At 38.5% G+C, this 144,179-nt stretch overlaps 1 protein-coding gene and 1 long non-coding RNA gene across 2 annotated transcripts; one reads left to right on the plus strand and one right to left on the minus strand.

Annotated features, from left to right (window-relative positions):
* Positions 1 to 48,586: 48,586 nt before the first annotated feature.
* otx2b (orthodenticle homeobox 2b) lies at positions 48,587 to 56,516 on the minus strand. The gene is made up of 5 exons (XM_028821359.2): positions 56,344 to 56,516; positions 56,184 to 56,251; positions 52,477 to 52,703; positions 51,277 to 51,428; positions 48,587 to 50,352 (listed from the first exon to the last, which is right to left on the minus strand). The coding sequence occupies exons 3-5, from the start codon at positions 52,571 to 52,573 to the stop codon at positions 49,732 to 49,734; spliced, it is 870 nt and encodes a 289-aa protein (XP_028677192.1). The 5' UTR covers positions 52,574 to 52,703; positions 56,184 to 56,251; positions 56,344 to 56,516; the 3' UTR covers positions 48,587 to 49,731.
* Positions 56,517 to 57,657: 1,141 nt separating this feature from the next.
* On the plus strand, positions 57,658 to 79,130 carry LOC127526025 (uncharacterized). The gene is made up of 2 exons (XR_007933653.1): positions 57,658 to 57,939; positions 78,776 to 79,130. It is a non-coding gene; the product is annotated as an uncharacterized LOC127526025 (long non-coding RNA).
* Positions 79,131 to 144,179: the final 65,049 nt, after the last annotated feature.

Raw genomic sequence — 144,179 nt, forward strand, 5'->3', positions numbered from 1 at the left:
TCACTTGTGGAGGATTGCCGGCTTCCCAGTCCGGCCCTCACCCCCAGGCCGCTAGGAGGAGCCCTCCGGACAGCATATTCGTGCCCCAAGTTCCAGCAGGGCCTCATGGACTTTGTAGTGTTGTGACACAGCCCTGCTGGATACCTTGGGGGCCGCCAGGAGTCGCTGTAGGGGGGCTAGTGGACTCTTGTATGCCCTATAACCCGGGAGTGCGTCAGCATCACGTGTCCGGAAGAAACGACGTGCTCCCGGGATGAAGAAGAGGATTGTTTGCCCTGACCCGGAAGGAAATGGACTTGTGGGTTGTGCTTGGAACCACTTCCGGGTCAGGAGCTATAAAAGGACTATGGGAAGCCCAGAACGCTGAGCTGAGCTGGGAGGTAGGGTGGCGACGTGTCTGGGCGAGGACGATTGGTTTATTGAAATAGTTTATTGAGTTTATGAATAGTGTGGTGTGGAGAGTGCTTTGTGCACGTGACAACAAAATAAAATATTGTTGTACTTTTACCTCATGTTCAGAGTGGTACCTGAGGGTTCGAGAGGTGGACAAAAGTCTTAACTGCTACACACTGCAAGATGTTTTTATTTCATATCCAAATTCACAACAAAAACCCTAAGGATCCGTTTGTTTTCTAGTCTGTCCCTAACTCAATTACTGCCAAAAAACTTGAAGAAAATCTATGGAGGTGATAATAGATCATTCAGTTAACTGCATAGTCTGTTAGTGTTCAATTTACATGGATGGCACTGTGTAGGTCCAAGATAGCTGTCCACATGCTTTGTTCTGGGGAGGTACCCAGACCCTGATACAGTAAGTCAATGTCTTTTGTACTTTTATACTCCGTAAGCTCACAAAATGCTTGCTTGCTATATTCCTCATTGTCATTGTTTACTTTGTAACATATCTGAGGATTTTTGGCTTTGAAGATGAACTACACCCCAGCTTAGACAGCAAGCATGCATTCATACATCTTGAGAGTTGGGAAATGGCATTATACTGTATATGTAGTGAAGAACTTTACCAACTTAAGATCGTTAATGTCATTATTTTATTGCCTGTTTGTGTCGTTATAAAGCTTTTTTTTTTTTTGCTTTTGTCAGGCTTATTCCTAATTTGTGTTAGACCTGAGTCTGTAACTGAGCTCCTTAAAGGTCAGTCAATCACTTTAATGATGTAACAGGTTGCACAGCTGGCAAAGAGCTGCATTTGGCAGACAGCAGGGGGGCATGAAGCAAACAAAGGGCACAGCAGGGTCCACGCATACAGTAAAGAGAATCGATTCACTCAGGGTGATCAAGTGCCACTAGGGGGCATTAATGGAATAGCATATTCTAGGATATGGTGTGGGTCACCTCAAATGGCTCCAAGGACAGGCAAGGGCCTTAGGGCTGTGGAATGACATTTTACTCCCTGTAGTCTTTATTTCATTCCCAGTGGGAATAGAGCTCAGACCTTGGAGAAATCTTCAGTTCTTGGTAGACTGCCCATTGTATCAAGTTTGCATGGTGCTCCCACATTTGCGGGGGTTTCCACCAACATACTGTTAGGCTATACGACGACTGCAAGTTGTGTGAACGTTTGTGTGTGTGGGCAAATGTGATCAACCAAAATGGACAACTGCTTTACATCCATTGCATTCAGAGTAGACTCCAGTTCTCCTTGACACTGAAGAATGTTTTAAATGTTCACAAAAAACTCACTTTAATTCTGTTACCATCACATCTAACTTAACTGCTTTCCATTGACTTCAAATCCCCCTAAACAGTTTGCATAGTGTCATGATATGTAGGTCAACTACTGTCTTTTTGTCATGAACAAAAACTAAGCTGCTCTTAGGACTTCATTTGAATTTAAATAATTTTCACATATACAATAAAGGTGGTAATGTGTTGCACATTGAATGAACCTGCAAACAGGAATTTCACTGTATTCTGTGATACTACGGTTACTACTACTAGTAAAGGGCGTTAGCACAGTCAGTCTTACACTCTACAAGACGACTGGATAGCTTTACTTTATCTAGCCATTCAAGCATACGGTATGTCATCATACAGATATATTCTGCATTTTATATGATTTAGATCTCATTTCAAGGAAAAGCACAAGCATAGATACCTATGTTACTCACTAAGGTCCTCAGGCATCTTATTATAAATCAGAAAGTTAAAGAGACTGCTTTATTTGAATGAATTAAAAATTCTTGATTACACACAGTCTGCTTTAAATGAATTTTGACCTTTAGAAGTTAATTAGTTACATGAAATTAGACTAATTAAGGAGCAGAAAGTCTTGGTGAAGTGGTGACAGCCTGCAGAATCCCATCCTTGCTCTACGGGGTCTCATCTTCTACTTGCCTCAGCTCTCTGTGTCAGTATGTTAAAAGCTGCAAGGATCAGGTCACTTGGATGCTAAATTATTTTATAGGCTCCATCCATCCATCCATCCATCCATTGTCTCCCGCTTATCCGAGGTCGGGTCGCGGGGGCAGCAGCTTGAGCAGAGATGCCCAGACTTCCCTCTCCCCGGCTCCACACTCTGGAATAAAAAGTTGTTTCTTTTTTTAATCTGCAGTTATAAAAGTATTAAAAATACTGGCAGTGCCTTAAAGTGTGAATGAAGAACTGTTCTAAGGTGACATTTACCTTCTCATTGTCAGTGTATTAATATTTTTAACATTCTATCCGGTATGCTGCTAAACAGGCTTTGCTAAGATAAGTGAATAACGAATATTATTTTTTCCTGTAACATCTTACTGAAGATGACACATTCTCATGCCTGTAACAAAAAAAAATCTTTACTTCAGTCTAGATTAGCCCCTGGATTTAAGGAAATGGCGTTGGACTTTCCAATTCCTGTTGAGTTGGTTTCAAAGACGGTCCAAGAACAGATAAAGGAATTGTAATCTCCACACTAAGACTGCACATACGCAGGTAAGTCACTTGCAGAATGAGTTCAAAAAATGATCATTCAGATATGACAGATGAAAGTTTGGTAGCACTGAACAGAGCAAGAGATACAACACTGCACTGTGATCGTCAAGATTGTGTTTTGCTTTTTCAGTCTTTTTTAATATTATACCCCAGTCCCCTTGTTAGTTCTTTACTTCACTTTTCTGTGATTCCTGTAATGTTATCCCATCCCCTTTCTTCATAATTACTTACCTTAAACTTTCAAGTATGACCTGAGTGTCCTCTTTATTGTACTTGTTGTTAAAGTGCTGTGGCATTAGCTCTTGTCACTAAAAGATTTCAGCTCCCATTTTGAAATTGCTCTTCATTTCCATCTTGATATCCTGTAAGCAGGTTTGAGAATGTTATTTATTTACCTTTTGGAGAGGCCTTGAAATCATAAAATAACATTCTGCCCTTCAAAATAATTGATTCCATGGTATGGTATTGGATTGCAGTTCATTTCAGGACTAGTGTCTGTCTTGCAGCTCATATTATTGGAATGGATTCTGATATCGTGCGACTTTATAATGAAACAAACTGTTTCTGAAAAACGGGATAGATATAAAAGAACTATTGTTGTGGTTTACATGCACCATGACTTAAATATTTAAATTAGCAATGCAGATATAGCTCAGAGTAGAACAAACTCCAGGTGATGTGGTATGGTGAGAATTACACATGCTATCTTTACACCATTTATCAATGGCACTTATTATCAGAGTGGCATGCTGACACAGTGGTTAGCCTGACTGCACATCCTCCTTGTGTCTCTGTTGGGTTTTCTACAGGAAGTCTTCTTTCTTCCTAAAGATTTATTTGTTACATTTTCTGCTGACTCTAAACTGGCCCAAAGCTCATGGATGAGAAGACACAGGCTGCCATGTTGTACGTTTGCATGGTGATGTTCTGCTATGGTCTGGTGTGCAGCATTGATTGCTGCACCTACAAATCTGAACTGGATTAATATGCTCGTTCATATTCAGTTTTCATGTAGCATGTTTAGATAATGATGCCATTAATTTCATTCCTGAATTGGTCTCAGTGTCCAGGCTCTAAATCCAGTGACTGTTTATTGTTCACATGGAGTTTGCAGGTTGTCTCCATGTTCGTGTGAGCTTTCCTCCCATATCCCAAGGACATCCTGGCTAGAGTAACTGACGATTCCAAGTTTACTCTGTGTGGGTTTTGGTTTGTAAAAAAGGGCAATGTGACAGACTGTGAGTTTGTCCTGCAGTGGATGCTTTCTGTCACTCTATTACCAACTGTATTTTACACTTACACTATTAAAGAGGATTTTTGGTCATAGAAAGTATTCTGTCATTTAAAAAAATTCAAAGTATCTTGTTGGAATGCTGTGTCCAATGCTTGCGAGATTGTCTGTTACACCTGATATTCGGAATTACGCATTCAATAATAAACTGATAGATGGTTCTTAATATTGTAAAAAAAAAGGGAAGAATATTGCCACTTCGGGTGTCTTTACACCCTAGATCAGTTCCAGGATGATGTGTGTGAAGTATACTCTTAATAATGCCAAAGCGCTTCTTCATAGTGATGCCATTGTTTTCCAAACCACCCATCCACATGAAGACTCCAGAAAGTGCCTTTATTTATTGAGATCTGTAAGAAGCTCCATACAGTAAATAACCATAAAAGACTGTATCAGATTTGTGAAATACCAATAGGTCATTATTTTGAAAGAACCCCTTGTGCATACAATCACATTGCAACAATAACAGGCAAACTGAAGCTTTTCTTAATCTGTTAGCCTATCGTACATTAACGATTTCCATTTTTTATACATATTAGGACATTTTTCAAAGCACAAAGAACCAACTTCATATGCAAAGAAGCCTTCCCAGAATGCAATGGTGCTTGGTCAAGCAATAGTTCAACAGGGGACCACACAACCCAGTCAAGAACCATAAAATGCCAATAAAGAACCAGGATTTTTAAGACTGTAGAGTTGAACCCAAGATCATTTCCAGGATGGTGTTTGCTCCATGGTCTCTCTGGATTCACTTTAGCTTCCTCCCAAACATGTTAGGAGGATTTCCATCTTTGTTTTTGCTCACTGACTATACCTGAAAACCCTGGGACAGACTGGCATTCAATCCAGGACTGGTTCCTGCTTCTCTTTGTGACACAGAATCATATATGTAAGCACAATAAAAACAAATGGTTGCTTTTTGGTTTCATTTTAATTAGGCTATTGACCTAGCTGTGTTTTTCAGCTATTTACCTTTAACATATATCAAGTAAAAATCTGAGTTAGAAATGCATCTTTCAAGTGCAAAGAATACGTTACACGTGTGGCTGCTGGAAAATACAATAATTTCATATTTAAAAATGAGGATTGAGGTCCCAGAGCTGTTGCTATATCTAACATATCTCAACTCAACGTTTCCAACCTTTTGCCTCAAGCTGAAACCCCTCAATGGCTGCAGATGTAACAGTTGCCCTTCTAGGGGGTCTCTCGGCTATAATCTGCTGGTCTCACCTAATTAATTTCTGTTTCCCGGTCCACCTTCTCACGAGTGTGTCTTGTTTGCAGGAGATTAAGAGGCAAACACTGTTCATTAGAAAGGTGTAAATGATCGCGGAGACCTCTCCTTGCACCTGCCTAATTGAACTAATGAAGGCTCTCGGCGGGCCTCTCTATAGAGACCATTCTTGTGGATTCCCGCAGGCTTTGCACCGTTCCGCTTATAGGTTGAGCGAAAAAAAAAAAAAAAATAGAGAAAAGAGAACTGTAATTACATCCAAATGCTCCCAGCATCTTCTTTGCGGTCTGCTTTTTTAATCATCAGTTATAATCTGACAACTAAATTTGCCTCCTGATACAAAGAATGATATTTATTTAAAGAAAGGAAGCATCCCAAAGTTCAAATCAGGCAGAAATTACACAAGAGTGTACAACAGGGTTGAAGAGGGAGGCAAAACCTATTAAGGATTATATTTTGTTAATATGTGCAATCATGTTGAAAGTGATACTAATAACTACAAAAAACTAAAAAGCTAGAAGGAGCCCAAGGTCACACAAAAAGGATATACTGTGCATATAGAAAAACCCAAACATGCATATACAGTTACCTCATATAATGTGCACGGTCTGTAAATACAACATACAAGTAGCCTCACAAATATATTTACATGTAATAAAGGTCAGAATACATGTCACATAATTCAATAACGTATCCTCTTTGCTTTATGTGGCATTTAGTGAAATCGGCTAATGACAGAATGACCTCTGTGGACCTTCAGGCACTGTTGCAAGCAGCGCACCGCCATGTTGTGGAGCACAGCTATGGAGCTGCAGAGCATGACTCAGGTATGTGTCATGGTGACTAAGGCAGGAAACTAAACCATAAGGCTGCTGTTCAGTCCCCTCCTTAAGACAGAGAGAGAGAAGGAGGTAAGGCACTATGGACCTGAACTCGGAAGTGCTCGGGAATGGCACTCTTCAAACAAAATGTATCATTGCCAGGGAACCATCAAACTGCCTTTCGACATCAGTAGTTAAATACTTGAATGCATATCCCTTTACAGGAATTGGTTGACATTTTTTCTGTAGTATAGGATTATCCCTGCTGCAGTGTTTCCAGGGACCTCGGTTCAATCCCTGATCCTGTCACCTCCTGTGGAGGTTATCCCAATGCTTGGATGGGCTTTCAGAATGTGCTACCTTTATCTTTCACATCGAAAGGACATGCAAGTTGTGTTAGTTCTCATTTTTTGCCTGTGTGTGTAGATGTGACCTGCTATGAACATCCAGGGTGGGTTTCTGTATTGTACACAATCCTAATGCTGCAATCCATGTGAAGTGCGAAGTAGGAATCTCTGAGTTCCTAGTCGGAATTTTCCACCTGACTTGGATTTCCAACTCAGAAACTTGGGGCTGGTCCCTTATGCCTTCAGATCATGACATCAATCTAAAATGGTGATGCATACCGTGAACTTCAGCGAAAGCTGTAGTATTTTAATGTTATTTGCATTTATGACTATTTGTCTCATTACATCAGTCCTACACATAGTACTGTCCAACGTCTATCCATGGACACGTTGCTATGGTGTTTGGATGTGCAAAACATCATGTAATGCGTTGTTATCAACTGCTATTTATTCTGATGGTGTAAACACAACTTACTTTCCTGGACAAGTCCATATTGTTTTTCCAAATGTTTTACTGAAATGCTGTGTGATGTCATTCCCAGCTCCGACATCTGACTTTCAAGGTAAATGGAAGGCAGCATGACACTGGTATAGAAAAAAAACAGATTTAGAACATAGCAGCTAATGTTGTCCGAGCTAAATAACTTATTTATAATGACAAGAAGGAGGATAATAAAAGGACTCAGTGTAGGAAGAAGTGAAATTCCGCCGTTATTCAATACATGACTGTGGTCTGCGTATTTAATAAGCTTTGCACTCATCTACAGAGCCTGCTTACAAAATATTATTCTATCATATACAAAATATATTTTATTTTACTCATTATTATGTTACATTGCTTGCTTTTATATCAAAGAATATTTTGGACAAAATAAAACAAACAAATAAATAAACACGCAAATGACTGTATTGTGAAATGGGACAATATATAGATTAAAACACAATGATATGTGAACATAAATAATTAAATGTGCCATGAAATATGTGTTTGTTGCTTATTTCTTTATGCATTTATCAAGTCCTTTTTTCATTTTTTTCTTTCAGTGATACTAAACACAGCATGAAATCAGCATTGCAATGAGAACTGCCGTTTTCTTCTGTCAAAGTTGACAGGGTAGGTGCTAGCAATTGCTGGGTTTTGATTGGTGAATTGTCAGTAGAGGAGACCCACAAAGTGTCAGTTCTGTTAATGCCTATGAGCCGCAGGATTCCAAAAGCAAGCAAAGGACGTCCATGTTGGATATGAGGGTGAGAAGAAAGATGACCAGAATTACTGCACGAAGCAGCTACTTTACTCCAAGAAGCCCTGAATTCAGCAGTCAGCTTCCTAGAAATGTAGCACTTGATGGCCAAAGGTTTACATCCACCCTACTGACGATTCACCAATCAAAAAAGAGGACTTGCTGGAGCCCACTCTCTCAACTTTCAGGGGTGGATAAGACAGGTTTCAATTCAAGACATATTTCATGTTGGGTGCATTGTCACTCAAATCAATAAATAAACACATAAAGAAATAAAAGAAAACAAAATGTCATGGCATATTTAATTCTTTGCTTACACATCATTACATTTTCATTTATTTCTTGTCACATTTCTAAATACGTTTATGTCTCTCTTTTATAAAAAAAAAATCTTAGGATGAGACAAGAGTAATCCTGCGACGAGATGTGACTTTTTGAAGACTTTTTGGAAGGAAGTCCAGTGAGATGGAAACTTTTGCCATGAGATTCTTTCAAGTCACACCCTACTTACAACTATTTTCAAACAAGACCATGGTCACCAGGTGCATTCCGGCACTTAACCTGGACAGACACCAATCCATTAAAGGGCTTATTTATGAACACACACACAAACACTTACGAAGACCCAGTTTAGAATCCCCCATTCAGCTAAATATGCCAGTGAGAAACGATGAAGTCAAACAAATTAACGTGAAAATTGTCGATTGGTTACACGGCAGATTGGTTAAATGCATATCAATAGACTATGCTGTAGCAGTTGGTGGTGATCGTGTGGAAGATCAACATCAACTTACAATATCCCGAAAAATAACTACAACCATTTACACGTCTGTTCTTCCACCAGCTGAATTACTGTTGAAAGAATGATGTATTGTAATGTCATTGTGTAATTATGTATGAGTGATGGACTATGCAATGGAACAAGATTAGTTGTATTAAAAATTGGTCAAATAATTCTAACATTACAATTTTAACAGGTGACAAGAAAGGTAATGTAGTACATATTCTGCGAACAACATTAGACACAAAAGGAGATCTTGATATGCTATTTGTATTAAAATGTTTACAGCTTCCCGTGAGAATAGCTTTTGACAATTAACAAATCACAGGGAAAAACATTCAAAAAACTTGGTTTATTTATTAGAGAGAAAGAAACGATATTCACTCACAGGCAGTTATTCATTGCGTTGTCACACTGTAAATCCAAACATGGAATTAAAATTCAATGCGATCTTGAAGAAAAATTAATTCCAAAAATTTTTTTAACTGAAGTTTTAAAGTAAAAGTGAAAATAATACATATGTAACAATTCCCATGAAAATAACAATCTCTTTAAATTGTATATCTGGTTAACCAAACCCGGGGGTTGGCGAGTGAAGCGAGCAGGGTGCGGAGCCCCCTAGTATTTATTAAATTTTGTCTGAAATATTTCCTCCTAAATAAGGAATATGAAATTACTACATGTCAATCATATATATATTTCTTTCTTTACGTCTCTAAAAAATCTCAATCCTAAACAGCACACTTTTTGCACCATTGTAGAAGGTTGCAGATACTGTGTAGTTGAACTCCATTCCACCGATGCATTAACAGGGACACAATTCTGCCCGGGATCAAAAAGCTTTCTCTCAGTTTCTCCCAGCAGACTGATACAGCATACACTGTAGGTAAAAACAAAAAGGAAGAATGTATAATAGATGACATGTAAACACAAATATCAAGCAACGCAACATATTAAGCTAAATTAAAATATAGGGTGTATGAAATAATAATATTGCAGAAGCACATGTACAGTATATGAGTGCAACATTTAATGGATACACATATCACAGCAGCACATTGAAAACTGATCATATTTAAAGGCTGTCTACGTTGACACATGTTTTTAATGGCGTCCTAATGCAGACCCAGCCACGCACTGTGCACTGGTGAGGTACATCCCAGAATATCCCAAGTATACTCTTTTAGATAAAAGGTCTGGTGGTCGTATCATGGCAGCTAAGTGTGTTTAGATGTTGTTTTTTTTAAAAATGTCACTCGGCAGACCCCTATAACAGCATCCCCTTGGTGTGTCAGCACACAGTCAAACCACCAACTCTGTGATGGCTTCACACTCCATAACATGATCTGTTCTAGTAGTGTGCTGGTTAAAATGCAGACCATGTTATACTGTCTGCATCATCTCCATGAATAAACCCAGAGGTCATCAGGCATAAGGGAAAAGTACAACCCAGTGCCATTCAGACTGGTCAAGTCAAATACGACCAGTAACAGAAAGCAGTCAATGGCACAGAAAACTGCTGTTTCCATAGTTCAGTAGCCCACAGTGTTAGGATTTTCTTTTCTCAAGTGACAACTGAGTTCACTCCTGCCAAGGTTCCAGTCAACCTGTGTTTGCTTACTATATATAGACAAGGATAGTTTAGATAATATAGTTATATAACACACATTACATCATTTTGCACCAATCCGAATAAAGTGAATACATCAGTCCATCTGACTCCATATTCCTTGTGTGGCCTTTAACTACATTTGAAATCAGCAGCTCCATCCTGGATGTGGTGGACACAGAAAGTTGTGTTATACAGCAAAGCATAAAAAAGATAATGAATTAAGGCAAAACTCAGGACACCCTCCTTACACTGGAAATCCTCGGAAGGCACATTGTCTTTGTAGATGAAATATCGCATTAATATTGGTGTTTGACTGATACTCCTATGGTAGATTTCGTGTGTGAATGAGGCGCTCCTATGATCTTGAGAAACACTCATTAATACCAGCACCATTACCGTTCTTGCTAGAATTATCATGTTTTCTGATTTATATTTCCAAAATGTGGCACAATACATTGAACTGATCAGAATTTCATATGGCCTGCACTTTGAGGGGATAGCAGGTCAAATGACCACTGGTAGGGTCTGAACTGGCTGATTTATTACTATGCAATAAATTCAACCACCTTCATAAAATAAGAGATAAAAAAATAATTTAATTAAAAACAATAAAACAATTAAAAAAGATTTATTATTAATCCAAAATGAAGTCCCATATATTTAGCTTTAGCCATTATGGTTGCAGTTCTAAGGTGAAATTGGAATAAATGGTGTCAAGGCTAAAAAACTTCCAGAAAATATTAGGGCCACACAGACAAACAGATGGACTGCTCTGGTGGTCATTATATGACGATTGGTCTGTTACAATATGCAGCCATCCGTCCATTTTATAAAGCCATTTGTTTTAAGCAGGATGGTTGGAACTCTGTTACAATATTTTCATTATGTTTAAAAGTGAAAGATATATTCAGTAGGTGTATGTGTGGGCAGTATATAGCTCAAAATAATAAAGTATTGAATTATTCTATTGTTATGGGTGGTGGAAAAAGGAAGGACAAGTACAAAATTGAAAGCAGCTCCTCAAGTAAAGCCGTATTTTTGTGTGTAAAATGTAGTGTAGTCCACATTTAATCTGCTTGTAATCTGAATTTTCTGTGGATATCTAGAGGATTAGAGAAGGGGCCACATCAGCGTTCATCTGTGAATGAAAATAAAAAAATGTCTAGGAGCACATCACGCCACATCTGAAGAGGGTTTAACAGCTGAGTTCTTATTAATCAGCATATCCAGGGTGTCCCTGTCTTATGCCTTGTGTCTTATTTTTTGGCTTTTATGTCTCTGCTTGATATTGGTCGGTCAGGAACACTTAATACGTCAAAAGCATCCAACAGTTTTGCATAATGGGATGCCAGTCCACCACAGGCATCAGAATGTAGTTTTTTAGATTGGGGAATCGACATAGTAGTGTGTTTTTGAACTCTCTGGAAGAGAGCAACCCCCAAGAATACAGTGGGAACAGAAGAACTCCATATAGAAGACATCCCAGCTGAGATCCAAACATTATGAGGTGGTAATGCTGCCAGCATGCTACCCATAAACGAAAACCAGTCAAGTGCAAAAAGTCAAAAGTCGCACCGGGTATTAAAGATTTCAAGGACAGCAATAACACCTAAAGAGAAACAAGTTAGTAAATGGACACATGACGTGACATTCACGTGTATGAGGAGTCTTAGTGAGCTTTTGCATTTTATTAGTTAATTCATTAAAAGTCAGTTGGCATATTTTTATTGAATATTTTTAAAATAGCAAATCATATCCAAAAATATAATCATATGCTTTAGTGGAGTACATTACATACATGCACAGCGCTTTACAATGTCTTGTAGTTAAAAATACTCTTATGCTGGCTCAGTAGCTCTCATAGACAGCAGATTCTAATTCAGGTGACATAGAAATGGCATCAATTGGTGTTGTCTGTGACTGACTGTAGTTTAAATTTCTTACACGTAACATTTCTGAAAAAAGTACATGATAAAGAGTTAGAATTTGTTGATGTTGCAAGGTAAAATTGTTGACTGCTTTGGACTATGATGGAGAAATACTGAATCATTATAATGTGCAGAGGGTTCTGGTGTAGCGTAACTCCTGAGGACATGTCACTGTCAGCTTACAGAGCAACACTTACATAGTGTAATTTCTTTCCTCTTACTTTCCAGGTAAGTGACTTTTTTTCACAAGTATTATTATCATTATTATTATTGTTGTTATTATTATTATTTATTTTTTCTTTCATGGTTAACTCACTTCAAGCAGCAGGAGAAGTGAGCTTTTGCACAAGTGGTTTGCACAAGCCTTTCCTGGAGTTTGACTAACTTGTATTGGGGATCCATTTTTCTGTCAGGAGCAGCTGTTGAATGACTAAAAAAAAATAAACCAAAATGAAGAGACCTTTCTCAAGGTAAATTTGGAACAGTAAACTAATATATATTTGAAGTCACGTAGAATGTTTCTCTGTTTTAAGACAGCCGAGTTTGCAAATGTATCGAATGCTTTTTTCAAAACTTTGCATTGCACATTGTAGATTTTTACAAATTTTTTCTCCACAAATTTCCTTGAAGATCGAGAGTGCCCAATCTCAACAAAATTGCTCCATTAGGAGCCCAGTTGATTCCTATGGCCAGACAAGCAGACGGATATGGCAACCACAGTAGGTGCTTTTCCCATTATATGCAAATAAAACAGAGAAGATGGCCAGTGACAGTGTTGAATGTGGCCCTGAGACTGACAGCTCGTAACTTCAATTGGAATCATCCCGTAAGCTGAAGCATGTCACTTATGAGGCCTTCTCACAAGATGATCCCAATAAGGGTGTCATGAAACCCCTCCAGGTATGCCTTCAGGGTGGTTTATGTGTACTTTTGTTGCTCTTGATGGTTATCTCAGGAGGCATGGGCTCCTTATATATTTTTAAAGTATATGTATTTGTGTGAACTGGTGACATAGCTGGAATGGATTCTCACTTTACCCCTATTTCCCCTAAGTCAAGTTTTGACTGCCCTGAATGGAACATTGTAGGCAACAAACATGGAGGAGGTCGATGGAGGACTTTGATGAAGGGAATATCTGCTACTGTTCATTCTGGAGCACATAGGTGACATTTGTGCAATTAACCAATTAGATTTGTACAATAAATGTACTGGGAAAAATGAATTAACTCCTTAAATCCCTCCAGATTGATGAGGTTACTGAACGCTCCAAAAGTACGGAATATTAATGTGTCCCTTGTGTGACATACTCATGAAGGCTTGCAGTCCATTTTAGCACAAAATATATAAATATGAGGTATTCTTATCATCAGGTGGCACAGTGGTTAGTATTGCTGCCTCACAGTTCCAGTGACCAGGGTTTTGTTAAAATATGGGTGTGTGCAATGTGTGTTGGACTGCCGTGTCACTCACCATCATTTCCTGCCTCATGACTCTGATGACCACAAACTGGAAAATCGGGTCTAGAAAATGCATGGATAGATAGGTGGTACTTCCTTGTAACTTTAGGTGTGTGTAGTGCTTTGGGGATCCCTGTTGAGAAGAGCACCTTAAAAAAGTGTACTAAAAGACCTGATACACAGCAAAATGGTGCAGGAATAAGCACTGTGGCATCACAGGTCCAGCATCCTAGGTTTAAATTGAATGCTTTCGCATGTCTGGACATTTTTTTACGTCTGGATAGTTGGTATTTTTATTGCATCTCCAAAGTTGTGCAGATCAGATTAACTGGCATCTCCAAGCCAGCCAGGTAGTAATTTTTGTGTGTTTGTGTGTTTTATTTGTATAATTGCATGTTGTAGGGACCTGCACTCTGTCCAGGGCTGTTTCTTACCTTGTTTGTAGTACTGTAGGTACGAACAGTATAGTATATGTAGGCATGTGTGTTTATGTACAGTATGTCATGAGACACCCTTCATATGTGTGAGCTCGGCTCTACAGAATTCTGTTTGTAAGAAGTGTTTTCATTGCTATAAGGAATCTGAATGCTTGGCCGTCATGGCCTCTACTGGACTTCTGTTTCAATTAAGTTGTGTGATTTTTAAAAAGTCCAGTTTTTCAATGAGTCTTTTTCTGTCATAAAGGTTGGATGAAGCCTTAAATATCTCTGGTATCTTCCAAAATCTTAAAGCCAAGATAACCTGGTTATTAACTGACAGCTCTGCGTTGGACATGATGGAGTGAGTATGGTTTTGTGCACAATCAATTTCATGATTCTTCTTGGCTTGGCTCCTGGTGCAAAACTAGATGGATGACCACTTAGCATGTTTTCTGAGCATTCTGTTTTCACCCTGCCCTCCATGCTCCCGAGGGCACACTGAGAAGGCTGCAGTGACTTGTGACTCCTTTACTTAGTTTATCAATTAACAGTAATTGATTTAGGAAAGACCCCTCTCACATTGTTAAGACTTTTTCTCGCTGCTAATCTGTGCGACCCCCGCCCCCCTTCCCCACTACAACCACCACACCTTCTCTCAAACACTCACACCCACGCCCACCTTAAAGCTACACAATTCAGATTTCAGAAGAGATAAATGAGTGTGAAGAGAAAACAGAGCCACCATTAGAGCGCAATTAGTGTCTGGCAATAAACAAACAGAAGTGTCAGATAAAGATAAAGATAAGAGCACCCGTTCACAATGGCATTCTAACAAGACACATCTCCACAAGTCATTAATGACCAGCCCTACCCCAGGAGCAGTAAACTGAGAATATTGAGGCTTCTGCAGTGGTCTTGAGTGCTGGGACATCTGATGACAAAAGCAAAACAAAAAGGTCAAAATGTTGTCTCGCATAGGGACTCTCATATCATGTTGAGAGCCCATGGGAACAAAAAAATAAGTGATATACAGTAATTCAGTAAGATTTAAAATTAATTATGGCTAGCCTTCCATAGGTCTTACTAAACCCTTATTCAGTCATCTGTATTTGGGTTTTGTGCCCAGTAACTTGCTGTCAGCAGTGAAACGTCTACACTCTAAATCAGCTGCTAGCCATTTTATACTTCTGTCTCTTCCTTCTTCTTCTTCTCTCATTAGTACCTCCTACACATACTGTATAATACACTTTTCAATATAAGATTGTACCTTGCTTCTCTTTGTCTGCAGTATTAATAAAGACCTCAGCCATCCTGCACAGTTGTTTTCTTATGCCTTCTGTCCGGCGTACAGTACAGGACAATTAGAGCACTCACATAAGTAGCTTCAGGGACAGCTTCTATCCACAGGTTGTAAGGCTACTGAACAGTCAATCATACAAATTGAAATACTGTAACATAGAAAACAGTGTATACAGTACATATTACCAACAAAAGAAACACTCTAAATATAGTACAATATATACAATATAGACTTGTAAGTATTTGTTTATATATCCAGTGTCTGTAAAAAGTGTTTTTACATTTTATTATACAACATTGAATCACTGAGGATTTAATTTGACTTTTCTGAACATAGAGAAAGACTTTTTAATGTCAAAGTGAAAACAGGTCTGCAAAGTGGTCTAAAGTAATAACAAAGTTGGTCTTGCCCATCACGGGAGATGGACATCTGAAGCAGAACTCCAAAAGCAGCGGTGCTAATTTTTCTCTTATTTTTTATCATCCCGAGGTGTCCTGTATTTACCCAACTCGAGGATATTCTATTACAGTATATGTAAGCATGAATAAACATGAGCAGTAAGAAAGGGGCTCAGAAAGAAACGGAAAAGAAATCCAAAGTTACACCCAAGCCTAGAAAGGCATCAAGTCCAAGTCCAAACTCAAGGTATGGCTTTACAGAGACTGAACTGGAACAGACAGGCGAAAGAACAGATTTCCTGGGACCCCGGGCTGCTGCATCGTCTCCAGTCGAGAGCAAAAGTGGAAGCGAATGTGCAAGAGATGCAGGTCACGATAGCTCATCGATTCCAGAAGATCCATTGAAAATTTAAATGGCCTTGCCTTCCACGTTTTCATCTACTCCTCGCGAGCTGAGAGCATCGGCTGTAACAGGGCTTGCCACTTCACCTGTCCGAAATGAAGGTAATGATCGCTGCAATGGCCACCGCTCAAGACATAAAGGAGCTCAAGAAAGATATAAAGAAAGATAAAAATTAATAATAGATATAAAACACAAACTTACCGATTGCCTAAGAGTTTACCCCATCATATATGACCCACCTATATCATCACTGGTGCAGTCAATTGGTTTTAGAAACTGCAGAGATTAGTGAAATGGAGTCAAGGGGTTTACATTTACAGTGATCCCCCCTCGATCGTGGGGGTTGCATTCCAGAACCCCCTGCGAAAGGTGAAAATCCCTGAAGTAAACACCATATGTTTATATGGTTATTTTTATATATTTTAAGCCCTTATAAATTCTCCCACACTCTTATAAACATTTCCAGCACAGTTATACAGAATAAACTGCCTTATTACGTCCAATTACAACTCGTTTCGTGCCCTGGTTAAAGGACACTGCGGCTGTAGATCTTATATTCTTTTCATCCTTCTTTATATAATGAACCGTGGACTCATTGATGCTGTAATGGCATCCTACAGCGGCGTAGCTGTTCCCTTCCTTCAACATATCCAAAACATTTACCTTTTCGGCAATCGCTAGTATCTTCCATTGGCGCTTGGGCACGGCTCCGGAAGCAGTAGCAGGAGCAGAACATTTTGGAGACATAATGAAGGACTTGACTATGCACAAAGATAAACACAAAAGAGCACAAAAGTTAACTCTTTAACAGCGAAACACATTGATGCATGTGAATTGTATTGTGAATTGCATTGTGAATTTCCCCTTGGGATTAATAAAGTATCTATCTATCTATCTATCTATCTATCTATCTATCTATCTATCTATCTATCTATCTATCTATCTATCTATCTATCTATCTATCTATCTATCTATCTGATGCTGAATGAGTGAGACGAGATGCTGGATAATGCAAAGCGGAATCGAATGCTTCTCTCCGTCGCTGAGCCAATCAGCACCCAGGAACTTAACTGCGTGCTCTGATTGGGTAGCTTCTCAGCCATCCACCAATAGCATCTCTTGTATGAAGTCAACTGGGCAAACCAAATGAGGAAGCATGTACCAGAAATAAAAAGACCCATTGTCCGCAGAAATCCGCAAACCAGTGAAAAATCCGCGATATATATTTAGATATGCTTACATATAAAATCCGCGATAGAGTGAAGCCGCGAAAGTCAAAGCGCGATATAGCGAGGGATTACTGTACATTTATTTGCTTAGCAGATGCTTCTATCCAAAGCGACTTACAAAAGAGGTAAACATAATCGAGTAACATTTGGCTCAGGCCTGTTTGTTTGGCAAGTGAAACAGGACAGGTAACAGAAGTTGAGTGAAGAGATGTAATCACTAACAATTTACAATCACAGATTATAATCGGTAAGGCAATTAAATTTAAACAACAAATTAACCAACAATATAAAAGATCACAGAGCAAAGGTTTTTATTTTTTTCCTTCAATTAACTTGACAGATATTTGCAGAACAGATGAGTCTTTAGTTGATTCCTAAATACGTTGAGGGAATCAGCAGTATGGATTGAGGTTGGCAGCCTGTTCTACCAACTGGGAAAGGAGTCTGGATTGAGAGTTGATAGCACACAGTGGTGGCTTCACCAGATGCTGTTCACTGGCAGACCTGAGTGGGTGAGAAGGAGCATAGCACCTCATCAGTGTCTCCATATACTCAGGTTCTGATCCATTGACTATAGGCAACCATCAGGGATTTGAACTTAATGTGTACTGCTACAGAGAGCCAACTTGAAGAGAGGAGTGACACATGCCCGTCTTAGCTGGTTAAATATAAAATGGACCATTGCATTCTGGATCATCTGCAGGGGCTTGATAGCACATGCAGATACTCCTGCCAGAAGTGAGTTGCAGTAGTCAATAAGCGACAAGACCAAAGCCTGGACCAGAAGTTGTGCGGCATACTCTGTCAGGTAAGGTCTGATCTTGCAGATGTTGTATAGCACGAACCTGCATGAATGAGAAAAAGAAGAAATGTGGTCAGAAAAAGATAGCTACTCATCAATCAATTGATTGCAGTATAAATACACCTTATCTGGAAGATACACCTTGTGATGAGTCAGTATAATGACGTAAACTACACAATAAAAACAAAACAAACACTCCAAGCAATCCCATGAAATGGAATTAAAAAGCACAAGTCGCAGGATAGACACAGGTCCCTTAATATTCACAAGTAACTTAATGCAAGTCACTTAATATTCTTTGGAGTCCAGTCAAATTCATCATTAATATATTAAAAGAGTGTGGCCCAGCTGTAAATCTGCCAAGGGTGGGCCATCCAAAAAAACTGAGTAGTAACGCAAAAAAGAAGACTAGTGAGGATACCAAGAGACCGATGAGAACTGTAAAGGAGTTACAAGCTACGGTGGATGAGACTGGAGAGGCTGTGCAGACAACTGTTGCTCAGATGGTTCACCATCCATCCATCCATCCATTTTCCAACCCGCTGAATCCGAACAAAGGGTCGCGAGGGTCTGCTGGAGCCAATCCCAGCCAACACAGAGCACAAGGCAGGAACCAATCCCAGGCAGGGTGCCAACCCACCGCAGGATGGTTCACCAGTCGCAGCTTAATGGGAGAATGACAAAGAGAGAAAGCGAACATGACAGCTTGGCTAGAGTGCACCAGACGAAACATGGGAGACTCTCAAGTCAACTCAAAGAAGGTTCCATGTCTGATGAGACCAAAATTGATCTTTCTGGCAATCAGGCTAAACAACATGTTTGAACACTGCATATTATCAAAAACATACCATCCCCACCATGAAACATGGTAATGGCAGCTCATGCTGTGGGGATGCTTCTCTGCAGCAGGCCCTGGAAGGCTTGTGAGATTAAAATGAATGCAGCAAAATAGTGGAAAATCCTGGAAGAAAACCTGATGCAGTCTGCAAAAAAACAGCACCTTGGGACAAGATTTGTTTTCAAGCAGGACAACGAGCTCAAGCATAAAGCCAAAGCTACACAGGAATGGCTTAAAAACAACAATGTGAATGTCGTGGAGGGGCTTAGTCTCTCAATTAAAAGGAGAATTTGTGGTTGGACTTGAAAAAGATTGTTCACTCACGATCCTTGTGTGACCTGACAGTGCCTGGGCAGTTTTACAAAGAAGCATGAAGAAAGTGGCCAATATCCAGATATTCCGAACTGACAGAGACCTGAGCACTCAGACTCAAGGCTGTAATGGCTGCCAGTGGTGCGTCTGCTAAATGCTGACCTGAATCAGTATTTAAGTCAGATTTGATCAACTATTTTGTGCTTTAGGATTGCAATTTAGACCACTTTGTAGGGATCTGTTTACACTTTGACATTAACAAGTCTTTTTCTTTTGTGTCAAAAAAGCAAATTAAATCCATTGTGTTGTGTAACAATAAAAAGTGAAAACTACTAAAAGTGGACACTTTTTATAGGCACTGTGTGCACCGTAAACATAACCAAATACATGAAAATCAATATTGTATATGTTGTATGTTGTGTGTGTCTTTTGTTGGTATTGCATTATTGTCCCTGCTTTGAGAAGACATGCAAGTAAAGTTGCCATTGTACAATGTGCTTATGACAATAAACTTGAACTTGCTATTTTACCAAGTTAAACACGACATCGGGGTGACACAAGTGAGATACCAAACATCAGCCCTGTGATTACACCAAAGTCCCATTCCTGTTCCTTGCACTGCAGCATATGGTTGAAGGGCCAGTTGGCACATCACAGCTGGACTTTGACTCATGCAGGTCACCCAGTGATTTATGACTCTCAGAGGTCTGTTTAAATGAGCGTTTGGCTTTCCTTCCCTCCATTGCCAGTTCTCCTTAGCTTGCCTTCTCTTAATTGTACAACCCCAATTCCAATGAAGTTGGGACGTTGTGTAAAACGTAAATAAAAACAGAATACAATGATTTGCAAATCCTTTTCAACCTATATTCAATTGAATACACTACGAAGACAAGATATTGAATGTTCAAACTGATAAACTTTATTGTTGTTTTGCAAATCTTCACTCATTTTGAATTTATTGCCAGCAACACGTTCCAAAAAAGCTGGGACAGGGACAGCAAAAGACTCGGAAAGTTGAAGAATGTTCAAAAAACACCTGTTTTGAACATTCCACAGGTGAACAGGTTAATTGGAAACAGGTGTTTGTCATGATTGGGTATAAAAGGAGCATCCCCAAAAGGCTCAGTCGTTCACAGGCAAGGATGGGGCGAGGTTCACCACTTTGTGAACAACTGCGTGGGCAAATAGTCCAGCAGTTTAAGTACAACGTTTCTCAACGTAAAATTGCAAGGAATCTAGGGATTTCATCATCTACTGTCCATAATATCATCAAAAGATTCAAAGAATCTGGAGAAATCTCTGCTCGTAAGCGGCAAGGCCGAATACCAACACTGGATGCCCATGACCTTCGATCCCCCAGGCGGCACTGCATTAAAAACTGACATTATTCTGTAAAGGATATTACCATGTGGGCTCAGGAGTACTTCAGAAAACCATTGTCAGTTAACACAGTTTGTCGCTACATCTACAAGTGCAAGTTAAAACTCTACCATGCAAAGTGAAAGCCATATATCAACAACACCCAGAAACGCCGCCGGCTTCTCTGGGCCCGAGCTCATCTGAGATGGACTGACGCCAAGTGGAAAAGTGTGCTGTGGTCTGACGAGTCCACATTTCACATTGTTTTTGGAAATCATGGACGTCATGTCCTCCGGGCCAAAGAGGAAAAGGACCATCCGGATTGTTATCAGCGCAAAGTTCAAAAGCCAGCATCTGTGATGGTATGGGGGTGTGTTAGTGCCCATGGCATGGGTAACTTGCACATCTGTGAAGGCACCATTAATGCTGAAAGGTACATACAGGTTTTGGAGCAACATATGCTGCCATCCAAGCAACATCTTTTTCAGGGACGTCCCTGCTTATTTCAGCAGGACAATGCGAAGCCACATTCTGCATGTGTTACAACACCGTGGCTTCGTAGTAAAAGATTGCGGGTACTAGACTGGCCTGCCTGCAGTCCAGACCGGTCTCCCATTGAAAATGTGTGGCACATTATGAAGCGCAAAATACGACAACGGAGACCCCGGACTGTTAAGCAACTGAAGTTGTACATCAAGCAAGAATGGGAAAGAATTCCACCTACACAGCTTCAACAATTAGTGTCCTCAGTTCCTAAACGCTTATTGAGTGTTGTTAAAAGGAAAGGTGATATAACACAGTGGTAAACATGCCCCTGTCCCAGCTTTTTTGGAACGTGTTGCAGGCATCAAATTCAAAATGAGTGAAGATCTGCAACAAAACAATAAAGTTTATCAGTTTGAACATTCGATATCTTGTCTTTGTAGTGTATTCAATTGAATATAGGTTGAAAAGGATTTGCAAATCACTGAATTCTGTTTTTATTTATGTTTTACACAACGTCCCAACTTCATTGGAATTGGGGTTGTATTTTGCTTTACTGTTATCGTCACACCAGGGAGCCTTATGAGCCCGGAAACTTGTGAAAATGTCTAAAATTGTTCATAATCATATATATTATATATGAATATTTATTTACTTGGAAATTCAAGTTTTTTAACTATATAATATTTGCAAATTAGGTAAAGGGGAGGGTATTTAATGAATATGAATTAAAAAAAAAAAATAAAAACATTGCCCCCGTGTCTGCCACAAAATTTGAAATGTATTACTATGATTAGAGCCTAGTGGCATGTTGCCACTGCTGTCCCCCCCCACAGGTCCTGGGTCTGAATCCCCACGTGGACACTGTCTGTGTTGAGTCTGCATGTTCTTCTCATGTCTATATGTGCCCCCCAAGTGACTGATGCACCACCCAGGGTTTGTCCTTGCCTTGTTATAAATGCTGCTTGGATAGGCTCTGGCCCTGAGTGCCCTGCACTGGATTAATCAGATTTGAAACTGGATGGATGGATGAATAACTCAATCACTATCCAGCCATTTTGTGTAATCAAATATGTGAATTTTCGGACAGGCTCATGCTGGCTGTTCAGTGGAGTGTTTTCAGAGTGTACTGTACAAGGCATTAGATAGTGAGATCATTGATCAGTGAGATCTCTTTGACGCTTCCTTTTCAATAAGTCACGGGGATTTCAGAATCGCCAGATGTCTGTTAAAGTTTTCCAAAGAATTTTTTACATAACATGACTTCCATTCATCCACTTTCTGAAGCTGAGTTTTTATGTTACAGTGTCACAGGGGGACCAGACCCATCCTAGCAGCATCAGGAACCAATTCTAGATTTGATGTTGGTCATCATAGACAAATCCTCAAGCAGCCAGATCAGGAGGCAAGCTTCAAATCTGTAGACGGCCTAATATGCACATTGTCATAAGAATGAGTCGTAGACATCATAAAGGTTTGGGGCAGCCACCCATATATTGTTTTCCTGGCTGCAAAAGTTGAATTCGAAATAAGCATAATGTGCATAGAACAGAGTCCAAAACAGAACTGACTGGCCTTGAGACAAAATGGCCATTTTAAGCAAGCATAGGGGAAGTGACATTACTGACACCTGAACTGGAAGTGATGTCTTTGTGATCGGAAGTGACATCATCGTTGGCACTGGAAATAATGTCATCAGTGGTGCTGGAATGGAATGGGTGGAGAAGAGTGTCAGGAGTGATTTGTGACAGATGGGTATCAGCAAGAGTGAAAGGGAAGGTCTACAGGATGGTAGTGAGACCAGCTATGTTATATGGTTTGGAGACGGTGGCACTAACCAGAAAGCAGGAGACAGAGCTGGAAGTGGCAGAGTTAAGGATGCTAAGATTTGCATTGGGTATGACGAGGATGGATAGGATTAGAAATGAGTACATTAGAGGGTCAGCTCAAGTTGGACGTTTGGGAGACAAAGTCAGAGAGGTGAGATTGCATTGGTTTGGGCATGTGCAGAGGAGAGATGCTGGGTATATTGGGAGAAAGATACTAAGGATAGAGCTGCCAGGGAAGAGGAAAAGAGGAAGGCCTGAGAGAAGGTTTATGGATGTGGTGAGAGAGGACATGCAGGTGATGGGTTTAACAGGACAAGATGCAGAGGACAGAAAGATATGGAAGAAGATGATCCACTGTGGCAACCCCTAACGGGAGTAGCCAAAAGAAGAAGAAGAAGTGGTGCCGGAATTGGGAATGGTCTGCAAGAAATTGAGAGAGACAGTTAGCACACTCCGCCGCCCCCTGGTCTGGCATAGAATTACTATTGTTTAGGCCCTTTAGCTGTTTCCGATGTGCACGTGTGTGACAACATCTTTGGGATGTGGGGGAAAAATCACCTTGAGTATCCTGGGAAAACCAAAACGAACAAAATGGAAACATTCAGATTCCACACAGACATTATTCTAGTAGAAATGTCTACTGTCTGAATTTGCTGTGGTTGAGGAATCACTGTATGTTTTCTGCTGCTCCAAGACATTTCTTTCTAATGACTTATCTTTGACCTGATACTCTATGTCTCATTTCCATAACAATTTAATATGAGTTGCAGTCTGCTTCACTTTGTTTAAAGTGGTTAATCTTTTCTGTCTAGCTTCCCTTTGCTAGAGTTGTGTCTTGATAACTCGTGAACTACCGTCTTTTATTTCTTCATATAGCTATACCGGGTAGACTTCTCTTGATGGAGCTGGGAAGTGTCTCCTTTTTAGATGAGCTAAAGTCTAACTGACAAACAATTGCCAAATACTCATTTTTATTTTCCTGGGTCATCTGTAGTTGGACCGGCCAGACTGTTCAGAGAGTTTTCCCCATAGGAAACTTCTGCCATCAGACGTTGCACAGATTTAAGATCAAAAAGCATAAGTAGTTAAATGTGACATGCTCACAGAGTTAGAAAGAAGGATAAAGCTGTCAGTCTGAATGTTACCTTCTACATGACCTGAGTGTAAACTTTACAATGGACTTGTGTGATTTTATTCTGAATCTATGAAATCCAATGTGAGCAGCACATTTACTTGCAGGGCAAATAAGTTTGAACCCCAAGACTGAAACACACAACGTGAACCATAACTTGGCAGATGACCAAAATGGGGCTAAGCCAATGATTTTATATCCTTTGCCATGCCTGCGTTATTCTGAACACTGTACTTCTGTGCAGCCAAAAAAAGAAAATAAATAACAAAACAAGCTCCTCATGTGGCTTTTCACAGAAATAGACTAACAAGCTCTTTCATCGCACAAAGGTCACATCGGAGAACATGTGAAATTGAGTTCAGACGCTTCACTCAGGCTCCCCTGCCTTTTGTGCTTTCAGTTCCTCGAAGCCTTGGCTGGCCACATATAGTGACCATTAGGCCCTTCCGGTACTTAGCATCTTGATACACTGATAATCACTTCGATGGGTGCATTTCAAACTCTTTAAATGTTGCTCTGCTTCTACAGAAAGAACATTTCATCATATCTCCATTAGCAGCTTGTAATCCGCTATCAGGGTATTTCCATTTGAACCTAAGCAGATTTTTTATTAATGGTACATTGAGCCTTAAAGGGTAAAGTGCATGCAGACCACCCTACACATTCGTCTAATCCAGGAATTTATGAAGCACAGGATCTACTTGACTGCACTGTCCTAAATGGACTTCTCCGACCCTCCTCGGCTTTAAAATCAGCAACATTAAATGCCATTTCACTGTAACATATGTTAAAAAAACATAATCAGCTTAGAGCTTGCTGTTTTTCTCCTTTTGCTGAATAACATGGCATTTGAATGACATTAGTACAAATGTGACTTTTTAAAAAATTTTGTTTTTATTTTTGACTGCCTCAGACATTTATAGAGTACAAAGTAAATGTGAAATGTTATTAACTAAGGTCAGTTTCTCAAGACGAAGAAATCCTGTTCAATATCCAAGTGAAGCGTAAGGAGTGTTGATGTTCGCCACTTATGACTGATTGAAATAATGAGATATTTCAAAAGAACATTCATTCAGTTCTAAGCCACTTCAGGGTTTAAATATGCTGGTGCCTATTCTAGCTGCATTGTGTACTGGGCACAAGTGCACTGAATGGCATGGCCTGGCATGGCACATTGACTCACATGCTCACACGGGGTTCGTTTAAAGTTTTCAATTAAATTAAAATGAATGTTTTTGTAATATGGGTGGAAAACGGGAAACCAGAGAAACCCATACTCAGGCATGGGGGAACATCTAAAACACCTCAAAGACAGTGACTAGTCCAGGAATTAAATTCACAATTCTGTATCGGTGAGAGAGCAGTGCTTACCACTATGCAACTCAAAAGAACAATCAGTCCAGCCATCTTGTGTGCCTGCCAATGTGCAGTTCAGGTTCATCAGGACTGAAGCCTATCCTGGCAACATCAAGATCATGGCAGGAGCCAACCCTGAATGGGGCACCAGTCCATCACAGGACTCACTTATGCTCACACCAACACTCACACTTACACAGACCAAATATGGAATTGCTAGTTCTCTTAATTTGAGATTATGCTGGAAAACCCAGGCAGACACAGGAAGAAGATACAAACCCTACATGGAAATTGAATGGATGGTGGACCGAGGATGCTGGATTTATGAAGTTGCACTGCCTACCACTTGCAGCACCATGCAATCTTGTGACGACATAGTACAATATCAGTAAACAAGTTGAAATAAAGTAATATTTTTTTGCAATTTAAGCAAGGTTAATGTATTAAAATGGCAGAAACATAGTCTAGCCAGATATCATGTATTAACACTGAATGGCAGGTGTGAAGAGAAACTTCCAACAATGATGCCTGGACCAGTTTGGTGGAATTAGGTTTGTGTTCAATGTGCTCTGTGGGTTGATAATGATCATCATTACATCTATCTATCTATCTATCCATCTATCTATCTATCTATCTATCTATCTATCTATCTATCTATCTATCTATCTATCTATCTATCTATCTATCTATCTGTCTGTCTGTCTGTCTGTCTGTCTGTCTGTCTGTCTGTCTGTCTGTCTGTCTGTCTGTCTGTCTGTCAGTCAGTCATACTATTTCACAAAGAACAGTCAAAACAGCATTATAAAAGATTCATTCAATCACAATAAAGCATCTGTGCTGTCGCTCCACCCGTCCATGTCCGGGACACGCTGGATTTCCAGTTATTACACATTTGCATGTCTCCATGCGCCCCAGTTGTCTGTACCGTCAGTTAGACACACTTGATAGCTGTGCTTCACTTGTTGCGACTACAGTAATAATTGAGCATACCGTATCTAGAGCCTGCTTTACTCCCAGGACATACCTGTCTCCTGAATGGGCAGCACTCATGTCTAACATAAGACTGTTTGGTGAGTCACCATTTTATTTCTATTGTTGTGGCCATTTCGGACCGGTGTGCCTTATTATTTTCACGCTAATATGCACACTCTGCCACTTCCAGCCATTGTCACCCATTTTAAAATGCCCAGTACTCAGCTCATGCGATCACTGGGTCATGATTAACGGTGGCCTTAAAAATCTACAGATGGAGTCTCAATGTATCTATGCATGAATAAAGTTTGAACCATAGTCCTTAATTGCATGTGCGTTAGTGACCTGAATTGAACGAGTCTGTGACTAACAAATAAGAGGAAAATCCAGCTGTCCCAGTAAAACACTTTTTTTTTGTATTGAATATCTAGAAATGATTCAAAGAATGACTAGAGGTTCCAACAGTTAATCTGATGCTGTTAAATGTAATTTTAGGTGCTTCCTTCACTTTATTTGTTTTTTTTTTTTTCTCATACCCTTAGGATGTCAAACCGGTGGCTTTATTATCACTTTCGGATCTCCTTAAATCCCAGGATTTGTGTGAGCAGTTGCAGAAATTAAAATCACATGCTTTTTAGGGTGCTTAGTCCAATCCCTTTAAGACATCATCTTTAAAACATTCAAATCTGTTATTAAGGGTACAAAACCCTTTTAATTTAATCTTTGACAAGATTATCAAATTCACTGATGATGCCACAAACTTAAATAACCAATACTGGAAATGTACAGGCGGCTAAGCGGGGATAACCAGAAACAAAGTGATGCAGACGGATTTCCCACATTCAGCATCCATTATAATTATTTCTTTTTTTTTTGCACAATTATACTACATTTGTCTAACAGATTGTTGTCTGTGTGAAGGCTTCCTTTGTGGCAATTATGTTTAAAGCTTGCACATCTCCGACAGCCTCTCTGATAACATAAGATGACAAGACAACTCTGGAATAATAAGATGGAATTGTAAACTATGACACATCAATTTTTTTATCTCGTCTTTAAAAAAATGCAACTTTAACTGAGCAGCCTAATTATATTCCTAACTGACAAGCAGTCGACATTAAAAAAAAATTTTAAACTGTAACAGCAGCACAGTGGTGAGCACTGCAGTCTCAAAGCTTGGGAGTCCAGGGTTCTAATTCCACTATCTGTCTGGAGTTTGCACGGCTTCCCTGTGTCCACATGGATTTTCCTCTGGTTACTCCAATTTCCTCACACATTTCAAGGAGACACAAGTCATCTTAACTGTCAGTCACTCATTTCCTAACTATGTTAGTCCTGAATTGGGTCGCGGGGAGTGCTGGAGCCAATCCCAGGCAGCATAGGGCACAAGGCAGGAACAAACCCTGGACAAGGTGAGAGTCCATTACAATCAGCTTAACTGAATCCTCCAAATTGGTTTGCCATGTGGCCAGCCTGCTCTAAGATTCCTTCATTTTAGTTTAGTTTTTTATTTTTTTGGCTTCTGTAAAATTTTGATTTCTCCTTGGGGACAAATAGAGTATTATCTATCTCTCTAATCTTTGAGCATTAAGTTATCCAAACAATAACTTTTTACCCCCTCCATGTCTGAGCCATTTCCAAAGATGGCATGCTCTTGTTTTGTGTGGTTGCAGGGTGGACACTTTCAAGGGGCCCTGTCCATCCTACTGTGGCTTCAAACCCTATAGTAGGGCCCAACAGACTGTCAAAAATGTTAACAAAAGGATTATGTCATCATGCTGCCTCATGATCTTGTTTCTTAGTAAAAATGTTACGCAAAAACAAAGGTCAACAGCATCGATATTCTGTTTTGTGAATTAAAAGAGAAGCAAAATTGAAAAAATGGAGAAATCTAGAAATTCTAAGTTGAGCTTTACAAACCTGAGATATAAAAGCTTTTGTGACACTGGGTTAGATAGATAGATAGATAGATAGATAGATAGATAGATAGATAGATAGATAGATAGATAGATAGATAGAACTTTATTTATCCCCAGGTGGAAATGTGGCTTTTTACAGAAGCTTTAAAAAATACATAAATAGATACGTAAGAAAATAAATAAAACAATTTTGTCTGAACAAATACCAGAATGACGGTAAAACAAGAAAATTCAAAGGAAAGAAAAGTTCTGACTTGGCCGTCACAGTCCCAGTGAGGCCTTATGCAGACATATTGGTGTTGGACTAAAGCAGGGGTCCTCAGCTCTGGTCCTGGAGGGCCCCAGTGGATGCTGGTTTTCATTCTAACCCTGTTCTTAATTAGTGCACTGTTTTTGCTGCTAATTAACTTCTTTTGAGTTCATTTTAATTGACTTGTTTTTTAAGATTTGCTCCCCTGAATTTCTTCATCATTCCTCTGAATTGCTTCGTTTCTTTCCTTAATTGGCACCCAAACAGAAATGAAATGTGAAGCGACTGAGCCAACAGAAGACCAACTAAGTCAGGACCTCAAACTCCAACCAATTTCACTCCACCCAGTTGCTTAATTAGATGGTGATTCGTGTTGTTAATTAAACCCGTTCTTTAATTCCATGGCTTGTTGTTGCTGTTATTGTGCAATAGCAGACATTTCCGAAATTGTTAATTTTCTCTTTTCTAAGAGCACATTGTTAAAATGTTTTGGGGACCTGAGCAGATCAACATTCTTGAGACCTTCATCTTTCTTTATTTTCAGATATTTTATGATAGACAGTTTGCTGGTCATGTTTTGACTCATTTTGTATCTCGTTATGTTTTGGCTGCTAAACAAGATAAAAGAAACAAGTCTGAGTCTTCAAGAGAAAATCAATTAAAATAAATTCAAAAGAAGTTAATAGATAGATAGATAGATAGATAGATAGATAGATAGATAGATAGATAGATAGATAGATAGATAGATAGATACTTTATTAATCCCAAGGGGAAATTCACACATTATTTTATTATTATTATTATAATTATTATAATTATAATAACAATATTATTATTATTATTATTATTATTATTAATTAGCAGCAAAAACAGGTCACTAATTAATAAAAGGGTTTGAATGAAAACCTGCAGCCACTGCAGCTCTCCAGGACTGGAGTTGGGGACCCCTGGACTAAAGGAACACCGATAGCATTTCTTGACACACTCTTACTGAATAATTCTTTGGCTGATAGATAGATAGATAGATAGATAGATAGATAGATAGATAGATAGATAGATAGATAGATAGATAGATAGATAGATACTTTATTGAACTAGATGTTATTGTATCAGTTTGGATATCTGTGTCTTGTGAGAAGTTTGTTGTCTACAATAACAACAACAATATTTATTTATATGGCACATTTTCATACAAATGATGTAGCTCAAAGTGCTTTACAGGATGAAGAAAAAAAAAACCAAAATGTATTAAAAAATAAAATTAGGAAATATTAATTAACATAGAATAAAAGTAAGGTCCGATGGCCAGGGAGGACAGAAAAAACAAAAAAAAACCTCCAGACTGCTGGAGAAAAAAAACCAAAATCTGCAGGGGTTCCAAGGCCACAAGACCACCCAGCCCCCTCTAGGCATTCTACCTAACATAAATGACCTCAATTAGTCCTCATAATATACTTTATATATATGTCTATTATAATAATAGTTTAATATGTCAGCATAGAACCTGCTTTCATTGTGTATGTTCTTATTTATAGTTAATCTCCTTCAAAGCCTTGTTTAATGGCACTTGAAATTGTTTCAGTACAGGTACAGTTTTAAACTGGCTATTAAGCAATTCCTTAGTGTCCGCATTATTGGATATATTTGTGCTGTGCAAAACCTCTGTCTCATCTTTATGGCAGTTCGTCTGTGTCCAGCAGGGAGCGATTAGCTCTGCAAATGGATCGGGTTCACTTTTGGGAAGTGCAATGCAGTTCTGCTTACAGTACCACCTCAAAGGTACAATGCTGACAAAACAGCAACAATAAAACAAGCACTAGACAAATAATAATTTTATACTAAGCTTGTATTAAAGAGTCAGTCAGGGTAAAATCCACGTAAAGCTCTGCCAGGAAAATCAAACTGGAATTTCTCTCGCTTTTTTCAATTTGCTGAGGTGCTTTTGGTGTTTTGGCTGTTATCTTCTCCAGGTGCTGTCAGAACATAAAGAAGTTTGGTGGGTGGAAGGTTCAGGAGGGCCACAATTCAAAAGTCTAAGGGCAGAGAAATCAGTGGTTGTGCTGCTCCAGCATGCCCAGGGTTTTGGTGGTTGTGAGGTTCTCAAGTGCCAAGATGTGGTAATACTTTTAACAGTTTTAATAAGATAATATTGTTTAGCTGTGAACCACCCAATCTCACTGAGACTGCACAGGTGGTGAACCAGCTGAGGGTAGGGAAGGCTGCAGGGATCTATGGTGTCCGGGGTGAACTTGTCCAGGTTGGTGGTAAGGCTGTCCTCCTGGCATTGCAAGCAATCTTTGTTTCCATTTGGGAGATGGGCATCATCCCAACTGACTGGAAAATGGCACTTGTTGTCCCTATCTGGAAAAGGAAGAGTGATTGCCTGGATTGTGGCAACTACAGGAGGATAACGCTGCTCTATGTGCTGGGTAAGGTCCTTGCTAGGGTCATCCTCAATAGGATCTGTGATCACTTGCTCACCTACCTTTTTTCTCGTCATACACATTTCATTGTATGTTGACCCTGTGTTAACCTATATATAACAAATAAACCTAAACCAATACCTGTCTGGTTTTACACCTAACCACATCCTGGCACTGAAGGTTCTTATGGAGCTCAAACATGAATATTGGCAGAGTTTCTTTGCAGCCTTTGTCGATTTTTGTAAAGCGTTTGACTCAGTTGATTGAGCTGCCCTGTGGGACATACTGAGACTTTACAGGATCCCCTCAAGGTTGCTGGATATCATGCCTGGCCTGTACACTGGTACTGTGAGTGCTGTGCAGAGTGGTGGCAGAACCTCTACATTTTTCCCAGTTGATTCTGGAGTTCATCAGGGCTGTGTTCTTACTCCTGCTCTGTTCAATGCTTGCATGGACAGAGTGTTGGATTGTGGTTGTGGGGTCCAGCGGCTGTGGGGCATCTGTTGCCAAAGAAAGAGTCACGGATCTTGACTTTGCCGATGATGCTGTGATCTTCGTGGAGTCAATGGAGGCTCTGATTGGGGCACTCGAGAGACTGAGCGAGGAGTCTGAGTGTCTGGGCTTGTGAGTGTCCTGGATAAAAATCAAGATCCAGGCCTTTAATGATCTCTAGGGCTCAGCCATCAGCAGTGTGTCTGTCTGTGGAGAGAGTGTCGACCTTGTCGAGAGGTTTACTAACCTCGGCAGTGACATTCATGTCTCTGGTGACTCTTCCTATAAAGTCAGCAGATGGATTGGGAGAGCATGGGGGGTCATGAGTTCAATGGAAAGGGGTATGTGGCGCTCCCGATATCTATGCTAAAGGATGAAGGTCTAAGTCTTTAGAGTCCTAGTGCTTCCTGTCTTGCTATATGGTTGCGAGATGTGGACACTATCTAGAGACCTGAGATGCTGGGCTGTAATCCCCAGGGTTACCCCAATGACGTCCATGAATGGACTCATTTTGTGACCCCACTTAACATTCCTGTGCACCCAGTGTAAAACAAATCTATTTATAAATATGCATACAATTAAACTATTGTTTTGATGTTGTAAAGCGCCTCGGGGCTTGGGTTTGCTATAGGAAAGTGCAATATAAAATATAGTGTGTTTGGAAGTCCTACTTTTTTTAGAACATTAGAAAATTTTTGACAAGAACAGGCCATTTAGTGCGACAAAGCTTGTCAATCCTATTAACCTAATTTCTCTCAAATAATGTCACATTGAGTTTTAAAGATCCCTAAAGTCCTTCTCTCTTCCACACTCCTTGGCCATTTCTGTCATGCGTCTATGGTTCTCCCCTTGAGCCGTAAACCAGAAAGCTTCCAACTCAGTCCTCGTTTCTGGCCTGGATTACTTAGTCTGTAACTGTAAAATATACGTATTAACAATTGTGCTACACTTCGGTACTTGGAAACTACCTGGAAGTGGCATTCACTACTAAAAGGGTGGAATTATTGTTAGTAGTAGTATTATTATTGAAATCACTATAGCAAAATATTGCATAAAGTAAAGATAACCACATTGCTGGTGTTTGGAATGAAAAACAATAAAATCTTACTGCATCTGTGCACTTGTAAAGTATCTTGAGGTGGTACTCATTATATGAAGGAGTTTTTCATTCCTGATATGACTGATGCAAAGTATACTTTTATTTGACTCCGATGTTTTCCTCAAACTTGCCTAGTCCAGTTTAGACTGAGGTGGTCTTTATCTTCACATGTTAGTCAAATAAAGAATGATTTCCTAGCGGTACTCAGTTTTTGTTTTTATTTGTGCATGAATATTTCAGTTGATATCACCGTCTTTGTCTCAGTGCCTGTGATGTACAAATTTCACTTTTATTTTGCACTTTTCTTTTGGGCACAGTGCTTTTTTGTATTTACTAAGGCTCTGATGAGTTAAGCGACTTACAACCATAAGGGCTGCAACCAAACACACTACCAACTAGGCAAGTTTGTAAACGACAAAAAATAACAGTCAGTCAGTCATTGTCCAACCCGCTATATCCTAACACAGGGTCACAGGGATCTGCTGGACCCTGAACCATGTGTTCGGATTCAGTGGGTTGGAAAATGGATGGATGGATGGATAATATGATAAACTATTTCAAATACTTTTTAAAATCACGTGAAGTACCAAAATCGTGTGAATCATACTTTTTCTTTCTTTATCAACTTTATAATTACAATGCCGATTCATACAAAGACTAATTTTTGGAAGGTTTTGCCTGTTAATTTTGTACTTTCTTGTCTGACAGTGATCATATAATTATTAGCATTGCTATTATTGAGTTTAGAGGCCCAGAAAAAAAAACCTATTGCGTGCTCAAGCTCAATGAATGCTAAAAAGAAAAGCAAAATGCCATTCATGATACACATGGAGTTTCAGACAGTAACAAATTGTACGAGTGCCTTCCATAACTTATGAGGTATTGTTCACAGAGCACTGAATGTGTACTGAAAGTGAGTAATAAGCCAGTGGATGGAACTGTAATCACTTGGGGGGGCACATTCACACCCCCTTGCAGATACCAGGCCAGGTAATTAACATGTGTGTATTGGGGTAGTGTAACAGAGACAGTCCACAGGCAAGCAAACACTTCACTGTGACTAGGACGGGAGCTGAACCAGGGTTCATAGAAGGATGGGATACCAGCACTCGATTCTTGAGCCCCTGCTCTTTGAACCACTCATTATTAGAATGAAGTTTTATCTGCCCATTGCTCTCTGTATGCTAGTAAAGCAGAATGACCTAGAAATCCTGAGTTGTAAAGTAATGAAAATCTGATGATACTGCAGAATTGTATGTTTGGGGTGGATTGTGATAGGTGGCTACAGTTTGAGGAAGATGCATCCTCTTAACAGAATTTAGCCTGCAGCTGTAGAAATAAAGAAAAAAGGGGGAGATCCAGTTTGTGGCTTACACACCCGACAGAAGCATAGAGCTTTAGTGTTGCATTTTAAGTTACTGTTTTCACTGTCAGAGCAGTATTGTTATTTAAGCTCCTGAATTTGAAATGTTAAGAAACTGGAGAGCACAATGGCAGCTGCTTAGAGAGCAAAATGGTTATTTGTATACTTCTTAAAGAACTTGCAGTGTGTATTCTAAAGACCAGAAGAAATGTGATTTCTGGGAGCCCTCCTTTTTTAAACGAGCATATGAAGAGTAAACAGTCCCATGGCATTTTTAGTTGAAAAAGCTAGAGTGGTTTCAAGTCCAAATAAAATCACTTCAGGGTGGCATTCTGACATCCGATTTCAAACCATTCAGTTCAGGGCTACTGAGGCTGCAGCTTCTCCCGGCAGTTCCAAACTCAAGGCAGGAAGAGCAGCCTTGGCACTCTCAGAGTCGCCAAATAACCTGAAAGTCACGTTTTATTGGATGTGGGAGGAAAAACCAGGCATCTTTAAAAACACACACAGGGCGTACATGTAACTGTCACACAACACAATACAAAAAGTGACTGGTCTGTGATTCAAGACAAACACTGCGCCACCTGATGAGAACATTAGGATGGATCAAAACTAAAAATGTTTACTAATATTCCAGTCACTAAAAAACTGACATTTCCTTCAATAATATAGTAGTATGGATTGGAAGGAATTGAAATGTATGAATTACAAATGTTAATTGGCATAGTGGCACAGTGATGAGTACTGCTACCTTACAGCACCAGGAGGCCTTCAAATCTCGACATGGTCACAGTCTGTGTGGAGTTTCCATGAGTTGTCTCCATGAACTTTTTTTTCTTCACACATTCTAATGACACATATCTTAGATGATTTTGTGCGACCCAAGACTGGTCCGGTCATAGTGAATGTGTGTGTGTGTTTAGAGCTAAACAGTGATGACTGTCACCATCAAACACAAGTAATCTTGAACTGCACTCTGTACACTAAATGTTTGACACGTTCTACTCATGTCATCCACCAGGATCAACAGGAGCTCCCTACACTCTTAAAAATACTCCTTCTTTTAATGCCATTTTATGATTCTTTACTGTGCTGTATGGTTTCTTGTAGAATTATTACTGGCCAAAGCACCATTTTATTCTGAGAAGAGTTCTTTGTATATTAAGTTGGTTCTTTATGCTTTGATAAACTTCTTAATATGTGGGGAAAAAAATGAAATTTGTAATGCATAGTTGGCTACCTAACAGGACACTAACAGATTAAGAAAATCGGAACTTAGCCAAGAGTCCTTTTAAAGGCATGACCCATTAATATTTCAGTTACCATCTCTAATGGTTGTTTACTGTATGAAGACTATTACAGATCTAAATAAATAAATAATTCTTTATGGAACTTTCATTTGGATGGACCTTTTGGGAACCAAAAATGGTTTCCTATGGTACATGGTATAGCTCTGAAGAACTGCTCTGGCACATTTGTTTTTAAGAGTATACTATGTAAATCACTTTGGAAAACCATTATGCAAATGTAACTAACTAACTAACTAACTAACTAACTAACTAACTAACTAACTAACTAACTAACTAACTAACTAACTAACTTCTTTATGTAGTGAGGCAATGTTGGGGATTTAAAATGATTCAGATGAACATTTTACAGTGTTTGCTGCAATTGTTCACCATTTAAAAACGACGCACTGTGGCAGAGATGGACACTCCTGGGCAGATCGTGACTGCCACACAGCACAAATTCCGTTAACGACGCTACCTTCTCGTGCCCACCTTGTACAGTGAAGCCTGTGCCAACCATCTGGGCAGCGGAGTCTGGTATACTTGTGGCAGCGAGTACTTCCTCCGGCCGGGTCCACCTGTAAACTATGGGTGGCGCTGATGACTTGGATTACAACATTGAATTTTGGTTTTGGTCGGTCAGTTCACTTTTTTTTTTCTTTCGAAATTCCGTGGTGTGTTTTCTCAATCAAGAATTAAAAGACGCTTCTTTGAAACGCCATTTCCTTCAGAATCTTTTGTTTTGTCTGAAATAATTGCAAATGTAAAGTTCCGTTCAGGAACGGTGTTTAAAGTGACCACATCTCTCTAACACGCCCTAACGACGTCAGTTCCTCGCCCCGGCATGCAGGCACCCATTCAGAAGGTTAAAGTAACTTGTTTTGTGGGCAGATTTGTGGCCGGCGATGAAGGTGTGATCGAGCCCACCTTTGTACTGTAGTGACAAGAGTGTAGCCCATAGTGGCCGTAGCCGGACTGGGATTTCCAGTTTCTTCACAATTGAATGCCTGAGGAGTGCAGTTGCTTGTCTCACGATTGTATTTTTGGAGTGTGCAATTGTAAAAGGGCTGGGGAAAACCCCTCTTTGTTGTCATCGGGGGTACAGCTATTCTCCTCTGGCACAATCGCACAATGCTGCGCGGTGTGACAAGTGGCCGTGACCTCCTTCAGACAGGCGGAGGGGCACCCGGAGAGTGCTGGGGACTCGGCCGCGGGCCACTTTAACCGCAACTTCCATTGTTCAGCACTGAGGAATAGAAAGATGGGATTAATTTAGCGTCTGTTATGCCCATATGCTCCATAGTCCGGGGAGAACTTAATTAAAAGTGAAAGATTATGCGCTGGGGAATGGCCTGCGAGTGGACGGCCGACGGAACAATGAGCGCGATATAACGCCCACCTTATATTAGTATAAACATGAATGACATGAGTACATGAAGCAAGGGAAACTGCGTGAAAATGACTTTTATTAAATATCACGTAAACAAAACAGAAGGTAAACAGGTGAAACATATGCATCTATTCGTGTTCATGTGCTGCACACCAGTTAAACTGGGGGGATTGTTAGAAAGTAATGGAAACCGACGAGAGGGTCTTTTAACAGACAAAGTTATACCTTAGGGGGTCAGTCCTCTGCATGGGCTGTGCGTGTGGAGAGCTGCTCTACTATTCTTGGTCATTTGACTTGACAAAATGGAAAAACGGATTACATTTCGAACTGGTCTGTGACCATTTAACAAAATGTTCGATTAGCATTTAAAAGAGTAATACAATCACAGTTCTTTTACTTACTGCTATATGATTTTCTTATCTTTGTCTTCGAGCATGTCTGTGTAAGTCGCTTTGGATAACTGTTACTGGCAACTAAATACGTACGCACCCAAATAAACACGCCAGTTAGTTAAGCACAGTACAATTAAACACGATTACAAGATTCGAAGTATATGAAAAGAACTCGGACCAACACGATTCTAACTTTCTGACTCGCTAGTTTGGTTCCCGCTTTTGTATCGAGGATGAAGTGAAAATACTCCACGGGAGATCAAAATAAACAACCCGAAATGGGCAATTTAATTTCAAATAAATCCGAATTGTCACGTGTTCTTAAAGAAACAGATGGAAACACAAACGTTTAAGGTTCTTCAAGGCGCCAAATCTCACCCTTGACATTAGCCCTTCCATTCATTATGGAACAATGGACTCAGTTCCAGGATCATCATCTATTTAGAGTTCACTTGAAGTTAACGGTCTCTCTAAGATTCCTCCACACCCCCCGGTTTTAGTATTTCAGTTAAATGAATGAACACTTGCTGCATTGCTATATGAAAGTCCTAGTCAGACTCAGACGTGATCCACATTTAGATAAAGGCCAGAGTCTTGGTCATTAGAAAAAGCGTCTCTCCTTTGGGAAAGTCTCATAATGATCTTTCATTCAATAAAAACTCTCTGTCAAATTATAGCATCGTCCTCCTCCTCTTCCTCCACCTCCTCCTGCTCCTCATTTCTTGTGTTATTACTTCGCTGCTATACCCGAGGGTCAAAATAGCACCACCGTTATTGTAAATGTTGCATCAACGTATCATTCGACAGAAATAACCATTATTCTGATTAATCATCATCTGCCGAGTCAAACGCCCTGGAAGACAGCAAGTCAGTAATTAAGCCATGATTTGCCTGGGTGTTTGATCCCATTATTCCAACACTTCTGTGTTTCTAAGTGCACGTTAACATATCGAATTGAGCTCATGCTTGTATGATACGACCGGTCTCTGTCTTTAGAATGCTATCAATCAGCAATGGTGCATTGGCTTTTGAACAGGGTGTACTCCACTTCAATCACAAGGCTCTACGTTCGTATTCCTCATATCCATTTACTCAAGACTGTACATGCTCTAGTTTAATTGACTGGCCTCGTTTCACATTTTTATGGTTACTTGCATGGGGGTATCTGATAAAAAATCTTAAGCGCCACGGATGGCCACGCGAATGACATCTACAAATTCCACTTTTTAATAACTGAATGAAACTTAAGAAATTTCCAAGCTCTGAAGAGGATAGATGCGACAGTCGTGAGTTCGTCCCATCTCAAATCACAGTGCACAACCGCAGAACACACTTCAAAGTTACCTGTGGCCAAAGTGTACATTAATAAAGAATCATCGAGTGACAGAAAAAACAATCAAACTACAGAAAGAAACGACGAGATAAATATAAGAGCTGCTTTATTCTGAATTAGCAAACAGGGTGAAATTCGATACGCGTAAACACATACCGAACGAGCCGCGGCCACTAGGAAATGCCTTACTAGTCACTCGGGTGGGGCTCAAGTCATCTTCGGAATAATATCCCAATAATGTGATTGTGTTCACTCTTCTTCAAAGCGCTCATGCAAATCAAGGCACTTTAAATTATTTCACAAAATCACCTCATAAATTATTATCTGCCAAATGCCTTTTGACATTTATTATCATTCATAAGGAGGTCTTTATCTATTTATTTAAAATAATGTATCGCGTCACGTATAGCTTTGAAAATGGCGTCACGCATATTTTTGAAAGTGTTTTGTTAACTGGAACAAAAACGACTGTCCACTAAAACGCCAATCTAGGACTTTTCAAACCACCATTTGTCATTTAATTCAGCATTAACTGCCAAATTTCCCCCTGGGGGACAAATAAAGTCTATCTATCTATCTATCTATCTATCTATCTATCTATCTATCTATCTATCTATCTATCTATCTATCTATCTATCTATCTATCTATCTATCTATCTAAGCCTGCTGCATTAGACTTAATATGAATAATTTGTAACTATTGCGCCTTGCAATTAGAATGTACTGGAACGGGCATCCGATAATGAAAATGTTCTGAAAACTAGGAATGAACATTCGTGCAAATCGAAATATTTTATCTGGCATGTTCTGCATTATGCTTATCATGCACCATATTTAATATGTATAAGATTAGAATGAGTATGACACACTCACACACATATACAAATCTATGTTATAGGCTCTTCCTATATTGTGATGCCGCATAATGTGATTGTTTTAACAACAAAAGCTCATTCTCCGAATAACATTTTTTTCAGTGCTTACTTCTGATAAAACTGTATCAAAACCAGGGCCGGATTTATATGAAAAGAGGCCCTAGGCTATTCCACTTATGAGGCCCTTTCACCTTCCATTTTTAAGTTTGTAAATTACATGAGAGATAATAAAATTTTGCTAACAATTTGAATGTAGGCCCCTCTTGATCTTGAGGCCCTAGGCTGCAGCCTAGTTAGCCTATAGGAAAATCCGGCCCTGATCAAAACCCGTCATCTCGTGCCAGTGTTATAATACTCTACTTTCTTTAAGTTAGTTGATGACGCCCTTAAAATTTTTTATTGGATCGATTTTTCAAAATGTTACCCTTATTTAGCTGGCAAGTGTTCTTTTTTCTAAGAAATATTATTTACTGGTATCTGCATTTCTTTTCACCTAACTTTTTTTCCATAACATTCATTTTTTATTTCTGTTTTTTCGTTATAGTTGAAGGTGAAAGGCAATATAACCCTATATGCCAAAACACTGATTAGGTTTTTACGATTCTCTATATATTTAAATATTGCACTTACGGCTTGTTACCATCGTTGCCTCTTCTGTCTGTTCCGCTACTCATTCATACAGATAGTCTCAATCCTGTTTTCTGTTACCTAAATCTATCGGGCCTGCATGGTTTAGACATTTCAGCGCGTGCCTGAGCACCCACACCCTTAAAGTACTGCTTCTGCAGTGGCTCTTTACTGGGTTGTGTGGTTCCTCATAGAGACATCGCTTGACAGAGAACCATTTCATTCTGGGAAGGGTCATTTTCATACGAAGTTGGTTCCTCTGGCTTCAAAAAGGATTCCAACATGTTGAAATAACAGAAATCTTTAACGTATAGTAGGCCACCAAATTAGAACACAATATTTGCTCGTGTTATTGTATGCAGTTAAAGAACCCACTGGTATTTTCATAAATTTCTTATCACTTATTCATGTTATTTTTGGAACGTGTCCGAAAATAAATGTCCTTTCAGTAACCTTCACTTGGATCCCCTATGGCATCGCAGAAGGACTACTTGGCACCTTTATTTTTAAGAATACAGGCAGTGCCGTAAACCTCGCAGTTTGCAACCCAAGAGGCACTGGGGCCTCCATGCTTGGTCCGCTAAACTGGGAGTGTGTGTGTGTGTGTGTGTGTGTGTTTGTGTGTGTGTGTGTTTGTGATTCATTTATTGGGAAAGTAAACTCACCAACTTCAGTACGTGGTGGTAACCTAAGTGAGCCGCTCAGGGTGCAGTTTGAAAACCGATAATATGGGCAAAAACGACAATTAAATGTGAATGTAATGTACAATTAATTACTCAGTTTTTAGCTCTGCAAATTTAGAAGATCATCCGAAAACAGTATTGAATAAAGACGGAACATGAGAATTTTCATTGAAATTGAAGACTATTAAAGAAAGAAAGTCGATTATAAAAATTAAACTCATCTGAGTACTAACTTTTGTTTTATTCCTCCATCTTTCCGTCCACCTTCAACACCCGTTTTAACATGCACGATCGCAAAGGCGGAACCTAACCCTGCCTAACCGGTCAATAAGCAGGAATCTTGGACAGATCGCCATACTCACACTTGTCCCATTTAGGGTCTCCCGTTGATTAACCTCAATCTGACTTTGCTAAGAAAAAAAAATTCTTAGTAAGGACGCAGGAGCTGAAATCAGACTGTCCTTCTGAGGACCAAGCCTTTCATCTCTGCCTGAGTGAACTTTTATCAGCTGACGCTTGCTTTGTCGTCTGTAATTTTTAGATACCTGTTATGTTCTTTTGAAAACTATAATCTAGAATGAAAACATCGAATTTTAATTAACAAAAACATCTCAAAAATAAAAACACCCCAAGACTTGCAGCACATGGCGGGTCCTTTGACTTAGCAGTTCCGATGTCTGCAGTCCTGACCAAATGCAGTGTAGTCGTTTGCACGAGTCTGTATGTCCTATCAAAAAGATGTTTCATTGCATTTAGTTGTAAAACATATAACGACTTACCATCAAAATGTCGATCACAAAAACAGCCAAAACAAAAACAAACTGTGTTTTCTTCTTCGCTCAGTTAACCTGAACCTGGTAACTGTAAATCAGTAGGAAATGCAAAGTAGATGATGGCGTAAAGGAGTTGATGCTAGCAAAAGTTAAATGTTAGCTTTATCTTTCTTGTTTACATTGGTAGAAATCGACGGGGGCTTCATCTCTTTTGATTTATTTTGAACTCAAACTACCCAAACCGAAACTTTGAAATCTTTTGTGCCGCGCCAGCCACTAACTGTAACTCGGTCGAGACCCCTGTTGCAGTTTGTGGTTGTATGTCTTTAAAACCGTTGAGATTCATACAGTTGGTATTCAATAATGGTAACTTGAGGCTTGAGTGTTCTAAAATTTTATTTCGTAATCGTATGAACTGTGGACATGCTGCGATCTCTCAATTGTTAGCAAACCTGATTATGACTGTAATTAGTCCGACACGAATAGTTCGTGCATCGCAGTCTTATTTTCGTTATTTCCAGCCATTAAAGTCTTCTGCTGAAGCATTTAAATGATATTAAGTATAAAGTTATTTTGTTACTCGAAATTTAACAGGAAAAATAAAAGAATAAGCGCCGTGGCCTTACAGCTCTAGATAGCTGATCCTTCACGAGGATGTCTCGCTGTTGTCCTCCCACACGCAAGAAAAGTGCACCGTATGTCATCTGAAAACTCTCAGTTGGATGGATGTTTGTATATGAGCGCACGTACAGCGAATTCAACCGTGCTAAAGTAACTCTTCCAGTGCACAAGCGACCCCTTTAAAGTATACTTGGAAACAATGCTTCAGTAAACTTTATGGGCTAATTATACAGGTGTCCGTGTCCAGTCCAGCTACGGCCCCTGCCATACGCCGCATTATGCAGTGATGGGATCCGGATCTGGCCTCATGTAACTCCTCCGAATATATTAACCCGGTTCTGTAAGCAAGGCACTATTTAATGTAGGCCTTATAATATTTTAACTAATTTGTGAACTTGACTTTAATATAACTGCACGTCTTGATTACTGTGGATGAATTAAAAATGAAATATTCAGCATGAAGCTTTGGGGTCAAGCGCATAAGACCGTGTTAATTAAATACATTCAGCTTCCTTTACGTGCATACTCTTTAGCTTTATAATATCCCTTTACATAAATAACATAATTTCAGGATGCGTATTTCTGTCTAAGCCTTCGTTTATTTTCTGGAAAAGTTGATATTCATCTTTAGGTACCTTTTTTTGGTTTATCCTCGTCGGATCGCTTTCAGTGTGCTGCATTTCAGTGTAAACTGTGTTTGTATGTTCAGGAACTCCGTTTACAGGCGTCCATCAGTTAACACCACGTGACATGCAGGGCTCACTTTTGCTGTTCAAGACAATTTTCAAAACCAAATTAGGCCTATATATATATATATATATATATATATATATATATATATATATATATATATATATATATATATATATATATATAGTTTATATTTAAATACAATTTCAAAAATTGTAAAAGTGATTTTTGTCACTATGCCTGCGCTCAATTTATCCTTGACACACTACGCACGAATTTAAATGCGGTTCCTCAATTAAGTTAATAAGTTTTCCACTCAGCACGCTCTGTGCCTAAACGGGAGCGTTATGGCAAACTATCTTTGGTTAGTGGAATTGAAACGAGAGAGGAGAAATAGCATTTCAATTGCTGTGGATTAACTGAAAACCCTCCCTTTCAATCGGATGCACTCTCCCTTATCTCTGTTTAAACTGTACTGTAACCAATGCACAGATTCATTTGTTCGCCATTGTGTACAGCGGGGAACGTTTAAACCTATTTAAATCGGCTAATGTGCAGTTGTGCTCCATGCAAACACATCGGTTGCTACATTCTTACAGAGGAAACAAATAGGAAAGGTACTTTTTTACAGTATAACTGGAGTGAAATACAATGATCTAAATTTCCACTTTAGATACTCTCCATCCGCGATATTTTGCAATGTTTGGTTTGTATGGTTTATGTATGATAATAGCTCGGCACCTGTCCTTAAATAACTAAAGATCATCTTTTTGCATTTAACATATGCGTTTAATTTAAATTACACAAATGGTTTATTGAATGCTACAGGACTGTACATAATTTCCTCTATATTTGTTTTTCCAGTTGTAATTTTTAACCATCACTTCAGAGAGCAAAGTAAATACTCAAAGGGCTAAAGACGGCGATGAACTCCCAACGCTACCAAGTTTGGTTCGATATGTTATGTGAGAAAATATGTTGTCACTTTTCGAGTTGTGAATTGACCCCGAATCTGCGGATAAACGAGCTGTTTTTTTTTCATTTATATATATTTTTTCTTCAAATGACTCTGCGACTGTATGCTGTTCTGAAAGACGTGCAACGTAAAAAGAAAAGTTTGGATCAGCTCGTTACAAACCCGGTATTTCATTTTTAGTGGTAATGCAGTTTATTGCTAGCAGAGTTTTCCCTTGAAAAACAACGTTCTTAGTTTCAAAACTAAAAAGGTGGTCAGCAGGCAGTGAGCTAGGGATGGATCATTTCCCAAAAAAAGCAACAAGAGATCAACTGCAATATCACAATTTAATCAGCCGCGTCACATTGGCGGGCCAGGGGCACATAAAAAAAGACAAAAAGAATTGCGGGAACCCTAAATATATGGTCTTTTTATTTTTCTCTTCACTTTCTTTCAGCTTTAATAAATGTTAAATAAACAAGTGACAGTTTAACAGTGTGTTAAAATTGACTTTTGTGCATTCTTTTTCCCTTGTTAAAAAGCTGTCCTCACATTTATTATAATGAACGCATTATTATTTACTTATTTGGCTGATATTTTTATCCAAGGCGACTTACAACATGTATGATATAATTGGTTGCATTTCCTTTTTGTTTTTTTCTAATTGGAGCACAGGCAGGTCGAGTGACTTGCTTAGGGTCACACCGTGTCAGTGGTGGGATTTGAACCCACAGCCTCAGGGTTTCAAGTCCAAAGCCTTAACCACTGCCGATACATGTATATTATTTATTGCATCACATTGCGTTCTTGCTTTGTAAATAAATATTGTGATCTGTATACTATAGATTAATAAGAAGCTCATTTCACTTGATTTAAAAGCCATTTGTCTAGAATGGTAACAACCACGTGTTTTGTCGTTAGATGAATATATATTTTTGTTGCCTTGAATGCGGAATGAGTATTTTAGTAGTCTTCTAAATTTCTTAGGCGTATTGTATGTACACACAGCACAGTAACATGATTCTTGAGACCATCTTAACGTTCCCTAGCGGAAGGGTCCTACTCGAAGTTCACGTTTTAAATGTAAAGCTTTAGATTTCTCCCACAAGCGCAGCTGTCACGAGCGGCTCGCCGGGCTGAGTACCTGCTCTGTGCAGCAACAAAATGCACGACTCCTGCCCAGCCTCTCGCCTTCTGAAATCAAAGCAGAGCTCAACTAAATTCTGAAAGACTCACAATAGAAGAGCATGAAGATTAATTATTATTTTACTGCTATTAACTGACAGTTTGGGTCTGTAATTTAAATTCGAATCGGTAATAGAGGCTATAGTCACTTCATCAAAATGAGAGTGCGTTGCATACATATGAGACCCTTAACAGAAATGGCCTGCGGTATTCTTTTTAGTCCCGTTGGGTGGCACAGTTAACTCTGTCTAATACAGGATTATATTCTGTGGCTATAATTAGGCTAGCCAATCACCAAATATAAAGCGGTAAAGTTTTTAATTCTTTTGTAGGAACCAAAGTATCTTTTGAAATCAAACTAGAGGTAATAATTCAATGAGTAGTTTAAACAAAGCGCCAAGGACTCAAAGTAACTTTTGAACTCAATTCTTCTCTCGGGGAGAGGAGAAGAAAACGTAGGATCTCATTTATAAGAGGTAGAAGCCCACAAAACAGCAAAAGCTTTTTGTGTTTCAAACTGAATATGTTTTCCACTTTACCTTTGCTCTGCCGCTTAAAAAAAGTCATCTACAAGATTCTCATTAATCCCCGCGTTCTTTGAAAGTCGCGATCATTGCTATATTCTGCATTATTTTCAGAGTCCCAGTTACTGAAGGCAGATTAGTGGAGAAGAGAAGACGCTAATTGAAAGAGCGACTTTTGGCAAATTGCTGAAGTGGGGATGAAAGTAATTAAGGAAACGGTGACTGGTCCACATTCCCACCGCCCTCACATGCCGACCTCTACTTTCGAAAATCCTCCCCACCCATCCCGCGTTTAAAAAAAGTCAGAAAGTGCGATCTTGTAAAGAAAATCTAAAATATCTTTCAATTTTATTTTTCTGATCCCACTGCCGACACCAGAAGAGGAACAAAACGTTAACAACTGTTTATTTGAATTTTCACCCAGTTCATACCAATCGACTAAAATATAAGATTGTTCATTTACGAAATGTGTGTGGCATACTGCAAAGGGCGATTTAGTGGAGGTAAGTCCAAATGAATCCAAACAGAGTTCATCCTTCCATTATGAATATTGAAACCATTTATTCATGGCCGCATTGAAACCAATGAAATCGGTTTAAAACCCCGAATGCAACTTCCAAAACACTGAAAAATCATTTCTGTGAAAAAAGCTCAATTCGTTTCACGCCTCAAAAAAGAATAAAACTTCTTTTATTGCGTAATTTAGTGGTAGATTGTTTATTAACCAATTTCAGATCAGATCATGAAACCGTGCCCTGGAGAAACCTCTTCTTATAAATGCCGGGATTAGTGTTGCATTGAGGCTGGGATTAAAAGCCTTTTCCCATGCCTCACATCGCTTGAAAAGTTTCAACACTAATCGTGGAAACCGTGGGCTCTGTTTGGAGGAACTGCTCGCACTCCGTATACGCGTGTTCGTCGCTTATTATGCTGAAAAACAGTACGCCAAGCAAATCTGGAAATATGACTTATTGCTTCATATGTAATGGAAATCGCCATACATTATCAATTCGTTTAATTGGAATTCAAGTGTCTTACGAGCATCTGAGTTTACTTTCATGTCCTTTTTCAAGACTTGCTTCTTTGATATGCTGGGAAACTTATTCTTGGATATTTGCATGTTAAATGTGAGTTAAGGGAGCGCTGGAATTATCCGATTAATTTCTAAAAAATGAATATTTCAGTCGTAGGGCTACTTAACAGTAAAGTGCGACCTCAAAACAGCGGAGTGGTAGTTGATATTAGAGATACACCGGCTAAATAAATAGAAAGAAAGAAAGAAAGAAAGAAAGAAAGAAAGAAAGAAAGAAAGAAAGAAAGAAAGAAAGGCGTCGTTAATAGGAAAATCTTTTTAAAAAGTGAGCAAAGCAATACAATTTACAAATAAAATACAAACACTTAAACTGGTTGTTTTTCCAAGGGAGTCCTTAGTCTACTTTCTTTAAGAGACTGGAAATATAAATGCCGGATCGTGCAGGAATGTTAAATTAGGTTAATTCATTTTATTATTTTTTGTTTTTTTTTTTCATGTAGGTTGTATAGAGAAAAACACACAGAGAGCTTATTGAGTATTACATTTTAGAACTCCGCGTAAATGACCTTTTCTTTTCTTAGCCAACTTCAATATATACTAAAATAGATATTTTCAGAGGTGTACTCATAAAATGGCTTCCTCAAGTAAAGGTCACTCAGCGGCGCTTAAATTATTTTTTATTATTCTTAACATGTAAAATTACAGGTTTGGCGGTGAGAGACTTGCCTTTTGTACGAATTTCAGTTGTTGTTCCGCCAGATTCAGATTACACTCATGCTTCTATGCATATAGGAATTTTTCTTTTCAAAAAATAAAAAAAAGTGCAAAAGGAGGCGACGGCTGTGCGTTTCTGACAATGCAAAGAAGTCTGTCAAGCTGCAATTTTTATGTCAGCCACTCAAATGTAAAGAGCTGTGAAACTACACAAAGAACTTTTTCATTCTGGCCATTTGGTAAACGCCTAAAATTGTAAGGATATCTGAGCCACTTCTTTTCTTTTCTCTTTTTTCCCTTTCTTTATTAAAAACTTTTGAGGAGTACTACCTTAAAAAGAAAGAAAAAAGAAAACAGCTGGGCATGCATAACCTTTTCTGACTGGTTTGAATGTGTCTTTCCTTTATAGATAGTTTGTTTATTGGAACACGTACATGTTAGAAAAATAATGGCAGATACACAACCGTTTGGCATGGCCATGCATATCCATAACGTTTTTATTTACATTATTTAACCTTGTCCAAACCTGAACGTTACGCTTTCCTTTTTCAAAATTCTGACATGCGCAATAAATTTAGTTAGAGATTAAATTATTACAACTTTATTTGGACGGACGAGTCTTCCAATCAATGGCCAATTTGCTAATGGTTAATGCATCAAGTAAATTACACTTAATTATTAATCGTTTGTGCTGCAATAAACTGGCGTCCCGCCCAGCGTTGGGTCCACCGCCGGGAGGAAAACTTCGGCTGTTTGCGCTGGGCAGTGGCCATTCAGAAAACACATTTGAATGGTGTAATCACACGATATTTTTTTTATAAAACCTGAAAAATAAGCGCTCATGAAATGACTGGGGTCTTAATTACCAGCATGAAATGACCATTTAAAACGCGTTCCTGTGGCAAAATTTCTGTTTAACATAAATCGCATAATGCATTTAAAACCCACGTTTTCACATCTCATTTTGACAAAACTATCTCATATTTATCGTTGAAATTTTCCGTTTATTATGTGAATAAAAGATTTTACAAAGTCCTTTGGATGTTCTTAAAACGTCTTTGGAACTGCAAGGGACCGTAAGACATGTCCTTTAACTTCTCCCATCCAAAACAACGAGACTGATCATGAAGTATAGGCCTCGGCAACGGGCAAGGGAGAAGACTTTCTTATTAACATAATAATAATAATTACAATAATAATAATAATAAATATTTTTTAATGTACACATCTCCTTTGATGGGAAGGGAACTGAGATCGCAGGATCGATTCCTCCAGTGTTTGCGATCGTGAATGGCGGAAGCATCATAAATCATTACCACATATCCGTGAGCAGCTTATTTTATTTATTCATAGTTTTTATTATTCAATAATTTAATTAACCAATGATTCATCCAATCAATAAATTAGTCAGTGATTTGTTGAATATTTTGTACTTCAATGGTTTCTAGTTTCTTAATCAGGAAAAGTGGAAGACTACTCCGTTGATGCTAGAGCGACTTTAATTGCAGTCATACATACGTGCGAAATTCAAGGGTGACGTTTATGCATAAGGATATTTAATATCATATTAACATCTGCAAACACAAAACAGTTTTAATTAAATAGTCTCTGCAATCACTGGTCAGATCAATTGACCTTTACTATAGTCCAGTTTTCTTCAGTCTGGATAAAGCTGATACTCAGGCTGAGAAAATATCCATAGTTTAAATAACACTAATTTAATCGCGAGAAATAAACACACGGGTGGGTTGTATACTGTATTTGAGTACTGCGTGCTGCTTCACTTTGACTCTTCTGCGAAAGCCAATCCCCTTTGATATATGGGCAGTTTTTTCCATTTATTTCTTGTTAAAAAAAATAATAATAATAATAAAATAAACCTAATAAATTACACCAGAACTTCCCGGCTGGTGCAAAGTACAGCTCACAGATTGCATACAATACAACAGTTCACAGTTTTGAATTCTAGCACAGATAAAAACACATATGTATCATTGATAGAAGACACACACTGATTGTCTCTTAAAAACTACATATTGACTCCTTATAAACATTTTAAATAAAGTAGTGCATCTAGGACGCCCAGCAATTGTACAAGTTCAGAAACGGCCCTGATAATAATAATAATAATAATAATAATAGCAATAATAATAATAATAATAATATAATAATAATAATAATTAAAAAAAGTCTCTCACTTTGAAAGCAATTGATGGAGAAGTGGTGAAGTAATGAGGAACCCTGCCCATTCCCAACATGAAAACAAGGATTGTCTTAGTGTGTATTTCTGAAGTTTTGTTTGTACGTTGACAATGATCAAAGCTGCGAAGAGTTGAGCTATCCAACAGGTGCCACTAACATAAACACACAGGCCAATTCACCTGAACGGGCCTCTTTATGAGTGAAGACACATTTTCTCGGTACAGGGTAATCTGACTGCTTTAACAAAGCATGGAGCAAGGCCTTCACTTTTAATAAAAGAGAAGTGTGTGTGTGGGGGTCACAAATAGCGTAGTTTACGTATAGTGCCTCAAACCAAAAAACTTGCAAACTGGGAATGTGTAGTTTGATCACTTGTCTAGGCAGGAATTTATTGAAATCAATGACAATGTTACTTGTTGCTGTTTCACAAAACCTGGAATTTCCATGATGAGGTCTGATCTTTGTAATCCAAGCAATCCGCATTAAAGTTCAGTTTCCAAGAGGTCGCTTGGTCCTTGTAATCCAAGCATTCAGTAGTAGTGTTGAAGCCCAGGCTAGAGGCGCCATAGCCTTGGGCGGAAAGAGAGGCAGGAGATTGGTTGAGATGACTGGTCACTGCATTGGTGCTCATTGGACTTAAGGTAGACCCTGGTCCTGGAAGCTGGTGGTGCATGGGAGTTAGGTAGGAGCCACAATCCATCCCTCCAAAATAAGGCGTAGATCCGGCATAGCCTTGGCCATATCCTGAAGCCTGTGTGTATGTCATAGGGTAGGATCTCTGCATGCACGAGGAAGAAGTAGACAAAGGATCTGAAAGTGGTGAGATGGATGCTGGACTCCAGATGGACACTGGTGCACTGCTGCTGGAAATGGCCTGGACTGAGGTGCTGGAGGGGGGTGTGAACTGACCACTCGCTCCACTCTCTGAGCTTGCCTCTCTGGCCGGGGAGCTCTTTTTCTTGGTTGGTCTAACTTTGTTTTGACCACCATTCTGCTGCTGTTGCTGCTGCTGGCGACACTTAGCTCTCCGGTTCTTGAACCAAACCTTTAGAGAAGGGATGGGGAAAGAAAAAATGTCAATGTACTAATTTAGTTATTTAAGATTTGATTTTTTTTTTTTTCCCCAATAGTAATTCAAGGTCAAAACGATAATAGACAATTATGACAGAAATAGCATATGAGTAAATGTGATTTAATTGTCATAAATTTGTAAAAGCAATACTAATAAAAGTAATTATATGTCAATATCTGTGTTAAGTTTTATAGGCTACAGGACAAATCTTCCATTCCAACCATATAAAAAGATAAACACACAGAGTAAATCTTCAAAACGGCTAATTCCAAATATGAACACTTACAAACGATGTTTTTTCACTTGCTCATTTGATCAAGCACAAAACATTCATCATATATAGAACTCGCAGCTTTAAATAAAAGCTTAGTATAAACAAATGCACATTTTATAGTTAAATATTTTACATACATAATATTTCAATATGTCTATCCAATTATTTACAGTATTTTTTGCGTTAATGACCCAAAAATGTGCCACATGCCCCATGTTGTCCTGGCCGTATATTCCTATGATACAACAGAGTCGGGTTTATATTTGCACCCACTTACAACGTAAACTGGCGACTGCTGCAGTCCACCTCCCGCTTCTAACAATCTTTCTAAGGTGGAGTTGACAACGATCACTCTTTCTGTCTTTAAGAAAATCCACTTAGAGATTTTGCTGATTTTAAGTGACCTCAGGGGTTTTCTGGAGAGCCTCTGTGTTTGCGGGAACAGTCTACTCCATTGAAAAGCTATCCAGTTTCCCAGATAGGCTCTTGAGTTCATTCTGAAGTGGATATGCGGGATAAATTAAAGACTTCCCTAAAAAATCCCTTGGGTTAGCAGGGAGGGGTGAAATTGTACTGGGCTAAAGAGCTGACAAGTTGAGCACATCCTGTTGTCTGGCACTCACCTGTACTCTGGACTCGGGCAGGTTGATTTTAAGGGCCACCTCCTCTCGCATGAAGATATCCGGGTATCGGGTCTTGGCAAACAGAGCTTCCAGGACGTCGAGCTGCGCGCGCGTGAAGGTGGTTCGTTCTCGCCGCTGCTTCCGGGGTGTAGCTAAAGAGAAAAAGGCGCTCAGTAGATTATATCGGCACTTTACTCGAGGCATTTTTTCTTAAAATACTTTACTCTTCTGAATAGAATTATTTCAATCTTGAAGATCACAGAAGGTGAACGCTATTGTCACAGGCAGTGAATAATTCATCAAGAAACGATATATCCTGATGTAAATGCAGCAATATTGCACAATAAGTAATGGAAAATGATTTAATTCAACAAATCAGTAGCTAATAACTGTAGAAGCAATCATCCAGAATATTTGCTTGAAAGGTGGGTTACAAAACGATTTCACAATTTCATTATGTATCGGTTCTCAATGCCAGTGTCCTTCGAGGTATAAGAATATTTCTCTTTTGCTTCAGATGACGGAATAATCATTTGGTTGTTTAATGTGACTGCTGGAGGCCAAATAGAAATAAGTAAATTAATGAGCACATTAAATACATCCTAACACGAGCAATGGGACTGTTTAAATACAGTGCAATCATGTGCTGCAAGATTGCATTGAAGCGATAAATTATTGATAAAAGACAAACACAATTTTCCTGTGCTAATATTACTATTACAATTATTGATAAGATGCAAAAGCAATAGAATAAGTCCAAGATACGCAAAGGCAGAAACTAAAATATAGAAAGTCGGTGACATTGAATCTGTGAAAAGGGCTAATCAGCATAAATACGTATAGTGGGGAGCACAAAGTTTATCGTAAAGTATATATTTATATATCAGAAGCAAAGCATTCATCTCTTAGTTAGACAACTTGGTCTGAATCTCGTAAAGTACACTCTTTAAAGTAATACAAATGTAAACTACAATGAAACAAACCAGCGGCTGCTTATCTACATTTTACAAGAAAAGAAAAACCGGATACCATTTTTTTAACCCGGTTATTCAGTTCGGGGACGCGAGGTAAAAATGCAAACGATGTCATTAAATAAATGAAGAATAATTGCAATTCATTAAAAAAAAGTATAACTTAAGAGTTTCGCACAACTCGAAAAGTCAACAAGATTTCTCAAAATAGCGAAAACTACAAGCTTACCTGGGTAACCGACAGAAGGATGAAGTAGGTCCATTCCTGAGGTGGTTAAGCTCAGTCCATTTACAGTGTAAGGTGGTTGCTTAAGATAAGACATCATGCTAAAGTTCGACGGTAGGACAAACTTTACAAAAATGGTGAAAAAACTCAAGAGCCGTCTCTAGTAATCCACTGGTTTTCTTCTTTGGATCAGTTGTCTTTTTCGGATCGTGTTGACTAAACCGGACAAACTGCGAAAGAAATAAGAAAAAAAGCAGGAGAACGTGAGAAGAGCCGAGCAGGAGGCACTGTTTAGCGCGATGCTGATGCTGCGAGTTCTTCTTTGAGAGTGAGCCTTACACTTGTGCCTCAGTACTCTTAAAGCTGCCCCGGGACCCCCAGCTGTCTCCAAGAACCGCAAGATGCTCTGCTATACAAACGTGTCCCCTTCAAAAACCCGCAGCTCCCAATAATTGTAACACGCCTTTGCCGAGAACAAAACACATACGTTCAAATGTGCACACATCACATTGCAACAAGAGGCTGTGATTTGCATAGAAACCCATCGGTTTGCAACTAGCTAATTGTCTCCAACATGCACCGCTTGATCGGAGGCCATTTGCAGAGACAAAGGCCACTGCTGGCCAGATAAATACTGCAGATAACAAAACCCCGTTGGTGAGAAACAAAGACTCGATTCAGGAAGCCCACCACAACCCATTTTGCAGCCATTAAGTTAGCACCGAGTCTTTGTTTTAATTATATCTGCGTGCTTTGTTCATGTAATGCGAATCACTCCAAGCTTAAATGATGTACCTAAAAAGTGGACAGCAGTAGTAAGTTTAGCAAACGAGAGGCATCCACGCATGCAGTCCTCCACACGTTACTGATTTTCGGTCAGTTACTGGCAATTTTATGTCGCGTATTAAGGCAGACAATCATTTGATAGGAGGATATTAATCATACAGGAAAAGCAACTTTGACAAATGATCTTTTTTTCCTTTCAATTCACATACCTGAAAATGAATTCTTAACTTGCGTACTTGTTCTCTAGTTATTTGTTAACGATTATTTTCTAGCTTATTTTCCTTAGCTGGATTTTAACGTATAAAAATAAAATTTGCAACACAGAAATGCCTTTTTTGCCGTCAAAGGAGCTCACAGATTTTGGAGTAACTTACTAGACGTAAACTTGACAGAAGTTAAAATAAAATCATTAATTAAAATATGTGTGTATTATTTCCTAACTTGATTTATGGCAAAGGAAAAAAAATCTTAGTATGCTACCTTATGTAGTGGCATAATTATACTTGTGAGTTCCTTGAACCCTAAATGTAAAGGCACCGATTATGGCTTACCTTTCAATTTACTAACTTAAAACGCAAGCATTTCAACGACAGACGCAATTTTTCAAGTTAAATTACTAAGAAAGAATACCGGCAGTAGAATTGTAGCAAAACTGAAAAAACAGAAACCTTTTGAGTGTCGTTTGGTCAAAGTTATTTAAATACATATAAACTGTACACTTGATATAATGCTTTACTTACAATTACTTGTATTAATAATAAATGAAAATGTTGAGTTTAAATATAGCAATGTATTTCAAGCACTATGAAAAACCTTAACAATTTGGACATTTCAGCTTTATTGTTTTATACAAAATGCCTTGCACGGCATTGTTCTTAAAAAAAGCATATAAACGCTTTAAACATTTTAAAGAAAAGTGAACAAGTAGCTCGGATTTCAGAAAAAAAAAAGAAAACTGGTTTTAAGTATACAAGACATTGTTTAAAAGCTTGTTATTGATTAAGTAAAACGACAAAAATAGGTTACATTAATTATATCATTTTTGTAACTTTAGCATTTGGACAAACTTCGCTGGATAAATGCGGAACTGGTTCAATAATGTATATTAAAAGACTACATTTAGTTTACAAGCAAAAGTAGAAATCGCCAGGACTTACATGCTACGAAGAGCTGTTATCCCCTACAGGAACGATATCGAAAAGAATTCCTATCTGGCCGTTCTTCTTTCTGAGTTTAACAGGGCCAGAAAAGGATTTATCTATCTAACGGCTTCTCAGTACAATCTGTCACTTTTTTCATGAAGACCCCCATCTACCAGTTGCGCTGTACCCGTTCAATAATAATTACGTTGTCCAAGATTTAATTATAATAAATGTTTTTTTCTTGATAAATTAACGAGATAATCCGGATGGCACGCGCTCCCTAATTACAGGACGCCAACCTCCGCTCTGCTGTGCATTTGCGCTGATTAATTTTCTGCTCCATAAGAATGAAACAAAACAAAAAGAAAGAAAAAAAAGAAGTCCTGCGTTCTGCCTTTAAAACCGTCTCCCCACTCTGTGCCTGGAGTTTTAGAATCGACAATTCATTTATTTCCGTATATTTAACACAGGACCTTCAGTCTTTAAAAAAAGGTCCTTAACTTATTTTAAATCGACAGTCAAATAGAAAAAAATGCACGGTAGGATAGAATAATTTCCACATTTAGAAATTGTTAATTTTATATAGGTGTGAATTTCTAATTTGAAATGTGGTCATTGAATAGGGAAATTTCAGTTTTGCATTTTTGATTTTTAATCCTGGAGTTTTCTTTTCCACGCTGTATTATAGTGCTATGAAACATCATATCGTATTGGGCACACTGGGGTAAAGGAGATGTTAATAATTAAATTATTATAACCTGTAGATGTTTTTTCTCCGAAAATGCTATTTTGAGTACAAACTAGTTTAATAACTTTGAGCCCAAGTTTAATATTAGCGACCGTATATTTATATGTATGATTATAAATGGTGTGAAAAGCCTTTTGAAGGCTTGTTGCACTTGTTTATTTATTTATTTACTTTTTTGACAATAATATAGTAAACGGAAAGTTTTCCTTCAGATAATAGTTAACAAAAAGGTAAGTAACTTTTAGTGTGTCTAAGGGCTTCGTCCGATAATGTAGTGTTGTCTGAGCTTCTAATAACGGTGTCCGTTAATATCCTTCAATATGTAGCATCAATACATTTGTATCTAAGTTCTGTAATCTCTTTGTCCCTAATTGTTTCTTAATAATTACATTACGACCATGAAAGTTCGCAGTCTGATCCGGTGCGTTTTTTTTTTCCACAGAAATGGAAAGGGGGTGGGGGTGGTGGTGGGGCGTTAGGAGGTGGCAGGGGTACTTCAATTCAGGACAGAGAAACTGAGGTCCACGCCTCCTCAATTATCGCTCTTTGTCTGCTTGTATTTCCATTACAAGAACAGGCATTCCGTGGAATTCGGAGAAAATTAAAGAAAGAAAGAAAGAAAGAAAGAAAGAAAGAAAGAAAGAAAGAAAGAAAGAAAGAAAGTTTACAAGCTGATTTCAGGCCCCTTGCAAAAATTATATACGTACAGTATTTTGTGAGTATTAAAGCATATTATTCATATTATACACTTTAAAAGTTTTTTAAAAGTAACACTCGATCGTGTTTATGTTGTATGAGTTTCCAATCATTATATAGACGAGTTCTGATGTCGTATACACGATAACAATAAAAGGCAATATTTTAAACCAGGTTTAAAGTTAATTGGTGGAATATATAGATTTTATGTAGCCATAATTCTCAAACAGTAATACATTTACAGTCGTGCTTTCAGATTTATCATAAGCTTGTACTCTCATTTGAAGAAAATATACAAATTATCACAACAACAACACTCTTGGCAGAAATATATTTACCTCACAAAGAGAGCAATCGATCCCCTTACAATCACATTCAGATCAAAATGCTAGAATATCCTGAAATCCTGCAAGAAAAGGGAAAAGATCATTTAGATGAATTAGAGCTCTGAATTCGGAGAACGGTCAAAAATGTTCGATCCAAAATAAAAATACACACCGTGGTCGGTGTATCTCTTTTCCCCGATGAAGTTGCCTGGTTGAATTTGGAAAGTGTGTATCGTCCAATGAAACGGGCAGAAAAACTGCGAGCTGAGAGCCGTTCCTCTCTTGGGGAGATTTGCTGAGGAACAAATCGCAAGAGCAACTTTTTGACGCAAACTCCCCAGCCAATGGCAGCAAGACCGCGATTGACAACATATCTAGTTTGGAGCCAGGAGAAAAAAAAAAAAAAAAAAAAAAAACAGCAACACGCGGTTTGCAGAACACAACAGGCACCAGAAAGGAGGGGTTGCAGGGGGATGTTGGTACGGCCTTCAAAAACCAGCAAAATTAACCGCGTTAACATTCGCCCTTGTTTTCGTTTGTTTACTCGCATCCTAACATCAGGTCTATGCCTCCACTGAGGTGTGATCATTTTTTTAGGCACTTATTACAAAAGGCAAAATAATACCATATTCCAAAAAAAACACACATCAAATGGTGGTGCATCATGATGATCTTTTAATGAAGCATTACGAATAATGTTCAGCATAGCAAAGGCGTCTTTCACTTTGTACAGATACCTGTGTTTGTACGAGATGTCACTGTATCCAGGAGTGTTGAGGAAAATTATAGCTTTAACGTGGATTTCTTGTTTAGCGCGAGATCTTAATAATTGGGGTGAGAGAAAGACGTAAAGCAGCGTTAATTTGCCGTTTGGAAATCAAGAAGCTAAAAGAGATTTAAAAAAAAAAAAACGGCAGCGATACCATTTCATCCTGAATTAGTTTTTATGAAATGAATGGGTGGATGTGACAGAGTAGACTAGACGGGAGGTGCTGTTGAAGTCCGCGATCTGAACAGGTACAAGTTAGCCAAGCAGTCAAACAAACGGAAAAGCAGAGAGACAGACAGAAACTCCGCCAAAGAAGTTTAACACGGCTGTGTATCTGGTTACATGCTGTTACAGAAATAAAATGTACTAAAATAAAATAAAACGTGAATTAGCCAGTATTAAACTTAACACAAATACTGCACCTGTGTCTGTCGTGTTACTGTTTAAATGGCTATGTAATTGCAATGTATAAACGTGTACTTTTGTACTGTGTAACTGTTTATAAAGGTTTGATGTGTTTTATATGTTTATGCTCACCTACAGAACCAAACAACTATATATATATATATATATATATATATATATATATATATATATATATATATATATATATATATATATACACAAACAGTCACAATTATTCAGGCACCCACAACAGTGCATGTGCAGGTTTTACACCCGATTATGTTAGCATAGTTACATGTGTGTGTGTCTCCGCAATCAATGGCATTTTTCTGATCCCAGGCTTAGAAAGATACGAGCTTTGCTACTGGGCAGGAATTAAGACAATTTAATCACGTTGTGTTGAAGCCGGATAGCACTACTGCACCTCGGATACCCGCACCTACTAACCATTTGATTTCCAGCAGTGAATTCGTCCGGCTCTTTCTTTTAAAGCATAGACAAACCATACCAATTCTGAAAGGAGAGAAAATGCAGCACTAGAGAGGGGCTTCGAGATTTTAAAAGAAGTTATGAAGACTAAATCTTATTTTGTGGGTGAGTTGCGGAAGATGTAAGTCTGATGCCTACTGTACTGATGAGTGAAAAAGCAAAACGCCATTTTAACTAAAAACGGAAATACAGATTAATTGTGGCATGAAATAACAGTTTATGTCATTCATTTAGAACGACTGAGTACACCACTTTAATTCTTTTTATTCTCTATTGAAGAGTAAATCTTTAAAGAGAATCGGTATTGTGACCATTAATTAGCCTAACTTTTTATTACTCTTTTATTTATGACGTGATTTCTGTTGTGTGCATAAACCGAAAACGTTTTAATACAAATGTTAATGTTTGCCTTTGGAGAATATTCAAATATATACAGTCACGGAAATATACATCGTTGCAGTTGCAAATATAAACATTTCTTAAATAAAAATATAATTTAGAAAAGTAATTCTAGAGTAATAAATAATATTTAATTATTAAGTAATGTGAAAATTTCAGTGTGCACTCGATACTGTTTTGGGAATTGAAAGTAAGCAAAAAAAGCAAAAGAAGGAGATTTCGTCTATCTCCAGGGTGATTGACGTACTTGTAACGGATATGCAGATATAGAGACGCTTATACAGTATGTATATATATATATATATATATATATATATATATATATAGCGTATAGTAATGGGTATTTCTCCAAACTCGTTCTTCTTGTTCTGCAACGAATGTATTGTGCAGCAAAACTGTCACGAGTTTTTCACGGTTTGGTAAATATACTCTCCTAAGAAGCTTTGATAAATCCCACCATACACACACCCACACCCACAGAGATTTGAATGTAGATTTAAATTTTAAGCTCGAAGCCTGACACTCACCACAGATACATCGAAACTGTGAGAATTGCTCAAAAGATTGCTTCTCCTTGACACACATGTACGGTCTATCACGGAGTGCCATTTTGGAAGAAAGAAGACAGAAACCATTGTACACGCTGATGACTGACGTGAACATCAGGATAACGAGAAAATAAACAGTATCTGGTCTTCGTTTAAATACTTCTTCGAATTTTGCTTATTGATTTCTTGTTCCATTACATCTTTTCATTCAAAACAATCGGAAACTTCTGGGTTATCAGGTCGTTTTTTAACTTTCTGAAAACTTTCTAAGATGATGAAATAAAGAAGAGAGGAAAGCGCGGACCCCGGTATGGTATATAAACACGTATTGCGCGTAAATGCATGTACATGCAATCATCATTTTACTTTGCTCTCTTGCTTAATGGAAAATAAAGGCACTGAATATGATTTTCGGTCGATGCAGAGCACAATCATTATTGAATGGCTGATATATTATGTTAGCAGCGAGTAATTGCACTAGTTTCAGCAATAGTGGTCATATTTGATATTATATATAGCTTTATAGGAAATTATACTTCAAACGTTTCTTTCTTTCTTTCTTTCTTTCTTTCTTTCTTTCTTTCTTTCTTTCTTTGTAACCCTTTCACACTAAACCCCCCAGTCGCAGCCCCAAGCTCTCAGCTGCTCACTCAGTGTTCAGTACGGGTCGCGTTTTGTTAGGGATTAGAGAACAAGCTAATTGTTATATGGTGCTCATTTCACAGCCTCGCAAGTTTGTTTGCTGCGCTGTTTTCAAAAGATTCCATACATAAGGCAATGGTACCCTCATCTGTAGAAATAGACGGAAATGTATTGCTTTTTGTTAGTCAAAAATGTTACTACCTATAATGCAGAAAATTAAACACAACTTAACAAATTTAAACATGTAAATGAAAATGCAAAAAATAAGGCTAAACATATAAACGTCATATATTCATTCGCCGTTAATATCTTCTCACATTGTCTTAAATAGCTGCCACATCAGTTTGAAAAAGTTAAAAAATTACGCAAAAATAAAGTTAAATTAATAACATATACGCAAAGTAAAATGTATTTTAACGGTGATTATTGCGAAGTGTGGAATAAATCTATCTATCTATCTATCTATCTATCTATCTATCTATCTATCTATCTATCTATCTATCTATCTATCTATCTATCTATCTATCTATCTATCTATCTATCTATCTATCTATCGTACTTTAAACTCTAAATGTCCTTGTGTAGCAACGGCAGCCCCGCTGATACAAAGTTAATTGAAGAAGTGTTTCAACATTATAGTTCCTGAAGCGAGAATTTAGGGGTTAATAGCTGTGGGAGTATAACGTTACATCCCGATGCACCATTCAAAGTAAAGTGCACGACTTGGATCTCAGTAATCAATCCACAATTTTATTATCGCTTATAGGCCGTTGTTCGGGGTTAATCGAAAGTCTCTTGTGATATTGGTATTTTTTTCAGATCGTGTGATAATAATAACCATACTAGGTTTCATGTATTTCGCTTGCTATCGTCTGTTTTTCTTCATTTTTTCTCGTCACTGTAATTAGAAGTGATAAACTTAATAATGCTTTAACAAAGAGAGAGTGATAATGTTAAATATTGGTTAATTGTGAAATTAATTATTTTAAATTTTATAAACCTAAATAGATTCATGCGTATTGATTTCTTAACTTTGTAACGCCATGATATATTAGACAAAATAGGGAACTAAGTTAAAGTTGTGCGTGGAAATGATTATGAAGTTGCCACAAACACTAACGAACTGGTTTGAATTCAGAGGGAAAATTATTTGTTGTGTAGTATCTCTTCAGTCTTAATCATATTAATTAGTTTGTTAGGTAATAATATAAATTCTTATATTTTGTTAATATTTTTACTGTTTAACAGGCAAGATTATTTAAGTTGCTTTTAAACTGATTCGGACCAGGCGAATTCATTCCAAAAATGGTATTGAACTACTGAAAATCAAAATGCCTTAACGTTTATGTCATACGTTTGTTTAACATACATTTGCGTACTCATCATTTTTAGGACTTTTCAATTATTCTTAATCGTAAGAAAGGCGTTACAATAAATAATTGTGAAAAATTAATCAGTAATTCGCTTTAAAAATATGATTGTCTTCAATTGATAGATAGATAGATAGATAGATAGATAGATAGATAGATAGATAGATAGATAGATAGATAGATAGATTCCAGTAGCATATATGTCAGCAAGAAGGTGGACATCCTCTTATGATGTGTTACTGTCTAAAAGCTGTCTTCTTTATGTTATAATTTTCTTGTTAATCAGTAATGACTCAACTGATGTTTACATATATTATAACACTGTTACTAATATCAGTTTCAATATAAATTTACAACTTATTTCAGTGAAGATTGTTGAAATAAACCTGGATAGTTTCTTCCTTTTTGTTATAGCACTAATATTATTTGTACGATACTAGCTTAAAAATCAGTGGAGATTACAGTCATACAAGTTTGTCAGGTTTGTATTTCTCCAGTTTAATTATGTGTATGCACATTATGCTACTGTTTATTCTCGTGTTTATTGTGTTCGTGAAGGAGCATGAATAGCATGTTATAATATAAGGAATCAATAAAAATGTGAAATGTGGAATTGCATACAAATGACCTCCGCTGCTCGTAAATTTGGACTGTGACAAATATTTATTTATTTATTGCTAATGTTTGCTTGGTGCACCTTATAAAATACATTACACAAACACACACATCTCAATGCAAGGTTTAATTCTACACTATGGCAAGTATGTTTGATAAAAAAAAACGAATTGAGCCAATAGTTCATAAAGATTACAAAATGACTTTTCATTTCATTCTCATTAATCCCTACCTTGACGTTTGTGCCAGCCATGAACGGGGTATAGTCGAAACGATAAATTTGGAGCTTCTCATAGCAGACGTTTTGTCAAATCATGTCCTTGCATTAATAGTCATGAATTCTTGCAATTATGATAGATCAGGAGATCATTTACGTTTCTCGGGGACACTGGGATTATATAAAAAAAAATTCCCCGTTTCAGTAGGTTCGCACATTATGATTAGTCTTCTGATTGCCGTACAGAGGAACGTAAATGAATTTTAATCTTTCATCATAGCAGGAAAATTCAAGAAGCACCGTAAAATACCTTTATTTGAGCTCTTCGCAGGATTCTCGTTCCTACACACTAGCCTAAAGGGCACTCGTCCTTAACTGTACGGACGACTTTGTATAATTAAGAGTAAACTAATTTGAGGTAACAAGAAGCAGTCTTTTCCACACGTATCTTTCTGTGGCATCTATTTTTTCCTATGCACAGACTGACCCTTTTATTACAAAGATCTATTCGCCAGTATGTGTGTGTGTTTGTGTGTGTGCGCATGGGGGTGGCCTGGGGGGGGGGGGGGGTCGTTATAGATGGGCTGGTTTGGTGGATTAATTGAAGAAATAGAAATTAGCTTGTTAAGTGATCGTTGCAAGTCATCGATGGTAACTGTTGTCCAGCACACTCTGATCTGCGTACTCCACATTTGTAAGTCGAAATGCTTTAGTTAAGAGCGTTCAAACGACACTCCAGGTGATCAGGAGCCGCGCGCTGTGCCAGGTGACGTAGCTGCCAGCTTTGCACTCCATTCGACTCCCCGAACAGTTCACTTTCGTTATTCTTTATTTATAGGTCCTAAACTAAGACACCTTATGTAGTGTGAAAGTAAATATCTTAAAATAGATTGTGATCTGCACTTTGCTTAATAGTGAACACTGATTGAAAACGACAATGGTAAACTCTAATACCGAAACAAAGCGGCTATGCCATCAAGATCGGGTTACAATTTTTGTTTAATATCGTACAGTAGTAAGGCGCTATAGATGTCGGGTTGCATAGTATTTGTGATGTCATATTCACTTCAAAATTAACTTAAGAAAGCGTCTTGTTAATTCATTGATACCCATGGCTTGTCTAGTCAGATTGAGTTAACGCATCAAATGTGTATCTCGGAGTGTTTTCTTCACGGGACACACTAAACATATTATTCCACATGTAAGAACAAAAAGGTTTTCAAGTTCTCTCAAACTGTGCCTGGTATTTTTCCCTAACATAGTACAATGTTTTTCTTTTTTACGTCATTTCACGTGATTTAATATCTGAAATACACACATTTCTCATTTACTTTTTTAAAAAAAATATTGCGAGCGCTATTCGAATTAATTCATTAACGGTTTTAGATCATCGTAGTTAAAAGACGTTGAAAATTCCAACTAAATTAAAGAAACTTACTGCTGCCTCCGCAAACTGGACCCTTGGGGTGCGTGATAGGGGTAGAGGTCTGTTAAGGGTTAACTGGCACCGGAAGGCGATTTGTATCTTCAATAATGTTCTTTTTCTCTCTGTGAATATGAACTAATTTGGTTAAAGATGCTCCATTGGATGTTTTCCACTTTAATCCCATCATCCTCAAACTCTTATTGAAATACCTACAATTAAAATAACAGTATTGCGCATTTGTAGACTGCAAAGGCGCAATAAATATCCCCTAGAATAAACCACAAAACAAAGCAAATATCTGAAAATTACATTTAGGTTTATTCCTTGAGCAGTCGTTTTCATCCAAAGCGACTTACAAAGAAGGTCAATATAATCGAGTAAACATCACAAGAGCTCTAAAGCAAACAGAGCTTCAAAGGACCAGACATCAAAACCTTTATCAATTAGGAGACACTCACAGAACAAGAACATTATTAGACTTAATTCTGAAAATCAAAATGGGGAAAGGCAAAAAAATGTAAACTACCCTTTCCCCTGTATATAATATTTGACAAAGAACTGCAAACCCTTTTTAAAAGCTTATTTCAGGATAGAAAATAACTGTGCTGTCAGAAATAACCAATACAACATCTAAAAAAGGATGCTACGTAGAAAAAAAAATAAAGTAAAATAAAATAAACGAATGTTCGCCTTTTAGTCCAAAAATAGACCCATCGGTATATTTGTTTTTATTTTAAAATTTGTGTCACTAAAATTATATTATTTCGACATTTTACTAAAACAATATTATCGAATTTCGGTGTTTATGAAGTCTACAAGATCGCAAAACTTTGTAGTTCTAAGTATATTTACCTTTTGGCGTCATATCAAATCAGGCACAGGTTTCTGTTCACGAATTTTTATTAGAATTTGTGCACGTGGTCATAATCTGACGCTTGCGCAGACCGAAAGTCAGTACGTTATTTGCAACGTGGAGTCAATTCAGATGAAGTAAGGTAGTTCAATTAAAACGGGGCACTCGTTTATACTAAATGATGTACATTCTATGGGGCATCCAAGCAACACGACTTAAATACTTGGCATGACCCATTCTTAGCCAATTTGAAAGCGCCAATGACAATGATAGCTGTTTAAATGTTTAACGACCACGTCTGCCCTTAAAAAGATGTCCAAACATTTGTGCTTGGCGTTATCATCCCAAATACTTTGTCATCATATCAATACATTGAAAAAAATATGCAATGAAATGAACCCACAGATGCCAAATTCTGCTTTGTGGGGCCGTAATTAGATGAGAAGAATATTCTGCACTGAATGCAAAGTTTAGAGAGTTTCGGATTCGCTGCGCGCTGGTATCGTTTCTTTACATTACACACATGAAATGAAGGAGGCATAACTAAAAAAATCAGTTGTTATCACTTATACTATTCAAATCAACAGCCACCTCCCATCTCGTTGAAAAGTTAGTTAGCGCGCGATGGCCCCATCCCCATCCAGAATAAAACATCATCATTGTGGTAACTGTCACAATTAATGAAAAGAAGTACAACTGGCAGCAGTGAGAACATTTTGGATTAATAGACAAACATTTCAAACACAATCTCCAGTCCACCCCCCCACCATCCCGATTCCATCCACAATAAGCCAAACACGACATAACTTCAGACCCCTGGCAACGGGTCACATTACAACTTATTGGGCAAAAGTTTGAACGCTTCTCAACCGCCAAGCCCCTCTGTGAAGCTTGCGTGTCCCAACTTGCAAGAGCACAAACAAGCTGGAACCTAACTTTGTTATTTTGCTTTTAATATGAAATCTATTTTATGTAGCATAAAACATGGCTATATAAAAAACATAATATATGAAGTGACAGAGCAGTAGTAATTCGATTGAAACGAAAGGACCACGACTTTATTATTAGGTCTTTATTTCCCCGCCTGTCTGTATAGCCTGTCAAAAGTAAGGCCACAGCAGTAGTGCGCATTAAAAGGTTTCCACACTTATACAAAACTAGCAAATTTCTAAAGGCTGTAGAGAAAAAAAAAAAAAAACATGCATTTTGTGGTTTAACATAGTCAGTGGAAGTGCCCCAAGTCAGGAAAATTCAAACAAGTTTTGAAATGAAACTCTTGAAGCCCGGGTTGTGGAAGCTTTAAAATGTTTCATAAAACGGTTGCTGAAGTTAAGTCCGGGTCTGAAACGTGAAAATATTTTTTCCTCAATAATTTAAACAAAAGAATAACAAAAGAAACGTCTTTTATTATTAAAGAGAAATACGTACCATGAATTCAAATTGTAATCCGCAGTAGTAAAGAAGTCAAACTGTTCTTTAATTTATCTCCGTTTGTCGTCGATGAATAACAGAAATTTGCCGAAGAAACATCAAGCTGATTCCGTCTTTGGGCAGCTTTCAAGAAGGCCGTATGGTGCCTCCAGTACAAAAACGATCCCCTCTTCCAGGGATAAGATTAATCGACTAACTAGAAAACGACTCTAACTTTAAAAATTTTAAAATGCGTGTAATTAACAAAACGTCTTTACATCCAAAGAAAAAAATGCTTATGCTTTTACTTGTATGACTTGAATTAAATTTACTTGTATGATATGAATTAAACGTTGAAGCCGAATGACGTCTACAATTCCAGTTTACTTTGATACGGTTGCAATTTGTGTTCTCTGTGCAGAAATATTGTAACTTGGCAAGGACTCTTATTGAATAAGTACAGTATACGATTACTGCATACAATATGTAACGAGTCCTTTAACTGATGGAATAACGGATCTGAAGGTCGTCTTAGCCTCTTTTATTCTTGTTTGAACAGGTAAACCACATAGCTTCGCAACCTTTGCATTATGTTTCTGTGCACAAATTTTGCTTTTTTCCCTCAAAGATGAACTTTTTAAATATACTCAAAGTACTGCAGAATTAACTTAAAATATGAGTGGTTTAAAGAGAGTTCCCGAAGGAAGTACATTTGGAAATCCAAAATTTTCAGATGTGTCCCACTTGATCTCCTGTCTGTTATCTCCCGAGATCTTTTTTATATACTGCAGAACATCAGCCTGGTCCACTTGTGCTTCATGTTAAGTTAGCCTCCTCACTGCCTAAAAAAACGCAGTGACCGTCATCATGTTGCTTTCCTCGAGGTCCACTTTTCTGACATTTTTTTTATGTTCTAGCCTAATTTAAAATCGAATGCAATATTTTTGGATTTGACCTACCTTTCAGTGAAAATAGCATCTGTCTGACTGGTGTAATGACTAACAATAACGCGGCGACAGCATCCCTCCAAGTGGGGTATTTTAATTGCTAATGAAGCCTTATTGGTTGTAATTATGCGCGCTAATCACTTCTACTGTATATGGCACTTGAACTAATATTTTAATTCACGGTTTCAGCAATTGCTAGCCTCAGTTTCAATGAATCATTTGCAGGTTCTCCACTGTTGAATTCCATCGGAGTGCAATGTGCTTAGTGAGTAGGCTGGAAAAAATGTCTGGGGTTTGTCTCTTTGACCTGCAGCAATTATTTTTAAAACCAGGAAACTGACACCTCATTTTCATATAGTATAATTTATAAAAACAGCTTTCAGAATATGTCTGTTTGAAATCTTTTACTAAAACTACATGGTATAGTAGTAGTAATACAATCTAATCCTTACCTCATCCTGTGCAAAACTGTACAGTAGCAGCTGTCACATTAAAAGAATTGGGAGGCTTCTGAGTATATCTACAGACAAATTGTGGAGATGACACTATATATACATGAGTTTACATATACCTGTACAGACAGAAATGGCATTACAATACATTTCCATAGTTTATCAATCCATCCATTACTTGAGTATGCTTGTTTTATTAGGTAGTGGGGAATGCAGAATCAGGGGGTACAAGAGGACCAGGCCTACCCCCCTATTTCTGGGCGCACTCACACACGTACCACCACTGGGAATGATTTACTTATTGACTTAACGTGTACATTTCAGAATGTGGGTCAAAATGGAAGATCCCGGAGAACAACAATTTAAGCATGGGGAGAACATACAACACTCCTCACAGACAGTGGTCATGGCCCTGGAGCTGACACCTGCACCAAATTCATTTTTACTTTAGAATGTATTTGATACGTACCTTTAGTTTCTATTTTATTGCATCTTCATGCTTCTGATTAGATGCTATATCATTCCACCAAGTTTTAGTTAACGTATCATCGTTATTCAGGAGCATGAATAGTGAATTGTTTTAAAACGTAAAATTGTTTTAAGATTAAACAAAACCTCAAAAAAGAATGAAATGCTGTAAAGAATATAAACTAGAGGTAGCTTCCAATATCAACTTTATCTTTCATTTTCTATCTTGAAGGAAACTCATCTTCAAAAGGGTCAGGCTCAGGCAATTAGATGACCAACATACAGTATGTAAACCAATAATGTGATCCCCCTTTACTATTGACAGTTTCTATAAAATGCTAATTACCTATGAACTCCTAAAACACTAAGTTTTAGAAGACCACATTCCGGTATAGACTGCTCACAAAAGTGTAATATTATTAACCTTCATATGGCTGGTGTTCCATGAGGCTGAGGCAGCATGTTTAAACTGGCATGCGTCAGTATCTTGTCACTAAGGCACAGTGGTTAGTGCTGCTGGCTCCAGGTGTTTGGTCTTTCTCTGCATACTTCACTTTTCCTCAGCTTTCTCACACACATGCTATTCTGTTTAACTGGTGACTCTAAATTGGTCCAGCATGTGAGAGTGTGCCCTGCGATGGACTGTTACACTGTCCAGTAGGGCTCAGTTGCCTGTGAACAACAAATTGTAACAGGACAGTAAAATGTTCAGCCATGTTTAGTAACTGGAAGAAGTCTTACTGCAGAGTTGATCTCATAAATACTGCTTTACAGATATTTTCAGTAATAACATAATTTTATATAAGTACAGATGAGAAAAATGAACAAGGCATAAACAAAATATATGGCAATTATTAATTGAAGCTGAGATTTAGATCAAGCTGTTTTAGACAATGGATGGATGACACAATTGTAGAAGCTCTAAAACACAAACTAGAAAGGCAGAGAGTTCCACAGATAAAGCAACATATGCTGGCAAATGAATGTTGTTTGGAGTAGCAGGAGCGTCTGCCTGGCAGCTTTCAGGCTTGTATGAAATCACACAAGAAGGCATTCTGTTTTCATTGCTGGTGGTTTCAGTCTGATCACATACTCTGCAGGGTTTTTGAAATGGACAATGTGAAATGGACAAACCTCTGGTGGGTTTAGGAATCTTAATATTTAGGGCACTTCAAGTGGCAAAAATGCTCCTTACATTTATAAGGTAGAGTCATAATACATTTCATGGGAAGAACTGGACGTTGGTGAGAGGGAGTTTTGGAAATTCATACAATGTCAACCTAAAGGTGTGCTGTCTGATTTGAGCAAAAAGTCTGCAGGAATGACATTCTTCTCCACATTCAACCTCAATGCTTTAGAACTGAATCAGCTGAAAAAAATGTAAGTTCAACCTACTAGCTTGCGATTTTAATTAAAATTTCACCATACTTTATTTTCATTTTCATTTGTTGAGCTTTAAGTTTTTACACTTATATTGATTATTAGAAGATGGATCGATGGAGTGATGAATCCTGGTCAATTCACTTTAATTTTGGTTGCGTTAATCTACAATAATGTTCTTTCTTCATGTAGTTTTTGATCAATACAGGACAATGTATTAATGATAATTATTCATGATTGATTATGTTGGAAGACTAGCGTTTCCGTTTCTTTGATTCAGCACCCTGGCTTAGAATCCTCCCCCGGTTGATTTCTGTGCTGAGTTTCCATGTTCTCCTGCGAATGCGTGGATGTTCCTCTGGGTACTCCAGTTTTCCTTAGGCATCCCCAAAGGCATTCTGTTTAGGTGATTGCTTGATGAATCCAAAATGACACTATATGAGTATGAGGGCTGGTGTTTGACTGGACTCTGTGATGGACTGGCAACCTTGTTTAGCTCTGTGTTCAGCATTGTGCCCAGGGCATCAACGCCCCATGACACCGAATTACCTTCAAGTAAAATGGTCTGCGATTGTTCAGAACATTGGTTTGGAAGCTTTGGATTCTGACAGCTCTAGTTCTCAGTATTAGGGGATTTTACATATTCTCTCTATGACCACATCAGTTTTTTCCCCAATATTCCACTTTGCTTTCATAATAACAAAGATGGCCTTGTTAGGATTCTTTGTGACCCTAAATTGTCCTGATATGATTGAGCGAGCAAGTGAGCACTTTGATTGATTAGTTCCTAATTTAAGGTTTTCTTTTGTCATTGTGCTCCACTCAGCCCAAGAGTTGCCCTCTGCATCCATCTATTTGAAAATGTGGATTGTGAAAATGGATGGAGGCAGGATTTAAGTAAATCACAATGCAAATAGCTATAATACTTTTACTGCAGGGAGTAAATTCAAAATGGACCTTGATTATGAAGTTGTCTCTGCATTTATACTTGAAGCAGGGTTAGATTATATTAGAATCGTTTAAAGAAAGCAGGATGACTATAAGATTTTGCATAAAGTTCTAAAATGGGGGGACCACGTATAAAATGTTTTGTCGTTTCTACATGTTGTGATCAAAATGTATGCAAACACCCTTAAATGAAAGTCCACTTTAATCACGTCTGAATGGTTTGATTTGTAATTTTAAACTGTGCAGGAGGGGGATGTATTAAAGAAAATGTGTCTTTGTCCCAAACTTTATGAAAAAGAAAACAAAATAGCCCACAGGCAATTATTTTATTTTCATATTAGAACGGCCAGCCTAGAGTCTTCCTGAGAGAGATGTAATCGAGTGCCTGTCCCCTATTCCTCTTGGCTTATGTTTTATTTGCACCTTCTTATTGAAGACTTTTAGGGTGTTGTCGATTCTCATCCTCTTATAGCCCTGGAAGACACAGAGACTAAAGTGAGGACTTTTGTTACACTGCTAGGTTGTTGTGTTATTTTGTTCATTTGGAGGAATCCCACACTGCACTCTGTGTCACAGTGAGATCACACGTTTTGCGAGTTTTACATTTATATTTACTTATTTGGCTGACATTATTGAAATTTATTTCTCAACACTATTCTTAACAAGAATGCTTTAAACTTAATGAATGACATCATTCAACTCCCTTCCTATTTTTATTTATTTGAGGAATTAAGACCAGATTGGGACCCATATGTTTGATGACTGAGTGTATCAATAACTAGAAGTAAATGTTTAACTTGTGATGGATTGTAGTTAATTGTGTAGTGCTTTTTAATTATAATGAAGGTTTGTATATGAAAAAAAAAAATAAAACTCTAAAATGCAGATCACAGTCAATGTAAGTACAGAACTTTCCTTATTGTGTGGATTTAACTATTACCAACAGGTACATTTTGGATCAATCAGGAGCTATGCAGGCATTTGTGGAACTGTATGAAATTGTGTGATGTAAAAATACAAAAAAGTACTGCTTCAAAGAACTGGTGTTCTGTGTCCAAATCCTGCATCTGCTTGCCGTCTGTATGGAGTTTTCATGTTCCACTTGTGCTGGTGTAGTTTTTTCTTTGGGTACTCTGGTTTTCCTCCCATTTCCCAAAGACTTGCCTGTTAGGTTGATTAGTGATTCTAAATTGGCTCAGTGTAGATGTGCTCTATGATGGACTGGCACCCTATCCGTGTTTGGTTCCAGCTTGGCACCCAATGCTGCCTGCTTGGATAGCCTGTACTTCACCCATGACCCTCTACTGGATTAAGGGGATATTATATTATATTATATTATATTATAAACATAACAGTAATAACAAATATGTTACAGATCTGAGCTGGTACATAAGCATACTTGGTGGCAATGACTATTACAATTTCTAATATGTCAAGTGAAGTAGTGCTTGACATCTGCTCGTAGGATGTAGGTGAAATGAGTAAGGACCTTTTAAATAGGGATGGATCTGTGGGTTGTTTGGTGGGCAGAGTCATTTATCTCCCAGGTCCGTGACCTCCAGAAGTATAAAAAGTTATTCTATTGGAGTTTGCTACAACTCTTTCCTCTGTGTCTTTCATTTAGTCTTTCTATGTACTGTATATACAGAGTGTGTGTGTGGTGTTTTTTGGGTTGGGTTGGTGATAGTGAATTGCATACTTAATATTAAAACAAAATGTTAGAAAAGCTGCATTTTAGCTACGGAGCCTTCATCTTGTGTGTCACTCCACAGTCAAAATTGGAAGTTTACTATATCTTGTCAGTGTGGAATTAACATCCCCCCTCTTTTTATACATGTTCACTCATCCATGTCATGTTATTTTATATAAACTTGGAAGTGTGTACATCTCTCCATATTGCTCACAAATATACTTATATACAGTATATCATATTGATTTAGCTGGATACAGTATATCATATTGATTTAGCTGGCATATCTGGGATATCTTCCAAGAAGGGTTTACAAACATGTTTGTTTTCCCCAGAAATCTTACTGATCCCAGTCTCAGCAGAACTGTTTGGGAGTTTTCATTTACTGTACTCTATGTGCTTAATGTTTGCACCAGTAGCTATGCTAATAGTAAAAAGGCAAACTTATCCAGATAAATATGCAGAAGCTGTTTAAAATAACACATATCTGTCAACAGGCTTTATTTCCCAAGTTATCCTGCATTAACAAAACAAGCAAATGCTTCCTGCGCTCTTAATCGCAAAATAAACAGCCAAACACAGCCCTTCTGCAAATCTCTCTTTCCCTGCCCTTAAATCGACATGCGGCTCTGTCTGCATCCTTAGTAGAAGGTGAAATCTCATTAATTAGTGATCATTAACAGAGGCTGCTAAACCATGTCTGGTGACAACAGCATTGCAAATTCCCTGCCTCAAGATTTTCCTTACAATGGCAACCTCAAAGTAAGCCACACCAAGAGAGTGTTATTATGGGTTCTGTTTTGAAAGTTTTATTTGAACTTCACTTGATACCTGACGCCTGCATGGCGAGGAGCACTGGTTTGCCGAGCATGTTTGTGTCCCATCCAGGAGCTTCGTGGGGCTGATAGACAGCTTGGCAATGTCCCCAGCCCCCTGCCTCAGGATTTCAAAGGTAGCCCCTGTCAGATGTGACACTGCCAATTCCTCTCTATTCTTTAATTTCTTTTTTTTTCCCTCTTCCACTTGTGAACTTTACACCAGCCAAAGCTGTACTGTGCCAAATGGATGCTGGAGCCACGTTAAGGAGACAGCATCCGTATGTGAACTGCTCCCTCGTGGTGCCATGGCGAGAGCGCCCGGCTGGGCTTTCTTGCGCCACTGTCAGTCCTGTCCATCAGTCGGCTCCTCCCCAGCAATTAGGAGGGTAAACAGTGCCTGATCAGTGGGAGAGGGCGACTAGCCCCCAGGGTTACTGAAGCCGTCAACCAGAACCCAAGCAGAGCTGGTGGTGAGCAAGAATAGAGGACCCCTAGGGCAGGGAGAAGATGTTTTATTATTGTGTTTTGACTTCACTGATTCTTTTATTTAAGAAGGTTTATGCGGATACTTAGACATATTTCAGTCATTAAAATAGCACCTTAGACCCTTTCAAGTTTTATTTAAACTGTAGCTGGTATAAAAATAAAAGCGAAAACATTATAATAAACCATAATTCAATGGCTAGAAATTAGAACATAGATAATTCCAATAAGTAATATGAATACTGAGAGTGAGGCAAATGATTTTAAAATATTGAGATTGAAGAAGATGAAGGAAAAAGTCAAGCACTTCTGTCCTTTTATTTTCAGTCCTGCTAAATCTAATTAGAGTGACTTTTTACTTTACTTTTTATTTTGTTATTTTTGATAATAATTTATTAACTGTATAGAAATATTATGATCAATCCAACAACAGATGGTGACCCAGAGGGCTGCTTTCAATCAGCTGCTCTGTATTCATTTAAAGAAAAGTTACATTTGCCAGCTCCTCCTGGAACACGTTCCTTATCAGAAGTGTAGCACGTCAGATATTTTAACAGGTATCTAAATGAAACAAATTCTTTTACATCTCTTAAAAGCATGTAGAAGCATTATTACTTTTTAAAATAATACTGTAATTACCACTTCAGTATAATCATTCATGCTTGGAATGATTTCACATAATAATTATGACAGAAATGAACTCTGAATTGTTTTACAAATCCTAATTCTTTGCATATTTCTATTATTAAACTCCAAGAGAACATTATTGGATTATCAATAACTGTTGAATTAACAGGATGCAAAACATTGTAGAATATACACTCATTATTCATTCAATTACAAGTGAATTCCAAAAATACATACATTCATTTACATTCCACATTTGCAGTCAGAGGCAATTACTCAAACAAAAGAGAGCAGTTGTTAATTTGACTTAGTGCTGTTAACTTACATATGGTGCTGTATTGTACAGTTAACTTCTCTTTTACAGAGCGACATTTTGGGAGTCCTTTCTAACCTGGGGTTCGAAGAAAGCCTCACTGACTCCATCTTATCTGCTGCTATATGCAGATGCACCAAACATGGTCACCTTTGCAACTTTGTGAATTTCCCCTTGGGATTAATAAAATATCTATCTATCTATCTATCTATCTATCTATCTATCTATCTATCTATCTATCTATCTATCTATCTATCTATCTATCTATCTATCTATCTATCTATCTATCTATCTATCTATCTATCTATCTATCTATCTATCTATCTATCTTTGTGCCACTCCTTGTTTTGTGAATCTTTAGTCATTTTGTAAACATTTTGAACATAAATGCTGGCAGAATCCTTAGAGAAAAGTACTGACTTGATGGTTTCTTCTCCAATTGGCAGTCTTCTTTAAAATATTTTATCTTTTGGATTCCAGTGGATGATATTGTACATTTATTATAAGCATTCCACATAGAATTGCACAGATACAGAGAACACAGTTACATAAAACGTAATTAAAGTCCTCCTTGGAGATGTGTTTAATTTTTAATGTTCCTTTCCACCCAATTACTCAAGCAAGAGTTATACAGCAATCTGGAAGACAGAGATAGAGTAAAGATACATCAGTGTTCATCTAGAAATACTGAAAAATAAAAATAAAATCACCAATGCAACCCTTCAACTGCTGAGCCTCCTGCAAGTGTGTGCTAAAGTGAGAAAACAGGGAAAGAATACAAGTGAATTTAAACCTAATAATATGAAACAGGAGGAGAGCCATTCTTAGACTGAAAGTGAAACACGTCAGAAGAAATGGGAATTGGGTTTAACAAGATTAGATTTTAATAATTAGACTCTTTTTGGTGCTGTGGGTATAAGAAACAAGTTTAAAATTATGCAGTTCTTTTTCTTTGGTACATTACAGCCAGACACATTAGTGTGACTTTGATCATAAAAACATAAGAAATCTGACTAACAACTGGAGACCATTCAGTCCATCAAGCTTGTTTGTTTTGCTAATATCTAAACTGTCCCGATATGTCATCCAGGTACTTCTTAAAAGTTGCCAAGGTTTCTGCATCACCTTGGTGTCTCAGTAGTTTGTTCTAGAATCCCACAACTCTTTGCACAAACTTGTGCTTCCTGGCTTTAGTCCAAAATGCACAGTATGTGATTCGGCATTAAATTGAAAGAATCAACTTTATCGATGCCTTTGAGAATTTTGAAGACCTGGATTAGGTCCTCACGCAGTCTCTTCTGCTCAAGAATGAACAGGTTTAATTCTCTGAGTTTGTCAGAGAAGACCATGCCTTTAAGTCCCAGAATGCTCTCTTCTGCACAGTTTCATGTGCTGCTATGTCTTTCTGATCAAACATAGTGAAATATGTTATCATGGGCTTGGTGAGGTGCTTGTTTTCAATGAATCTCAGGTGTTGTCTGAAATATGGTGCAGAGCTTTTTGTCTTATATAAAAAATCCCTTCATGACGCGTTGTTAATGTTATGGAGTGCATTTTGTAGGTGCCACATACTCCATGAATATTTAATTGATTGATTTGTAACCAAATGGCTGCAAATTCACACCCACAAACATCAAAACAAATGATGAACAACAAAGCGCATGAACATTTTGAACAATAGCAGTTAGCCTGACCTTTAATGGTGGTTTTTAACGTCACATATAGAAACAGCTGTACAGGCAAATTGAATATCTTTGGAATAAGCATCCTTGGTTCAACTGGGAAAATAAACAAGACTTTAAACAAAGCTGTAGTCTACGACTGAGTTGTTTGCTCTTCCAGTACGTTTTGCTGGTTTGGTTTGGAAACACTGTAGATGTTTAAAAGCGGGATGGAATTTTTGAATAATAGTTTCATTTTGGGAACAGAAAAGTATTAAACATAAGGGTTTGGTGGAGGATGTTTTTGTCACCCTATTCACATACTGTTTGCAAAACTTAGTCTAATTAACATTGTAGCATCTCAAAAATTTCCTTTTTGTCATTACTTCTCTTTGGGACTAGATAGTACTGTACATAGTGGCACCTGAAAAAAATAGCCTCACGCAGAGTATGAACACCTGTCCTGTTTTCTCAGAAGCAAAAGTGGTCAATTCAAACTAGTGGGAAGTTAGTCTTGCTATCTATGTTTATGCTAAAGAGAAGACAAGCTGTAATTACTGGATCAGAATATTTAAGTTGTGGAACTGTATGTTCATAAGGCTCCTTCAAGCTGATACATGAGGGGCTTGTGGAACAATGTCTCTTTACAAATAATTCTGCAAAATGCAGAATTAATCAGCTACTGGTTCTGTGAGCAAAGCACCAAAACCATTAAACCCTCTTGTCCATACTCCTGTGGTTGTTTCCAAAATTATGGATCATATGGTAAGATATTATCGTAAGTCATCGTGGAGATTATCACAACAGTTGGGTATGTCATAAATGTCATGCATAACCTCATACTTACAAGTTCATCCTAATCTGAAAGTTTTTGTTATGGCCATTCAGCTCCATCTTGTTTGCAGTTTGGCTCTGGATGTTTAGTCTTGAAAAGGATCTTCTCTTACACCATAAAAAAAACAATTCTAAATGTGTGTAGTATTTCTAGAATGAGCGAAAACACTTTGAAATGTGTGTATAAATGCAAACTAAATCTATGTGTATACTGTAATAAATGTAGTATAAAACGCAGTGACATATATATTATTTTATTATATTTACTACTCAATTCATTGGGCAAGCAGGTGGTCCAGAAGAACTTGATGTGACCACATTGGTTCATATACATCCACATGTGATGCTGGGTCTCTGGTATTTACAAAAAATCTCATCATTAATGGTGAGTCTCAATTTTAAACAGAAATGTAGAGAAAAAATACTACCTAGGTTAGCTTTTCACTATTAATAAACATCAGTTGAGCCTGGAAAAAAAAATTATGAAAGGATTGGTCCGTAAAATTTGTAAGTTAGTTTCACTAGTATGAGGAACTGAAATGTTACGATGGAAGGGAGCTCTAAATAGGATGAGGTCTTGCTTCCTGATACTTTTCTTCATTCCAATAGCATTAAGGCTGTTTCCAACCCTTATGAAGGCTCTGTCAACAGGCCAACAATACATTTTCTGGACCAGCTTATACTAGAATAAGGTCAAATAGTCTAGCCTGAAAAAACTGGGTTCCAGGCAGGTTCCCACATTGAACAGAACATCCGCTAATCATAAGGTACATTGATGCTCACATCTTTATACAAAGCGAACGATAGATCAACTTAATATGTGTATCTTTAGTATCTAGTGTGGGAAACCCACAGAGGCACTGGGAGAACATACGGACCTTGTGAGAAGTGAAGTCCTTATCCCAGGATCCATGAAAGAACAGTGCTAACTGGTGATCCTTTGTACCTTCTATAAACAATATGAGAAGAATGTCTTTTTCTGTTTAAATTGTGATTGATCCTGAGTGTTTTATTATGGAAATCAGTTTCAGCACAATGGAGGTGTTCCAGAAACTGCAAAAGAGATGAAGGGTTTTAATGTGTGTTCTGTGGAAAGAGATGCAGAAAAGATTTATTGAGTTTATATTAACCTGAAACTTATGGTTGTATTGAAACTTAGTGGAGGAGTGGCAGCTTCCGGCGAGGTTGCTACCAGGGTTCTGGTAGCAGAGGAGATGGGCTACTTCACACAATTTGTATTTGGAATCTCTGCAGCATCACTAACATTTGCAGTCATCCATCTAGTGGAATGGAGAAGCAATGTATTCTGAAAGCAAAACACGATTGATTAGAATGCAGAAGCCATGCAGGTAATTAGAAAGTACATTTCTTCTTAATCTCTGTAGATAGCACAAAAAAGTTCTAAATACTTGCCCTGAGAGTACTGAAGACATATCAGTAATAAGAATATTTGAATATTATATTATATTATTTTTTTGTCTCACCTCCAGCTTTTAAACACAAATCAAATGACAGTATGGATGAGGAAAACACATGGTACTTTGAGTACCTGTAATGCAATAAATTAATTGTTATTTAATCTTGTTGAATTAAAAATTACTTTCACCATCTATGTAGATATGAAGTAGAAGTGAACATGCTGTTGTTGCAACAAAAAATTGACTGGGCAAGATAATTTGGTCAGTTAGAAACTAGTTAAATCATAGATCTAAAGTAGATGAATCTAATGGTCTCCATAAGTTTGTCAAGTATTTTCGCATCATCTCCCAATGGTAAAGAGATTCCCATTCCTCCTCTGCCTACACCCTTCACCACTGCTCCCACCTCCCTATCAGTTCCAGGTTACCGTGGGTACGGCACAGTAAGTTCAGGAATGTTGTCCTGGCTGGAGCTCTAGACTTAAGGCTGGCCGCGGAATGGGCAGCCGTCCTGGGCCAGGCAGGGAAGCTGGCTAAGGGAATGTATGGAACTGAGGTTGGCTGGAATTTGCACAGATGCCAGGGAAATGCCATGGGATGAGTCAGAGTTGGTGAGGTTCTGGGGAGACTCTCAACCTGTTTCTTCCAAAATCCTGTTATAGCTTCAATGTTTTCTTATCATCCCAGTTATGGGTGTTTTTCAGAGGAAAAACTTTGAAAACCGTCAGCAAAAGTCAGAGTGCTTTTTGTAGGCACCTTGGTACTCATTAACTGACTACTGTAGATGAAAGCAATTATCATGGATTAAAGCATTTGTTAAATCATAACCTCTTCATATATAGTCCCATTTTATGTTAAATGGCTAATTTTTGATTTTTGCCCACCTGTAGAACACTCTAATTTTATAAATTTACTGTATATATAAATTTAAAGCAGAACAAAAATTTCACGGTGATTCCAATGGTATTTTTGGATTCATTATTTTCTTATATTTTCAAAACCAAAATGACAAATTTATTTTAATCACACCTAGGCATTCTGCATATCTGTAATTTCAAATGGAATGGTAACAAAGCTAATTAGGAGAACAGAAGGGGAGAAAGAGAGGATGTCTACTGTGTTTATCATCTCTGAATTGAGCCTGGTGAAGAATAAATGAGCTCTGTCTACCTCTAACGAAAATCAGTCACTTCCATCAACAACTAAGGTGGAAAACCAATGGGCTAACAAACAATCTGTTAACACAAAGTTGGATATCAGACTTGCTTAACCTTTGTCTTACATCCTTGAGGAAGATTTCAGTAAACCTGCATCAAAAGTTTCTGTGTTAATGTATTTCAGTCTTGTGTAATGTTGTGAGGTGGAATGTCATATTTTAAAAAATGCCCAGTCTTACTAATGTAGTTATTTTTCTTTTCTCAGGTGGACCATGAAGAATATGGAGGTGTTCTGCGTGGTCATATCAGTGAACGGGTTTCATTACAGACATGCCATGGTGATTTTTAAAGAAATGCAACACCTCCTATTACTGCTGATGAGAAACTGTATTCTTTATTTATTCAGATCCTTTTGATGTTCTGTGCAAGACAAGTCAAAAGTCAAGCTTTAATTGAAGGGGCACTCAAGCAAGGGCTTAAAACAAGATACTTCCATGCATGTCAAATTAGAGGAATTTCTTATTGTAGCTTAGTATTTATAAAATATATGATGTAATTTACATGAAATGGTATTATATAGTATTTCTGATACATAAAAATAAAGAAAATATTTATTCAAAGAGTGGCTCCCAATAAAGTCCTGCCTCAATAAACTAAGCAAAAAAAAAAAAACAAGATTAAAATCAAGTTTTTGTTAGTGCTTAGATGCACTGAAGCACAGGGAGCAAACTGATGGCTTAACAAAAACAGCTTAAACAGTAAACAAACACCTTTCTAAGCCTATAAAGAATGAATTCTGGGAGCCTTCATTTACCCTGGCATTTGTACATTTATCTTCTAAGCCCACTGAATCACCAAATGTAGCTGTTGGATGAAGAGCAGGTGCAAAGCGCAGGACACAGGCCTGAACAAGTTACTCTGGCAGACACGGGAATGGAACATCACCCCCTTCTACTTCATATCGCTAACCCATCCTCAAGAATCAGTGAATCCATTTCTTCATCTAAAAGTAGTTGGGCGACTCCCCAAATGCTGCCCCAGACACTGTAGGCTCAATATCATTTATATTATACTTACTGCCATAGAGAATCCCAGTATAATATCTTTGATCTGAACTATTGCCCCAATAGCAACACTTAACCCTCCATGGTTTGGCTTTTTTCTTAGAGTAGAGGGTCAGATACACGTGATATGAACTACGTTGACTGCCCTCTAGCTTTGTAAACTAGCACTTCATGGTTTCTCCCAGGGTACTGGTCTCCCTTATTTACTGTACACCTGTATGTTTTCCCTTATGGACACCATGTGTTGGTGGCAGGGTTTACTAACTGCTATGAACTCCTACCTTTAAAAAGGGACTCTGTGCCATGACATGTCTGCAGTATATAGAGTATATATCATCATCTTCATCATGGTCAGTAGCTTCACTGGTTTGATATTCATTTTCTGAGTTTACCTTTACCCAGGTGAGCTGGTTGGGCCTCCATTGCATATGTTCTGGGCATTATATAATATAATATAATATAATATAATATAATATACTGTATATACGGCATATATATGTGTGTGTGTATATAAAATACTATAGTATAGTAATGAGTACAATAGGAAAAATAATCAGTAGCTTCATTAAAAATCATTATTCTATAAACAATATCCAGATTTACAGATTTTACCTATCAAATGATGTCAGCGATTTATTACACTACCCATCCATCTCTGAACTTGCACATTGCTTATTTCAGTTTTATGATGACAGACATTTCCTGTATAAACTGCTAGTTCATAACAGAAATCACACACAGATGCCAGGCCAATATTCACAACTGAAGGTGGTGAAATTAGACTGGGCACTCACACACCTACCAGGAGAACATGTGTATTTTTAGAACTGAACAGACTGTGATTAGGCTGGAAATGAAGCCTGGGTTCCAGAAGATGTGAGGTAGCAGTTTTGCCATTGTATAACAATTCCAGCCATCATCTCTGACTAACCCTTAGCCATTGACTTTGGAGACAAATGTAAAAGCTACCTGAATAAAATATATTGGCGCATAAATACTATAAACTGGAAAACTTTGCTTCACAGTAAATAATTTAGTAAAAATTGATACCCATTTTCTAGTAAATAACCATCAGAACCCAAATAAACTTAGCAGGGGTAATAAGCTTCAGCAAATCTCCAACTTTTAATTTCTCTAACTGTAGTCTTCATTGACCCAGCCCTGAGCCACTGGCTACCAGGAGAGGCTTAACTACTTTTTATGTCTCCATGACAACACAAGTAGGCACGTATGAGTCAACACAATGTGAGTGGGCACTGGGCCAGGAAGAAAAACGAAAATAATGCTGGGCATTTTTGGCACTCCGGCTCCTTTAACTGCCTCACCTCCACTTATCTCACTGAAGTGCTCACCCCCTAACCCCACATTTTAAAAATCCAAATCTTTTTCAGCTACTGGTCCCCAAATGAAGGCCTCATTCTCTTTATAGGAATGTTGTAGTCTAGTCCATTTTGCTGTACTTTTGGTTTATTTTGAAATGATTCCAAAACAGAAAAAAATAAAAATGATTAGACTGTATTCCAAAGATAGAAGTTGCACTTCTTAGGGAGTCATTTCCTAGCTGCAACACTTTCCTCCTAACTTCCACCATCAGAGTACTTTTTAAGCAGTTTCACTATATACTCATTCATATCACCAATGCCTAAAATTGAAGATGTTAACAATGTGTAACTTTAGTAGCTATCAACAAGAGAGGAGAAAATTTCAAGCTGTATAATCTATGCTAAATTATTATATATGTACATCGCTAATGCAAAAAATAATTAAAGGGGATAAATACTGAGCATAGAAGGCTTCATGGAGGCCTAACCCTGGTCATCACAATTGTTTAAGGTATTGATAAAGTTCATTGAGTAGAATTCATCTACTTAAGTAGTAATTTAAGCACTTCAAGTCAGTAGTGGTAATTCAGTTAAAGGACAGAATGATGAAATATGAAGAGTCACAAGAAGCTGAGGCAAACTAATGGGCCATGCAGTTGAATTGGTTTTGGATGACATATTGGGACAACTTAGCTATTAGCTCACTAAATGTCAATGTCAATGTCAATTTATTTATATAGCACATTTAAAACAACATAGGAATGCTGTGGCCAAAGTGCTTTACAATAATAGAATAAAAGAAAAACAAACAAATACCCTGTCCCCCTTGGTTTTACACTTGGTACGAGGGACAACAAGAGACAACTGACCAGAAGATCTAAGCACTCTGGATGGCTGGTGTAAAACACACAATTTGGATAAATAGGCAGGAGCAAGCCCATGTAAAAATTTAAAAACTAGCAACAAGATTTTAAAATCAATTCGAAAAAACTGACAGGCAGCCAGTGTAAAGAAGCTAAAATAGGAGAAACAGAGTCATACTTTCTTGCCCCAACCAGAAAGCGAGCGGCAACATTCTGGACCAACTATAACCTGTGTATCAGGGATTTGCTAATCCCAGAATACAGCGAGTTGCAGTAATCAAGGCAAGAAAAGATAAAAGCATGAGTAGCTTTCTCAAGATCTCTAGAATAAAGCTGATGAACTAAATGGCCTCCTCTCATTTGTTAAATATTGTTATTCTCTTTTTGCACACATTGTCGCATGCAATATGCTGAATACAAGTATGACTAACTAAGTGTTGCAGTAGGTTAAAGCCACAGCAGCACCTTCAGGAGGCATCAAGCTTTAGAAATTAAAACAGTAAATGAACAAAAAGGTCATAACTGAAGAACAAACAGTGGCATCACTGGAGATTTGTGAATTCTGAATGGTTCATGATTGTGATATGAAGATACACTAGGCTTGACTCAGTTAAATAAAAAAGATAGGATTGAGTTGTTTGTGTTTTAGTGCTTTCTGAGTTACTTTGCTCCAAATCCAAGTAAAAGTGATTGCAGGTTCAATATAAAAATTAATGTGTTATTTTCAGCTATGTTAATGAATGATTGAAATAAAACAAGATAAGAGAGGGGCATAGTTAGCAATATGGAAATCATTTCAAGAATGAAAATAATACAATATGTCTAACTCACTACAAATAAGTTAGTACAACTCATCATAATAGAAAGATTGTGTTCATGATTTTAATGAAATATGACAAAGGTCTGCCCCAGGATTGTCACTAGTAGTGCTAATGGCACTCTGAAGTCCCATTTTAAGACACAAAAGGCAATGTTGATGAAAGTGGAATAAAACAATTGGAAACTCTGAGCAAAAGATGCTCACAGTATACATTAGAAAGTAGAATGAACAGTCTCAGCAGCAGCCATCATGGGACTATGTTACAGTGAAATAATGAGAGTTCAGTCATGATTGAAATGATGCAAGACAAACTGGCATTTCTTTCACTGCCAAGTAAAATGCCTCCTCAAATTTGTACACTCTTACTGTAGTTCTTTAAATGTCACATTTTACCTTAATATTCTTGTTTAGGCAAAACTAATCATTACATTTCTAGAAGAAGGTCCTAATATACAACAATTTTATGTATGGCTGAAGAGAAATGGTGCAACAACGTACATGAAAATAGTTAAAAAGGTATTAGTTCATATGGAAAAGATCAGTGAACCACAAGCTCATTAGTAGTGCTAAGGTAACTGGTAATGAATGAAAGAGTTAATCATAATATCATCTACTATAGAAAGTAAGTAACTTAATTATTTTCATCTTACCTGTACAGTTGAATGTAATGCTGCATATTAGAATTTAGAGAAACTTTAGACCACCACAGAAAGAATACTACATATGGTCATCAGTTTGGAGGAATTTATAAAACCACACAACTGGTCATCTCAGTAGACCAGTTAACTGAGTGAAGCTGTTCAAGAAGGATCTTTGAGTTTCATTCATTAAAACAGATGAGTCTTTAATATTATTTTTTTGATTCATAGCTACTAAAAGCAGCATACAGAGAGACTAATAAAGAACACTGGGAATGACGGAGTGCTGTTATCAGACTTCTGTATCAAATAAAAATTTTTCTAAACAATGAAGTAAACCACTTAAGAACAGCAGCTAACAGTCTAAATAAATTCTTAACTCTGAAGCTAAATTTTAAGGTACCAGTATTGAAAATTATGTCTAAATCCAAAAACAAGATGCATGTCTGCATTTTTTGCTTTGTAGAGAATATCATTTTTAAAAATGCTTCTGTATATATGTCTGATTGAAATTTGAGACTGCATTTTATAAATAGAATTTAATAACATTTATTGAATTTGTGAGAGTAAGGAATGACATATTATGATCCAGTAGTACGAGACCTGGAAGCCTAATGCTTGATCTGTAGTCCTACAGTACATTATGTAGGTTATTAGGAAAGAAATCCATAGGATCATTGTTAACTAACATTAGTTAATATCTGATCAATCTAATGTTTCATTTGTCATGATACATATTTTGCTAAATTAAACTGTTGTATTGTTAACATTTTCATTTATTTATTTGGAATATTAACCATAGCAGGCCTTTTGAAATCTTTCCTTTAACAAGTATTGCTCTTGGTCATTACAAATTGGTAAACTTACAAATGTAATTTTTTTTTACATTCAAATTTAAGAAAATTTGTGGCATGAATAAACAATACTTTATATTGTATATAGTGTGATTAGGAAAGAAGTAAACCCATCATTTAAAATAAAAAGAACAACATCATATGAATGCAAAAGAATAAATAGGAAATTTGTGAAAAAATGTATTGTAAATCTTTTTTATGTTGATGTTCAATTTACATGTATTATTTTTTGTTATTGTTTGGATTCTGTTTGATTTTCAGTTTTTTTCCCCATTATGATAGTGTTTTTTTTGTTTTTCATTACTTAGTTACAGAATTGTGCAGTGTTTTTTGATAAAAATTCTAAAAGATTATTTACTCGTGAGATCATTTTTCTGGTCTCTAACCTCCTGCCTGTCCGTGACTGTAAGCATGACCTACACCTTAAAGCCTTTTTTCATTCCCTGGTCATTCTGCTCAAAACTAATTTATGGCTGCAGACCTCACAGTCTGTTCTTAATATGTAAAAGCCAAAACGTTATACAGTATTTCCAACATTCTTATTTTTCTGCTTCTTTTCTTCTGTTTAAAGGTCTACACTGATGTAATGTTTCTCTAAGGCCTCCACACATAGCTTTGAAAGATTGTTATATAAAATGAACATTGATTGGTTATAATTCTTTAGCAATCAATGAGGTTTTATTTTTCTTACTGTTATTGGGAATAATAATTTATAGCCATTCAGCAGGGTACAGGTCAGATTACCATAATGCACTTGATTACTATTTGATTAATTAGATATTTTATAAAGCTGTCTTATTATTAAAAGATAGATTAATGTTCTATGCAACACTTAATTGGCAATTACCCTAAAAGATGTATGCGTGTGTCCTATAATCAAAAGTGATTTGTAATCTCATAGTTTTCATGTTGCATCCGTGCCATACCATAGTGGTTAGCAGCACTGCTGCCTCACTGTTCCAGATTCCTGGGGCCATATCCTATGTGGGATTTGTATGTTCTCCCCAGCTCTTCATGGGCTTTCCTCAGGATTTCCTCTTGTGGATTAGGTTGATTGGAGACTTTTAATTGCATTAGTAGAAGAGAATGTGTGTCTCTCACTATGTCCCCATTCCAAGGTTTGTAGCGAATGTACCACATGGATGGATGGATGATTTAGACTCACTTATACTTTAGACATGAACATGAACACACATAACCAGATTAAGGTGAATAACCTAATTAAGACAGAAGCCTGGTTTCTTAAAAATCTGCGATTACATGGGTAAGTAATCTTTTGGTGTTCTAGTTTGTCAAAATGCTTCAACATCATTAAACGGTGCAAACAAAAGCAAAATGTCATCATTGGCCACGATGAATCTGAATATAAGCATGATGCCTATGATAATTTCCTTTGCATTTTATAAATATGTTTAAATAAAATGTCAATTTGACTATAAGTATCTGTTACCAGAATGCATGCAACACACTTTATTCTGCTTAGTTGTGTGATTGATTCCTGTAAAGGATCCAGTATGAGTGCTTCTTGCCTTACATAAACTGCTGCTGGAATCATGATAATGTAAGTATTTTTACTTCAATATAATAAGTATTAGATTAGGTTACTCATTACTTTAAAAAGTAATCAGACTACGTAACACACATTACTTTTAACCTGTTACCCAACTGCTCTCAAGATTGTGTTGTTGAATTTAGAAGTGTACATTCAGCTCATCAACAGAACTTTAGCGATTTCTGAAATATTGAGAAAGATTATTTCAGCCAGGCAAAGGAATAATGTGATTGTCCAAATATTAACCTCTAGAAATGTATTTCGTGGCCACTTCTACATGGATGGTGAAAGCGTATGTGAATCTAACACATGAGCAGACTAAAAAATCCTTAACAGTATCCCATGTTTACATGGCCGCATAATTGGTTTATTTGGTGAGAAATCTATCTCTCTTAATAAGGTTTCTTCAATTCCAATATCCAGATTTTTCTATCTGGAATATGGGTTTACATAGAATTTAAAAATCAGGTTTCTGTGATTAACCGGTGTCACACACGTGCGCTTGGGAGTTTATGGGCTTGAATATCTGTATGCTCCTGCCAGACTGGAGGTTGGCGCTGCTTACTTACTTTTTCTCCTCTTTCTCTGCAGATCAGCTGATGAATCCCCCTTCCTTAAAGCCACTTCTGGTCCTCAGAAGTCAACCAATATCACTTCCTCTTCCAGTTCTCAAGATCCCACCTCCACCTGATGTCATTTCCAGTCCCCAGAATTCCACCATCCTATTATATCAATTCCCGTTTACCAGCTATACATGGCAGCCATCTTTCATTTATCTTTAGTTCTGTTTTGAGCTCATGTCTGTAAAGACCTTCCTACCAAACCATTTTCAAGTATATGGGGTGGATCCCCAAAGCTTTTACTTTGTTTTTGTGTATTCTTTACACCGGACTATTGAACCACATGTAAAAGCTGATTGTCTTCTGACCTTCATTTAAGTCTGTTTCTTACAAATTCGAAACATTTTTTGTTGCCTACCTATAATGGAAGAGATAACATAAAACTTAATTGGTCATTTTTATCTACTAAAACAACTTAAGCCTCATTTAAAAAACAATCATACAGGCAATTGTGAGTGGAAATTAATTTTACCCTAATTTCTGCAAACCTTTATTAATATGAACTTGATTATACCACCTATCCTGCCATCCATTTACTGAATACCTGAAGACTAAATTCAGAGCCAGCTGTTGAATTTGAGTAAGCATATTTCACCTGCTGGGAAGTGATATGAGTTGATTAATGTCATTTTTCTCTAGGAAGTTAAATGTATCGGTAGAAGAAACACCACCTAAAGGGAGTGAAATGGAGCTGAAATCCCCACTGGTACTCCCAATACACCTTCACAGTGGTTACACGGGTTATTAATAAATAAAACAAAATATGAAAACATCACTGCTGTTGAAGGATATACTGTTACATCACGTTTAAATTTTAAATTCATGGCAATCTTTTAAACTGTGCTATAATCAAAAATATCAAGAAAAATAGCACCTGCAAATCAAGCAGCTCTTGTCTGAAGTGAAAATGAAATATGGTGATAAATAGAGTGATATTTAATTCTTTATTATCAGATTTTTTGAAGATTAGAATGTTTACTTCTCTATTAAAACTTATGGAACACTGAAAATGTATATTAACACAATATGTAATTTGAAAATATATTGACAGATGAATGTGTATTACTGCCCTACAACTAGCCAAGAGTTGTTATCCTTCTAATTTTGGAATAAAGTTTCCATGTAGCTTTTTGAAATAGAATAAATGTTGAATGTGACCTGCTATAAAATTAATCATTCCAGAATTTCTTTGTCATAATTTCCTATATGGAGATCATGACTTTTTACCTTCTAAACACTCAGGTAAAACCTAAACCAAGGAATTGTTTTTCTAATATATCTGGAGGACCACTTTAAATCAAGGCATAATTAATTATCAAAAATCCTATGAATAATACATTAGGTCAAAATCCAGTGTTCGCCTCCACGTGAGTTTATGTTAGTCTTTACCTTTGCTAGCTAGACCACTGGGGCAATCATCAATGGATGTAGCACTTCTCAGGGATTCAGAACTATCTGGGTGGCAGTGGATAGCTTTTTAAGGCAGCACATTGTATTCTCTTGAAGGAAGTTCCTATGACTTTGGAATTAGCCCAGATGTTAATTTTCAAAATGTTTAGACTTTATATTTTGTGAGTGCAATTATGTCAGACTGGTCCCAAAAGTTTTTCTTCCAGAATTGCAGTTAGGGCCATTTAAGCTCTGGACAGCATTCCGGTGTTAACAGCCAATGTGAGAGCATTAATCAGGAGTTTGGGAAATATTTTAGATGTAATGTTACTGATTTTAATTTTAATTGGAAAGAAATTCTCATTTTAATGGAATATGTCCACAATTTTAGAAAATTAACTGTTACAGTTCTTCTGTCTTCATTATTATTAACAAACCTGAGTTTATTCCCCATTGTAACTACTCATTTGAACAATTCTATAAGTATTTGGCTTACAGAGACGGTGACAAACTCAAGAAAGGTGAATAACTTGCAGATTTATAGGTGTCTATTTTAAGAGAGATGTTCATGCTGTATGACAACCGCAGAATCAGACCTTATTTGACGGAATAGGCAGCAGAACTTCTGGTCTTGTCACGTCTAGATTACTGCAACTCCCTTCTGGCAGGAGTACCTGCATGTGCTATCAGTCCATTGCAGATGATCCAGAATGCAGCGGCCCATATTATATTTATTCAGCTGAGACTGGCACATTTCACTTCTCTCCTCAGGTCGCTTCATTGGCTCCCTGTAGCAGTACACATTAAGTTCAAATCCCTGATGGTTGCCTACAGAGTAGTCAAAGGATCAGCACCTGAGTATATGGAGACACTGGTGAGGTGCTATGCTCCCTCTCAACCACTCAGTTCTGCCAGTGAACAGCACCTCTATGTGGTATCAAGTCTTAATCCAGACTCTTTTCCTGTGTTACTCCTGGTTAGTGGAACAAGCTGCCCACCTCCATCCGAACTGCTAACTCCCTCAGTGTTTTCAAAAAGCAATTGAAAACTCATCTGTTCTCTGAATATCTGTCTAATTGATTGAAGGAAAAAAAACTTTGCTCTGTAATGTTTCATATTGCTGGTTGATTTGTTGTTACGTTACGTTTAATTGCATTTTTTATTGTTAATATACGATTGTAAATTAATAGTTATTACATCTTTTACTTGTGTCAATCAGCTTTGGTTACATGTACTACACTTGCTAAACAAACAGGACCAAGCCTAAAGTTACTCGATTATGTTTACCTCTGGTGTAAGTTGCTGTGGATAAAAGTGTCTACCAAACAAATACGTGTAAATGTAAATGTAAATGAAAAGCGGCTCATTATTAAACAAAATTACAGATAAGTAGCAAAAGATGATTAGCAAAATTGTGTAGAATAAAATGTTTGGTTTTTCATAATAGGTCTTTAGTTGAGTATTCCATTACACAAAAGCTACCTCTGAGATTTGTTATACCTTTCCAAATTATTAAGCACATTGGTCCTGGTCAAACCAGCAATGCCAGCCATTCATGAGTTCATTCTTCACATTATGTATGCTGTTTGAAATCAGTCTTTTCTCTTATTCTTTACCTTCTTTTATCCTTTTCTCTTAATGGTGCTGCACGGCTCAATATGAGAGACAGAATGCTTCAGAGTCTTGCTGAGTTGGTTCACACATACAGTGTTTAGTTTTGTGGTGTTGTTGTCAATCTAAAGAATGTTCCTAGGTCTCAAACAGAAATGTTCATACTCCTGTGCTACTACACTGTTCTCATTGAACACACCCATCTAAACTTGATGGACATGTTGAGATTGTGATGTCTTCCATGATTCAGATAAAAGATGTAATGTTCAATCTCTGTTTTCTTTGCTACCTTAGTAATATTTCTGATGTCATTGTGCATTGTCATTTTGGAATGGGTTTGTATGATGAAACTCAAAATTGGAAGATGAACTTCTAGTTGTCGTGTCTCAGCCTGGGTTCCTCCCTGGCAGGGGTTCAAATACCTGTTTATGTCTCTTTTATTTGTGTGCATCCTTATTTACATTTGGTTTTGTCTACATATACAAGCTGCCTTTGCTATGTTCCATGTATTTTGTAGGTGGTGCCTAGCCTGTCACTGCCAGGAACTGCCCTCTGGCCTATAAATCCAGAGGGTCTTCCACAGTTCCTGGTGGTACATTATGAATGTGCCCTGGAGTCAGTGGCTTATTTATGTTTTGCTTATGCCTTTGGTATCTTTGGGACACTTTTCAAGCTGCAGCATCAGGGGGTAAAGCCCCCCAAGGCTCAACATACAAACAGTAAGGTAACGTGCAAATATATAGCGAGCATAAGTAAATAGACAATTAATAAATAAAACAATATTTATTAAAAAATAAAGACATAAAGAAAAACAAAATATATAAAATAATATTAAAAAGACAACAAAAAATTCAAATGAAAACAGATTTGAGCCAGAGACCAGGCTTTTACACAAAATCTGCAGCAGTTAAATTTTCAGTTTTTTTTTAAATTTTGGTTGTTGACCTGATGTTGGTTTATGGTTATGGTTTTGGTGACTGATTTGTTCTCGCCTGTTAAAGTCTGATTCGCCTCACTCTGGGACAAGGACATGGGATGCAGTGGGCAGTGCCATGTTAATCCTTATGAGATGTGATGATGGCTAATTCCTACCTCCATTAAAGGGGACCTGGAAGTGAGATAAGATTGTCAGCTATTGTGCCCTGCTTAGAAAGCAAGACTTTGTCCATTTGTCATTTTATTATCATTTGCTGTTTTACAGCAATTATTTAAATATTTGTGATTTTACATGCTGTGCTTTAGCACTTTTGAGCACACATTCTTGAAATATATTTACACTTCCTTGTTTAGCTTTGTGTTTTTATTTGTGCTCATTAGTAGCATGTTGGTATAGGCAGATACTGATTTCTGTCATATAGTCAACTCAAGTTTATTGTTATGTGTACATAATACAATGAAATTCTTACTTTGCCTGTCCAGTGACAAAAATATAACACAAAAACTAATAATAATAAGGTAAGTAAAACTTCTCCTTGCAGATTCAACTAAAAGGATTTCAACATTAAGCTCTATTTTCAGAGGAGCTACATGGTTACTTTTGCTTTGGTTGTCTCTATCACTGATCAGAGTTTGGCAGGTTTACAGCATGTGTTGTGTGTTTTATTTTTGTGCCAGCTAAATTGTGATATAGAGAAAGTTTACATTTCATACTTGTTTTTATTCGGTTACTGAATTTTGGTTATTTTCTCAACAACATTCTTGAGTCCGCCTTGTATTTTTGCATATCTTACATTCTTTGATCTTATCCATGTCTCCAGTGCAAGGTGGGCTTGCACATATGTAGAAGTCTATTGGGTGATTTAAGTAGAGCACAAAATCTAGCATTATTTCTATTGGTGAAAGTTATAGAGTAGGTTACCAGGTGTCAAAAATTGACCATACGTATGGTGATGCCACCGCCACCTTCATTACAATGGTGACTCCTTAGCTCATTTATAATAGTAACTGCAAACAACATTAATACTCAGGAGGTACCGTGGGAGTAATTAAGTTTATCTGTTCAGTGTCATGCATCATTATATCTTTTTTCTGAATATGATTAAAAGTTTTACTGTCAAAATGAAATTTATCAGATATGAGCAGCATTTCTCATGCAGTCTGTTTTTATTAAATATGTATCAAACATAATATAACATTCTGAAACTCGATTCATCAGATTCAAGGTCATGGGGGGCTATCCCAACAGGGTTGGGTGTAAGGCAGGAAGCCATTCCAGACAAAACGTCATTCCATTGTAGGACCCATAAATAATTAATTATAGAATACAAATATTATCTTTGACTGGCGCTAACATTTCTGAGAATTGTAGGTGAACAACATGTCACATTTTTCTTGTAAATAGGCACATGTTTAAAGGTTGAAAGAATAAAATCAGTTTAGTCAACAGAGTTTAAAACCAGTTTGTACAGTTTAGACAGCAACAGTCTTAAAGTTAGGAAGAGATCCATGCATTGAATGTATGAGTTGTCACAAAGTACCAAAAGGAAATGAAAGCAGCCGTTGAAGTAAGGGTGGACACCGGGTTATGACAATTTACACTGCCATACCAGGCCAGTCTGTGACAACATGTCTACCTACAGATTAGCAAATCTATGAAACTCAGCATCCTGAGAAATTGTATATAAATGTGAGAAGAACATGGAAACTGAAAATATTGTCATAGTAGGGAATGGCCCTGATGTTCAAGATCTGTGAGGCAGCGATTCTACCGGCTCTAGCATGGAGATCAACAAATATTTCATTTAAAATGAGAAATTTTTTCATTTAAAAGAACTTAAGCGTATCACTGAAAGCAATAGTAAGTGAACTGAAATAAGGAAAGGCTTCATATTTTAGGCTGGACTGAACATTGCATCCAAAAGTTCAACTTTTTTCCATTCTGTGATCACATTTCCAACTCTTTTGTGAGCATTTAAGGAAATTCAAAAAAGGAGAACATGAAATCTTTCAATGATTAATTATTTTAGTTCCACAGGGGAAGAACTTGACCACAATATCAGTTTCGTGACATTTTCCAAACCAGTAAACTTATTTGTAAAAGCTGAAATACCTGATGTAGCCTTTGGATGACCTTACAATGTTTACTGCAAAGTGCATTCGTCATGGCTGAATCGAAAGTCAGACATCAACCAATGTGAGAGCAAACCAAATTCAATGCAATGCATTCCTTCCTCCAATTTTGAAAAAGCTTGTGTGTATGTTTCTATTGAGAAAAGATATTTACATCCACTTTTAATGATTATAAGCATCCTTTCCATAGAATTCTTTATATCCTTTGCTTGTAAATAGAAGATCACTTTATTTTAGCATAATTCCATATTTAAACATCAGTTTTCTTAAATTTGATTTAAGGATTTGCCACTAATTAATGTATTTTATTTTGACAGATTCTATAAGGGATGGTGTTTTCATTTCAGAAGGGAAAAAAAAACAAAAGCTATGATGTCAGAAAGGAGACCATGCAGAAGTTGAAGAGATTCACTACAAACTGGTGGAGATGAGCTCCAACCTTTAGGACTGATAGGCTCTGTGAGTATGGAGTCTGGTATAGAAAAAAATTCTACAGTAGACCCACATTATTATTATTGTAATTAGTACTATTATTATTTAATAAGTTATAATATGTACAAGAATGTTAAGAAGGTGCAAACATCAAAAGCATCAAGAAACAAGATAGAAACCAAGCAAAAGAGAGTAGTACTATTGCTATAATTAGACCTGCAACTAGACTAAGCTAAAAACCACAATCTTAAACTTTTTGCTAGTACAACTCCAGATATCCCGTAGAAGAGACACTAAGTGGTTCCAAAATATTTACTGAAAAGATGCAAGTACATTGGGTACAGTTGGAATAGACAAAAGAAGATCATTTCACAGCTTTGGATAAAGAAAGAAGAAGCAGTATCCAGTCTTTGCACATCTGTGAAGAGGACGGGTGGTCAGCAGACAGGCTGAGGCAGAATGGAGACATCTGGAGATACTGAGGAGCAGAACCATCCAGAGATCCGTCGATCAAGACAACAGTTTTGAACTGGATTTTTTCAGCAACAGGAATCCAGAGAAGAGACCAAATCAGTTGAGTGTTAAGAGTGAAATAAGGAACAGAGAACACCAATCAGAAAGCTGCATTCTGGAAAAGCTGGAGAAAGTGGATAGCAGTTAAAGGAAGCCCCGTCATAAGGGAGTTGAAATAGTCCAGCCGAGAAAGATCCAGGAACTGCAATCCATAATCAACAAGAAGGGGTTGATTCCTCTGAATATAATGAAGAATGAAACCACATGATTGGGTTATTAAAAACATATATATTTCATGAATGAAAGTGAGGAGTTTAGAGTCACTCTGAGATTCCTGAATGTGAAAGGTGATGTTGAAAGGGTGATGTCTTCAAGACCAATGCTTAGAGATAAATCTGAGAAAGGAGACTCAGAAGGCAAGCATGGATATCTGAGTTTGAAAGTTTAAGGTGGTGAGCATTCATCCATGATGAGATGGCAGAGAGATAGTTGGAGATCTAGGCTGAAACCTGTGTGTTGTAAGACGGAAATGAGAGGAAGATCTCAGCATCATCAGCATAGAGGTGGTAGGAGAAACCGTAAGAATAAATAACATTGCTTAAGTAGTGAATGTAGAGAGAAAGGGGAAGAGGAACCAACACTGATCCTTAAGGCACAGCTGTGGAGAAGCAGGGAAAGATTTTGGTGGAAAAGGATGAGTCTCGCATTACTCCTCCAAGATGCTAGATGGCATTAGGCAAACCCAACAGTGGACTAATACTCCTTTAAACTGAGTATTTCCACTGAGGGTAAAATGAGGAAAATAGCTTAAAAGGAGATATTAGTAACTACTAATAACAGAAAACTCTGGCATGAAGTTATGTTATCAGTGGCAAGATTCTGGTGTGTCGTAACTTATGGTGGCTGAAAATGATTCCATATAATTAATCGAAAATTGGGCCTTTAATACTTCTTTCCTAAAAATGGACTTTGGAAATGAGCTGCAGGAAAGAGCTCACTGGCAGGACAAGAAAGGGAGAGAGAGCTAGAGAAAGGGATCTAGTTGGAAGACCACTTAATGGAGGTGAACAATGGGGAAAGCTACAGAAGGTTTTACCAGGCCCCATTTGGCAGATATGCTTTACTTTCTGATCAATTATTGTCCTCTATGTTCTCATACACTAAAATCTCACCATTTTGATAAACACAAACCCTTTGTAAGGTTTCCATTCTAGCCTGGACATTATGTCAAACTCCTTCTGACATGCCCCTCAATCTTTATACTGATTGCTTGTTTAACTCAAACCTTAAACATTAAAGACTCACCTCCATTTTGTAAAGATTTATAATCATCACATGACATCATTTTTAATAAAATAATTTAAATTATTGGTACCTTCCAATGTTGCCTATAGACATCTTTTTCGATGTAGATGCTGGTTTTTGGGGTGGGTTCAGTCAGAGAATCAGCTCACATGTCAAACCCTTTTTGTATTTAGTGCTATCATCCTTTATCTTTTATAGTATAAAATAAATATGCTAAGAAATGTGTGTTTTTTGTATGTGGTACTGAAAATATTTTGTACTTTAGTAAATAAATAAGATCATAGATTTCATTTAAATATCCAATCAAGAGCATACAGACTTTTGCTGTTTATCTATGACTATCGTGTATACCAAAATATTTATACAAAATCAATTGAACTATGAAAAAAATTACACAAAGGTGACACGACTTTGCCTGATTCGCTGATTATACAAACTGTTTTGGAAGACACAAAGCATATTTAATGAGCTCTGCTGAAAAAGCAATGATTTGAATAAACAATCAGGAAGCTCCTCTGAAATGAATATCAGCAAGAAAATCCAGACACCCGAAAACAGTTTACATGCTATCCTTACCCTGTCTTTAATTATCTGAACAGGATGTAAAATAATAAATTGGGTCAGTCACCCCAGTCCCCTCACTTCTCTGTGTAAGGTACTCCTGGATTTCTGAGTTATTCTTGTTTTCTTTCAGCAAAGTGTGGCATTCATCAGTTTGCAAGAAAAGATGCACAAATCTGCTGCCACCCTGACTAGTAAAGGCTGAACAATAGAATCATTTGGCTGAAAAATTGAAATGCATACTTTTGAAGGACACTCCAGACGGCTTCCCCTGAGTGGCCTTGGCACCTGCCTGGCCCTGGTGTCTGTGACACATCAGGCTTCATCATTTTGATAGAAATAACATGATGTTACACTCTGACTGCCGCTTTTTATATTTATTTTGCAATCATGGTAATGTTTCAGTTATAAGAGGTTTCTTGCCATTCCTTCTTACTGTGAACAGTTTTCAGGGCAGGCAAACACTTTCATCCTCACCACTTGGAATTACACCTGCCATCACCATATTGCTGGTAATGCTGCAGGCTGTTTGATAAAATGAGAAAATATGTACATCATTCTAAAGTTGCAGTAGGTGCTACTCTGCCATGAAGATGTCTTTGTTTTATTTCACTCAGCGTCAGATGCAGTAGCATCATAACACCTTGGGCTCCCTCACTGGGATGAGCTACATGTGAATCAAACTTTAAAATCAGTTACACTTCTTCATTTTAAATGGGGCAGTCCTCTTCTTCTTCTTCCTCTTCTTTTGGCTGCTCCCATTAGGGGTTGCCATAGCAGATCATCTGTTTCCATCTTCCTTTCCTCGTCATCTTGCTCTGTTACACCCATAACCTGCATGTTCTCTCTCACCACATCCATAGCCTTCCTCAAACGGGGCAGTCCTCATTGAAAAACAAAAAAAAAGTTTAAAATAATTGGAGTTCTCATTTCCACTTTCATTTCTGTACTCATTAATATGAATGTGGACATATTGTTTGTTTAAACCCCATTACTGCCCTTGAAAATTTAACCAGAGTTACTTCTCAGTGATTGCTTTTTACAACACTGAAGAAGTTCTATGTATCCTAATTTTGAAGTGCCAATCCAAAATACCAATACTGTGGACAGAATAGATAATAAATCCTACAGAATAAAGTACACAAATATTTAGAAATGCACGTCTTTGAGTTACTAAAGCTAATTTGCATGATAGATAGATAGATAGATAGATAGATAGATAGATAGATAGATAGATAGATAGATAGATAGATAGATAGATAGATAGATAGATAGATAGATAGATAGATAGATAGATAGATAGTTACTTTATTAATCCCAATGGGAAATTCACATTTTTCAGCAGCAGCATACTGATACAATAAATAATATTAAATTAAAGAATGATAATAATGCAGTTGAGAAAAAGACAATGACTTTGTATAATGTTAAATGTTAACGTTTACCCCCCCGGGTGGAATTGAAGAGTCGCATAGTTTGGGGGAGGAACGATCTCCTCAATCTGTCAGTGGAGCAGGACAGTGACAGCAGTCTGTCACTGAAACTGCTCCTCTGTCTGGAGATGACACTGTTTAGTGGATGCAGTAGATTCTCCATAATTGATAGGAGCCTGTTCAGTGCCCTTCGCTCTGCCACAGTTGTTAAACTGTCCAGCTCCATGCCAACAATAGAGCCTGCCTTCCTCACCAGTTTGTCCAGGCGTGAGGCGTCTTTCCTCTTAATGCTGCCTCCCCAGCACACCACCGCAAAGAAGAGGGCACTCGCCACAACTGTCTGATAGAACATCTGCAGCATCTTATTGCAGATGTTGAAGGACGCCAGCCTTCTAAGGAAGTATAGTCAGCTCTGTCCTTTCTTGCACAGCGCATCAGTATTGGCAATCCAGTCTAATTTATCATCCAGCTGCACTCCCAGATATTTATAGGTCTGCACCATCTGCACACAGTCACCTTTGATGATCACGGGGTCCATGAAGGGTCTGGGCAGGGCCGGCCCTAACAATTGCGGGGCCCTATGCGAAACGGATTGCGCGGGGCACAGTCGGGGTAGGGATAAGGATAATAAGTGAAAATTAAGATTTTGTATTAGAAAATAAATTCGTCTTTGCATTTTATTCATTCTTTACTAAGTACAAAATCACGATCAAATTAACTTTACTTTACGAGCCTTGCGTGTAGCGAAGTCATACAGTATATCATCAAAATTTTGTTTCCTACATAGATCACGCTCAATAGCAAGAATTGCCAAATTGTTCAATCTATCTTCGTGAATTGTTGACCTCAAGTAATTCTTGATTAGTTTGAGGCGCGAGAAGCTTCTTTCACCAGATGCCACAGTTAAAAAAATGAAAAATGAATAAAATAAAGTATTTACTGATTTATTACGTCGTTATTGCATTTGATTACGTGATTTAACGTTTGAACGACAATTTGCATTTGATTATGTCACGTTTGCATTTGATTACGAGTAAATAAAATTAAAAAAAATACCTTAAGTCTACCAATTTAGGGGAACTTGAGGTAAGATGAACCACTTTTTAAAATTCCTTGTCAAATCCACATTTTTTGCTTTTTACCAGTAATTTTCAGTCAAATTATTGTTAATGATCTGCATATGCATGCGCTTGTTGCTTAGGGATGAATCGGTACGTTTTGAGCAAGTGTTTGTGAAAAAATTTTTTTTTTATCTTACCCCTACTACGGGTAAGATGAAACAATCGTTTGGGTAGACGAATCACATTATTTTATTTTGTAAAACTATCTTAAACATTTGAAATGAGAGACTATTCATAAAACAAATTGTATAAAGATACAAGTTGACGTGCCGATAATTCTATGGCTGACTGTTAACATAGGGTGGGTTATCAATGTACAGGATCTTCGAATTTTATACAACGCTTGTTTCTGAGGAACAAGCTTTACTCACCGGTGAAAAAATCTTCGTCTGGCAGAAAAGAGAAAATTTAAACCACTGCTGGTAAATTTCAAACTATTCATCCAAAAAATCGATAACATCATCTCCATAAATAGCTCCTCCTATTTGATTGGTTTCACTGAGCTGAGCCATCATAAGGTTAAGAACGGTGTCTGTTTCATCTTACCCCAAGTTCCCCTAAATGACGAGTTTAGAGATAAAGCACCCGAGCAGCTACAATTTTTTTTCAATTTTATTTACTTGTCGTAATCACTTGAAACAACGACGTAATAGATAAAAAACACTGTAAAAACAAAAACAGAATAAACACGCTGACCTATACATGATTATAAGTTATAATGGTTTAATTTAATAATTTACACCTAGAATTAGCGCGGGGCCTATGAAAGTGCGGGGCCCACTGCGGCCGCATAGGTTGCAGTGGCCTAAGACCGGCCCTGGGTCTGGGCCTCCTAAAATCCACCACCAGCTCCTTGGTTTTGCTGGTGTTCAGTTGTAGGTGGTTTGAGTCACACCATTTAACAAAGTCATTGATTAGGTCCCTGTACTCATCCTCCAGCCCATTCCTGATGCAGCCCACGATAGCAGTGTCATCAGCAAACTTTTGCACATGGCAGGAATCCGAGTTGTATTGGAAGTCCGATGTATATAGGCTGAACAGGACCAGAGAAAGTACAGTCCCATACATGTACATACATACATACATACATACATGTACATGTACATGTGCCATCTCATGGTTGCTGACAACACGACACTGAACCGATTTTCAAGTTTAAATATATGAGTACTCCATATGGCCTGCTAAATTTCCAAAGAGGTGGCATACACATTTGAGAATTAAAATGAAAATCATTGAGCCTGTCATCATAGTTAACACCAGAGAGTACAGAGGACTGACTGAATGTTCTCTGTTTTAGTATACACTGCACAGTAGTTGGTAAAGCTAGCAGTTGGCATTTCCTTAAGTGTTGTGTACGCATTCACGTTCAGATTTCTCGATGAAGTGACCTGTTGCAAATGGTGACTTCATTGGATTATCTTTCATTGCTTCATAGAGAGTTACAATTAGACCTTCTATCTGCTGGCCATTAACTTCACTACTTCAGTACTGTATGTCTTCGGAGAATCCTTGGGCACCACTAATTTCACTTTGTGTCGAATGAGTGGTTTCTCTCTGAGTCCCGAATGAGGCATATTACCTGCATTGTGATGGAGCGTCAGTTACGACACTACGGCCATGTGGCGCGATTCCCTAAGGGTGATCCAGCTCACAGGATCCTCATTGTTGAAGACCCAATCGGTCACGTAACACCTGGCTGTGGCAGATAGATGGTCATTTCTGGAAGGTGGGACTGGACCGCGTGTCTGCCTGGGGGTTGCCACCCGGGATCCCAAGCTGTTTTCCGTCGTGTGGTGGGTATGGCAGCGCGCTGTACCAATGCATGTTCCCCAACCTGAGCTGACTGCATCGTGTGTGTTAGCTAAATGTTAGCTCAAAATTGTCCTAGCATGGTGGAGTGTGTGTGAGTTTGTGTGGGACATTAAGGTTTGGCGTCGAGTGCTGCTGAGATAGTGTTTGGGTCCATGAGGCACCAATTACAATATTAATTCTGAAATAGAGCAATCAACTTTAAAAGAAGACATTGCTCTGTCATCAAGACCTGAATAGAGAGAAAACAAAACTTGCAAGCTGAGTCGTTCAGTCCTGGGACAAAAATTTGGTTTGCTCAAGAAGCACCACATGCTGAAGTGATTGTTCTGTGCGGGTAAAATTGTTTTTAGTGACATTAGAGAATTGAAAAGAGAAATCCAAAGCAAACAACTGAATAATTAAATATGTAAATAATAATATTTTAAATAAAAACGATCAACTACAAGCTATAAAATGACTTGAGATAGCACAAGACAGTTATGACATTGTAATATTTCTTTTGACAACAAGAAGTCTTTTAATTCCATGAAAGACAAGAAAAAATGAACTACAGGTGAAATGCTAAGATTTGAGTGATCTTGAAAATTGTCATTAGTATTCTAGTAATTATTATTATTATTATTATTATTAATATTGGTTGTAGTGATAGTAATAATATTATTTTCTTTGATGACACATAAATTAATCACAGAAAAAAAAGCTCTATAGGTCTGTTATGTGAATTTCCCCTTGGGATTAATAAAGTATCTATCTATCTATCTATCTATCTATCTATCTATCTATCTATCTATCTATCTATCTATCTATCTATCTATCTATCTATGATTCAGCCAAAAATTGTGTTTATTTTTGACATTTCATGAATGCACATTGATAATGCCATTTTGAAAGCTGTTTTGCTTTAATACAACATGTCACTTGGAGGCTATGTGTCACACGTGTGAGGTCATCATAGCCATCTTATTTAAGGCAGAGCCATATACTCAGTGAATTTTCTTTAGCAATTTATTTTAAAAAGTTTTTTTCTTGTTTTTTTGATTTGTGTATTTTCATTTTGTTTCATAATCTGAGCCTGATTTTGCCCTGCTATTCTTTGTGGATCCTGTGTATAAACTCTGTGCTCTGTGTCGATTGCTCTTCCTCTAAGCCTCTGTCACACTTCTGCCTCATTGAGAGATAAAATAAAATGTGATATAATTTTGTCTTCTTTTTCTGAAGGTCAAATCAGTTATGGCACTATCAGAGACAAATTTTGAATTTTCTCATTGTTACCTGGCAAAATAACAAGAACTTTGATAATAATAAGAAGAAGAAGAAGAAGGAGAAGATACTTGCAAAAAACTCACTTTAAAAATCATTTCTTTGTTTAAAGATCATACTTAAGTTTTATGTGAGCAGTATAATTAACAGCCGACTGTTATCTTTTCACACCATTAATTCAAACCAAGATGACTCTAATCATAGAAGACCATGGTTACAGGGGAACAGAGAGAACTGTGAATAATTGACTAATTAATTACTTTAATTCTACTTAATTGTTGCCTAGTAAACATCAAGTGTTATCCATAATGCTGCTAGATGAAGATATACTGTTCACTGTATCTGAAACTATATTAGCATATTTACACTTGAAATAAATTTTATTTTGATTACAAAGACATCTGAGCCACATTTTTTATATATGGAGAAACGATCAAATTACTTGTTTGCATCCACTTGTTTGTAAATGACAAGTTCAGCTGATGTATTAATTCTCCTTATCCGGCAAGGGACCCTGTAACCAGTGAAATGGCAGGTCAGGAAGGGTGGCGCAGGGCATGGGCAAAACAAGAAGGAGAGGACACACAGTGAGTAAATGGGAACTGCCAAGATGTGGTATGCATTGTATGCGGGCTAACAAGCACCAGTAAAACAGAGAATGAAGATCTGGGCAGAAGTATGCAATGCTTTCCCAGGACTGACAGGGATACCCATGGGGCTTCTTCCTCTATAGAAGATATGGAAGGATCAGGGTGCAGTGGTCTCTGGGACTACCAGGATGCATGGTTGCCTGGTGGGATGAAGATTTTAGGAACCTGTGTCTATTCTTAGAAGTTGATCTTATTCTAGCTAAAAGTGACCCAAGAGGGAGCCTCTCACTGCCAGAGTCTAACTGTGTGTGGAGTTGTGAGGTGAAGGAGGACAAACAATCACCTGCTGAGAGGAAGACAGGTCAGTTTTGTGAGAAAGACGGACCAAAGATGAAATGAGTGTTTTGATGAGGTTCTTGAAAGTGAACAAGCCATTGAACAAGTCAGTGAACATTAAACTGGAGATCAACGGACACTCAACACAGGCAGACCCAATGAGACTGTAGGATGTATGGCTTTCAGGTTATTTTTCACTTTGTTTTAGTCACCATGCTTTTCTGTTCCTTGTGTCTATTTCTGACTAAAAAGTGCCTCTTTGTATATTCTGATCATTCTGGGTTTGGAGACGCTATATGATCACCTAATTGCATTCACATTTCCATCTAAAGCCAACATTGTGAAATAATAAATGTAAGTAATATGTTTAATACATTGTTAACAGAATGAACCCTGAAGCAATCTTATACACAGAATGTACAAAGTATTTACACAGTAATTTGAAAAAGAATTTGGTTATTAAGATTTAAGTTCTTCAGATATCATTGTGCTCTGGTGACATGGCTTGTAAGGGGTGTAGAATGTCAAGAAGAGGACCAGATTGTCAGAAAAGGAATGCCAGCAAGGCTAAAACTGAGAGATCCCCAGTATCCATGTTGAGACAAAGTAATCTGTTGTGTTTGTAACTGTCTCTCATCATAGACAGTTCTTTTTATCTTTCATTTTTTAAACCCACTTATTTCTTACAGGGGAGCAGAGTGCTTTAGCCATTCTTGACAGCATGTGGTATCAGCAAAGAAACAACTTTGAGAACACTGGGAGAGGGACAATACTCATTGACTGCAGTACATCCGCCACACCAGGAAGTTCTGCTGGGAAAGAAACCAGGAACACCTGGAGTGCTTCCGGTTGTCCATTCAGCACTTTCATTATACTAGAAAATGCTGCAGGAAGATCATCAAGGTGCACCTGGAGCACATCAGGGGACAATATAAAAGGGGCTGCATCACTCCAATCTTGGAGCTGGAGTTGGGAGGCAGAGGATGGAGCTTACAAGAGGAGGAGTGAATGCGGCAGAGAAGATGAAAGAAAGGAAAGAGAAAGGGACTGTGAGCATTATTGTGGTTGATTTAAGAACTGCTTTAGGTGTTGTGTGTTAAATGGAGAAAAAAAATTAAACATGTGGGTTTTGGGACTTCTGTGTGTCCTGTGTCTGTCTGTAGTTGGGCTGCTCTTCCACAGTATCTAAACATGTTTTGAGTTTTTGAAGTTCTTTAATTTTTAAGCAAATTGAAATTAAAAGGTGATGTCTTTAAAATCATGAATGGATTGAGTACAGTGGAACCAGGCAGTTACTTTAAAATGAGTTTGACAAGAACATGAGAGCACAGTTGGACATTTGTTAAAGGTCAATCTCAGGGAAATATTAGAAAGAGAAAGAACCATAGACAAATTAAATAAGTTACCAAGTAGTGTGGTGGAGAGTAGCAATTTAGGGCTAGGACTGGTGAGATTTGTTGGGTTGAATTGCCTTTTCTTGTCAAAAATTTTCAAATATTTCAATGTTCTAATCTATGAAATGTGGAAGGAAACCTGGTATAGGGGAATGTAAAATTGTAAAAAAATACCAATAGACAATAACCTGGCATGAAATGAAACAAATGTCCAGGGAGCTGTAGACAGCCATGCTAATCATTGTGCTGTTATGCTGCCCTGAACCAGTCAAGGGAGTTTATGATATATCTGACTATAGTAAGTGGCAGCCCTATGGAACTATGAAAGAGTGGTAGTGGGGAAGTGATATTGGACCTGGACAATAGAATGGCAAGAGGAAGACTGCATAGTATAATATAGTTATAATTTTTTGGGTTATTGTTGTCACATGTACAGAGTACAGTGAAAATCTTCCTTGCATGTGCTAGTAAAATGCACCGTTGGAGCAATCATCCTAATCTGCATTAAAAATATCCCAGTGACATCTAAAAAGGTTAATTGGCATTTGTGATTCAAATTGAGCTCAATTTGTGGTGTGTGGGCACTGTCTTCTTGGTGGGTGACACTGATGTCAGATTTACCCTGAAGAAGCAGTTTGTGAAAAGAATGAAATTTCAAATAGCCATCTGATCTCCACAAGGAAAACTGTAAGACACACGTCCAAAATTGTAGGGAAAACTCAATAAACTTGAGTTTGATTTTTTAATGTGAGGGAATTATAAAGCGTATTAGTGATCCATTTTCAATTATCAGAATATTTTTTGATGATTTACACTTTTTCTAATTGCAGATTGGAAAATTAAAATGTAATTTAAACAATCATCTTTTGAAGATGGGAATTATATCTTTTTGTCTGTGTTAGCATTATCTGGGGGGTTTTGCTAAATAAGCCTTGTCTTGAAATGATTATTTTGTTTATGATTATTTATGATCATTGTTCATTAGTCATGTGTCCAAATCCTAGCCTCGGCACTCTCTCTACATTGAGTTTTTAAATTCTTCCCAAGTCAGCTTCTCCAGATACTCTGGTTTTTCTCCAATACCCCAAAGATAAGGGTATTGAGAAATCAAGTCTTGAGGTGGCTGCCATCTAGATACTTCTAATTTATCCTGCCACAGATAGACATTTGTATCATACCCAATCTTAATGGATTATATCTAATGCTGTGTAGACCTACTGCATGTGTTGTTGCACAGGGTTCAAGTGAAGAATGTTGCTCACGGTGGAGTACACTCGTATTTGCCATGTGATCTTTTGTCTGAGGTGTGACTTTGTGTTATTTAGCTCACTATTAGATTATTTGCTATGTCTTCTACCACTTTCTGGCACCAAAGTAAGTATGGCTTCTTCTAGACAGGGCTTAAGTAAGTGGCACATAGCTTGAGCTTGGAGGAGTTGATCTTAGGGCTACTCTATGATATTCAATTTGAAGACACTACAAATAGTAGCTTCTACCAAAAGAAGTGTTTTCTTGCTTCAGAGAGAGAGTGGGTCATCTTCCTTTTGCTATCATAAGCTGGAGTTGACTCTGTTGGAAATATGGCGTTAGGCCTACAACAGGCTCCACGAGCCAAGCCAGGCCACCTTACCTGCCTGGAATAGGCCTCCCCACAATACAACAAACCTCAGTTCTACTGGACTTCTTTGGCCTACACAGTTCTAAAATGGGTTTAAACCAACAAATATACTGTATTTAACTGATCCAAAATATATCCAGAAGAAGAACATCTTATCAGAGAGCAAAAAAAAATTAATAAATTCTGGCTAATAGTTCTTAAACAGAGTTCTGTAAAAACAAGGCTTTAATTTTCAGAAGGCAGGAAAATAAAAAAAATAGTCAAAAAGAGTTGCCTACAAGCAATCTAAAAAATAACCAGGTGTAAATACAAAACCCAAATCATTATCCTTAATTAATTTGGTGCTGAAGAAACCAATAAACCCAAAGAAACAAAGCAATACTTGAAAAAAGACTACACTCTATTCTAGCGCACTGCAATGAACCGCAAGGAGCTTGCTCTCCCAGCATGCATTTATGGGGAAGCTGGAGGCACTTCCCTGCGGTGTGATATTGGTGGCCCAACCTCTTGAGGGTCCACCCATAAAATACAAGAAACATAGAAGAACAACTTTTAGCACATAGAAACTACATCATAAAAAATAAGTAAACAAATAATTAAATAGATAATAATATGAATATAACCACTTATAATCAAAGAATGCAAAAACAAAATGGGCATAAAATAAGGAATTTAAGTGTAATCCAGAGGGGAAACTTTGGGCTCCTTTTGATTAACACCTTTTGTTATCAGATGAAACTCAGAAAGCAAGCTGATTAAATGTTAGTATAGTTGCCAAATTTTTCATTTTCTTAAAAGTAATGCAGGTGGTGGTATAGCAACTGCTTGTCTGCATCTCTGTCAAGTATATTCTTATACAAAGAGAAGGTCTTGTGTGCCTCTAAAAGCCTAACAAAATGAGGAGATACCCACTTTGTCCTACAGAAAGTCCCCTTGGCATCGCCATTGAGTCAAGTCTGACTTCCATTCAGAGTAGTAACACCTGGGTAGAGCCCCGCCATCACTTTGGCTCCTGGTGTCTCTGCAGTCCCAGACTTAATATTGGTCTTAAGTGGACAGATCACTAGAATAGTCCTTACATTACAGAAAGAGTGTCATTGGTTACTTTTTACAGCTTGTATCAAAGACCACATTCAAAGGGTAATACTCATCCATCCATCCATCCTCTTCTGCTTATCCTAGGTCGGGTCGCGGGGGCAGCAGCTTGAGCATCGATGCCCAGACTTCCCTCTCCCCGGCCACTTCTTCTAGCTCTTCTGGGGGAATCCCAAGGCGTTCCCAGGCCAGGAGACATAGTCCCTCCAGCTTGTCCTGAGTCTTCCCCGGGGCCTCCTCCCCATTGGACGTGCCTGGAACACCTCACCAAGGAGGCGTCCAGGAGGCATCCTGATCAGATGCCCGAGCCACCTCATCTGACTCCTCTCGATGCGGAGGAGCAGCGGCTCTACTCTGAGCCCCTCCCAGATGACTGAGCTTCTCACCCTATCTTTAAGGGAGAGCCCAGACACCCTGCGGAGAAAACTCATTTCAGCCGCTTGTATTCGCGATCTCGTTCTTTCGGTCACTACCCATAGCTCATGACCATAGGTGAGGGTAGGAACATAGATTGACTGGTAAATTGAGAGCTTTGCCTTATGGCTCAGCTCCTTTTTCACCACGACAGACCGATGCAGAGCCCGCATCACTGCGGACACCGCACCGATCCGCCTGTCGATCTCACACTCCATTCTTCCCTCACTCGTGAACAAGACCCCGAGATACTTGAACTCCTCCACTTGGGGCAGGATCTCGCTACCAACCCTGAGAGGTAATACTGCCTCACCTAAATGGTGAAATCAGGCAGTATAGAGCAGTTGTTCCTCAATGAGAGCTTATAAGGACTGAATGTAAATATCTTAGCCAGATACGACATTTCCATTGTTTCCGTAAACAGAAGAAAGGTGTCTTCCTTGGTTCTGGTGGTATTATTAATATTCCTGTTTTAACAATGCAGTGGCAGAATTGCATGGGGCCATCTTGGCCTGGTAATAAGCAATTTCTCTGGGTACCATTTCTTCAGCAATGAAGACATGGCTACTGGATTTGTATTTTAATTGCTGATAATGGGATTTGTAGAAAACTCCATAGTATACAGTGACGGAGGTTAATTGTTAACACAGTTGATAAAATGAAAACATGTTAAGATGAGCAGGGGAAGTTACTTTATCAGCCAGTTACAGTAATTAAGTATTAACTTGCTCTGTTTTTCATGTGTCTAAACATCAATTATGTGTCAGATTCCATTAAACACTCTGTTATGTAGGAATCAGTTTGCTGCTGTATCAGTTGAGGGTACCAAGCAAAACTGTTAGCATTTTGCAAATAAATTGTGTTTGCTTTTGCTGGTGAAACTTTCAGCTTGTCCGTATGTTAGTTTGCAAACACCTGCTAAAAACTGTTTTTATTTATTAGGACTATGTTTTTCAAGACTTTGTGAAGGGAAACTGAAATTTGCTCCATATTGGAACTACCATTTCATCCATCGACTTCCAAACAAGATTAATCCAAATAAGAGTCACAAGTAGATAGAAACCTATCCCAGCAACATAAGGTAGGATCCAACACAAAGCATACTTGCACAAACACCAGGACATGTGGGAGGCAACTGAAGTGACTCAAGGAAATATACCTGGAGAATATGCAAATGTTACCACAACAGGACTGGAATTTGAGCTATGGAGCAATAACAATAAACACTATGTCAATGGTCAGACATTAGATGCAGCTACCAAAGATTTATATGAGTTCTTAAATATATCAAAACAGTTTTCACGCAAAGGTATACTTGATGTTTGTGTGAGAAATTGGAGTATGGACAATAAGAAAAATCAATGTCCGGTACTGATGTTTAAGTGACTTTAAGACAGCAGACACCTTTGTACTTGATTTAAGGTATGAGAGAAACATTTGGTCACCCACCAAGGGCAGTATGAGCAGCAAATACAAAGCGGAGTGTAGAAATTAGCTCATCTCATCTCACTCTCAAAATCATGTAATCCAATTCATGGTTAAAAGTTCTGGGCAGGGCAGTAGTGCATCACAGGACCAAGTCACACCCACCCACAAGGCCAGTATGGAATTTCCACTCCACGTCATGCACACGCCTTTGGAAATGTGAGAGGAAAACCTATGCTGACAGAAGGAGGACATATAAACCACAAAAAACAAATGTAGTCTAAGACACCAGAATTATCAGACAGTGGCACTGCCCGCTGTGCCACCCATTCCACAATTTTGAATGTCCATCCATCCATTGTCTCCCGCTTATCCGAGGTCGGGTCGCGGGGGCAGCAGCTTGAGCAGAGATGCCCAGACTTCCCTCTCCCCGGCCACTTCTTCTAGCTCTTCCGGGAGAATCCCAAGGCGTTCCCAGGCCAGTCGAGAGACATAGTCCCTCCAGCGTGTCCTGGGTCTTCCCCGGGGCCTCCTCCCGGTTGGACGTGCCCGGAACACCTCACCAGGGAGGCGTCCAGGAGGCATCCTGATCAGATGCCCGAGCCACCTCATCTGACTCCTCTCGATGCGGAGGAGCAGCGGCTCTACTCTGAGCCCCTCCCGGATGACTGAGCTTCTCACCCTATCTTTAAGGGAAAGCCCAGACACCCTGCGGAGGAAACTCATTTCAGCCGCTTGTATTCGCGATCTCGTTCTTTCGGTCACTACCCATAGCTCATGACCATAGGTGAGGGTAGGAACATAGATCGACTGGTAAATTGAGAGCTTCGCCTTGCGGCTCAGCTCCTTTTTCACCACGACAGACCGATGCAATGCCCGCATTACTGCGGATGCCGCACCGATCCGCCTGTCGATCTCACGCTCCATTCTTCCCTCACTCGTGAACAAGACCCCGAGATACTTGAACTCCTCCACTTGGGGCAGGATCTCGCTACCAACCCTGAGAGGGCACTCCACCCTTTTCCGGCTGAGGACCATGGTCTCGGATTTGGAGGTGCTGATTCTCATCCCAGCCGCTTCACACTCGGCTGCGAACCGATCCAGAGAGAGCTGAAGATCACGGCCTGATGAAGCAAACAGGACAACATCATCTGCAAAAAGCAGTGACCCAATCCTGAGCCCACCAAACCGGACCCCCTCAACACCCTGGCTGCGCCTAGAAATTCTGTCCATAAAAGTTATGAACAGAATCGGTGACAAAGGGCAGCCCTGGCGGAGTCCAACTCTCACTGGAAACGGGTTCGACTTACTGCCGGCAATGCGGACCAAGCTCTGGCACCGATCGTACAGGGACTGAACAGCCCTTATCAGGGGGGCCGGTACCCCATACTCTCGGAGTACCCCCCACAGGATTCCCCGAGGGACACGGTCGAATGCCTTTTCTAAGTCCACAAAACACATGTAGACTGGTTGGGCAAACTCCCATGCACCCTCCAGGACCCTGCTAAGGGTATAGAGCTGGTCCACTGTTCTGCGACCAGGACGAAAACCACACTGTTCCTCCTGAATCCGAGGCTCGACTATCCGACGGACCCTCCTCTCCAGGACCCCTGAATAGACTTTTCCAGGGAGGCTGAGGAGTGTGATCCCTCTGTAGTTGGAACACACCCTCCGATCCCCCTTCTTAAAGAGGGGGACCACCACCCCGGTCTGCCAATCCAGAGGCACTGTCCCTGATGTCCATGCGATGTTGCAGAGGCGTGTCAGCCAAGACAGTCCTACAACATCCAGAGCCTTGAGGAACTCCGGGCGTATCTCATCCACCCCCGGGGCCCTGCCACCAAGGAGTTTTTTGACCACCTCGGTGACCTCAGTCCCAGAGATGGGGGAGCCCACCTCTGAGTCCCCAGGCTCTGCTTCCTCATTGGAAGGCATGTTAATGGGATTGAGGAGGTCTTCGAAGTATTCCCCCCACCGACCCACAACGTCCCGAGTCGAGGTCAGCAGCGCACCATCCCCACCATATACAGTGTTGACACTGCACTGCTTCCCCTTCCTGAGACGCCGGATGGTGGACCAGAATCTCCTCGAAGCCGTCCGAAAGTCATTCTCCATGGCCTCCCCAAACTCCTCCCACGCCCGAGTTTTTGCCTCAGCAACCACCAAAGCCGCATTCCGCTTGGCCTGCCGGTACCTATCAGTTGCCTCCGGGGTCCCACAGGACAAAAGGGTCCTGTAGGACTCCTTCTTCACCTTGACGGCATCCTTCACCACCGGTGTCCACCAGCGGGTTCGGGGATTGCCGCCACGACAGGCACCGACCACCTTACGGCCACAGCTCCGGTCAGCTGCCTCAACAATAGAGGCACGGAACATGGCCCATTCGGACTCAATGTCCCCCACCTCCCTCGGGATGTGGTCGAAGTTCTGCCGGAGGTGGGAGTTGAAGCTACTTCTGACAGGGGGCTCTGCCAGACGTTCCCAGCAGACCCTCACAACACGTTTGGGCCTACCACGCCTGACCGGCATCCTCCCCCACCATCAAAGCCAACTCACCACCAGGTGGTGATCAGTTGACAGCTCTGCCCCTCTCTTCACCTGAGTGTCCAAGACATGTGGCCGCAAGTCCGACGACACGACCACAAAGTCGATCATCGAACTGAGGCCTAGGGTGTCCTGGTGCCAAGTGCACATATGAACACCCCTATGCTTGAACATGGTGTTCGTTATGGACAATCCGTGACGAGCACAGAAGTCCAATAACAAAACACCGCTCGGGTTCAGATCAGGGGGGCCATTCCTCCCAATCACGCCCTTCCAGGTCTCACTGTCATTGCCCACGTGAGCATTGAAGTCTCCCATCAGAACGAGGGAGTCCCCAGAAGGTATGCCCTCTAGCACCCCCTCCAGGGACTCCAAAAAGGGTGGGTACTCCGAACTGCTGTTCGGTGCATACGCACAAACAACAGTTAGGACCCGTCCCCCCACCCGAAGGCGAAGGGAGGCTACCCTCTCGTCCACCGGGGTAAACCCCAATGTACAGGCTCCAAGTTGGGGGGCAATAAGTATACCCACACCTGCTCGGCGCCTCTCACCGGGGGCAACTCCAGAGTGGTAGAGAGTCCAGCCCCTCTCAAGGAGATTGGTTCCAGAGTCCAAGCTGTGCGTCGAGGTGAGTCCGACTATATCTAGCCGGAACCTCTCAACTTCGCGCACTAGCTCAGGCTCCTTTCCCTTCAGAGAGGTGACATTCCACGTCCCAAGAGCCAGTTTCTGTAGCCGAGGATCGGACCGCCAAGGTCCCCGCCTTCGGCCACCACCCAACTCACACTGCACCCGACCTCCTTGGCCCCTCCCATAGGTGGTGAGCCCATGGGAAGCAATTTTGAATGTGCAAAACTTAAGTTAGTATGTGATCTGTGCGGATTGAAAATGCCTAGTGAGGTCAGCATCTTTGTGAAGTCCACATGTTCAGCCCACATATGTGTACTTTAATTTTTTCACCCACATCCCTAAGACATGTGCGTTAGGTCAATGTATGAGTGACTGCGCCCTTGGAGGGCCTGCTGGGTTGATTTCAGCTTTGCCTCCAATGCTTCTGTTGCTTCCTGTCATCTTGAAAATAGGATTAAAGCAGGATTGGTGAACGAATGAATGGATATAAGAACAGGTAAACAATTGACTATACAAAACACAGTACAATACCAATTTTCCAACACTGCATTTTTGAGTGCAGGACCTTGAATTGCAGATGCCGGTTCCAGCACTGGTCTGAATAGACAGCAGGAACTGGATGAGAGTTAGTCCAGTCAGTTACACACACATGCTCAGTTGCACCAAGCCTCCGATCCAATCCAATCTGCCAATCATCCTCAGAGTGTGTGTTTGGACTGGACACAGAAACCCAAAAGACCATGGGGAGAACTTACAACCTCCACAAAGAAGGCTCCCTAGCTGAGATTCCCACCAAACTTATTAGGTTACTGCACACTATGTGCCATCCTGATGTCATATTAGTGAACCGTATCACATGCATAATAATAAAGGAATATACAAATTGAGAGTTTGAATTTCAAAATAAATTTAAAATCTTTCTAATTACTATAAAAGATGAAGTCTTTATTCCCCAGTGTTTTTCTTTCATAACTGACTTAATTGTTTTCACTCACTTTTTTCTTCTTCTTTTGGTGCAGCACTAGCCAGCTCTTCAGTGTCAAGCGTCCAGATGTGCTGTGCACAGGTATGCCGTACCTCGATGTGTATCTGCCGATTGTTTATTTACTTGTGGCTCTCTGTGGGATTCTGTGTGACTTTGTCTGTTGTAGTCAACCGTGACCCCCCCAGAGGCTCATTTCTCCAGGAATGTTGCTGACTGGAGTTTTTTTGTTTTTGTCTCCTCTATTGTCTCAGTTATAATGCAAATAGAAATTTTAATTTGCATGACCTTGTATGTACTTAACATTTATGGTTAATTCCTCTTTTTTTTCTGTTTGTCAACTTGATATTTATATGCATGCTTATGTATGTACTGTAAATGATGACAGTTTAATGATTTACTCTTAGTGTATTTGGTTGTAAATGTAATAATATTACTTTAAATCACTAGACTCAGGCACAATGAACCTATACTCAGTGAAGAAAGCTATACAAGAAAAAGGTGAATTTGAATGAAAGGAAGTTTGAATATAGTCGCGTTATTTTGCTGAAAATACTACAACTGTGAGACATCTTTTCTACTATCACACACACTGGGAAATCATAAATGGCCTTGTCAGCTTGTATACTGCACTGCATTTTAGACATTGTAGCCTAACTATTATACCAGTGGGTGATAGACAACTTAACAGGCCAGCAGTAAGGATGGCCAAGGTTACTATGTTTGTGTGATGTAATTTGGGTTAGTAGTCTCCATATTTGTATTATTAATCTTTTGAGATAGTGTCACTAATCCTAGCAACATTTAGGATTATCTGTTAATCTAAAATAAAACACAATGTATACTGTACATTTATTATTTGCCTTGCTGACATTTTCTCTCCCACCACTTTCATTAACTCTGGATATCCTTTAATGTCTTCCGCATTATACATCTTTTTCAAATGTTTTGATCTAGTAACGTGTGTGGCTTATTCAGAGTGTTCCTTAGCTTGACAATAACAACTGTATTCTCACCAGTCTAAACAGGGTGAATCTTTCGAAACCCCATTGCAGCTAAAGGATGGGAAATCTTCAATAGAAATGCCACACACTAGCTGGACTTAACTTCCTGAGGACGGAACAAGCAATCTCCTGAAAATGCTAAACATTTTTTCCTGAAACCACACTGTAATTCTCCACAACTGACCAAAATGAACAGTGAAAGGGAAATAAACAGCCTTTAAAATGCCACTGGTATTCTGGCTCCGAGGGTCATGGCTCTAACACAGGGTTGCCACTGTAAGAGAAGACCGGATTACCCTTTCAGGCTACGGCGTCTTTCTCATCAAATGATAAACCCAAAATAGCATTCAATCTACTTTCACAGAAGCCCAAACGCAAATTAATTTTGTTACTTGGAAGGCAGCCATGCCGCTGGCTCATTCTGAGCTTCCTGGGGAGATATTTCAGGTAAAAGAAAATTACTGAAGCATGTCCTGATGCTTCAACATAGAGGACTTCTTGAGGAAATAACCTGAGAAAGCCACATGCATTCACGTTATGATTTTGTTCTTCAGTGGTGTGATGTTGCCAACAATTTTTAAAAATATATTTTGTAAATGCAGGTAGATATTTTACATTATTTCTTAAGGGTTTGTCGTAACCAAGGTGGCAAATTAAGACTTGGAAGTTTTTGTTTTGTGGTTAAAATATCTAACTGCAATTTGTGAGAATAAAAAAAACACTAGAGCAGACTCTAGGCCCTTTAACCCTGATTTAGATTAAGTTAGTGATTTAGATTAAGTTAGTCTCATAGTTGTATATTATTTTGTGTTACTGAGAACACCAAACATTAAGCAAAAACTAAACTAGAGAAACAAGAGAAGAGTTCACATTAATGACATGGAAGAGAGCAGCAGTCAAATCCAGAAATGATACTGATGAGTAGGCTCACAATCAGCTCAACAAAGGTATCTGACATGTCCATCTGCTCTTTTCTTTTCCAACTCTTGGAAAGAAACACCCGGGAATAAGGGAAGAATATTGGCCTGAAGCAGACACCATTCCATCAAAGTCCACTGACACTGAGTAATTTATCAATGTTTACAGTGGTTAAGAAGAACCTGGAGAGGTGGAGATATGCTCTAGAGAGGAGAGGAATGAAGGTCAGTAGGAACAAGATGTGTGTAAATGAGAGGGAGGTCAATGGAATGGTGAGGATGCAAGGAGTAGAGTTGGCGAAGGTGGATGAGTTTAAATACTTGGGATCAACAGTAAGAGTAATGGGGATTGTGGAAGAGAAGTGAAAAAGAGAGTGCAGGCAGGGTGGAATGGGTGGAGAAGAGTGTCAGGAGTAATTTGTGACAGACGGGTATCAGCAAGAGTGAAAGGGAAGGTCTACAGGACGGTAGTGAGACCAGCTATGTTATATGGGCTGGAGATGGTGGCACTGACCAGAAAGCAGGAGACAGAGCTGGAGGCAGCAGAGTTAAAGATGCTAAGGTTTGCACTGGGTGTGATGAGGGTGGATAGGATTAAAAAATGAGTACATTAGAGGGTCAGCTGAAGTTGGACGGTTGGGAGACAAAGTCAGAGAGGCGAGCTTGCGTTGGTTTGGACATGTGCAGAGGAGATTTGCTGGGTATATTGGGAGAAGGATGCTAAGGATAGAGTTGCCAGGCAAGAGAAAAAGATGAAGACCTAAGAGGAGGTTTATGGATGTGGTGAGAGAAGACATGCAGGTGATGGGTGTAACAGAACAAGATGCAGAGGACAGAAAGATATGGAAGAAGATGATCCGCTGTGGCGACCTCTAACGGGAGCAGCTGAAAGAAGAAGAAGAAGAAGAACAATGCAAGCGCTACACGCTTTAGTTTTATTGCTAATATCATATTACTGATTCAGAAAATATTGACAAGATGATTTATGTTTTTCATTTTGAACACATTTGCAAGCCTTATGGGCTATTGAGTGTAAATTGATGGGCATAAATGTCCTGTTTGTCCATTAAAAATGAAATCTGCAACCCAATCAAGTGTGCAGAAAGTGAAGGTGTCTGAATGCTTCCTGAATTTCTTGTATGTTGCGTTTTTTACTGGTGAAAGCAGAAGTGAGAATTAACAGTTCACATGTACTTTTTCATCGTATTTAAAGGATGCATGGTCTGCTTTTAAAAAATAACAGAGGACATATAGTTGCTGTCCATTCCTTTTTATCCACACAATTGTTTGTAATAGAAATCCCTGAATATACTAATGTTGCTCTATAAGAAATCAGAGTCCTTCTGTATCAACAGTAATGGAATAATCTTCATATTTAATAAAACGATGATCACAAAAAATGTTAGAATTAGCATCTGCATGGCATGTTAAATCTACTGTGTGTGGTCACTAAATCATATGCTGCTGTTCATATCTGTTGGCTATAGCCAGACTGAGTTTGAGGACCTAAAGGGTAGTTTATAGTAACACAAATAAAGCAATGCTATTCCAAATTACACAGAGAAAATCTGAATACTGAAGAGCACAACATAATTTTTAGAATATCAAAAAAAGGAAAAGTAATGCAGACATTAATCTCTCCCCACCTCCTCTTTGAATGCTGCCTCTTATAATAAATGTTCCATTTAACAATTGCTACAGGTCAACCTGACACTCAGTACTTCTAAAAGTTTGTTAATTAGTGAATCATTTCAGAGAGTTACTACAGCTGTTTACAAATGAATGTAACGATATTACAGTAATCCATCCATTCATTTTCTGTAACTGCCCTTTCAAGGGTCCTTCCACACATTCACACTGTATCCAGGGGGTAATACAGTAAATGAATGGTCTGCTGTGGTGTGTAATTCTAATGGCTTTCACAAATCTCCCATGTGGGCAGCTAACCTATTACACAATAAAACACACATGCATACTGAACGTAGTGGCCAGCAGAGGCGCTCTTGAGTCAAACTCAGAAGAAATAACAAGATGCAGAGTGATGTGAAAGGGCGGATTTAGGAAAGGATAAACATGAATGGGTATTAAAGTAACAAAAAAAACAAACAAATGTAAATAATGCCCAAAGTGGATCTGTCTAATATAGGTTTGTCTTATAGGGTGTCTGGAGCACTTACCAATATAATAGTCCTCATATGCTATATCCTGCACCTCCTTTTCTCTGACCTCTGCTTTATCCACTGGTTGACCTCTCTACCCCCAGACCCAGGTTCAAATGAGTTTTAAAGTCTCAGACAGTCCTTCAGGATGTGTTATAGAAATTGTTTCTAGGGGTCAACACTAGTCTAGGAAACACTTGAGGTCGTCTTGATGGAACTCTCTTTAGCAACTCCAGATGTCTCTACAATTCTGGACCTTCTCCTCCCATCATGGAAGGGAGGTGTGCATACAATAACACGTCTTGCTGCTGCCCTTCAGCATATTAGGAAAACATGCCACCTTCCTGGTGGATTTCTACATAATTTTTGGTAAACATCACCCTGTATTAGTGACAAGATCCAGTGCATTGCCAGTGCTCTCTCTGCCAATATATCTTAAAGCCCAGCTCCTGACCTTTACTACATTAAACTTCTTGCAATCCTGAATGCCACCAGGCTTCTGCCTATGTAGAAAAACTTTACTGTCTGATGCCTCCTTAGTTACTCAGTTGCACTTTTCCCTTTGTTTGCGATGATGGATTTAAGTGGGCACAGAGGACTAATTCCAGGGAATACAAATAAGAGGCAGCAGTGGTATTATTTACATGAAGTTTAAAAAATGATAGTCAAGCAGATAAACAATACATTGGAAAACAAAAGCTATTGCAGTAGTAATCAACCCTGAACTATTAGGGTGTCCAGGCTCACTGCTTGACTATGTACCCTGTTTGAAGAAGATTACGCTAATGATGAAGTTCAGAGGACCAGTCAACATCAAACACTAAAAGCAACATTTTTTTTTCCACACCTGATGCAATTCACTTCAACAAAAACAGTTTTATAAAAATGTAAATAAAATATTTTATAGCAATAAAAATGTCACCACATATGGAACAGTTACATGTAAGCATTATACGACAACTAATGGCAGAAACCACTCACATTACAGTCCATTCAGCAAACAGTCCACATAACATTGTCTCCGAATGGAAAATAGCCAAAGTGAATTAATGATCTGATCAATTGTCTGGAGGAGGTGGTAGGATCATATCGCATTGGTGCATAGCTTCTTAAATAAAACACACACATTATATCTCATCAACTCTAAATCCATGACTAACCACAGTCCAGTAAATTCTGGATGTTCTGAAGTGCACCACACTTACTTCAGGACTTTTCTCATAGATTCTTGAGTCCAGCTTACTCTTTACCAGCAGATGCATTAGCAGTAATGTTCTCCAGACACCTCCTGTTCCCAGCAGTGTTTTGAATGGTGTTTTAATCAAACACCCTCATGGCCACCTACTTCTAGTTAAATAGACAAATGATAATCGACATCCCGTGTAAACAACAGAACTCCAATAAAAGGATAACATAATGTGGGCAAAATCTATTTAAAGACGCAGTATCTTGTTTTGCATAATATAGGAAAAGTGCATAGATATTAACTAAACATGACATTTAATAAACGGATAATACAAGACAGAAATACCACTGTTTGTTTCCTGACCACATTGGTCAATAACCAACCAGCGAATAACAAGAACAAAAGAGCAGATAAAGAGGTGCTCACACTTAGACAACAAGATCCGAAATGCAAAAAAGTCATGAGAAAAGTGGCAAGAGGAAAAGCTTATTAGAAAGAACAATGAAAGGAGGTAATAATAGTAATATTATTATTATGTCACAGATTGGCTTTATCTATTTATTTTGACACAATAAATATGAATACTTACAACGTACATCAATTGGGTGAAGAATGGTGGCAAAACTAGATGTCATTATGAAAAATCCTCTCCACCGCCTCCAGGGGTCGCTGTTTTAAAGCACTTTTACCCACAGGCTCATTCCACCATGAAAGGAGCGCATTGTACTGTATTTTATACCTTTTCAACAATTCATACCAACACTGGGCGGCACGGTGGTGCAGTGGTAGCGCTGCTGTCTTGCAGTAAGGAGACCTGGGTTCACTTCCCAGGTCCTCCTTGCGTGGAGTTTGCATGTTCTCCCAGTGTCTACGTGGGTTTCCTCCAGGTGCTCTGGTTTCCTCCCACAGTCCAAAGACATGCAGGTTAGGTGTATTGGCGATCCTAAATTGTTCCTAGTGTGTGCTTGGTGTGTGTGTGTGTGTGCCCTGCGGTGGGCTGGTGCCCTGCACAGGGATTTGTTCCTGCTTGCGCCCTGTGCTGCCTGGGATTGGCTACAGCAGACCCCTGCGACCATGTGTTAGGATATAGTGGGTTGGAAAATGACTACAGTGGTGTAGTTGAGGGACTTTAGACCCTGATCTCAGGCTTATAGTCTCTGAACCTCAAGACTCACCCCACCTCAACAACTGACCAATACACATATGCCTCTGGGGGTCTTTCCTGTCCACTCCTATCAGGCAATTCAAGTCAATGCTTTCCTCTGACATCCCAGAATAAATACTTATATTCTTGATTTTGCTATTTCTGCACAATACACATTTATTGATTGATGGTATTATTTGCAACTTTGTTTTTCATGTTTCTGCTTTTGTTTGCATCTAAATGTCCCCTTGAGATTAAAAAACTCAATCTAATATTATCTATCTATCTATCTATCTATCTATCTATCTATCTATCTATCTATCTATCTATCTATCTATCTATCTATCTATCTATCTATCTATCTATCTATCTTCCAACCAGCTGAATCCAAACACAGGGTCACGGGGGTCTGCTGGAGCCAATCCCAGCCAACACATAGCGCAAGGCAGGAACCAATTTTGGGCAGGATGCCAACCCACCTCAGGATACACACACACACCCACCCACACACCCAGCACGCACTACGGCCAATTTAGAATCGCCAATGCACCTAACCTGCATGTCTTTGGATTGTGGGAGGAAACCGGAGCACCCTGAGGAAACCCATGCTGACACGAGGAGAACATGCTAACTCCACGCAGGGAGGACCCGGGAAGCAAACCCAGGTCTCCTTACTGCAAGGCAGCAGCGCTACCACTGCGCCACCGTGACGCCCCTAATCTAATCTAATCTAATATAATACAGAGTGCACCAGACTTCTGATAGTATTTTTTTCCAATCTTTCAGAGATGAGTGGTAGCATTCTTAAACTGTTTTGATGTATCATGTGAAGAGGTGAGCTTTTAAATGACACCTAAAGGTTATAATCCCGAGTAAAACAATGGTGAAGCTGGGAACAAGAAGTGAGAGGTTGAATCTCAGTAACATTAACAAGTAAAGGCCTTGAGGACGTATTATACAGTAACAGTGAATCAATCCAAATCTGTTTATTGGGCCCTGCATCATTTTGGGGTCTTTTTGCAGGAGTGGAACCTGCCTTGGGTTATTGGCTCGTGCTCTTCACTGACAAGTTGTTCATTCTGATGGGTTTCTTTTTTCAGCCAGTGTTTTCAGTTTTTACTAGAATGGTGGTAGTCAGTTTGTTACTCTGCACAAGTCAAGAAAGCCTCTGCCATTGTCTCTCATGGATGACGGGGAATTCTTGACACCCCCATGACCCTTCTTAATCTGCTATTCTTGATTCACATACGGCAGTGTGTCTGATATTGTACTGTATATTTACAGCTTTTGCCATACTGTATGTGTCCAATGGTTAAGGCCCTAGGCTGTAAACTACAATCAGTCCCTGACTTGGTGTGTGACCCTGAGTGATAAATATAAGCCACCATCACCTGCAGAAAAAAACACCTATAAAAACATTTTTGACTCTGTTTTTTTAATGTCCTGAGATTCTACAAAACTTTAAAAAGTAATATGTTAATATTATTACTTGATAGGCAGTATGGTGTGGTGGTTAAGGTTTTGGACTTCGATCCTAGAGGTTAGTAATAATAATTCTTTATATTTCTTTATCACTTCTCTTTCTACTCAAAGTGCTTTACATAATAAATTAGGAGCCACTTCAGCCACCACCAATGTGAAGCACAATCTAGATAACGCAACAGCAGCCAATTTTTGCACCAGTATGGTCACCCAGATTAGCTATTAGATGGTGAACGAGTAAGAGAAATAGTTAGCCAGTAAGGGATTGGTGATAATTAAATGTCCAAGAAAGATCAGACTGTGGTGGGCATATATATTTTGCTTATATACTGTACTGTATATACTCTCATATGTAAGTGTTACAATTTTATTAGGAACTTCAGTGATCAAATAAGCTGCAGGAGGACGTCTGTGACTTTGTGCATGCTACTACATTTTCATTTAATAATGGTGTTTTTAAACAAAAATGATCTTCATCCACACAAGCATTTTTACGTCATTTACTAAAGTATCTCAGTCCACACTAAAAAGACTGAAAACACATAATACTGTAGGTAGTCATCTGCCTACACTGGCAATGCATGAAGCATAGGCACCTTTCTGAAATCTGGTGACCCTTGAAGAGATAGTAATGCTGCCATCATGGGATTAATCGCAAGACTGTACCAACTGGTAAATTAGTTGACTTTTGTGCATGTATGTAGCATTCAAACTGTATAAAACACTATTAGGATGCATACAATAAGCAATGCTACAAATACCATGGAAAGCATCTCTTCTATGTTAGAATAAGTTTTTCTGTGAAAAGCAACCAATCAGAAAATGAGATATTGCAATAAGCAGGATCCAATCAGGGAAGGGCCATGTAATAAGCGTGAACCAATCATTATCATGCAAATAGAGTTTCTGTCAAAAAATATGTTTTCACTCATCTACATCAAAATGCTGAAGCTGCGTTTTCAGAAGTATGCAGCTCTGCAGAGTCTTTTATGAAGTCTCCATTTTCAGGGTTGTATAGACAAAAGACAAATGTCTGCATTTGTAAACAAAACTGTACTATTGTCAACAAGGCCTGTGAAACTGGAAAAAAGCTGAAGGCCTAGAATTTGTCAAAAAGCATGGAAAGAACAGGCATAAATTAAATTGTATCACTTTTGAGGAAAATTTGGAAATATTATTTGAGCAGGATGATAAAAAGGGACACCTCACACACCGTGCTGCTCTTCGGTTTAACATCTGAGCTCTGTCTTGTTGGAGATCATTGAGCCTTTGCATCTCTTCTCCGGGCCAAGCCATGTGAATCCTGCTGTTGACATAAAACCTGAGCTTCAGACGAGAAGTTTGCTCTCATTCCTGTTGCACCAGAGACTCGTGTTTAATGATGTTGTTGTGTTGCCTTTCAAAAGGATAACTGAACATTAAAAGTCAAGCTAAGTTCTTTTTTTTGTAATGCTTAATTGTTTTGTCCTCTGGTGCCTGGTTTGAGGTGTGTGTGAGTTTGTTTTTGGGCAAACATTTGGCCATGAAACAAAAACAAAAAACATTTTCAGGGAGCTGATATGCTATCTGTTTGATTAAGAAGTGAGCATGAAATAGAGAGGTCAAATAAGATTTTTTTAAGAAGTGTGTGCCCCCTGAAATATATACTTGGTCTTGAAGCATTTAAATGACTACAAGTAGCAATTTTTTAACAAAGGATTTACTTATAAAGTATGTTACTCATAGAAACATCTATTGTACAGACATGCATTATTACAAGGAGCTGAAACAATACTGGGTGCAAGGTAAAAACCAGCTATGGGCGTGCTGCCATTCCACCAGTACTCACATTCACACACAAAGCTCATACAAGCCAAGTACTTACGCACTGCATACCTTTCAGATGCTAGAAAAGCCCAAAGTACATGAAACACACACACAAACATGGTGAATGTGCACTCTATGTTAAAACAGTGACTGGACCAGAAACTGAACCCAGGACCTCAAAGCTATAAACAAAAGACAAGTCCACTTTTTCTAGTACAGCAGTCACTTTGTCCTATTATAAACTTGAGTAACACAGCTTCTTATCAATATAAAATCATATTGCAAACTATGAAACTGACTTACAAAGCTGGGAGTCCTGAAGAACACCCACCAGAAACAGGGAGAACATTAGCTATTAGCTTAACAGGCTTGATGGACTGAATGGCCTCCTCTCATTTGTCAGATTTCTTATGTTCTAAATTCTACACAGAAAGAGCCTTGACCCAGACACTAACCCTCAAACCGGGGTGCTATGAGGCAGCTTGTCTCCGAGTCACAATGCCTCCCTAATTTTAAAATGTCAGACTCTGATAAGGAAGATGAATGCTGTAATAGCACTGTAGATCTGATGTCCGACAAAAATACAGAAGAGACAGTCTTCTAACTTATTCACACTTGTCAAAATCTGGCTAAGTGTCCAACCGACTATTTGTAAAGTCTGCATTCCCTCACAGATTTCTTAGACCCTCATCAGGAAGGAGAGTTTCGGAATGGAAGGTGGGTTCTCACACACCCTTCAACAACTGAGCTGTCTTCCTGTGCAAAGATGATATACCACCATAAGAAGCGTTCATTCCCTCATTCATTCCTAAAAATGAATATTGGACTTGAACAAAATGATCAAAGACTTTTTGGATTCTAAAGCTCACTCTCTTCAGCTATGTGAGGTGGGATAAATTGATATCCTGTACATATCATGGTGGGATTTGGAGGTCCAAGATAGTTGGGGAATTAAATAGTAAAAGAGCAGACTGGCCACTGATGATATGTCTAGTAACGGGCTAAAGGAGTGACAGTACAAACTGTTTTTCTTATACCTCTTTCTTTCCCTTCAGTGCCTCACACTTCTCGCTGGGTTCTTTATTCTTTTTAATTAGAAGGCAAATTCTGTAGCTCTGTGAGTGCTAATCCCCACACTGCTGAACAATGCACGGCTCTCTCTTTGAAGAGGAGCCTTGCTTGGCCAGCCAGGGTGGGGGATGGTGCTCGGAACATCCATTCTAATTAAAGGCTCTTCCATTTCACTGAACGCGGGTTCAAGAAACGCTGAGCCACAGATATGGGGACAGGCAGCCCGCACATAAATAAACTAAAAATGGTCAAAGGAATCCCAGTGTGAGTATCACATTCATCATTCATTTATTTAGATTATGGAATTTGCTGGTTGATTCCTCTTGGAAATTATTCCAAGTAATGTTTTTTTGCTCTTTTAATTAACATATTGGACCATTTAAGGTAACATTGTATTTTATACCATTTTCAACAATTCATACCAACACTTGTGGCCAGTGGTGTAGTTGATGGGGCTTTAGACCCTGATCTCAGGCGTGTAGTCCCTGATCTTTGAGACTCCCTCCAACCCAACAACTGATCAATACACATATGCCTGTAGCCAATGATCTCCTTTTTGCTAGCACTGGTTTCAACCATTCGCTCTTTTAATAGTGGCCACACCCCCAGTCAATAAGACCACAGAAGCTCCACGGGGGACCCTCATAGTCATCAGGGAGTTCAGGCTGAGCCCCCAATAAGTACAGAAGCTAGATAAGCCCCTATCCTGGTGCTGACTTTAAAAACAAAAAGAAAACATTAAAGATGGGTTGCTTTTCAGCCTAAAACTAATTAGGCTACACTGACACGGTGAATGACATTGAGATTCATCCCTTTACTGATCCACTTCATTAAACTATTTTTTTCCTTATGGGGACCACTGGGTGCAAGGCAGGAAGATGCCATGGTTGGCACCCTGGAGTATTCGCCATGCCAGTTTATTTTTAATACTTTAGTGTCCTCTGGATGGTTGTAGTCTGTGTTATGTTTACTTGCTCTCCCTAGTTGTGCATGAAGGTTCATTCTGAAAAAACTTTAAACTGGCTCAGAGTGAGTCTGTGGGAATGTGAAGGCTATGTATGTGTGAACTGTAGTTCAGTAAAGAGCTTTTTTCTGCCTTGCACCCAGTGCTGCCATGATAGATGCCAGGACCCTGTAACCTTGGACAGAGGAACATATTATGAAGCAAAAATGTGCAGATATAGTCAGTCAGTCATTTTCTAACCTGTTTAGTCCAAATCAGGGTTGCAGGGATGTACTGGAGCCTATCCCAGCTAGCATAGAGCGCAAGGCAGGAACAAATCCTGGACAGGGCACCAATTCATTGAAGGGGAACCTCAAACACGCACACACACCCCCAACCACACCCTACAGCCAATTTAAGATCACCATTTCGCTTAACCTGCATGTGTTTGGACTATAGGAGGAAACCCAGACAGACATAGGAAAAACATGCAAACTCCATGCAGGGAGGACCCCGGATGTGAAGCCTGGTCTCCTTACTGTGAGACAGCAGCACTACCACTGTATCATCATGCCACCTGCAAATATAGTCACTATGTTAAAAATAAATAATGTCAGCAATATTATATCCATCCATCCATTATCCAACCTGCTATATCCTAACTACAGGGTCATCGTGGTCTGCTGGAGCCAATCCCAGCCAACACAGGGTGCAAGACAGGAAACAAACCCTGGGCAGGTGCCAGCCCACCGCAGCAATATTGTATTATTTTGAAATATAAATTCTTATATATATCTTGCCTGATAAGTTGTTACTTGTTTTAATGTTAGGCAAATAAATGCATTTACACTTTATCAAAGTAAATCCTGTTGGCTTTAACATAAAACTGTCTGGTTATCTTCTGGTTAATTGTGGTATGGTGGCACAGAGGGTAGTATCAGTGCTTGACCTGTTTGATTTCCAGCTTAGGCTCCATCTTTGTTTTTTTCAGATTTGTTACAAGGAGGACTTTGCTTTTTCTAAAAGTTTAATCTAAACAGAACGAGTCTCTGTCTGGTATAGAAAATGGTTGGCTTTTCTTGTTAACCTTATGAGATCCTAAAGTTCTTCCACACTTATTCTAGATGTTATTGCTGTTGTTGCTATCTTTTGTTCCATCCACTTTCTTAAAGAGAGACTTGATTAACAGCATATATTCAAATTTACACACACCTAAATGCATTTCAAACTGTGGTAAAAGCTGGAAGCCCTCCAGCTATTAAATTCCCCTCACTATTGATCTCTTACTTTTCCTTCACTCTCTGGTCTGCCTTTCTGCTTTCTTCCACCAGTATCCTGAGAGGTCAGTGTTTCTATCTAAAGTTCAGGGTGCTCTCACCTGTTGGCTTTAGCTAAACCACAACCCAAGCCTGGAATGGTGAAAACTGGAGTGCCATGTTTCAGTTCTGAAAGGCCATAATTGGATGCAGGTTTCCCCAGAAACCAGTCTCTCAACGAACCATTTCCATTTTTTAATTCCTGGTTTAACTGACTTCTCGTCAGCCAATTCCCTGCAGTGTGTGTTTTGCTTTTGCAATAATATTTGATCAAGAGCCTAGTTCACCATGTGTTATTAGCTGAACTTTACTGTGGATCTTCAAAGTTATTGTAAGAAAGCTGTTTCTGCCTGAATTGTTCTTAAAAGGGCTATTCATACTGAAGAAGGTGCACATATTTTGTCTTGCAGAGATTCAGCTAATTGTAATGAACGTCTCTGCTTATTCAATGCAATTAAAAAAAATTTTAGCAAACAATTATCAGTAGTTAATGAACAAGAAAGCTAAAAGCCAAATTAGCATGTGTGTATCAAAACATATGACTGTAAAAATGTATGTATTGTAACTAATTATATTGTAGATTTATAAGATTGAGTACAGATTATGCCCTTTTCTTTTCCCCAAAACCCATACAACTAATCTGTGAAATATTTTGAACCTGAACTATTAAGAGAAACACAACTAAAGCCAAATATCATCACTGTGAACACTAATCCACTTGTATAAAGCTTTAATACTGCTTGTGCAGCTACTCGTCTGTACCTGACATGGTGCCTTCATCAATGACATTCCTTGGTCTATGGTTTTAGTGCTTTAGATCGATGAACAGGTGGTAGTCACAAGGGACCAAGTATGGTGAACAGGATGAGCATGGCCTCTATTTTATTCTACCGTTTCTCAGAGCAACCTTTGCAAGCCACGCAGCATGAATAGGGGCATTGTCATGAAGCAGAAAGGGGATAGTTAACAGCTTTATTTCTGCTTTTCTCAATTCCATGCTACAAATGGCAAAGCATTTGAGTTTAATAATGTCTGCTTACATGAGAAGTACAATCTGTATGGCCTACACAATAAAGAACACACACAATTGTGCACATTTTCTTGCCAACATGAGCTTGGACCTTGAATTTCTTTGGTGTTGGAGAATCACTATACCTCTACTTCTTTCAAGGGCGGTTTGGACTGTGAGTCATTGTGGTGTTTTTAAGTTTTAAATTCAGTTATGAATTAAATGCTTCTTAAATTTTCTAAGTCCAAAACCATTAGGTCGAGATTCTCCTTGGACCATTAGATGAAGAGATGCTTCATTTTAAGAGTCAATATTGTAGACACTCAGTGTGTCCAAACCTTGCTCATGAAAAATGGATTTAACTGACTATAACTAACCTCTAGAGTACCTTCTATCTCATGTACTTTCATGCTTCAGTTCTCCATTATTATTTACTCCATTGTGGCTACATTTTCTGCTGTCATTGATTTTGAAGACTATCCAGACGTTGAGTCATCTTTGATAGGCTCTCAGTGGCACAAATGTCCTGCTCTTTAAAAACATACAGTACACTAGAGACACTTGCAGAGTTTATTTTAGCAGAAGGACAGCTGCCTTGACCCCACTCTTCTTTCCATTATGCATTTTATTCTGGACATACAGAATATTTGAAGTGTTGAGCAGAGATAAGGGTCTGGCTTTCTAATTTGTGGCATACCACAGTGACGATGAAGAAGATAAAGTAACATCCTTGCAGACATTGAATTTCAAAATGTAAAGAATATTGGCAGATGGCAAGTGAAGGATTTTTAAAGTTTTTGAATGCAGAAATAATGACTAGCAAATGATCAAAGGAACTACCAAATCATAGTCAGAAACATCGTTAATAGCATAGGCAAGTGAAAATCAACTTTTAGAGCCAAAAAAACCCAACAAAAGCTGTAGTCAAGAAATGTAGCAAAAGGTTCTTATTCTAACTAGAATTTTTTTTCCCTGAATATCTTTGCTCCTTTTAGTATTTACTGAATGCTCAGAAAAGAAGATTGTGTGCCGCCATCTTAAATAGGTCAAAATGATGACTCAGTAAGTCATGTGAGGCAGTAGACAAGTCAAACCTAAATATTCTGTCCTCCCTGTAGAAGACACATCACAGTGAAGCCTATTTAAAATGATTTCATGGCGAAATGACATAATGATAAAATAATCATTATTTGGAAAAATGCTTTAAATCTTTTAAACCTAAAAAACAAATTCTTTTAGTGCAAAAATGAAGATTCATAATATTAAGTGCCATCGTCAAAAGAAACAAGATGTGAGTGAAAGCCTCTTCTGTAGTGTCACATAATAAAGGTATACAAATTAAAGTATAATTCTTATAACTATTAGCACTTGAAATAAGAGACATTAACATACTGATGATAATAATGTTAGTAATAGATTGAATAATAAAATAAACATTGTCATTGACTAAGTGAACACAATGCATCCACCAGAGAACTGTTAAGGGTGCCAACTGGGTCTCCCCCTTTGGAAACATAATATGTTTAACAGAAACAGGTGTTTGATGGTAGTAAGCAGAACTGCAAAACTGCTGTACAGTAAATCAAAGTGTAGGTCACACTGGTTAGGTACTGGTTAGGACAGAGCTCTGTCTGGTGGTTGCCATGTCCTATAAAGAGACATCTCCCGCCAGGAACATCTTGGGTTTCTTGGACTGGAAGGAGTGGAGTCAGTTGCCCTCACTTGGCATTTTTTCTAAGATGTGGGTAAAAAAAGACAACATCATCAACGACAGCACCCTCTTGTGTCCTGGGCAGGTAGTGCTTAAACACATACGTGGCAACATGTAAACAAATGGCTAACACATTTAAAATAAACTGTAAAAATATGCCTTTACTCTAATACAGAAAAATGAATTTGAAAGATGAATTTAACGTCTACTTTCCCAAAAAAAACATTACCAAGAAATTATAATTCTGAAATACACACAATACAGAAATCCTAAGAGAATTATGCCTTGTAAATTACAAGTACTATTGAATAGCTTCATTACTATCTGTGATATTTGGTGGCAGGGGAGACTACAACTTCCAGACCTTTAAAGTGTGAGTGTGGTATTTTTCCAGTCAAACTTATTTCTTCACAATCATGATATATGTTAATAAATTATCACACAAAAATAAATGTGTTATAAAGCATTTTTCATACATTAAAAAAAAATACCTAGCCTGCTCTTGTACTTTGAAATGTAAATGAAGACTACTGGCAACCAAATGTGAAAACAAACATCTTAAACTTTCCAAACGCATCACATTTTCAAGCCAATAGTGTTGATCTGTGTCTTGAGATTGCACACATTGATTTCTAAACAGCACATCAATAAACAGAAAGTGATCTCAGTTTTGTGAGAATCAGCCATTTTAAAAGGAGATTGGCTGTGCACTTTACCGCAATACTCATTTTTCTCTACCATAACCTCTCTGCCTCAGGGCTGTGGCTTCCTCCAGTGTATACTTTACACCTCAAAAAATCTTCTCCAAGTGCTGTTGTTAGTGTTATTGAAATGCGGATACCTGGATGTGATTTGCTGTCTGTGTTCAATGATCAATGATCACAGAAAAATGTCTCATGATGTTTCACAGTCTTTAAACTTGGATACATACATAACAAGCTGCATACCAGGAAAAGGGAATGGTCGTACTCTTATTCTATGTTAACTAATGTTGTCTTATTTAATTTCTTACTTTGTCTTTTATTTTTGTTTTCTTCATTATGTAAAGCACTTTGAGCTACGTTTTTGTATGAAAATGTGCTATATAAATAAATGTTTTTATTGTTGTAAATTACCTCACAGTACATGAAGGACTAAACATTTTTGGTAATTGAAAAGTATTAGATAGATAGATAGATAGATAGATAGATAGATAGATAGATAGATAGATAGATAGATAGATAGATAGATAGATAGATAGATAGATAGATAGATAGATAGATAGATAGATAGATAGATAGATACTTTATTAATCCCAATGGGAAATTCACATTTTTCAGCAGCAGCATACTGATACAATAAATAATATTAAATTAAAGAATGATAATAATGCAGGTGAAAAACAGACAATAACTATGTATAATGTTAAATGTTAACGTTTACCCCCCCGGATGGAATTAAAGAGTCGCATAGTTTGTGGGGAGGAACGATCTCCTCAATCTGTCAGTGGAGCAGGACAGTGACAGCAGTCTGTCGCTGAAGCTGCTCTTCTGTCTGGAGATGATACTATTTAGTGGATGCAGTGGATTCTCCATAATATTACTGATATATTACTACATAATACATATTACTACATAATATTACATATTACTGACACATTTTAGTATTTAGGGTTAAAACAAATAATCTGCCACAGTTAAACACACCTACTGATATCAGTCAATCCATGCATACATGGGGAGACCATGAGTACTAAACTTCAACCTGATCAAAACTAAATGAATGTCCATAAAACCTGTTCAGCTCTTGTCACTTGATGGCATTCTATGTGGATGCTCAACCTCCCTCTTTCACTAGCTGTCACTTCAAAACCAAAGTATGTGTGTGTATGTGATGGCAGTGGCAGCAGCAGGTAACCATCCCTCCATCCATCCATCCATTTTCCAACCCGCTGAATCCGAACACAGGGTCACGGGGGTCTGCTGGAGCCAATCCCAGCCAACACAGGGCACAAGGCAGGAACCAATCCCGGGCAGGGTGCCAACCCACCGCAGGCAGCAGGTAACGTTTTTGCAAAATAATGTTATAAGTAATGTGAAATAATGTAATAATTATTGTGAACTAACATAATAAATATATCTTCTTGAGTTGCGAGAATAAGCTTCTGAATGATTCTGTTTGTGTGTCAGTACTGGAAATGTCAAAACATCACCCATGACAACCTCTGCAAGCAGACAGATGAATAAGAAACATAACTTTACCTCAAGAAAATAGTACAAAGAATCTGTGATAAAATTTACTACTTCAGGTTTACTTTTATTGTCACAAACATACCTTTTGGTCAATCAAGAGAATAGCAGGCTCAAAAAGAGAGAATTTCTGGGGTGTCAACTCAGGTGTTTCCGTTTACTTCTAAGTTCAAAATAAAACAAATGCATGATGGCATGAAAAAGAAACATAAAAAACTGCCATGCAAATAAAATGGCTGCAGTTAATTAGGCTCTCTGGTCTGCCTTGGGATATTCTTGGAGCTCTTTAGCTCTGCTCGTTTTACGTAGAAGTGACACCTCCTTCTGGGAGGTTGCATTTTTATAGCCCAGGGAATGGAAGGAGCAGAGTCAGTTGCCCTCTCTGGGTGGTTTCTCAGTGCTGTAGAAGAAGAAAAAGACAAGACAGTTAGTGGCAGCACCCCCTGTCTGCCTGGGGTGGTATCACATAGCTGGTAAGAACTTGGAGGGTAATCCTCTGACACCCATGCGTGACAACCTCAGAAACATGGAAAGCTTGTTTCCTTAAATCAAAACCTTAGCTGCTTCAAAATCGCATTGTTTGTTTCATGTAAGGCTTTTGGTTTCATGTTTGGACTCTTCACTTTCATTTTAAAGTTGAAAAGCAAGCTAGTTATTTTTTAAATTTATAAAAAAATACTTCACTTCAGAGTATAGGTTAATGTCGTAAATTAATATATACCATGATTTTGAAGCAAATAGTTCAACTTGAAAAATACTGAACTTATCCTTTAACAATACAGCTTTTAAGAAAAACCCCTGCTACGTTCTGGAGACATAAAAATGAAGTTCTGCGGAATGTAATCCGATCTTTGTTATGAACACCTGGCATGGGGCAGGAGCACAGAGCCAAAAAATGAGCCAAGAAAAGACTAGGGGCTTCATGCATAACGCAGTGCGTAGAATTCGCACTATAACATGACGTAAGCACAAAAGCCGAAATGTGCTTACGCACAGAAAAATCCAGATGCAGGAATCTGTGCGTTCGCCAGCTTCTGCGTTCTTCAGCTACATAAATCCCGCTTAGCGTGGAAATAAATGCACGTGCACGCGCTTGCTGTCCCGCCCCAACTCCTCCCAGAATTACGCCTCTTTGAATATGCAAATGAATATAAATAGCCCTTAAGCCCAGCGTTCTGTGAAAAGGCAATGGCAAAAGTACGTGGAAAAATAGAAGAATTTCAGCGAATACCAAATGGAGGCAAAGAAAAACGTACTATTTGTTGGTTTAAACAGTTATATAAGCAACAAAAGGAAGTTGATCGAGTGACATAGCGTGTCGGAGAAACTTGAAAGCTCAAGTTCACAAAGTCGCACAGTGCCCGAAATAAAAAAGTTGTCACATATCAAAGTTGGCGTGAAAAGGCGAGTCGTAGCCCACCGTCTGAGTGTCATATGAAAGCTTATCAGGGTACAATGAAAGAAAAAGGCACACAGTGTGAAAAAAGCACGAAATGTCAACTTTAATCTCGAAATTTCCACTTTAATCATGTAGTTTATTTTGTCATTAAAGTAGAACATCATAAACTTCATCTTAAAATCGTTTAATTTTCTAGTTTCTTAAATCCCATCGTAACTAAAGTAGCACGTTAAATGCTTCCTTTTGTATTTGATCTTAAATGTGCTCTATGTGCCTGAATCACTACGTGCTCTTCCTCCGACAGGACACAGAATCCATTACGTTCGTAATATTACAGCTCTCTGAGTAATTAAAATACTGAGAAGTATACGTGATATCATTTTCATGATCATATGAGTTAAAGCATGTTATTAAACATGGGAACACGGTGGCGCAGTGATTGTTCATGTCTTACAGCAAGATGCTTGCTGCACCATGCGCAACCTTCAATGAAATGCTTTATTACAGAAGTACTGTCTTTTTCAAACGTGCTAACCCCCAATTCCTGTCCTTACTTTTCTTTCTCCAAATACCCAATTGCCACACAATCAGCTCTGTAATAGACGTTAAGCCATCTGTAAGCTTAGAACGCCGATTCTTCAAAACGTTTAAGGAACATCGAAATATCTTCGTAATGTTTAATTATTCTATCCATCTATCCTTCCAGTGTCACGCCAGCCACAGCATGAAAACAGTGCGAGGCAGGAACAAACAATGAACGAAGCTCAAGCTCGCTAGCGCTGCGGCACCATGTAGTTAAAGTTAAAGTTTTATCTGTATAATATAATCAACATATTTTGCTGCATTTCATTTTAAAAATGATATCGTCATCATATGTAAATACGCGCTTTATAAAGTGGCTCAGGATGTGCAATATTATAACTGTATCATAAGTACAATTACCTCATGGTAACTTGCAAGTACAAACAGTTCTACAAGGAGCACTTGAGCCGCCGTTGTGGATGTGGATCTAAAAAAGGGTAACCACACAGGAACAGTAGCACTGCTTTGACGCTGGGTGCCGCCAGTCTGCAAAACCTAACGGAGAACTTGTGTACGACAGGGTATGAGGTACCATGGAAAAGTGCATGGCTTTACGCCAAGTGTAGGTTTTATACATCACGATTTGAACGTGAAAACGTTCTTACGCAACATTTCTGTGCGTACGCACCATTTATACATGAGGTCCTAGGAGAGCTCACAGGAATTGATAGAATTGTGGTAGGGAGGAAGCAAATGTCTGAGCACCAAATAAACTCTTTATGCCAATTGTCAAGTAAAAAAATACTACAGTCTAAAAATAAAAAAAGACTTAACACTTACGTCTTTGTGGAAGTGTCCTTTTGCTTCCTCTATGTTATTAAAACTGGTTGCAAAAAAAAAAATAAAAGAAAGAGATTTGAAGCTTGACTATAGAAAGCCGCCTGCTGACACCTTAAATAAGCAAGATGAGATGACACAGCATGCCACTGAGTGTAGATCTATAAATAATGTGTCTGTGGCCATGCAGTGGCCATGCAGTTCAAAATGGAGGTGATCACATGAAATAAAACAGTATTGCCAGAGTTGTGTCAAAAATCATGAATCACTATACTGTATAAAGAAGTCAAAAAACTCCAAAAATCAGACGGCTCTTTCTAAGAGGCTAAAACACAGATTCGTCACAAGCTTGAGCTGAATAGCACACAATAGTCTAACCTGTGTTTTTAGCATCTTTAACGTGAAATTGGCTCCCTAGTTTGGGAATGGGTGGACTCCACTACCAGCATGGAATGCCTCAATGCTCCATCTACCTAGCACAAATTATTGTGAAATTGTCGGCAGGTTTAATTGAATTGAATTCAATGGAACATATTATAGTAAAGATTTCAGTATTCACTCATAGATCTTTTCACAAATGTAAACCAGACCATCTTATTCTCATTTTAATATCCATCCATCCATCCATTTTCCAACCCGCTGAATCCAAACACAGGGTCACGGGGGTCTGCTGGAGCCAATCCCAGCCAACACAGGGCACAAGGCAGGAACCAATCCTGGGCAGGGTGCCAACCCACCGCAGGACACACACAAACACACCCACACACCAAGCACACATTAGGGCCAATTTAGAATCGCCAATCCACCTAACCTGCATGTCTTGGGACTGTGGGAGGAAACCGGAGCGCCCGGAGGAAACCCACGCAGACACGGGGAGAACATGCAAACTCCACGCAGGGAGGACCCGGGAAGCGAACCCAGGTCCCCAGGTCTCCCAACTGCGAGGCAGCAGCGCTACCCACTGCGCCACCGTGCCGCCCCTCATTTTAATATTTTCAATGAATATTACACTAGCTGTGCTACCTGTCTATGACAGATAGAAATCGAAGTAATCAACATAGACCTCAGCATTAACATTTGGAGTGCACCATGCAATGCACATGTTTGTGTTGCATGATATTAGGTTTTGTGATACACCATCTGACAAATGCAATACATTTTATTATTACAAAGTTTTTATGTGCCATCTTTTGGAATGACAGACGCATAGCAACCAGACACACAGACACTTTTCCTTTTATTTAGGTTGATAATATAACATATTAACACTGAATGAATATAATTTGCAATGTTGAATAGACACAAATTGACAGAAATGTAAGGTCTTGGAGTAGAAAAAGCTATTTTGCTCATAACTTATTTGGTACACTGTACTAATCCCTGAGGGGAAATTGCTTTTTCGCATGTCTTTTGGAGGTGAGAGTGCAGGGTTAGTCATTGTACAGAACCCCTGGAGCAATTCTCAGATTAAAGGCCTTGATCAAGGGCCCAACAGAGTAGGATTCCCTAAAGTGCCTAACTTATTTATTCCTTAAACTGATTACATTTGCATCAGGTGTACCAAACTAATCAGCAAACTGCCAGAGAGATTTTTGAAGGATGAGGCAAGAAACCTGGTTTGGCTTTAACCATACAGGAAGGCAGCAACACATCATAACAAACCCAATAGAATTTCCAGAGAACCTAAAAGTTAGGAATTCTAGGGGAAGTGGTGTAGCCACACCCTAAATTTTGTCAGAGAGACCCCATTCTTCTGGCACCCTACAAAGAAATGATATGACACCAAAGGAAAGTGAGTACAGCAAGAACTTTAAATTATCAGAAGGTTCAGTCCTTCATCCAATGGCTTTTGAATCTGTTGCCGGTACAGCGTACATCTGAGGCAGCAACACTGGTCAGCAAATTGCCTCAAGCAAAACAGATTAAAAGAGAATTAAAATTGGTCATTACATGGTATAACAGATGATCTTAAAAAGCAGAACATTTAAAATCACAGGCAATTTGTCAAGTGCAGGCAGTCCTAGCAAATTTAGCTCACACACTAATCGAAAAATGCTGAAAGAAGACTTGAAGAACCCCAGGATCTAAAGGCATTGCTTGTTTCAATCAGTGTCAAGGTGCATTAGTTAAGTGTCACAAAGAATGTGCAAATTTGGTCTACGCTGGAGGTCAGGGGATAAGAAGCCTCTGTTCTCATAAACGGGAATTAATGAACAACTGTGTAGCCCCTGAAGGCAGTAATTGACTAAGGTCCTTTTTGATGGCTCTGTAATTAGAGAATGAAGCTGAGGAATGATGTACAGCTAATGTGAAAATTATGAAATGAGGCTCATCCGCCAGGCCCCATTTCAAATGGATGAATGTAGGGTAGCCAGAAGGTTGGTGGTTCTCCTCAGCTATCTGTTTCGTTTCCATGTGGGGACACCATTTGCAGCATCAATAAAAGTAGGGCATTAAATTTTAATTTGTGAATGCTGCTTTGTAATTCAGAGGAAAAAACTGAGCAAATGGGTCAGTTTAGGGCAAGCACTTTTGGTGTAAATTTACCTGAACTGAAAGATGCCATCTACTTTTATGGAGAAAGAACAGGAACATTGGATTGATCAATTAACTTTATTTTTGGTGGAAATCAAAGGAAGGGAATGATATGTGTTCCTTCTTATTCTGTCATTAGTGTCAGGTATCAGGCCTTGGCCGTTGTTCATGGAAGCTTTACAATCTCAGACCAGTGTCAGACTATGAACCATTTCTCAAATGCAATTAAAAGGTTGCTGCTTTTTGGATGATGAAAGAGGTAAATGTAGCTCTTGTATTAACTGCATAACATGTAAATGGGAGGGTGAGTGTAATTACATTTTTTTTTTCTATAAAACATTGAATTTGACTTGAGTCAGTAGTATTCTGATTGTTTGGATTCACACTTAATATAGAATTAATTGTTATTCACATGTATTAATCAAATCTTCTACAGTTTAAGTTCCCACCAACAGTAAGGTTGGTTATGTTTTTTTGTTGAATTACAGCTTTGAAATTCCTTAAAAGTGACCTCTGCAATAAAAGAAACTACACAGCAAAATGTCTGCTTTAAATTAATTCTTATAGTTTCGTATTAACCCTTAAAAGTGTGTATATAGGGACTTTTTCCAAAACATCACAATTTTAAATGTACTTTAACATCACAGATTTTGCTGAGTTTTGGGTATACAGTAAATGCAATTAGAGTTCCAATTGGAGTGTGGCAGAGATCATCTGGGTGTGGATGAAGATGTCTAGACTAATATGCCTAGGTCTTAAAGTTGTCGTATTTATGCCGTGGCACTAGACATTATGTTTGCTGCACATGTGACATCTTATCGCAATCTAAAGTAGCAATGTGGTGGCATTATAGTTTGGAGCTGCTTTACTGCTTTATGCCCTGAGCACTTTGTGATCATTGAATTATCATGCATGTACCAGAATTAAATACTCTCTCTGACTTAATCACACACAGACTAGACACAAAAAATGGTGAAGTGCAGGGTTCCAGCAAGGGAGGCCCAGATAAGGAACACTGCATTGTGGTGCTCAACTCACAAGGGTTGTGGCTTTGTTAAAGGGCATTTCATCCCCATTACAATATGTAAGTAATGATAATTAGCATTATTTTATTCTATGCCTAGAAATAATTTTAAAGTACACATTTGTTCCATCCATCTATTTTCCAACCCGCTGAATCCGAACACAGGGTCACGGGGGTCTGCTGGAGCCAATCCCAGCCAACACAGGGCACAAGGCAGGGAACCAATCCTGGGCAGGGTGCCAATCCACCACAGGACACACACAAACACCAAGCACACATTAGGGCCAATTTAGAATCACCAATCCACCTAACCTGCATGTCTTTGGACTGTGGGAGGAAACCGGAGCGCCCGGAGGAAACCCACGCAGACACAGGGAGAACATGCAAACTCCACGTAGGGAGGACCCGGGAAGAGAACCCGGGTCTCCTAACTGCGAGGCAGCAGCACTACCACTGTGCCACCGTGCCGCCCTTCACCAGTGTTTGTTTAACATATTGAACATGAGAGTTATACCCTTGGCTTTGAGATTCACTGGCATCTTGTCCAGGGCTGTTTTCAGATGAGTACTCAGTTCTGCTGGGTTGTTCTCTGGCCCACTATTACCCTGAACTGGATTAAGTCATAAGAGAATGGCATGGTATGTCATGTGTACACTCTCATAACTTTCATGTACAAGACTGCATTGAGTAATGGTAGAAAAATAAATTGCAAAGATATAATGACTATGAGGACAGAAATAAAACAACAAAACTCCAGTTAGGAGGAGAAAAAAAAAACAAAATCTGCAGGGGTACCAAGGCCAAAAGACTGTCCAGCCCCAACTGGGCCTTGTACCTAACAAAAATGGTTGTAAATCAGTCCTCTTTGTTTTCATGCTTCACATGATGAAGTTGGTCTCATGGATGTCTGAGGCACCCGCCTTCATTCAATCATTTGATTGAGATTGCAACCACGGAAGAACCAGAAAAAACAGTAGATAATAGTAGAGATTAGTACAGATATGGATCCCTGAAGAATATGACAATTTTAGACCCATATAGTCAATAAGGAATACAACTGAAATGTAGCTATGCAAAACGCCAAATTAAAATAATAGATTTTTAGCATTTTTTGAAATGTTGCACAGTATTAGCCTGACATATTTCTATCTGTAAAGTATTCCATATTTTAGATGCATAGCAGCAAAAGGCTGCCTCATGACTTCTTTTAAGTTTGGCTCTTAGAATTATAAGCAGACCTCCATTTGAAGATCTAAGGTAACGACTTGGGGTGTACAGGGCTAGGCATTCCAAAATATAGAACGGAATGAAATTATTTAAGGCTTTTAAAACCATTAGTAACATTTTAAAGTAAATTCTGAAGAACACAGGCAACCAAAGTAATGTCGCTAAAATTGGTGAGATGTGCTCAGATTTTCATTTTCTAGTTAAGATTCTGGCTCCTACATTTTGCACTAATTGCAGTCAATTAATATCTTTCTAAGGTACCAATTGATTAACAGAAGAAAGATGTGAGGAAACACTGAATGAATAAACAGCCAACTATAAAAGTTAAAAGCACAATGGAGAAGGGCATGTTGAACATATACAGGCACACAAAACATAGCACTTACTAGTGGTTTTCATAGCTTGTTTCCATTTATTTTAATGTTTTATATTGTACTCTGTGGATCCATTGAACTATTTTATGTTAGAGGTGTGCATTAGTCTATTTTAACCACCTTTTTAAATATGACATCAGACAATAAAACTATCAATGAGTGCATCTGGAAGCAGGGAGAAAAAACAAATACTGTATATGAAATCAGGAAAGACATGAAATCATCTTTAGTCAGGGATGAAATGAAGAGCTTCAATCAAGTTAATGAAGTATGTTGTTTTGGGCATTAATGATAATGTAAAAAGACGATTTCATTGAAATTATGATTGTAAGGAGCTGTAAACAAAGATCTTCAGGTTGTTATTTTTCTCTACAATATCAAGTACGTGTTTCCATGTATTAACATTTCTTTAAATTACAATTGTTACATCTTAAGCATTGTACATCTGTGAATCTGTAAAATTTTATGAAGAACTGTTTTAAAATAAACAGCTACCATTACCTTTAGAATGCATAGATCAATATTTTTGTACTTCTGTCTTTGCTTAGAATAATGAAATTTACCCATTCAGTCTTTCATTGTAAAGAATGAATTACCGTATTTTTTGCACCATAAGACGCACCTGACCATTAGACACACCTAGGTTTAGAGGAGGAAAACAAGAAAAAAAATATTCTGAACCAAATGGTGTACTAATATGTTTAATAAAATGTAGCAGAATAATATTTCAACAATGTAAATTCAACAGCGGTATTAAGAAACATCATCACTGTCATTAACAAATAAGGAGAGACTTTAAGGTTCAAGCACTCTTCTAGTTTTATGGAAACCCCAAGAACTCCTTATCGCTAGTGTCAGAATTTATGAAGCTCAGTTGCTCACAATCACTTTGCAGGAGCACGTACCTATCATCACGCGGCATAACCTGTCCAAAGCCACCAGGGGACAAAGCACGTTTGGACCAATGCTCCCTGAAGTTATATCGCCAGTCTAGTCCCATCTATATTTGTAATGCCACAAAGCACTTCATCTCGTGTTTTGTTGTGGGTTTCCAGTTTGAAAAACGAGAATGCGGTGCAAGCACAGCCCTCAATTCAAAAAATTGCTCTGCATACCTGTTTGTCTTGTCTGACAGTAGCTGAAAGGCAGCTTCAGGAAAGAACAGCCTGAAGTAGTCCAGCGGCTGGTAATCTGTCGAGTCCAACAGCAAGCCATACTGTCTTGTGAAGTCTGGTAGCCAGTTTGGCTCCCACGGATCAATGTCTAGGTATTCCTCCCACACGAACCTTGCCATAGGTGCACGAATGCGCTCAGCTGGGGCGGCATCAGCTGGTGTCCCGATCAGCTGATGCCAGTTCTTCACTCTCTTGTTCGATCTCCTGATCACTCTCAACAAAAGTCCGACTCAGTGATAATGTGCAAAACATTTGTTTTCTGCACTCGCTTCGCTTCCTCGTGAGATGTTGATGCCATCTTGCCATTGTTTACATTTGTTTACATTTCGCAACTCTCGCACACGCAAGGATTAGATGCCGAGTCAATGAGTCTAACATTCCTCCAAGCACAGAGGGAATGCCTGTAACGTAACAGTGAGCTTTGTCGCCCTCTACCCCTGGATGTCGACTTTTTCAGGTAATACACATCATGGTCTGTGATGCAATATTCGCTCCATAAGACACACAGACATTTCCAACCTTCTTTTGGGGAAAAAAAGTGTGTCTTATGGTGCGAAAAATACGGTATATATTGTAGCGGACAGCCGGGTCCCATGCCAAGACGGGACACCCCTTCAAGATATGTTCCGGGGGAGCAACCATGGGCTGCTCAATACCTCCCTCGGGACGATTGGTGGCAGCCTCCCTGGCTGACAGTGGTGCCTCAGTTTCCCACAGGGCTCCATGGGAAATGGAGTTCTCCACAGCCCTGTTGGGATCTGGGGTGGCCACCAGCGAGTGCTGCATGGGTCCCTGAACCCTGGAAACCAGCACTTCCGCCACACCAGGAAGTTCACGTCCAGGTGAGGATAAAGTGGACCGCCTTCCTTTGATCAGGGAGCCTGATTTGAGTGGAGGAAGGCAACACTTAGGAGTGAGGAGGAAAGGCGGCCCAAGGAGGACCATTGAGATGACCACAAATAGAAGGGTGCTTGGTGCTGGAGCACTGTGTGTGTGTGTGGGACTTGGTTTTTGGGACCTTTGTAAATAAAACGTGTGTGTTTTTTAGATCTGCCGGTGTCCGTCTGTTTGTGTCCGGGCTGTCTTCCACAATATATAAAATTCAAGTCAGTGATCAATGTATTTTGTTGTGGAATCACACCACAATGCATCCCAAGTCATAGATTTTACAGTCTTTTCAGCTCTTTCTCTTAATCAGCCCCCATCTTTCCGTGTAGCACTACTACACTCCACCCATTCACAGTTCAAATCCTGCCCACTACGCAAAATGTTTTGTTGTGGATTCACACCACGATCTATCCCAGTCACACATTTTACACTGTGGTAACTGCTGGTGGTCAGATACAAGCCCACAATGTTTGGATTGCAAGGTGCCCTCTGAGCAGCTCTCTTTTCTACTGCATGAGCAATAGAAGACGTATCACTGTTGGGCACTCAGGGACTGCCTACAGATAAAGCACTGCAAGTAGCACACTTCCTTGTGATGTCAGCTGAGCTCACTCTCTTGCACACATATCCCATCATTCTGCACAGTCCCACCATTGCACCTGTCCATAGTCCAAATCCTACTGATTATGCCAAGTGTTTTTTCATGGAATCACACCATGATCCATCCCACATCACACATTTTTCACTGTGGTATCTACTGGTGGTCAGCAATGAACTTTCCCACCTTTCTGTGCAGAACCTCCACTGCAAACGATTATGTATATTTTGAATGCTCTCCAGACTTTTCCTCAGACATTTTTGTTACATTTAGGGCCTGGTATTAGTTAGGTACAGATACAGGTACAGATATATAAAATAAAAGAAATAAATGAAACGAACAAGATAAATCTACAGCGGATGTAGTAGGTTTCAGTCGTGATCGTTGTGTTACCTAAAGTTCAAGAATTGGAAAACTGCTTTGAGAGTCATTAAATAGAAACACTTAAACAGGGACAACAAACCAAATGCATTTTGCTTTTGCCTTCATATTAGGGAGTTACAAATGATATAGGTGGCAGTATATAAAAGTTATAGAGGTACAATTTATGAATCCAGTAGTTAGTATCCATCTGTTAATGTTTGTAAACCTGCTTAAATTGTATGTATTCAAGATGGGTTGCTAAGTCATGTATTCAAAGGCTGCTGTATTAATGTTCTTCTCTCATTTTTTCCTTATTTCACTTTTACTTCAGCTACCATTTTACAGTAGATCAAAACAGATCTGAATGAAATGTTTTATTTCATACTCATAAATGTACTACAGTAGGTTTTGAAAACTTTTGTTTTACAGCACAATGTCATTTACAAGTGCATAAAGGCAATTATCTTAACCGTGTCTTCTTAATTGTTGCTGTAAAACATACAAATACACCTTAAACTCATTACCATTTTATTATGTAACATTTACTAATACTAACACATGTACATGTGTTACGCGTCATTTTCTTGTTAACATTAGTAACGTGGCCAGTTTTCCACTGCTAGCTTGTCTCAGTTCCATCTGATTTCATTGTTTCTGGTAATAAAAGTCTAATTAGTGCATAACAGCTACCATGAATCACAATCTAGATCTCAGTCACAAAAGTGGAGTCCTCCAGATGTATCTATTATCTTGCGTGTTTTAATGCCATATGCGCTGATCTGAAAAAAGAATATATAGAAGTAGAAAGATGCAAGTAACTTTGATTGGGATCATACAATGTGATGAAATATATGGAATCTATTTGTAGAAATAATTTGCGTTGTAACATGTTTCTTATTAATGCAAGGGTTTTGATCATGTTTCTGGATTCTGATAATATAAAAAATTAATACTAATTAACAATTCTTTTGACATATAATAAATCAAAATATTCAGGGATGAAAACATTATTTTATTTTCATGCAATTAAATTTGATGTACATATATTTTTTACATATAAGTCGGGATATTGGATAAGTATAAATACCCTTTTTGTGTTTCTGAAAGTGTATATGTTAACTTGTAGTTAAAAAAATTATTTGATCTCATTGTACTTTAGTTCTTTATTGGGAAGACTTAAACACGGACTCTGTCTGCACTAAGTTCTGACACACTCATCCCTGTCTTTACACTGTAATTACAGCATTGACTACTGTACTGCCACCCAATGCAACTGTTCAAAATAAACCAAATATGAAAGTCACTCAAACTTTACATGTGTGAAACTGTTTCCATTACAATGTACACAATCATAAGGCAATTTTCAAACTAATGCAATAAAATACAATAAGTTATTCCTTTCTTTTATAAGGAGTATAACAAAAGCAATTAAAATATCACTTTTTAATAAAAATAGACAACTTTATTAACTCATTACTCTGAGTTTGGAAAAGTTTTAACTGATATGTTTGAATAGGGTCTCTAATACAAAGTATGACATTTGTTAAAGACGGGCTACTTGCATCATATGCAGTCATTTTAATTTGTATGGTTGTGCTAATCTGATTTTTTTGTGTGACAAAGTAAAAGTTCAATAATCCTGTAGACACTGCAGACACAAGAATAAATTGAAACTTCCATGACGTAGACATGAGGGGATAGACTTATGTCATTAGTATAAGGCTCAGTATGTTTCACAAGTAATTTAATTGCAATTTCTCTTGTTCTCAAATATTTTATGCTTATGTTTTCCTAGTGCAGGAAAATGCAAAATAAAAAGCATAGAAATGCTTTCAGTATGTCCTCCATAGGTGATGCTCATTAATTGGAAGACTATCTGCTAAAATCCTAAGAGTGGCAGTGAGAATGAGAAACACAGAGAAGAGAAACAGTGGGAGAGTTTACCTACAATCAGGTCAACTGCCTGGAAGAAAGAATAAAAGATTTCATAGTCTGTAGCGTGCAGCAGGAGCCCTTGCTTGGCAAGGACGCCTCCACGCAGGAAGGATTGGGGGAGCAAGCATGGCCAGAGCGTTACCTCCCCCTGGACACTAGATGGCAACCCCCTCAGACTTCTGCAGGGCTTCATGGGAGTTGGAGTTTGGTGCAGCCATGTTGGGATCCGCAGGCGCAGTCAGGGGGTGCTGCAACAGGAGCTGCTGAGCCCTTATGGGCAGTTCTTTCGCCACACCTGGAATTGCTGCCGGAAATGAGTAATCAAGCACCTGGAGCACTTCAGGGTGCCTTATAAAAGGAGCCAGCAGCCACTACTCGGGGAGCCAGGGTTGGGAGGAGGAGGAGGACAAAGATTGACCTGAGGAGTGGAGGAGAAAAGAGATAAAGAGAAGGAGAAGAACTGTTTGGGTGATGTTCTTTTTCTGGACTGTGCTGGGCTTGAGGGAAACGGGGAAGGTGTTTCCCACAAGGTAAAAACAAAAATAAAAAAACGTGTGTGCCTTGAACTTGTGTCCCACGCTTGTCTGTGTCAGGTTCAGGTGGCAGTGCCAGCCTGGGTGGAACATAAGTCATTAAGAAAATAAAACAGAGAAAGGCAATGTAAAATAGTTGGGGTCTCCTCAGAGCTCCCTAATGCTAGAATCAAATAAAAAGCTCTGAATTTCATTTCAGCAATGATGCTTCAAGTAAGTGGCTTCGTTGGCTAGTGTGGCTCTGATAGATGCAGGTCCAGAAATAAATGTTGACTTCTGGCTGGCTTTCTTCTTTTATATTGTTAAGACCGGGTGAGGCGGGGCTTCCAAAACATGCTGGAAGTGTGGTTCAGCGGGATCATCCCCAGATCTGGGGTGGGAGACGGAAGAGAGGTTAGTGCCTATGTCTCACCCAAACCTGTCCGCTGTTTCATGTCTTGTGCAGATCCTCAAGCACACTCCCATAACACACGTGCGTGACACCCTTTTGGCTTACACTTAAAATAGGGAATTCATTTATTTACGGATCAACATCAAAGAAGTGATGGAAGTATGATACTTAGCCCAATCTAAGCCTGGTTGGAGTTGCAGTTAGGTGAACTGTTTTTTTTTACTTTAGGATATTTTGCTATTTTCACGCGACATTTGTATGAAACATTTTGAGAGCCAGCATTTTATTTACTTTTTCCGAAGGCTTGTCAGAAGTCATTTACAAGGACTATACCTTAAGATTGTTTCGACAACCTGTATTTTGTGTTTACCTGTGGATTGTTGGTACCTGCTGTGCTCATATATTGCAATATGTCTGTATAATATAAAAAAGTTCATTTTGCTTACTTCTGGTTATTTCTGGTTGTTTTTGGAAGATTTATTGTGATACATATTTAGAATAAGGTATTCTAATTTTAATAACCAAAAAAATCAGGCCTTAAATAGTCTCACCTTTCCTTAGTAACAGTGAGCTCCTGCTAGGACTTTGACGCATTAGACTGTTACTGCATGTCTGAATCTAC

The sequence above is a fragment of the Erpetoichthys calabaricus genome, chromosome 16, assembly GCF_900747795.2.
Source record: "Erpetoichthys calabaricus chromosome 16, fErpCal1.3, whole genome shotgun sequence".
NCBI classification, from domain to species: domain Eukaryota; kingdom Metazoa; phylum Chordata; class Cladistia; order Polypteriformes; family Polypteridae; genus Erpetoichthys; species Erpetoichthys calabaricus.

Excerpts from the sequence above, each read along its gene's own strand:
- otx2b (XM_028821359.2), bottom strand. The coding sequence starts at position 52,573 with ATGATGTCTTATCTTAAGCAACCACCTTACACTGTAAATGGACTGAGC. Across the intron at positions 51,429-52,476 it reads TCCTTCTGTCGGTTACCCAG|CTACACCCCGGAAGCAGCGG; the intron begins GTAAGCTTGTAG and ends TTTTCTCTTTAG. Across the intron at positions 50,353-51,276 it reads TGCCCGAGTCCAGAGTACAG|GTTTGGTTCAAGAACCGGAG; the intron begins GTGAGTGCCAGA and ends CCTTCTCTAAAG.